The 144,179-nt window shown below is 37.6% G+C and overlaps 1 protein-coding gene and 1 pseudogene across 1 annotated transcript; both read left to right on the plus strand.

Annotated features, from left to right (window-relative positions):
- The first annotated feature begins 12,097 nt into the window (after positions 1-12,097).
- Positions 12,098-12,473, plus strand: LOC103058772 (splicing factor 3B subunit 6 pseudogene; annotated as a pseudogene).
- Positions 12,474-57,891: 45,418 nt separating this feature from the next.
- Positions 57,892-113,381, plus strand: LRIG2 (leucine rich repeats and immunoglobulin like domains 2). The gene is made up of 18 exons (XM_007429929.3): positions 57,892-58,239; positions 87,471-87,542; positions 89,099-89,173; positions 89,735-89,869; positions 91,066-91,209; positions 92,239-92,382; positions 92,809-92,952; positions 93,141-93,284; positions 96,056-96,136; positions 98,697-98,768; positions 98,887-98,955; positions 100,117-100,280; positions 101,796-102,116; positions 103,853-104,134; positions 104,640-105,089; positions 105,707-105,856; positions 107,447-107,731; positions 109,784-113,381. The coding sequence occupies exons 1-18, from the start codon at positions 58,022-58,024 to the stop codon at positions 110,011-110,013; spliced, it is 3,180 nt and encodes a 1,059-aa protein (XP_007429991.2). The 5' UTR covers positions 57,892-58,021; the 3' UTR covers positions 110,014-113,381.
- The last annotated feature ends 30,798 nt before the right edge of the window (positions 113,382-144,179 follow it).

Genomic DNA, 144,179 nt, shown 5'->3' on the forward strand with positions numbered 1-144,179 from the left:
AAGCCTGAGAAATACAACAGTAGCAAAGTACTGAGTAGCAAGGTAACACTAAGCCATTATCTCCTTAATTATGATCTACTGAATAACTATAACTAGCTGAGTTCTTACAATATTTTCCCCAAATAATAAGCACATGTATTGGCAATTATAGTTAGCTGTGACTTGCCAGTAAATAAGCCAAGTGTAAAATGTATTTTTGAGATGCATTAAAGAGATTGTCAAAGGACTGTTGCCATATGCTTTTCTCTAAATTAATGATTAAAAGAATAATTTTTCTTAATTCACCTGTCATTGTAACCTGAAATTAGTTGAAACAGATTCATTTTCCTTTTTCCAAGGACAAATGTTTAATATCTAGTGATTTGCTCTAGGTAAAAGAAAGATGGAACAAAGCTGTTAAGTTGTGACAGTAAACAGATCTTCTGTCACATCAAAGGGAAAAATCATTTCTGCAGTAGGACTGAGCGCTCCAGGTACGCTTCATAAATGTTAAGGCACTTAATGATGCTGAGAACAAAAACAAAACCTTATGCATTGGACAATATCATAATTCTAATCCTCGGATTTATTTATTTATTGTGCCGTCAATGTTGACTCTTTATGACTACCTGGACTAATCTCTGCAGTTTTCTTGGCAAGATTTTTGGAAGCTGTTTGCCATTGCCTCCTTCCTAGGGCTGAAAGAGAGTGACTGGCCCAAAGTCACCCAGCTGGCTTCATGCCTAAGGCAGGATGAGAACTCACACTCTCTTGGTTTCTAGCTTTGTACCAACTACTACACCAAACTGGTTCTCAATCCATGGATTAGAACCATTCTATTCTTAAAATAACAGTAAATATGGACTTTAAATAATAGTGCTATGACCAGTAGTGCTCAATGCTTGAAAATTCTGGGTTTTAATGTCTATACCTCTGAACATTAGAGAAGTAGGCACTTCCTTTTTTTTAACTATCAATTGAACATAGAGTGGTGCTTAAATGTTTGTGAACGCTTTTGAATTTTCAATATTTCTGCATTAATATGACCTAAAATGTGATCTGTTGTCCACCTAAGTTCTAAAACTAGATAAAGAGAACCCAGTAAAACAAATAAGTCAAAAACATTATGCTTGTTCATTGATTTATTAAGGAAAATTATTCAAAGTTACGTATTCAAAAGGTTTCACAAACTTTTAAGCACCTCTGTACTTCTGAGGCACTCTACAGTAGTTGGTTTAAGCTCTTCTGTCATCATGTGTTGATGCTTTACCTGCTAACACCCATGTTACCACTGTTTCTATGCCTACAGTGAGGGCAGCAGTTTGACTTGGACTTGAAGTTAATTTTTGTTTCTTGCTTAGGCAGAATCTTTCAACATTCACCTTATTAGATTGGTAAATTCATTATCTCAGTACAGTAGCCATAAAGAGAAATCAAGATAAGAATTGGTTTTTCAAAAGACTGGACTTGTTTGTTTTTATCCTATGTCAGCTAAAGAAAGAATGTAGTGGAGAAGAAAACCAGGACTTTTTTTATATCTGTCATTTGTCATCAGGCATTTCTCACTACTAACCCTCTCCCCAAAATAGTAACTTAAACAAAATGTCTTTATTCAGCCAAAAAAGTAGAAACAGACCAATGTTTGTGCCATTTCAAACGGTTGTATAGGGAAAGCAGGACTTCTTTTAAATGATCCCAGATAATGAATTTGAGCATCTATTGACTGAAAGCAGCTAATTCATCAGAATGATATCCCACACATAAAAAAATTACCATCTTAAAATTAAATAATCTAGTTTGGCTGCCCTCTCAGTGCTTCCAAACCCAATGGCATTTATTTAACTGAATTTAATAGTGCTATTGGATGCATTCATTTTATGTTAATAACATTTCTTATTTGTTCAGAAATTTGTTCAGAAAATTAGGAAAAGAAAATATTTTACTGCTTTAAACAGAGCACCAAGCTTTTTATTTGCAGTTAATGCTCATTACATCCCTCCCAACTGCAATTTTAATTAGTCAAATTATAGCCAAGAGCCAGGGGCTTTTTTCTATTGTTGTCTTCCTTCTATCAGTTTCACAAACATTTCTTTTTACAAGAGGAAGCCAATCGTTACAAAGATCTTATCACAAAATGGCTGTTGAAGTATCTACATACTTCTGTCTCCAGTTTTTATTTCATCTGGCTACCTTTATATCACTGTTTGTCAACTAGACCCAAAGCAGGGTTTTTTATTACCATCATGCTGATAAGACTTAATACCCATGGGACAGTTAATTAATAATTGAAATTCTTTGCACATACTGTAGTGTGACAGGTAAAATACAGGCTGAAAGAAAAAGTGTTATCTGAGAAACAGCAGTTCATCCAGCTTTAAAGGAATTATTTTCTCAAATTTTGTTAAACGCTGAATCCTAATGCTCTTCAGTTCAGAAAAAACTATCTGTAAATAAGATTGCAAGTGCCCAGTTGAAATAAGTATGTCTCATTTTCATTTTATTTTATTTTTATTTTTGCTTCCATTTGCAAAAGGATGCCAAAGGATCAGAATATGAATTAAGATGTGAAATTTATTTATGCAGCTACAGCTAAATGGGAGTGAAAAGTTTTGCCCAGTTTGTACTAGTGGGCAAAGAAGTGTATTACTCTCAGAACAATGTATTGCTATATATTACTAATAATGCATTCAATGAAACTGAAAAACTGGCAATCATACCCATTAAACAAGAAATCTAATTTTTAAAATGTATATGGATTATTACTGAATTATTAAGGACAATTAATGAGATACTATGAATGTATAAAATATATTTTTACCCTTAAGCATACTTGAAAAGCTCTAAAGGAACTCCAAGGACTTTCTTCTAAATTATTACATCTATGGCTTTGCTGCATATCTGGTTTTGTTTTGTTTTGGGGTTTTGTTTTGTAATTTATTGTATTGAGACTTGGGATACTTCATTATTTATAAATGTTATATGGTTCCAGTTTTATATTAGTAGAGATTTGATCCTACTGCCTTATCTATATAGGTACAGAGATTTTATTGGGGATTATATCATGATTACAAGCTATTATTTATGACAGAAATTCATCTACTTCTCTTATAGTCTGTATTTAGAAAAATTGTAAATGTTAATAGATAAATTAGCTATCACAAAGATTTGTCCTCACTGAAACTTCAAATTAAAATAAGTACTTTTTACATAAAGTATCTGCAAATTAGTTTTTGCTCAATTCAGAAGGGCAATATTAGTTATTTCAAACATAATGGGTTCTATTTTCACATTAAAATAAGTCCTGACCCTGATAAGTAGCTTCTCCAGTTTTGTTATTAAAAATCCTGATTTGTAAATGATAGTTCACCCCATATGTTCCAATGCTTCAGTGATTGGTACTTTGCCTGCCTGCTTTACTTATATTTACAAAGGAAGTGGCCACTTGAGTAAGATTGTGTGATTTTGCCAACTTTATCTTCCCCCACATTTATGTATTTTGTTTGCTTCTTTTGCCTTATTCAGAGGGCAGGCAGCATGTATTAATATCTTGATACTGGCAGAGTGGGCATGGATAATATACAACAGCAGGAGCATGATATGACAAAATCCTGCATGTGACTTTTACTGACATTGTTCCTAGGGAAACAGTGGAAAGTCTTATGCATGTTATAGATCCATGGGCTGAAGCCACCACTATGAACATGATTCCACAAGTTTTCTTCCATGGGATTACTTGAAGAGTCCCAAGTACATGAAAGCATTATAGTGGGATTGGCTTTTAGTGTTTTGTGATTAACAGCACTTGGGCACTGTGCCAAACATATATAGAACTTAGCCAAAGAGCATTCAGACTTTCTATGTGAGTAGTAGCAGAGGATTTTTAGCTGGGAAAATTAGAGATACAGCTGGAGGCATGTATAATGGACATCAATAACTGGCTGAGCAAATAACCAGTTATGGTGCTTAAGAAAGAATTGTTTTTTCTGAGTATTCTGAGTTTTGAAATGCACCCTTGATTTCTTAGTGGAAATCACTAAAGAAACTAGTCTTAGTATTGAAACAGTCATCTAGAAACAGATTTTGTGCCTCCTGTTGAGGTATATTTTCAAAAATCTTGTAAATTCTTTTGGAAGTCTGCTCAGAAGTGATAGTTAGAAAGATTCACAATAACTTACCTGTTCTTTTACTGTAGTATGAAAAGGAAAAACATCAACCAGCACTCAGAAAGGTCCCCAAATACTTTGCTGTATTCAAAGTTCTTCAGATTGATGTTTCCTTGCCTTAAAAATTATCCCTGGATTAAAGCATATAGCCTCAAACACTCTAAGATAATTTTTTCAGGGAAGGGAAACCTAATGATAGCTGTAAACAGTAGTGCATAAGTATTATGCAGTTAACTATTATACAGCTTATCTTTTTCTGGTTCTGTTGTGAAAACTATTTCAACAGGAATTTGAATGGTTCCTTAATGCAGAATAAGATAATTTATAATATGTCAATTGATGGTATAAGCCAATTATAAGCCAATTATAAAAATAATTAAAATTATATTTTATACCTATTATTTCCTTATTTGTTTGTCCTTTTCTTCAAATTTAGCCAGCCCCACTAATGCTTATGTACTAAACATGTAAATATAAATATCAAAATTAATTCATTCCATTTTATTTCCAGATTTTGTACGGAAACAGTTTACTCTCATTTCAAACCTAATGCAAAAGATTAGGATTAGCTTTATTTGTTTTACTGGGTTTGTACATCACGTCAACTGGGAACAACTGTGAACTCTAATAGTAGACAAAGCTATAGAAGATAAATCAAAAACAAAAAATGCAGTTGTTGGAAACTGCTAGTTCTTTTTCACAAATACAGAATTGAGTGCTTTGACTGGGGAAGGCTAGTTCCTCAGTCTAACTTGTAAAGATGAAATTGAGAAACTAAATATATTGCCTCTATTTTTTAGAAAAAGTTAAAATAAAAATGTATTTAATCTTAGTGGGATCTCACCAACAGGCAAACTTCAAATGTGTGTAGAAGAACTCCATATTGTTATCATTCAAAACACTGTCTTAAGATTAGTGTACTCTTCACTTCTGTGCTGGATTTACACATTGGATTAAGCATAATATAGTGCATTTGGTTTCAGTTTTGTGTGATGTGTGAGCCTAGTCACTATGGTTTATACAACAAACCATGGCTTAGCACCATGTGTAAAACCAGTCCTTGTCTCCTTATTTCCCTCTGTTTCCAGTAGAACTGCAAGTCTTGGATTTCAGTGGTAACCAGAGACAGTGCTTTCAGAACTTTAATATTAACGTATGGACACATGTAACTGTTTTTGTTAATATAATCTGTTTATTATTTTTCCATCTCTCTGGTGAGACACAAATGTCTGCAAGGCCTTTTCTATGGTGCTATTTTTTTTTCATTTTCTACTTTTTTTGGCTGTGTGCTAGGCTAGGAACAGAGAGATCCAGATTCTAGCACTCCTTTTAGCATGGAAACCTGCTGGGTGACTTTGGGCACTCACACTCTCTTACCCCTAATCAGTGTGAGGTTCTGCAATAAGTTGGCTGATAAACAACCCCCCTCATTGCATCATGCTTTGATAGCTTTGCTATAAGAGCTGGGTGAGTGCAGTGCAAAAACAAGTGGACCCTGCAACACTAAAAAATACAATGTTTTTACATTTATATCTCATTTTTCTTCTGAAAATTGAAATGGACTTCAGCTATCATAATTCCCAGATCCAGTATTACGTATCTATAGGTAGTCCTCTACTTACAACCACAATAGGGACTGGAAAATTTATCGTTAAGTGGTGCAGTTGATAAGTGAGGCATCACATGACCACACCCAATTTTCTGACATTTTTTATGGCAGTTGTTAAGCAAATCACAGTTAAGCACATCACGCCATTCCCCACTGAATTTGCTTGTTGGAAGCTGGCTGAGAAGGTCACAAATGGTGATCATGTGACCCCAGATGCTGCAACTCTCATAAATACACGCCGGTTGCCAAGTGCCCAAATTTTGATCACATAACTGCAGGGACGCTGCAATAGTCATAAGTGTGAGGACCAGTTGTAAGTCACTTTTTTCAGCACCATTGTAACTTCAAATGATTGCTGAACGAATGGTTGTAAGTCAAAGACTACCTGAATTTGTAGTGGTTTTAAAAAAAATCCTAAATAAAATATTCAAATTCTATGCTTCTTTTGTTCCTGCTTTATTCCATTCTTGGATCTTCTGAATTATATTTTTTGTGTATTGTGCCTCCCAAGAGCTTTGCTGCATGTAGTGATCTTTTATTTAATTCAGTCTTCACATTTTCAGCTGATAATATTAAACTTGTATGCTGCCCAACTCTCAGTGGCTCTGGGCGGGTCACAAACAATGAAACAAACCTGGCCATCCTTGTCTATGCTTGGAAACCAATCAGGAACAGACCTAAGCAAGGCCAGTTGAATGAGAGGACCAGGAACCAGGAATACCAGGGCTATAGCTTAGATTAGGAAGTCGAAAAAAATAAAGGCAAAACAAACCTTTTACATAAGATTGCCAATAAAGCTATCACTAGTAGTTAAACTCAACCCAGCAGTGTTTCACCGTTACATTTTTGTTTCATAATGTTTTCAAATACTGTAATCTCCATGCTGTGGAAGAAAAACCATGCAGGAGGCAGAAATTTTTCTTATATAACTTTTTCCTGATTCAGTAATAAGCTTTCAGATTCGCTCATCCTTTTTATATACCAAAACTGTTTGGAACTTTTCCACTTTCAATTACAGTTTTACTATCTATGTAATCATAGCTTAAAATAATCCTTTATAAAACAGAAATTCAAGATACACTTTTACCTATCCACTGATTTTCTCTAGGATCCATACAAACTTCCGCTATTGCTTTATGTTATGTGCAGTGGGACATGTTTCCATTTATCTGTCCTTTCCAATCGTTGAGAAGAATTTAAGCAACTTCACTAGGCAGGAGGTAATTAAGTACTTAAAGCCAGCAGCAAACTATTGCAAAAACAAAGTAGTGCAGAATCATATAAACTGCCAGGGAATTGATGATATATGTTCCAGACTGTTCATCTAATATAATGAAGTGTTTCAAAATAAGAATAATGATGGTGGACAGAATCTATTGATTCTGCTAGCCAGGTGAAAGTCAAGATAAGGATCAGATCATAGTCATTCAGTGGAGGAAAAAAAGAATTTCACAGCCTAGAATTAATTGCTTTGCTCAGATAATCCAGTGTATTTTAAACTATTATAATAATAAATTATCCATCTCAAAGCAAATAAATATATAATTGGAAGATAGTTGTTGATGGGGTACACTGTAAAGTAAAAACTAGTCTGAACTATTAAATTCCTTAATTTCCTTGTTTTGAGCCTAGTGTAATTATGATCAATTAATGCTAAAGATTTTGGAAGTTCAGCCATAAGACAGCATAGTATCCACATCTTTTATTTGTAACTTGCATGATTTGTGATTTTTCAAACTTACAGACATATTTGAAAATGTTAACTCAATTTTAGAGGACTAACTCAGCATTCTAACACAGTAAGTGAAATCACTCTGGCACATTTACATTAACTGATATTCTTCCTCTTACCCCTGCCTTGTTGGCCCTTAACTGCTGTTGATAGGGTTTCCCCGCCCCTCATGTTTGCAAGAGATGCCAAACTTCAAAGCAGCTCTATGTCTGTTCAGTAAATTCACAATGAATCCTGACATTTTTTAACAACTACTAACCAGATGCTAATGTCTGCTTATTAGAGAAAGCATCTGAGAAAGTGTCTATGCAGCTTCAGACACTCTTGGAAGTATTTGAGCCCATTCCAGCCTGAATTCAAGCCTTAGTGTTGGATTATGAGACACGTTGTTATAATAGTTTTTCTTTACATGGGGAGATCAATCTTTCTGATCTTTGTTCCCTTGGCAGCTTTTTATACTATTAACTGTTGTATCCTTCTAGACCAACTACTGGTTGAGAGTTCATTGCACAGTACAGTACTGATTCCATTCCTAACCTGCATGTCCATGTCTATGGAATGGTATTAAGTGATCATCTCCATCCTGTTGGGCTCCATTCTGCACAAATGCAGTTCAACATCTATATGAAGCCATTGAGACATTTGTATTTATATTACCAAGACTACTGGATGTATTAAATGGTAGTATGATTTCGGTGAAGCCTTAAGATTTGAGATTGATTGAAAATAGAGACTTATGACCAGTCCTTGAAGTTGTGGCCGTAGCAGCGTCCCTGCGGTCATGTGATTTCGATTCGGATGCTTGGCAACTGGCATGCATTTACGATGGTCACAACATCCCATAGTCATATGATTGCTATTTGCAACCTTGACAGCTGGCTTCCAACCAGTAATGGGGGAAGACAGCAGGAAGTTGCAAGTCATGGTCACTTAACATTGCGCTTAACAATCCATGATGATTTACTTAACAACCACAACTGGAGCTGATATCATGAGTCAGTGCAGTCACATGACATCGCACTTAACAAATGTGCTGCTTAGCAACGGAATTCCAGTTCCTATTGAAGCCAATAAGTGAGGACTACTTGTCATTGAATCAAGAAAGGCTGCATAGGCCCCATATTGGCTATATTGGGGGCTAGATAAGGACCAGATAGATAAGATTGCCCCCAAAAGGCTCATTGCTATAGGGAGGCGATTTCTTGGACTATTCTGGAAGTTATACTCTGATGGAGCAGAAGTATACACTGGGGATGTCTTTAGATTCATGGTTAATCAATGAATGTTCAAGTAACCACTGCAACTAGAAATGCCTTTTTCTCTATGTCAGGGATTGCCTGGTCAGAGATTCATGCACTGATAACCTCAAATACTGTGATGGAATGGAATTGTGAAGGCCGAGATCAGGGAGACAAACATTTTCTTACCTTGCCAGAACCGCGTGGGAGGATCAAGAGGATGAAACTGGCACCTCCCTAAGGAATTCACACTGTTGTGGGTGGAGGATTTTGGGAACTGGGGTTTTAGTCTGGGAAGATTCTTGCTAGAGGTTGTAGCTAATAAACATAACTGAACTGAATTAGCATTGTCTCTTGGAGTTCCTTGCGCTAGGCCTGACAAATACTACGATAAAGAGGTCTACATAGGACTGTCCTTGAAATTGGCCTTGAAGCTGTAGTTAGTGCAAACTGTCATGGATAGGTTGCCAAAGAGAGCAACTTACTACATTGGCCAGTTCTTTGTTAGCCAAGTTCAAATTGCTGGTACTAACATATAAAACCTTAAATGACTTGGGAGCTAAATAACTAATAATTCACTCTTTCTTTACATACCTATCTAGCAAAAAAGATCCCCTGTTGACATAGTTTTTTTCTTGCTTTTTAATTAATAACAAAAGAAAAAAAGAAGCAAAACACGATAATAATGAGATACATATATCAAAGAAAAAAAGTGCGTTACAAAAAAAGTGAAAAAAGTACAACAAAGAAAAAACATAATATGTTGTTGTTATAACAGCAAACAGTTACAATTCTATATATACTTATCTAATGCAAATATTATTCAAGTACGTATATATTTCTAATACATTTATATAACTATTTTTTTAACCTACTGTATTTTGTATAAATGAGTCCCATATTTCATTATACTTGCCCATACAAAGTCTATATCTATAGGTAATCCACTCATAAGTGGCAAGTGCAATCAGGTCTTTAGTCCATTGAGTAAATGGGGCCGTGCATTTATCCTTCCCATGCTGCAATATCAGTCTTTTAGCCATAATAAGGGCATGGAGAATCTATTGGCGTTGTCCAGTTGTCAAGTTCCATGTATTAGGTATGTAATTCAAGATAAATTATCCTCTGAAAATTTTAGCTCTTGTCGCATAGTTACATTTATATGGTCCAGTACTTTCTCCCAAAATTTAATAAATATAGCACATTGTAAAAACATGTGTTTTAAAGAAGCATTGTTCTTATTACATCTCCACAAAATGCTGTCTTAGACAATCCTTTTCTATTCAAACATAATGGAGCCCAATAAATTCTAAATATTTTTTGTTGTATAAGTCATAGTTTAAGGTCTGGCAAGACTTCAAGCTTTTGTAAACATCTTTCTCTTTTCTGAAACTTCTTTAGTAAAATTAGGATAAATTGATATCTTGCTTGGATTAGAACCCCACTTCAAAGTAGACTTTACTGATTCCTGGTGAAATATACATAAAATCTCATCTCTTGTAGTAACACGGAGGAATTGCACAATAATAATATTGGAACTAGTTCCAGTCTTCCTTCTCATTAAAGGAATTTTAATCACATGATCAATCTCGACTGGAAAATCTGTTTCCAAAGAAAGGAGCTTTCTGAAAAAATCTTCCATAAATTCAGCCAGATTTGATTGACTTGAAGGGTTTTCAATCCCAATCATATGTAGATTTTTCCTACAAATTGTGACTCTAAATAATTTATTTATCTGAAATATTATGACAGTCTTGAGTAATGGTCTTGTGGGCATTTAAGCAATCCTCATAGCCATTTTTCCTTGCGTCAGTTTTAAATCACATTTAAGCTCTGCCAGATCTTCTTGGATCAGTTTCAAAACTTGTACCTGAGCCAGTATCTCTTTTAACAAAATAGTAGATGAAGAATCTCCTTCCACCATCTCGTCTGGCTCGGCAGATAGTGGCATAGCTGAAATTAAACCAGCTATTGAATGCTTAGGTCTAGTTGCCATTCCAATAGCTTGTTAAAAACAAAATAATATGTAATGAAAAGTTCTATTTGCCCAATGATGAAAGTCCTTATCCACACAGTCCAATAATTCAGAAGTTTGAAAGCACTTTAATCAGAAGAGAGGTGAGAGATGTGCAGTCACCACAGCATCCCAGACAGGAAGTGCCCTCTTGACATACTTGCCAGAACGTTCTCAATACAGGTACTCTAATTACAGGTAGTCCTTGTTTAGTGACCACAATTGGGACCAGCAACTCAGTTGTTAAGTGAAGTGGTTAAGTAAAACTCTGACTGTGGTTATGAACTTACTTCAGCTTTCCTGTGTTTTACAGACCCTACAAAGGTCATAATGCAAGGATTGGTCATAAAGTTACTTTTTCATCACTGTTGTAACTGTGAATGGTCACTAAACAAGGACTACCTGTATGAAATTCCTTCCTTCTCCAATTTCAGTCAGTGCTGAGACTAATTAGCTTTCAGCCCCAGTTAAAGACCTCTGTGTTCACCTAGCTTTTGGCTGAACTTGCTGTTGTTTCAATTAGTCATTGTCCTATTTTATGGTTTTAACATTTTAAATGTTGTATGATTTTGAAATCTGTGTGGTTTTATTGATGTGTCTATTTTTAATGAAAACTGGGCTAAAATTCATTATAAATAAATTAAGAAATCAGCCATTCCCAACTGTGCGCCCTTCAGTGTATTTTTTCTTGCATTTGGCTTACTGAAGCCTGGAATAGGAACACTGGTGGCAGGAGTAGTGCCCAACTACAAGACAGACCTGAGGGATGCTGTGTATATGATTACCTGAAAGAAGCTTAATCTGCTCTTTTGAAATCTAGCAATACACAGAAGCTCTTCCTGCATCAGTGTAGCCACTCCATTGTATCAGAAGACGTGAACTGTAGCTAATGAAAGCTGATGCTTTTTCATAAATTTTGTTAGTATAAAAACATGCAACCAGACTGCTGATTTATGACTTTATCATAGACTAATATGGGTCTCCTCCTACAATGTTTGCGGAGGTTGAAATATTTTTTTTTCTTGCATTTCATGAATTAGATCTCAATATAGATCATGTTGCTTGTTTCCTTAGTTGTCATAATATGTAGTAATATGCAAACAGTATACAGAACCTTAGGAGAAAACAAGAATTTTAAACAGAAGGTCACAATATGTAAGAGGTGGAGTAAACTAAATTTTTATTCAAAGCTTAGATGCGTACAAGATAAGCACAGAGACCAATCAGAATAGTAGTAACTAAGGAGGCATAGGACGTGTGGTGTAGCAGATTCAACATATCTCCCCTGCATTTGGTAGTTATGACCTCTATTGAGGCTTCCTTTCTCTGTGGGTAAAGCCAAACTCTCTGAGGACCGTTGCCATGGCAATGCAAGTGGCGAAATGTGCGAATATCCATCTACTGCCCGAAGTCAACTGAATTTTGTATATCAGAAATTTACCATATAAAATCACAGCTGAAGAAATGTATGACATTTTTGGAAAATATGGACCTATTTGACAAATCAGAGTACGAAATGCTCCTGAGACAAGGGGAACAACTTAGGTAGTCTGCAAAGATACCTTTGATGCCAAAAAATGCTTGTGATCATCTGTCAGGATTCAATGTGTGCAACAGATAACTTGTCGTTTTGTGCTACAACGCAAACAGGGCATTCAAAAAAGTGGATACAAAGAAAAAAGAATAGCTCAAACTTCTGAAGGAGAAATATGGAATAAACACAGATCCACCAAAATAAAACTCATTCTAAAGGGGTGGGGGGAAGAGTAGTAATCAATTATACCAATCTTCTTAGCTTTGACAGGCTAATTAACAGAGTCCCCAGGAAGGGACCCAAGCTTACACGTGACTCATAGCTACATAGAGCAAATCTCTGGATTAACTGAGCATTTTTCTATGCAATCACCAAGAGTAAGTTCAGCTGGACATGCCACTGAAGTACCTAACCTGTACACAGGGGTAGAAATTAAGGATTGCCTGCTGTAATCATTAAGTTCCATTTTGCAAACAATCTGCAAATACAGTGTAAATATAATTCAGTTCTTTAAAAAACTTAGAAAAAAAAGACTTGCAATGATTTAATAGAATCAGATTTTAGCTCATTTTCGGAATATTTGATCATTAAGAAACATGTAAGAAGCCAGAAGAAATTTCAAAATCCTATGAAAAGTAGATGAGCATTCTGGCCTTTTCTGTGAATAAATAGAAATAAACTAGCTTTAGAGAAAGGAGTTCCTTTCTAAATGGCACTTGTAATGTAGGGTTTGTGTTTATTACCAATCCATGTGCAAAAAAATGTTTTACTAATTATAAGTATAGTAACATGCATTATCTTACATATTTTCCAATCTTTATTAAATATATGTAATTGAAAAATATTGATTGCTGATTAATATTGAAAATTAACTAATAGAAAAATAATTAAAGATGTCCAATATAGCAAATAAAAGGATGCAGTGCTTTTCGTTCAAAAATATATCTGGAGTAACAGAAATTATAAGGATGAATAATTTCTACTGAGACAGGAAACTTGGTGAATCATCAAGCTTTCCTGTACAATGTGAGAAATAATGAGATTTTGCAGAACTGATCTTGCAACAGGGTTCTTGTGTCAAGAACTTGTTTTTAATGTTTCTAATATGCTGCTGCTGATGATGATTGGTGCAAAAGTTGGCATTCACATGTGGCCTCTGCAGCTGAATTTTGGAGAATTTGGTAGTGCAATTCCAGCCCATTTGGGGGGGGGGGCAATTGTTTTAAAGAGGGGAATAGGACCTTTAGAACCTCCCCCAAAAAACAAAATTAAGACAAAATATGTCAGGTATGGTCCTCTTAATGGTACCACAGTGTCACCTGAAACCTGTTATGCCTCTTCAAAAGATCAAATATTGAATTTAGTTCCTGACTCACAAACATCCCACAACCCTAAATTAGTGATTAAAATTCATTACAATAAAGCATTATTGGATAATTATTCAACAATTATTAGGAATAATAAAATAAACAGATATTAAATTTGTTACAAAATTCAATTTGCTTAACTTAAAAAAAAAATACAAATAATGGGTATATAATGAGTGTAAGTAAGCTAGATAGAGAAGACTAACTTGTTTCTGTTAAAGATTACAACTGAATACAGTACTTGCTTTCCTCCCTATGTGTCCTCCCATGCCATGGTCACAATTTGGCTCAGCCATCTCTCCCCCACACACACATGATATTAATTTTTAAGCAGCCACAGATAACAATGCTGGATTGTGTGACATGTCTTATTTGACCTAATATTATTTTTTACTGTTGCCAGAAAGACAAAAGGGGAAAAAAAGGAAAAATAATCCAGTAACCTGCTGTAAGAATCTTCAGCATAGACTCAAGATGATTAACTGAATAAGGGGGTACTCTGAATACACCAGTAAATTATATATTCAGAAGCTCAATATAATTTATTTTCTTTATTGAAAGTTAGGTATCTACTCTTTTCAATTAAGTAGCTAACATGAAAGCTAAGAACATGAAGTTTAGGCATACAGCATTATAAAGGAAAATTACATGGGAGCAAATGAAGGAAGCAACTTGCCTACAGCTATAACTATAAAAAAATTAAGGTTTCATATGGTCTTTTAAACTCTGGAGCTTTACACTAAAGAGAGAGAGATTCCTCTATTTTGTATATCTAGCAGTGCATTAGCATGGATTTGATAAACTGTACTGTTAGGTTAACCCAGAAAAAAAGTTTGTCCATTTATCACCATATCAGGTTTGCCTCCAAAACAGATGTGAATGCACCTAGTTGCTATTTTTTCTAAACAGCTACATTTCATTTTCAACAATAGAATTGGAAATATTTTTGTTTTGTTTCAAAACGTATTTGGCTTTTGTAATATGGAGTTGGGAGTTCCTAAAATTAGTTCACTGCACAGCAGACAACCAGAGAAATTTGTTGTTTCTTGCTCAGTTTAGATATCCTGACTGCCAGAGCCATGGCATAAGGCAAGACAATTCAGCTGGCATGTATGGTGGGAATAGAGTGCCAACAGCCTAGCATCCTGTTCAGCCAAATCCTTACAGATCCCATGAATATGGCAGGGCTGATATCAGATAATAACTACAAAAAGTGACTTTTGATCTCTGAACAATTTCAACTTGCAATATGGGAACCAATTAGCAATCTGTCTAGATGAATCAGATAGTTCACAATTGTGAAATATCAGAAGAATTTCCATTCAATTCTGTTTTTCAACAAGTTTATAGAAACTAGTTGTAATATCAATCACAACATATAGTTTCTATTTGTATAAAACTGAGTTTATCTTTTAATATTACATTCCTTTATCATGTTCTCTGCTATTAACTTTTTTCAGAGCTAAAGGGTCCCATATGTTATAGCTTTCTATATCGGATTTTATTTTGATTGCTTTTTTCCAGCACCATATCTTACCTACAAAAGCAAGTCCCCTTTTTCATATATATATGGGGGGGGGGAGCGAAAGAGAGAGGGAGGGAGGGAGAGAGAGAGAGTTTACCATAGTTAATATTAACCCCTAAGTAATATCGCTCACATTCTGATGTTGCAGATGTTGCTACTCCTCACAAGTCTCATCTCACTTGTTTTGGAGATATGCTTAAGAAATGCAAATATGCATACTTCTTTCTTTGGGTTGGATCTTGATTTGGACAGGATATTTAGTGAAATAGCAGAAGAATTTCCATTCAATTCTAGTAGGACTCCACACACTGTATGATTTCATAGCTGGAAAAGGAGAACAAATTTTTATTATCCCTCTCTGCTTAGAGCCTATTATGTCCCTGAAAATCTATAGTGCATGACTGAAAGATCCCCCAGAATAGTGTGTGAGATGGTACTGGAGAAATGAGAAGGAAAATTAGTTAAACTTGCTGCTTATTCAAAAGATGGGTTCAAGTATTTGGCTGAGGATTACCTACTGGGTCAGCAATGCCTCATATACTGTATATATGTACGTATATGGCAGAGGCATCCATAGGCGTTACGGGGACAACTTTGCATCATGACACAATGATTGATTGGTTATGTGCCGTCAAGTCATTGTTGAGTCTTAGTGACCACTTAGATTTTCTCCATGATGATCTGTCCCTAACCTGGTCTTTCAGGTCTTCCAAAAGTGCACTCATTGCCACTGTAACTGAGTCCCTCCACCTTGCTGCTGGTTGTTTTCTTCTTCTCTTTCCTTCTTCCTTTCTCAGCATTAAAGCCTTATCCAGAGAGCTAGGTCTTCATGTAATGTATCTGAAGTAGGATAACTGGAGCCTGGTTATCTGTGTCTTGAGTGAGAACTCTTGGTTGGATGATCCATTGGTTTGTTGTCTTGGCTGTTCACAGTATTCTCAGGAGCCTTCTTCAACACGAAAATTTAAAAGCATCAATACCCTTCCTATCCTGTTTTCAAAATTTTTGCTTCCATAGAGTGCCACAAGAAATACCATGGTTTTATCTTTGTAGGTATAGAGACATCATGGCATTTGAATATCTTTTCCAAGGCCTTCATGGCTGCTGTACCAAGTGCTAGTCTAGACACAATGATATAGTTCACATAATTCATGTCACTTGCATGATGAAGCCATGTCCTACTGGACGCCTATGATATAATGTAAGGACTCACTTAACCAGGACAGCCAAGGGTGAATATAGCACTGATTGCTTTTACTGGTACTGCTGCCACTACCTGCATTTCCTTCCCTCAGTCAAAGATCACAGGCTAAAAGAAGGAAGGTGGTTTCCTCTTTCCACCAGTAAAGTAAAAAACAATACCAAGTTTAAATCCAGCAATTGGCAGTCAGTTTGCAGAATCCTAGTCCGTCTGAGGCATGTTACCCGATTACAACTCCCAAGACAAACTGGCATCAAAAACACTTGCTTAAAATAGTGTTTATTTGAAAACAAACAGCAATACAGAAAAATATGAATGGGTGCTGGGTTAGAAAAAAAAGGAGTGAATTCAAAGAGTAAGTTTAAACAAAGAGACAATGGCTATATTGAAGACTCAACCTCAGCAAAAATTGCTGTGAAAAGACTCAGGCAAGGCTTCCAGTACATCCAAAATAAAATTACACATTCACTCTAACTAATTGCATCTCGTGGTCTATGCATTAGTTTCTGTCCTTCATAGCATTTGGAAGATTTGACTCTAACCAATGCTGGGCTCTTTCTTCTTCCTAAAGCATACTGCTCTTTTTCTGAAAAGATTCAACAACAAAAAAGCCTCTAGTGCAAGCCCTCATCCTAATGGGATGAGGAGTTGGATTTATACAGGAATCTAGCCAAATATCCTTCCTGGATTTCCTTACTAGAAGAGGAAAGTACTAGTTTATAATCACTTTTATGTATTGCTTTAACAGAACATGAATGTTTGCCTTGCTAGAATTGCCTGATATATTCCTAAATAAATATGTGGAGTGTGTCTCCCAATAGTTGTATTTCTTAATTGCTTGAGACTTCATCTACCCAATACAGTTCTGACTTGTTCAACAACTTTTTATTCCAGATACAGAATCCAGAATGCAGCCTTCTAATCTCTGTACAGCAACTGTTTTTCCAATACACATATCCATCAACTTCCAGTATCAAAATATACACCACCAACCATTACACTATGAAATATACACCACTAACCACTACACTGTGAAACACTAGTTTTTACCAGAAATATCAGCTTCGATCTCAGAGTTAGACATTTCACTAGCAATATTCTGGAGCTGCATATTTCTTCCTAATTATTACAACTTTTCCAGATCTTTTTCAATTCTAGTACTTTTTCCCTCCCTCCCCCACTTCTCCAGCATCTATGCAAAACAAGTAGTCATAGCAGGAAATTCTGTGAATATGTGATAGTGGTAAAGCGTGAAAACTTGACAGTATTGCTGTTCCAATGTGGTGAATCATGTTGTACAAATAATGTGCTTCTGTGGGCTATCCCACTGATATGTCATTTTAATTAATTACTTTGTATTTTTGATTAAATATTCATCCTGAATAGACCCACTGGAATCTGCATATAGCAAGTGAAGCATGTCCTAATCCTTGTTAGAGTCTGTTGCTAATTATTTTTGGTTGCTGACGCCCCAATTACCTTCCTATTAAACAAACTCCCTAGGCCAGGCAGCTTTCTATTATGTTATACCTGGCTAAACCAGTGTTTTTCTTCAGCAGCTGTCAAAAGACTGTCACCTCTAGTTTCAATGTTATTTATACTGTTTGCTTTCCTTTGGAAAAGGAAATAAAAACAATAGAAACTGCTATCTGTAACAGTGTTGCAATCCAGTGGCTACTTCCAGTTTTAATCTTAGGGTCTTATAAAGCATGATCTTTGTCACTATAAGTAAACACATTAGGATTTAATTCAAAATTATTTGTTCCTTTGGCCCTGGGAAACATTATCATCTAGGTGGACCTGTGGGGAATCCACTGTTTGTTACTCATAAGGTAGAAACATTTGTAAGAAACATGGAATATGTGAGTATATATTTAAGAAGAGTTGAATAATTCAGTTCCACAACCCATCCAGAACTCTGGCTGGGTTTTTTTGCATTAAATTAATATGTATAAGATGGTATCAGCATTTCAGTGGCAGCTCCTGTTTTCACATATATAAGTTCCAGTGCATATTTATGACATCTTGATGAGCATATGAGTTAAAACCGGCCAGAAATTAACAAGAAGATACATATATGCATTGCTAAATATTTCTCATAGAGAAAGCCTTTTCCTGTAGACTAAAGCCAATTTGTTCCCTTTTGCTTTGTAGTATCTGGATCCATATTGGTTCACAAGTTCTCACTCATTGCCCTCACAGATGAGAAGATGTAAGAGTCAGCTTCAGGTCACATTATTTACTATTAACAGCATAGTGTTTATTATACCTCAAAGTAACAGTATATAAAATTAACCAAAAAAAAAAACCATTCATAAGCAGCCAAAAAGGCAATTTAAAGCTACATACAGTTAACTTTCTTAAATACGTTTTGCTAAAACTTATTTTAAAAAGCTATCACTCTTTACATAATAAATCTATAGAAAACATTCAGAGCATTTCTGTACATTATCTATTTTAAATAAATTAACTCTCAACAACTGGAGAGATTAATTTTTTAAACTCTGGTCAAGAACGTACCATAGTTTTAGCTTAAAAGCAGCCTTTCCTCAAACCTGCGTAAATTCTATAGTCAAGCTGGATTCCAAACATGCCACACAGCACTTTTTCCCCCCATGTAATAAAAATCTCACACATTTCTTAAATAGGCTTTGCTGTTGAAAAGTATTTTCACAACAGCTGAAGAATTTTAGCCTACTTCTTCTCCATCAGCGCTCAAATACTGATAATACTATTTCATGCCTTCTCCCTCCCCTTTTTGGTTCCAAGAGATGGGGAGAAAATTGCATAGCTTGTTAAGAATTCTGCTAATTTATCTTCATGCAATTCTCTTTATTCCTCAGGGAGAACAAATCCCAAAATACTATAACGAAATACCTATGCATGCTAAAGAAAAAGGCAGAATCAAATTAAGGGTGTCATCAAAAATTGGAATTCTTTTCTTCCACTATAAGAATTAAAATTTTGTGGTTTTTAAATACCAGAAAATCCAGTATTATCTGCTAAAAAGTCTCATCCAGATGCAATTTCCAATTTTTCCCCTTCAAAATGCCTGTAAATTTCTGATACACTTAATAAATTAATTTCTTCCTTTCTCCCTTCCAAGAAGTTTCTAATTAAACTTTAGATATAATTTCAGTCCACTCTGCCTGGTCAAATAGAACCTACTGAAAGGAAGAACAGAATATCAAATGTTCATTTAAAAAAAATTGGCTTATTCAGAATAGTCATAGGAATCATTTAAAAATTTTATGGATCAGTTCCAAATCATATTTGCCAGAAGTAAAAACATAGTTCTTAGAAATTATTACAAGGCAAGAATTATCTGTTTATAGAGTTGTTTATACAGAACAGCTCCAAATGCTGCTGCCATACAAGATTCTGGGGATCATCTCCAAATCAAAATATCAAAGGTATCAAAATATATTAAATAAAAGATACTGGAAGCTTGCAAGGTGGTCTCTTGGCAAGATCTGCAAGTAAACAATATTCACAGTGATTCACAGCATTTACTGGGCTAAGTTCATTTATGAATTTTCAGTTTTGACCCTGTTGCCCCATCTCTTCATATATATTACCTGATTGTCTGACTGGAGATATAAATAATTATACTAGCAGCTGAAAAGGCAATAGTTAGAACCTATAGTCTTTGCAATGACACAGTAGTTCTACCTAAAGCATCTGGTAACTTAATGTCACACTGAGAGGCCTGGATGAATAAAATTCAGCTTTTGTTTCCCCACAAAAGCTACTCCTATGTAATCCCATGTATGCATGGCACAGCTGGTGAAAAGAAGTTTGCATCTTTATCCTGGCTAGACTCAGGATATCAGAGAACTGGAAAATTCCCTTAAAATAACAGTGTGGGGAGGGATGGTTCTCTGTGGACAGCATTATATCTTGGGATCTCCAATCTTGGCTCTTTTTGTGGGAGATGCTGTTCACTGTTGGTGAGAACATTTTTGAGCACTATTTGCTGATCTTTATACATGGACTATAAGAGTTGAGAGTTTCTTGAGACAGATATGTCAATTGTGGCAACAAGAAACAGTCATCCAACGTCAAGGTCAAGAAGGACAGGACAAAAAGTCTGTTATACAATGGGAGTGGTAGGAGAAAGAAGTACAGCTATTAACCTACAATGGATATTAAGAAGAATTGCACCTTCATGTTGACAGAGGGTAATCAACCGTTTCAATGGCTTCCTCCTAGTAATAAAGTTTCTTATCTAGCTGTGCTGCTGTGTATCTGAGAGTCTTAAGCCAAGTATGAGCCTAGAGCCTGTTTTGACTTGAGTATCCAGGAAATTCCGTCAAGATCTTGCCAGTAAACCTGACAGTGGGTGACTTAGCACATTTCCACATTAATATTTTCCAAAAAATCCTGGCAACTGTAGGCTTTCTGCAACCTCAGGATGGATTATGAATAAACACTTCATTCTGTGTAGTTGCTAGGAAATACTGCACAGTTTGACCTTCCTTCCTTTCTTCGTTCCTTCCTTCTTTCCTTCCTCCTACATGGATTTTCATCTTAACTTTCAGCTATACTCTACCAAACAAAGAATCTGTGTAGGACACAGAGCTGAGACATAGCCTGTTTGTGTTTTCAGAACAGAGGCAAAATAGATTGTTACTGCTTATTTATTCTGGAATGCAGCACCTATTTTAGTCTGAATTCAAGTTTTAGCTCTCATGGTACTAACACAAGAGAAGGCAAAGTTTGAAGGTTTGAGACTGCAGTGTGGTCTCCCAGCTTCCCAGATGGCTGCAGGAAGGATCTACAAAAGGGACATCATAGAAACAAGTGGGACCTCTAGGAAATATACCAACCTTCTCATCATCCTTAAAGCCCCCCAATCCAGAGAAGCAGTCATTCTGGGCTGCTTGTGACAGGGGGGTAGAGGGTAAAGGGGGAAAAAAAAAGATGTGCTGTTGAAATTATGTTTGCCAGTGAAATTCAGCAATATGATCTTTGAATATTGGCATGATACAAATAGCTTCTGGAGGTACATGCCAACTTCATTTTTAGATTTTTCTGCCTCTTTGTACTATCTTCTGCTATCCTTGCATTTTGTATCACCTAAATTACAGCAGGCAACAGGCAGTCAATTTTGCTGATCTCAAAATGCTCAGGAAGATCAGACCAAGTTAATACTTAGATGGGAAACCATCAGAAAATTCCACAGCTGTAGGCCATATTGAAAAGTAAAAAAAAAAATCTAGAAGAAAAAAAAGTTATAGTTATGTTTATAAAATCATCAGGAATCAAGCTTGCAAAAAGGAGACTTTACCTCAACAGTAGCCACAGCAAACCCCAATTATCATAATATGATTCAACTTACATGATGAAATCAGTACACAGATACCAATCTTGTGTACCATTTGATACAAGTACATAAGTCACAACATGTGTGATGATGTCACACACTTTGTCATTTGCCCCTTCTCCTTGGCTCCCCTTTACCACTCCCTTAAAACTGATGAAGAATTCTAAAGAACATCTAAGCTTGTATGCAGTTTTGTGGCATTTTGATTACATTTTCCAGCTGTGGATTTTGAATGAATATTTGGATGAAAAAAAAGTATGTTGATAGTCCCTATAAAATACATGGATAAAAGTAAGGATCTGCAAATAGAAAAATGTAAACTGGACACTGGGTGTAGAATGAAAGATGTTGAAAGAATTCTTGCTGTTGTCTAGCTGGAGAATATCAGAATTGGATTGTAGACCAGAAACATGCAATTGAATTTCCAGAGAAGTTCATTATTCACATGGAGTTTTCATTGCACAGTGGTACCTCTAGTTACGAACGCCCCTCCTTACGAATTTTTCAAGATACGACCAGCTCCAGCCCCAAAAATTTACCTCGACATGCGAACTCCGCCTCGAGTTACGAACCGGATCTGCGGCCATTTGCCCTGCTGCCACGCGGTCGCGGCTTCCTGTGGGCGAGATCGCAGTAGTAAGGAGACGTTCGGTGAGGCTTGTGGTGTGTTTTGTGGCGTTTGGAAGGTTTTTGGTGTGCTTGTCAGCATGGCTCCAAAGAAAATACCGAGCAGGCTGGCAACTGACTTTAGACAGGTTTTTCCCCAGAACTGAGCCTGCATCTAAGAGGCAAAGAAGAGAGGAACCCCCTGAAGGAGATCTCCCCGATGTCCCTTTGGAGGGAGACTCTCCCTCCAAACAATAACTGCCTCCCCACCCCATTCTCCCTCTTCATACTGTGCTGTACTGTACTTTTTTTCATGTTTTTGAGGTTTAAAAATAAAATGCATATGTTTCAGAACTGTTTAGCTGTATTTACATTGAACCTTATGGGGGAAATTTACCTCGGGGTGCGACCAAATTCAGAGGGCGGATTAGCCGTATTTACATTGAACCTTATGGGGAAATTTGCCTCGTGGTGCGACCAAATTCGGAGGGCGGAACGGATTAACCGTATTTACATTGAACCTTATGGGAAACTTTACCTCGACTTGCAACCAACTCGACTTGCAACCAGAGTCACGGAACGGATTAAGTTCGTAACTAGAGGTACCACTGTATTTGCTTTTCAGTTTATTCCTTACTTGCCAAAAGACGTTTGGGTCCAAGGTAGTAATGATGAGACTCATATACAATTAATAAGATCAGATTAGAATTAAAATTTGAAAGGGAAGACTGTGGCAATCCAAGATTAAGCAAGAAATATGGGTAGTGCCATTAATACTGTAGTATACAGACCCACACTTGACATCAAATGTTACAACACAATCTCTAAATCTGGGATCAGAAATCTCATACCAGGATGTTTCACCCATACAGTCAGAGCAGACTTCAAGCAGAAAGTACTATCAGCCTGATTGTCAAGGCCCTCACAGCAAGGCATAAACAAAAAAGGAAGAATTACAGAGTTTTTGATGACAGAATCAGGGGTAACTGCTATAGGAATGTTATTTATTAGTCATTTTCATTGAGTACTGTACTTTTGCTACCTGGTTTGAACTGAGGTTTAGAAGACAAACTAGTAATAAACTCCTTGGTGGGTTTGTAATGTCTAACAATCCTCCTGTTACATTCCCAGCTTCTCACCCCCAATTTCTCACACTCATCTCTCTATTGTGCACTATAGCTTATTATGTAATGGTCTAGGTATTACTGCTCTTTAGTTCAGCCAGACCATATGATTTAATGAACCAATAAAGATTTGGCTTGTTCTGTATAAATATTTTTCCAGATGCTGCTTTTCAATTTAAGCAGGTAATTCCCGGAATAAGATCTTCAGATGAATCATCTTTTTCATTTGCTGTAGAATCTAATTATCAGATGACTCAACATATCTTGGTACTTGAGGTGAAGGAAAATACGATAACCATTTCCACACTATATAAAAATGCAGCTGGAGTGACAACTGACTTTTACTTGACTGTTAAGACTGGGACAGCATCCTCAAAGAGGTGCAGACTACTGTAAGGAGCAGGGGCATATTACATAGTACACATAGCTCAGTCTCCTAACATCTTGCAGCACTATTCACTTACCATCAGCTGCTACCTGAGGCACATTGGATATATCTACCAAACTGTTCCCTTCATGGTGCAGAACAGAGTAGGGGTCACCCAGTGTTCTACTTGCCACCTCTATTCTGCTACTGTTATGTACATAAGAGGGTTAAAGCTGGAATAACCAAAGACCACCTCCTTTGGAACTGTCGATGCTAATTACCCACAGTATTGCTTCCAGTGGCTCTAGGAAGTTCTGCACCTTTTGAGATAGATATACAGGTAGTCCTTGTTTAGCGAGCACAACTGGGACAGGCAACTTGGTCGTTAAGCAAAGCAGTCACTAAGTGAAACCATGTCTGTGCTTATGATCTTACTTCAACTTTCCTTTGCTTTACAGACCTGCAAAGGTCATAAATACAAGGATTGTTTGTAAAGTTATTTTTTCATCACCACTGTAACTACAAACAATTGCTAAATGAGGCAGTTGCTAAACGAAGACTACCTGTAGATGATGTAAATTCTTGTCTGCTCATCTCTCTCTTCCGCTCCCTGTTTTTACCTGACTTTTATTCCAGTTTTGCCACTTAACTATTTTGTTATGTTTTCTGATGTTTAATAAAGAAACATCAAGCTATATTATTTGCTAGGTGCATTAAGTGGTGTGTGCGCATGCTCTGATTTGGATGTAGCTGTTGAGTGGAAGGGTGCTCGGTGCAAACTAAACTGGAATTTACCCAGAATAATTTTCCAACGAGACAGCCACCCACCTCACAAGGTTGTTGTGGGGAAAATAGGAGGCAGGAGTATTAGGTATGTTCGCTGCCTTGAGTTATATATAAAAAAGGTGGAACAATGACAACCATTTGCCTGCAAGCAAGAACTGGTGGGACCACAAAACAGACAAAGTAATAGAAAATGAAGAATCTAAAGTGCTCTGGAACTTTAGAATTCAAACCGACAAGCACCTGCTAATTACCACATAACACCCCAGACTTAACAACTGTTGATAAGAAAGACAAAAATGTCTGAATAGACTATGGCAAAAGAAAGCAAAGATAGTACCAATAGTTACAAGCACCTTGGGTGCAGTCCCAAAACCACTTGAAGATCCTCAGCATTGACAAAATCACCAGTCAATTGCAAAAGGCAGCTTTACTTGGAACAGCTTATATTCTGGGACAATGCTTTTAACACCATCAAACAACAGTATCTGCCTATCCCAGGTCCTTGGGAAGGACTCAATAGATAGATAAAAATGCCAAATCCAGTCTAAACATCTGGCTGACTGTGTGACCAACCATAATAATAAGTCATCCTACCCAACTATAAGATTGGCTCTGCACTAGGTGATTTTTCACTACCTTTATCACCCTGGATGGTTTTGAATCCTTCTCTGCCTGTAATAGCAGCAGAACCCCCACCTTCCCAACACTTGGTGGCTGTTACTGAACTTGGCCAAAACCTGAAAGAATCAAAGCAGGGGAGAAAATGGGATCGAAAGACCCAAAACAGAGCTGATCTGAGGTAAATAGTAGATAAAGCGAGAAAATGTTTCAAAACAGGAACAGCAGGTTTGAAAAATCTGAGTATAATAAATAATTAAACTTGATGACCCCAGATCTTTATTGACCATTTAGGAATTCAGCCTGGTCCTCATTAGTCCGGAGGCTTTAACTGCTCAGATTTAGCCCTGTGTTGTGTTTGATGTGGTAGAAGGTTGATGCAATAGTACAGCAAAACAATCTCTACCCTACATTCTTGTTTTTGTGTCCTGTGTGTATGTGTCTACTTGCTGGTTCCTTGTGCAAACAAAACAATTCAAAGTGGGTCTGCTTTAAATCCAAATATTTTATGCTCATTTGTAGTTGTTTAAAATACACCCTTCCAAATGATCTAAAATGATCCCTTGACTGCTATGGAGAAAAGTGAAACTTTATCAGATGGCTTTGAATTTAAATTCCCCTATCTTTTGAAACACTCTTGTAATATTTGGACACCCAGATATTAACAAGAAAATAGCCAGGTAAACATGTCAAAAAGACTCTCACATTCACTGCTTATGCTAAGATCATTCTGTGGAATGTGAGTTCAGTAACAACCTTTCACAAGAGACCAGGGAACTCCCATGGTGCGTGTGGATATCACACTGAGGGGTGTTTGTGCTCAATAGTAAGGGAATGCTGCCTGTTGTAAAGCAAGAGTAGTGAGGTGAGAATATCAAAACAGCATGAGAAAATTAAACAGAGTAGCTGAAATCATAAAGAGAGACTGGGTAACGCCACAACTTTTTATCCCCTTCTGTTAAATAAACCAATTACATTTTGGCCAAATTCAATAATTGGATTAACACATAAACACATACTTCAGAACAATAATTCCTAATTTATTATAGATTGTCCAGAATAAATTTTATCAGTCCTTTTTTATGCCAATTTTTTAAGATATGCTAACCTTAATACTGTGTGGCAAGAGACTGAAAACTGGCAGACTTGTGACTAACTCAGGTTCCAATTACACAACTTTATTTAATAAACTTGGACCCTATTAAGCTTGTTCAGTGTTTAACACTGAAGAATCTTACTACTCCTTAGCTCAATAGATAGTAGCAACTATTTAAACTTTGAATATTTTAGCTAAAGCAACTAAAGTTGATTGCAGAGCTAGCACTGCACCAATCTAATTAATTTTACTTAGATGACCCTGTGGGATGGCAATGTAGGAAAAAGAGAATTCAAGAGGTTACTACCCGTTTTAAGGTAACCAAGAAACTGACTGAATAAATCACTATGTCGTATCTCCCTTAAAAGACTGGGAATGAAGATAGAAGTTGGTGTACATGTTCAGAATCCTAACTGGATTCCTACCCCATTTTCAAAGGAAGGGAATGCAAACTAAGTTGCACTATGACAACTAAGACCATGTCTCTTGAATGTTGTCATTTACCAGTTATTAATTTTACCGGTGATGGTGTTACTAAGGTACTCCTAATATAAAACTAAGACTACCAGACAACTTAACTAGCTTAATTCCTAGTTCAGTGGTATGTCCTACATAATTGAGTAACACACTCTGTTCAGAATTTGAAACAATAAAGTTTATAGAATTCTATAAAACAAGATAGATGTATTTAGTAGTGAACTTAATGAGAGGAGGCTAAGACCAGAAATGCATTTAAGGTGCTTCCTTAAATGTTAATGTATAGAAATAAATATATTAGATATAAAAAATACCGGTTTTGCAACAACAGTACCTAGAGACAACTGAGGCCATAGCAAGAGAATAATTTACTTGTGCATTGTATAGAAAATTTAGAATAAGGTTCCCCACCCCTTACGTGACAAAGTATATACCAGTGTCTAACAAGAGACACGCCAAATTCCAAACTGCCCTGAATAAGAGAATTGTTAAAGGCAGAGATATGTCTGGAGAAGGACTACGGGCTGGATTAATGGCATGAAAAGTTCAGCCAGAATTCGTTGCAGAGCAAGAAGTACAAAGAGCAAGCCAGAGGCTGGATTTCACATGGATTTCAAAAGACCCACAATGCAGACTGTCATAGTGGCTGAAATATCATATGCATGCATGTGTGTTGGTGCGCACGTAGCCCCTCACACACATTGAACTGTTAATGATTACAAAAAAAATAAAACAGTTCCAGAAGAGTACAAATGCTAACACACACAGTTAGTTACTTGGTCTGACAAAAAATGAAAATATAAAAAGATACTAGAAACGAGAATAAAATGAGGTACTAGAAGTAATAGTTAAGACATACCAAAGGTTTTTATATTACAGTAATCTGTCATTCTGTAGGATATTAGAAACTATAGCAAGTTGTTTTCAGTTCGTAGTTAGAGTACAAACTCCTTTTGTTTGTTTTCCACCCTTTTGTCTCCCCTTATTTCTTACCAGCACCCACTCCTCAACAAACATCTAATTACGGATGTTCGTGTTGAATTTAGGTAAACTAGTGGATGACACAGCTAATGTACTCTCTGTACTAGAACTCCCTTTTCTACCATTGAGAGGAGAAAACATTCAGCTGTGGTCACACACCATTACTCTCCCCCTCCTCAATTCCATCAAACAAAGGAGTTTACATTTCTACTTATCCCAGGTTAAGCTTAAGCTACATGTAATTTTTTTAAAATAATAGTTCTGGTGAAATTAAAAACAGTACTGTTTCACTATTATTAAACTCTGTGCTTAGTTCCTCTGTACATAGACTTATCCAAATGTCATAAGTTCACCACTTATTTCAGTTATGTTTAAATGTCTATCTTGTACATGGTGGCAAAAGTTCTCATTTAATTTATACCCCAAATGAAGATAAAGCAACATTTTATAAAGGACTTATGAATAAGTTACTGGACTTACCATATGAAAATTGATGCCTAAATGGGAGACTGAAATGGAATGGTCTGCCCACAAAAAGATAGAATCTCTGAGAGAGATATTAAGATAACACAAAGTAAACTGCCAAAAGTCTTTTTTTGGTATGATGGACAATTTAGAGCTTGTAGATGTATGAAGATACAAAAATGATGACTTGAAAGAATATACTTACTTTTCTGACAGACAGACATCTTTTTCAAGAATTGACATGATTTGGATCATTTCATCCTTTCTTTATAGCTTCCATCTTACTAATAATGCAGTTAACTTTCAAAAAATTAGAAAATAAAATCACACCCTTTGTTTGAAGAAAAGTCTAGTTCATTGAGACTAGCTTTCTTCTAAAATACAGATGTGCTGATCATGATCTCAACACTGATTGAATCAAAAGTCTTGATCCTGCTCTTCTGCATATCTTTATACTTTAAGTCAGCCTTTTCCAACTTGGAGCTTTCCAGATATGTTGGGACTCCATTACCTAGAATTCTCAGCCAGAGTAGTCAGAGGGATGTCCCAGATTATGGGGAGGGCATGACACAGGTGAAAGCTATATTTTAAGATCACAGCTTTGACTTTTTCAACTCCTGTAGGTTTTACTTAGGGTTTACATTACAGAAGTTTTAATTGCTTTAGGATTCTATACTATGTTTTATTATGTGTCCATATTACTGTATATGATTTTAAACTCTATTTTGTGAATCATTAAGAGAGGATTTACTATTAGAAATATAATAGAAATATAATAAATGAACTACTAATTAATTGAATTGGCTAATTGAGGGGTCAGCAAATAGTAGAATGCATGCCAGGCCCCCAAGAGGCATGCTGCCCCTCTCAAATTAATAAAATTTTGCAAACTTTCAGCAAACTTCCACAGGATAATAATAAAATCTTACTGAAACCTTAAGATTGTGATGGTCTTACATCAGAATTCAGAAGATCTAAGCAATCTTGTGTAAAACCTCACCAAAATAATCTCAAAAGACTTTTGCTTTTTTGTTTTTAAACGTTTTTGGTGCCCAGACCATCATATGATGTGGTACCCATGGTTGGAAGAAGTGTGAGATGTAAGGGCTGGTTGGTTTTATTTCTACTGCTGCCTTACAAACGTTCTTCAGCTCCAGCCTAGTATGGAAGTAGTTTGTTTGATAAGCACAGAAGGGAAAGTATATTCCTGTTGGTTAAGAATGAGCATTTCACCTGCAGCTTTATTTTTTTCAGAGGTCAAGGACTGGATTAGGTATCAATTGACTGGTAACATAAAGTATCAGTTTACTCATTCCAATCTTTTTTTAGCAGAACATTTGAAGCCCAACCCACTTTCCAGTTTACACACTGGTCTTTTAAATTCCTGATTCTTCTATCAAGGCCAGAGACAGCAACCTGGATGACATGACTCACAGATACAGTGTTGTATACCCATTATAAAAACATAAAACATAACTTGCCCTTTTAACAATGCATTCATTGGGAAATGTATTCCTCCCCTGAGTCACCTATTCTCAATTTAGTCTGACAAAACAGCTTAGGTGGTAGCTTGGCAGCAGGGTGACAGTGTGCTTCTTCAAATTTTGAATCTTTTATTAGCCACACTGGACTCTTTCCATCTTTCTGTCCTCTTCCTTACTGCTGATCCCCTCATTAACCCAATTAATAAGCTGCTTCTGTCAGGCAACCAAATGGAGAGTTCTGCACAAGCCAAAACCATTGGCAGACCCTGAGCTGATGTGGGGAATTACAGGGAAAGCTTTCATTTCTCCCCCTGAGACCAAGCACACAGGAACTGTAGAGCTGGGAGTTATTTAATGCTGCCTTGTTGGTAGAATAAAGCAGTCCTCCATCCTGTCACTGCGGGTAAAGTCAGAGGTTCATTGCAGAGTATTTGGCAGGACAACCTGATATTATCAATGACAGACATACAAAGCCCTGTGCAAGATATGCCCCATAGATTGAGCTTCTCTTCAAGGCTGCACATATACACACATGTTTTCAGACACATTCACTGCCTTGTTGTAGTTCATTCTAAGACAGGGTCTGAAAGGTAAAGTGAGCTCACAGTGCCAGCCAAGTACAGGGAGATAAGTGAAGTCATATTGCAGACTGATCTCAGATCTATCCTGCCAGTAGCACAGATAGCCACTTTTGCCAAGATGCCATTAAGATAGTCTATGTTCAACATCTTACTAGCTCTAGGAAATCTTCAGGCCTGGACGCACTGGGTTTTCTGTCCTTTTCTTAAATTCAGACTTTATCCTGAGAAATCATTACAGTGGATGAAAACCTTGTTCATCAAAACACTTTCTTGAACTATTCCAGGTTTATTCTTTGCCATGGCCTAATGGATCTCATTTTGCAGTTGTCATCATATATAAATTAAATGCAGGGAAGAAACAATACTGCCCTCAGATATTTTGCTTTCTAATAATTACTCTGACTTTTCTATATTTTTATGTAGTGAGCTATCCTTTTCTAAATCAAAAAGGGGTTATAAATAAAATAATATGAAATAGGTGATACGGAGGTCTGAGGGTGGAACCAGTAGAATGCAGAGACAGTGGAAGAAAATGCATAAAGCACATACTGACAAATATCTTCCCTTCTTCATGTTTAGTGTATAAACAAAAAGGCAACTTGCAGCTATAACCAAGTCGATATTTGAAAAATATGTTAATCCACAGTATTTAAAAAAAAAAGTTAAAATCCCTGGTTTTCCTCCCTACTCAAATTACATTAATTTCAAATGTGTTGAAGCGATGGCTTCAAACTTTCCTATTCTCAGGGAATTTTTTTCAAGGTGATTTGGCCGTTCACAAATACCTATGTGTCTTGGGAAAGCATTTTAGAGAATGTTCAAATAATGAATTGACTAAACCATTTCTAAATCTCAACAGACAGATCTTACAGAATTTGATGAAAATAAGAACATTAAAAACTAGGCCTTCCAACTTTTTACATATAGAAGTCTGCCCTATTTATAAAGAAAGTACATAAAGCACACACCTTTTAAAATAAAACTTTGAACACCCTGTTCTCAATTAATCTTTTAAAAAGTCTAATACAAACATAATCCCTCAATCAAATCACAAAAATCAAAATGCCCAACCATACATTTTAATCACTTAGTTTATGTTTATATTTATTGCTTCAATAACTCTCTTTTCTTCAATGATGCATCCCATCACCATATATGAAACATTTTCCCAATCTGTTGCCATCTATATATGCTGGTTTACAATTCATATCATGCCTCATTGTCTCCAGCCAGCTTAACTGTATCTAGAAAGTATACAGGTAGTCCCCAGGTTAAGAGCACCCGGTTTACAGATGACCCATAGTTAAGAATGGAGCCTATTGTAGCAAAATTCAAGTTAAATACACAATGATTTGAGTTAAATACACAATGGTTCAAGTTAATTACACAATACCACTTATACAGTATTATACAATAATACTGTTCTGGCTTACATACAAATTTGACTTAAGGACAGACCTTGGGAATAGAATTTGTTCTTAAACTGGGGACTACCTGTACTCCAACAGATTTGGAAAATGCCAACATAGATAGGATCTTAGATCATTCTGGGCCCTTAGGCAATCTCACTCTGGTTCTAAACAGATGCGAGTCTAGAAGTTGTTGATCAAGCAGTTTCAGAACATGGTCCAAGTTCTGATTGTGAGAAATGTCTTTTTATTGTTGCAGCATTTATGGGCTTTTCCTCTATTAATCTATAGAGCTGTTATACAATTCTCTGGTCATTAAGTATTTCTGCATAGTAAAAGAGTAAACCAAGCACCAATAGAACTAGGGTTACTGCCTTCTTGAATGGCATCAGGGAAGGAGCCATCCAGATTTCTCAGGGGAGGATATTCCAGAAGACATTGTCAGTCTGAAAAGGACTGCTACCAGGTCTCCCACAAAACTTAGGGTGTGTGTGTGTGCACAGGACAGGCATCTTTTTATTTGTTTCATTCCCCGTATCCTCTCTGAAAACCAGGGAGTCATCTGGGATTACCAACTGGAAAGAAGCCTTGTGGAGGCAATCTTGTGTGGCACCCTAGTTACCTCCTTATTCCAGAGATCAAATAGGTGCAAGACAGAGATCCCCTCCAGATCACTGGATAATTCCCCAGGTGTGGTCTCCTCTGGATCTCCTGAGTCACAAGCTGAAAAGGAAGACCAGATGGACTCTTCAGTCCTGAGGAGTCAGCAGGCAATCAGAGACCTGAGGTAGCTCTGAAAGTAAATAAGCCTGAGTGGGTGGGGGCTGACTTAGATAATGAGAATTAAATAATTCTGGCAGAGTGCCTAGTCCAAGAACACAGTGGCAGCTACAAAGGACAGAACAAAGGCAGTCAGCATGTCTGTTTGAGAGGAGAGAGCAGCAAAGTTCCTAATTAAAACCCACCAGCAACTGGGCTACATAAAAGCAGCCTCCAGGGCTTTGCCCCTTTGTTGGAAACAACACTGACTCTAGACCTGCATTCCTATCATTCTTGCTCTGTATCCTGAATTCAGACCAGCTTGTGGAATTCTCTGGTGTTAGAACTCTGGACCATTATGGACCAGTCTTGGATCTCTGCTTATCTTCTGATAGCAGATCATTAACAGCTCAAGTTACAAGGCACATTGTGGACTCTGTGAGCTTTCCAAGTCTTAAGCGCTGTCTGGCTAACTACTCACCTGATTTCCAGCTAATATCAGGAAGTTTAGGACACGGCACTAAAGATCTTCCATCATATAATTGCCTGTCTTTCTGTTTGCATTGGCTGACACAGGACATACAGAAATGATCAGGATATATCAGAAACCTGGATGAGGCTGGGTTAATCTAATAGGTCCTTTGAGGCTAGAAACAGCCAACACTCTCACTCCCAACAGAATAGGCTCAATTATCACTGTGACCAGTGCACAGGAGAAGAATCAAGTCTTCCCAGCTCTGCAAAAGGCTAATTGAAGTCCCCCAAAGCCTAGGAATTCCAACACAAGCACCACAATAAGTCCAGGTGTTTCAGGGCAGCAGCAGGTACACCAGCAGCAAGAAAAAGAAAAAAATAGCAAAGCAAAAAAAAAAAAATTGCTTTTTAAGAAATTTTTAAAATTTCTTACTGAAACTTAATAAAATTCTTTGAAAAGATACACTAGCTTATTCCAATAGCCCAACTTCACATATAAGCACTCACAACCAGTCACCTCTAGCACAATGCTATTAGCCATTGTCAAGATCTTACAAATGATTACAGTAGTCTTTCCTCTCCCTCCTTGGCATCACTGTAGCTTCAGGACCTAGAGTTCAGGAAGGCATTCCTATTGCCACATAACCAGATCACAGTAATAAATGCCAGGTTTGCACATTCATCAACTACTACATTGTGGATAGATGTAGTTTTACGCCATGCAGATTTGATATTTACCAGAAACAATCTGAGTTCAAGGCTCCCCACAGTTCAATCAAACAGCCCAGGGTTGGAGCTAGTGGGTTAGAAGAAAGGGTCTCCACCAATCTGCAGGTCCCCTGTTCTTGTAACACCCTCCCCCCAGTGCAACCCACCATATTTTTCTGTATCTGTCACTGTCTCAGTGTAGGTGCTGACTTCTTCACCCTAGCACCAGTACTCAACTTTCTGCTGTCTGATATCCTATGTAGCCTTGGCTATGTCTCAATGCAATCTCAGTTCTAGGGGTTGCAGTGTGCAATGGCACTTCTCCAGGCCCACTCCACTACCAGTTCAGTTCAGAACCTACTTTCTCCACTCACATAAATTCACTACCACCAATACATGCACAATATAATGCACAAAAACTCACTTAACCACCCCACTAGTCTTGAATCTGTGATCTGGATCATTCAACAACCCCAGGGATCACTATGTAAACACATTAATACTGTATATTTACATTATCCTTCTCCACTATCCTTTCCTGGCATCTTTCTCCCCAACCTACCCAGCTCTCACTAGGGCCTCTGTACTCTCACTGTACTTCCCCCCTCTGTGTTATTTTCTCCTGATCCTGGCTTTCATCCAGGGTGCAGACACAGTTCATCTTTTTCCAGTTTGCCGCCATACTGACTTGTTTCCATTATGGCAGCAGAAATAGCAATGGCAGTGCCAAATCCTACCAGCAGCAGCACCTTTCACCCATTGTTTATCTACAGTCTAGCTTGGTGGAGCTAACTGCACACTTCTCTCCCTTGTCCCTGAGCTCTGTCTCTCTACCAGACCTCCTATTCACTGCTACTTTTTTGGAAGCCTCTGCATCTTAGCTTGTAGCTCTGCCAACCAACCAATGTCCATTAGTGGGTTACCTCTCCATGATCCTTCTGCATGTCCTCCTGCAGTTGCAGTAATCCCAGGGCCACAATTTCTACTCCTGCCAACTCTACCTTTCTGCCTCTGCTGTTTTCCTGGCATGAACCATCAACTGTCTGCTTTGTTGGCAACTTTTGTCACCCTCCAGAAACCACTGTTCTTCTATGCCATTGTCCTTTCTTCTTATTTTCCTCCTCTCTTCTCAACATCAATCATCCAGTCCATTAACCCTTCCTTCCATCCATCTAGCCCTAGCACAACCCACATTTCACAATCTTAAACATTTTGAAATGGCTTAATACTTCCCAAAATGAATATGGTCATGGACCAGTGTGGTCACACTGTCACATCTACCTATTGAGAGGACTATTTTTGTAATAGGAAAGCATATTTTAATTTACTTTTACTACTGAGTTATTAAATTTGTTTATACTTGTGTTGAGGGTTGGAAGTCACTTCTTTAAATATTTATTTTCTTTTTCTTTATTATATTCTTTCTTTTCTTTTTCTTCTTTTTCTTTTTTCCTGCACTTTTTATTCTTTTTTTCTATTCTATTCTCTTTCTCTAAGTTTAGCTTGTATTAGTTTTTACTATGGTAATTAAAATTCTTAATAAAATTATATTCAAAAAAAGAAAATAATTGCTCTCTTCTGGCAAAAAGATGGGGAATGTGGATAACAATACTACAAGGAATGAAAACAAGATTAAGCAAAAGGAAAGAATCCAACAGGTGGCATAGGAAGAACTCAGAACTGCAGATAAATTCCAGATGCTCTAAACCACTTAAAATAAAGGATACATTGACATATAAAGATCAGATGAGTGGGTTAGATACTTTCCTTTTCTTTAATAATATACTACTCTAGATTGGGAAAGCGAGGACATATGATCCTTGGAGGAGCGGGAGCAACCTGAGGAAAGAAACACAGAGAAGGATAGTGACCTCTACCAGAATTTTCAGAATCTCTGTGTGGACTCCAGTTTGGATCTAATGGCTAACAACTGTCTACTAACAGCTCAGTTACTGCAATCTTTGAACAATTAATAGTCAAAAAGATAAATTTAAAACCCTCCTTTAGAAATATTTGATGAGCTCACAAAGGAAAACCAGAATGAAAAGTTTCTACTTTCTACTAATAAAAAATAGTGGCTGGGGTAATATAGTTGAGCAGGAGGCTGAGAAGGTAAATCAACTTGAGAGAAAGACTGAAAACCCCCTCCTCCAAGTCACTTTTTGTCTTAGAGCAAACACTTCAAATTCCTGAGATGGGTGTACAATAACCTGACTGTTGATTCCCATGAACTATGACCGAACAATATTACTGTATGTTGTAGTAGTTGAAAATGAAATAAATAAGGGCAGATGGTACAATAGACAAGTAATAATGTGCTCTTTTGCCAGCATTTATGTTGTCATGGTTGTAATAGTGATTTGAAAGAAATTACCTGGCCATAATGAATACAAAAATGTTATTTAATTTTTTTTTTTTTATTTATCACATTTATATAGCCGTCCATTTTACACAGAGTGATTCTGGGTGGAGTACAGCAATTGAATAAAATAACAAATAGATAAAAACAATCATTATAAAAGATTAAAAAGTGATTATTAAAATGCAACATTATCAAAAAGTTTAAAAACATTAAATTTTAAAATATACAAACCCCATGAAGAGAGCAGAATATCAATCATAGCGGAACCATCTAAGAATGCCTCCAGTTCCCAAAAACCCACAGGCCTGATGACATAACCAGATCTTGAGGGACTTCCTAAATGAAAGCAGGGAAGGGGCAAGTCTAACTTCAGGAGGGAGAATGTTCCACAAGGAGGGAGCCACAGCAGAGAAGTCCTGACTCCTGGGACCCACCAAATGCAAGTCCCCGGCCAATGGAACCCACAGCATACCTTCCCTGCCAGATCTGGGGCGGGCTGATGTGATCAGGGAGAGGCGCTCCCTCAGATAACCCTGTCTCATGCCATGAAGGGCTTTAAAGATCAAAAACAGCACTTTAAATTGGACCCGGAAGCAAACTGGCAGCCTATACAGCTCGCAAAGCAAAGGTGTAATGCATGCTCTTCTAAGTCATGCTAACTTCTAAATTTTCCATGCTCCCACTGATGATCACCAGAACAGACAAAGCTTTGATTGCACATCATAACCACCATCTTGTCTTTTTTGAGCACACCCTGAGGACACCCCTGCAGTCTCCCCAAAGTTGAACAAAAAGAGATTTTACAAAGATATAAAAATCTAGTAGCATCAGCAACAGAATCACTTAAAAAGTTCATAACAACAGAGTAAAAATAGTGAACAAGCCAGGGCAGCCCTGATACCTAATTAAAAAAAGACTGAAAGTGGGGCTGGTTCAAGATCTCCAGCTAATAAGAAAAGGAGTCATCATATTTCAAAACAATTTTGTGAGGAACTTAATAGGGGCCTGCTAGATAAAATTACATATGTTAGAGCAGAAAAACAGATTGCCTGGACTTATTTAGAGGAGGACCACTCATTAATTCTGATAGATTGTTCAATACAACCAACTGGTGCTATCAACCACCCATCCTCCAATGATAATGAATTAATACCAAAACTAAGGGCCTGGAAAACTTATGATAAGCATCTGAACCCCAAGATGATGTGGTAGCAAAAATAGCCCTTGGGGCTCTGGGCAAAATGTTACAATATACCTCTCCCTTTATATTCCATTTAAGTAAGTAGCATACTTTACTCTGACACCCAAACTGTTCTGCATTTCCTCACACAGACATACACACTTTTTTCCTTCATGCATATACATCTTTGTTTTTCTTGACTTCTCCCCCTCCACACACACATACACACACACACACACAAACACACAGGTAGATTTGGGGGTCTTTTACTAGCAGGCCATAGCAGCCCCAGCTGTGGCCTAACCCCTTCTCCATCCAGACCTTCCACCGCACTGCTATGCAGACCAAATTGGAGATCAGCCAAGTCAGTCTCACATTTGCAGGTGCTCTTATTCCCTCCAAGTTGCCTCTCACAAGATGTCAGAAACAGGAGCACAGCAGACAAAACAGGGACCAAAGGTGAATTCACCAGAGGGGCAAAGTTTTACAAATATGGACTGTCCAGCCTAAATTCAGGCATCTATGGGCTTACGTGTCAATACAAATAGTATTGTATTTGCCAAAGACTGGTGTAGTATTCATTAATTTTTTCTTGTTGAATTTCTTGTTGAAGCAGTAGAAAGATATGAAAAGCAGATCTTGGGAAAAACTATAAATACTAACAGCTAGAAGATGAATTACATGTAAAACCTCCCAGAATACATAGTCATCAGCCCTCAATAAGATCACTAAATCATTGTCCTTAAACTGGAATTAAATTCTCATGTAAGATTCTTATATCCTTGCATCTCCTAATTCCTCTATGTGAGTTCTGCACTATTGTTGTTTTCACTGGTGCGTTAGACTTCATAAAAATTGGCATTAGATATGGACTGTCTTCCCTGTCTGATTTCCCCAATCTGTTGAATTACAACACCCAGAATGTTCCTTTCAAGCCATCTAATGATTAACATAGCATTGCATTAAAAAAAAAAATCTATGCGTGATTGTTGAGGATCATTCAAAATTTATATACCATTTGCTGCCCTAGAGCCTAGTTTCAAGGCAATTTGCATTAAATAAAATCTTTCAATTAAGGTTTAAATGAGTGGCACCCAAATTTACAGACAATAAAATATTAGATTAAAAAAATACAATTATTTCACGTATAAATTGAATATTCATACACACACATATAGAAAGCTAGTTTCCCATAGCATAGTCACATGTGTATAATCTCTCTCTAACACACACATTCACACAGCACAACCTAACTTCTTAAACAATTGCTGACTGTATGGCTGCTATTTAGGTCCTCAACATTGCTAATAAGCACAAAAGAAACATGTATAGAGGCCATATGGGATTTTTCTGTATGGTTGAGGGACTTTGTTCCTAGCTCATATCTCGGTCTTATTACCAATATCTCAGAGGATCTTCCAAGTCTTTGGACACAATGCAGAAGGGCAGCTTAAGTTCCTATTGTCTTTCTTCTAGCAGATTAAAAAAAAAACCAAGCCTTTATTATACATGCTAGCTTGCTGGATGGGTAGGGTTGTTCTTATTAATGTGCTGTTTTTATTAATCTTTTAGTAATTTTTGGATTATGTTTTTAATTTTGCTTGTATTGGTCTTTAATGTTTTTACCTTTGTTTTGCTACCCACATTAAGCACTATTCATTGTGGAATAAATACATTTTGTGATAGAAATTATGGCTTTCAGGCCCTGGTATTGAAGACAATTTATCTTACCTACTACAGTACTGGACTTACTGGACTCCAAGATGGGGAAAAAGCTCAAAGGCCAATTATTGTGAAACTTTTATAATGTTTAGCATTTGGACAATGATAAGTAAAATCTGATCATACTCAGGTCTGGGGGGGAAGGGAGCATGCAGCAAAGCCTACAGCTATCAGATGTAGACTACACAAATCCAGATAACCAAGAGCTATGGGAAAATCTACCTGTTTGCTGCCATATAGTGGTTGCCTGGATTTTTCGCTAGCCCTAGCAAAGTGGAAGTGGAAGTTCATCAGGGGCAATGTGCTTCTCTTAAGGTTAGAATTGTGTATTTTGTAACCATGTTCTCAGAAAAACGTCATCAGGGACAGATTCACATATTTTGTGTTCAGTCCAACTGTGTAGCCTGTGTTTGACTGAACTTCGATCTAGCTTTTAAGTTTGTGAAACAAAATGCCCTTTGGATCCCATTGCAGCTTCAGGAAATTTTTAAAGTGAGGGGTCTGACTAACCAAATACATCCCCGCCAGTTTTCACAAAATTAACTATTCTATAGCCTAGCTGGAATCCAGCCATCCACTTAAAAATAAGTTTTGCATGCAGAGAAAAACCTCTCTATCTGTTTGGCATTTTATGAGAAAAAAAAAGTCCAAGTTCTTCTTGGCAGAGTATAGAACTGGTCTGAGACTAATATACAGCACTGATGCAGACTGAAAAGTAAGACCATTGTACAAAGTCCTTTTCTGTCCTTAGGCTAGATCTGCACTTTCTGCTTCTCCCGTCTCCAGTGTGAACCACCCACCATTTCTTGAGTGCAGGAATGGATAACACCATACTCCACCCATTCCCAGCCCATTGCAAATGCACCTGCATAACATTTTTCATTCCTGAGCTGTCTTAAGCACTTGAACAGTAAGTCTACTGAACTTCAGTCCAGTCCAGGAATATCTTCAACTCCCATTAGCTTCAGTGTCTGGCATGCCTCCTCCCTATCAGCGGCTTTTATTTGTTTATCCATTGATTCATTCATTTATCACATTTGTATGCTGTACAACTCCCAGTTACTCTGGGAGTAACAGCTCATTCCGCAGAATGACATTTCACCCTGGACTGCTGGGCTGCAATGTTCTCAGCTGGTCAGCAGCTTCCTTTCTGTCCTTCCGGTTGGTATAGCAATGAATCATAAAGACCATGGAATAAAGTTTCCTGGCTATCCTGTTTTTTCCACCTTTTCTGCCACCACGCCTCTGTTCTACCTTTGCATCTCCTAACGGGCGCTCTTTTGGTTTCTGCCCAGGCTGGGTGAGAAGTACTCTCTGTTCTGTTCCTCTCTATGCCCAATGTACTGCAATGGTTCCCTTCCCCTCCCTCTGACCCTTTACAAATATATTTAAGAAAGCAGGTTGAAACATAGCTACAAAGTTTCAGTGAACGATACACCTTTCTTCTAAGAGTCTAATCTACCAGTTCTTCATTGCCACAAAATTTCTATGGACCTATAATGAAACAAGGGAACAACCTATTCCCTTTACTTTGATCACTGTAGCATCAGAGCCCACAGTGGTACAATTGTCAAGTCCCAAACAGCTGGCAAGTTCAAGGAAGCAAAAATTAAACAGACTTCAGTTAGGTATCTTTAATGCAAGTCTTGGGATAAATAATTTTGGAAACTGCAAGAGGAATTTCAACCTTCATTTCATTAAGACAGTCTCTTTGAGTGATTTGAAATGCTTCTTCCTAATCTACAGTTTGGCTTCATTTCTCAATAAAGCTTTCCCTCTGTGCAAGACTGCATGGTTACACAGCTACCCCTTATGTTTCAGGAGTGGCATCCTGTTTCTCGAGTTCTGTATTTCTGGGTTTTGGGAAGGAAGAACCAATGTGTCTTCCTTTCAGTCCCCCCCCCCCCCAGGGCTGGGCAATGGAAGAATTCCAGCTTAGTAGGGCTAAAAACTCCCCGTCTGGTCAGAGTAGGATGTCCAGAGGTTTTCAATGATCTCTCCTCCAGGTTTGTAATATACTGTATGAACCATCTGCAGGGAAGTGGTAAGAAGATGTTTATTAAGGTCAAAAGGTAGAATACAGTGTTTCTGTAAATAAATTAATAGAGCTAAGCATTGAAGCAGAATAAAGAAATACCAGTAAATACCCACCAATATGTAGTACAGCTACATGTGTCAGTCATTGTGTCACTATCCCTGCTGTGGAATGGCTGCTGTCTTTCTGTGTGATAAATGACTAAATTATATCTGCTTCCTTTAGCTGAAAGTCAAGCCCTTCCCTCCCACTTTTGGTATTGTGAGATTGATTTCAACATTTTGCCCTCATACTGAACTAGATATTATATTATATTATATTATATTATATTATATTATATTATATTATATTATATTATAATCACATTTATATGGTCACCCATCTCTGGGTGACTCTGGGTGGCATACAACAATAGAATAAAACAACAAATACTTAAAAAACAATCATAAAAATATTTTAGAACATTATTAAAAATTAAAATATATATACAGTGGTACCTCTACTTACAAACTTAATCCGTTCCGTGACTTTGATCGCAAGTCGAGTTGGTCGCAAGTCGAAGTAAATTTTCCCATAAGGTTCAATGTAATTACCGTTAATCCGTTCCGGTGTCTGCGGACCACACGTCAGGGGCAGAAAAACGGCCGCTGACCACGCAGCAGGGTGGAAAAAATGGCTGCGGAGCACATGTCAGGGGCGGAAAAACAGCCGCGGACCACGTGGAATGGGTGGAAAAATGGCTGCGGACCACGTGAAACGGGCAGAAAATGGCCGCAGACTACATGGAACAGGCGGAAAAATGGCTGCGGACCACGTGGCATGGGCGGAAAATGGCTCGTAAGTCGAGGCGAGTTTGTAAGTAGAGGTAAATTTTTGGGGCTGGAGCTGATCGTATCTCAAAAATTTCGTAAGTAGGGGCGTTCGTAAGTAGAGGTACCACTGTAAAATTAAAATATACTAACCACACAAAGAGAGCAAAAAGTAAAAACTTACATGGAGAAAATAATTTAAAATTTAGCTGGAGAGTTTTATCTCTCTCTCTCTCTCTTTATTCTTTGGTCTCTGAGGAAACCATTCTTTCTCATTAAAGATATCTACATTGCTCAGATTCATTTAGTTGCCAAATAATATTTATCTTACCTCTTGAATTGCTGTCAGTTTAAGGAGTGGACCAAAACAGGAGGAAGCAGAAACCACTGTCGTAATACCAACTTAAGCAATTTTTTATGCCAACAAGTTTAGATATGGTGTCAGTGAGTCGCTTTAAGAAATATTCTTAAATCTCTAGTCATAGTGGAAAGAAGTCTGAGCTCCAGGGGGATGCTGCATTTAAACCATTTTAGCAGCCCTGGTAGATAGGAAGCCTGAAAGGTGATCCTCAGTGGTTCATATTTTCCTAAAAGTCAGAAGCTATTTCTTCTAAGAAGTTTGAAGTAAGGAAAAATATGTGTCAATGTCTGGCTTTGAGTTTATTCATAAGTGATATGTCTGAACTACTAAGGCTCTTATTTGAAACTTTAAAATTAAATTTATGCCAACATCTCATTGGAGTAAAAAGTGTGATCCAGAATCCAACTCATTAATAGCCACACATTTTCTGTAAAATAATTTACAATGAAAAATACAGAATCTACAGCGTAGAATGGGACTTAAACAAAGGTAACATGATCTAATTAGAATGTATAGACTCTGGAGGATAATAAACGGTATGCTTCAGAGAATCTTTTCCTTTTGGCAGTAGAGGATGGTTTAACTTCTATAATTCTGTCATATCTGAATGCCACTGTTCAGTCTGATGTTCATTGTAAGGTGGGACCACACTTCTTTCTCTCTATGGATATCTTGAGATACTCTGTGATTCTACTCACAGAGTTCTTTCTCTCAAAGCATACAGTATATTCTACATGTAGATGTATAAATATGAATGTTAATGCCATTTCCATTTGCTTTTTAAAAATATTACTTTTGATACCTTTTGTTTTTCTTCAGTTTCAGGATGGGAACTCAGCCACTATGGTCTGTAAAGTATGCTTTAGGACTTAATGTGGAATGGCTTATTCAACACACCATGTCTTAGTGTGACCAACATATCTGATAACAAGATTGTGAAGGCTAGATTAATCAATCAATACCTGATGTGGCAGTGTGGCAGTATTTGTCATCTATCCATCTTTTTTGTTCCTAAATTGCAAATAATATTTTAGCAATGTATATTATATTACTTTATATTAGAATTTATATTATATAACTACAGTGATAAGAAAGGAAACTAGAGGATTAGAATTAGAGTCAGAAGATTCTAACTGAAGCATTAAATCAACTAATATCAAGCAGATATTAATATGTATTTTCCACTGTTATCGTTACCCAGATAAGCAGAGATTAATACCAAGATTATCACCAGACATACAATCATGCAGTAAACAATACCCTAATCAAGGAACTACCAGAGGGGGGAAAAATAAAACAAAACAAAACCCCCACCCCCACCAACACAGGCAGGGCATGCCACTGTATATAAACAGAGAGCAAACCCCATTCCATTCTAACACTGAAGATGTTACCTAGCTGGGTAACAAAATGTTTGCAAGAAAACAACCAAGCTCAGAGAACCCCAAGAACTCCACATTCTGGACATACTAGACATGCTGTTTTTGGTGTCTATGGCTTGGAAAGAAGAGAGGCATTGTGTTCTTCCTAGGTTTAAAAATAGTTTAGAAAGGTCTTTCGTTCTTATTGCCATATTGGTAGCCATGCTTTGATTTAGTGTCACTTGTACAGTATACAAGCAGCAGGTTGCATTAAGACAAGTGGCTGCGAAGATCTCTGGATTCTCATCTATGCAAAGTTGGGAAGGGCCAAGCAAATTTTCAGAAGTTAAAAAAACACTGAGAAATATTATTCAGAGAATCTCTCTAGGTCATCATGACGAAAGCCCCGCTATTAGCCCTCTCGTGCCATCTACTGGTGCCTAGAGATACCATAAGGCTTAATGCCAGTAAATATAAAACAGGGCTGGGGAACGTCTTTTTTATTGAGGGCCACGTTCCTTGAGTATTCCATGAGTCACTAAATCACTATAGTAGATTAACAGGATCAGCCTATGCTGTCATTTTACCACCCCTGATTCTATACAACTGTTTAACCATAGTCTGAGGCTTTCTGTAGCTAAGCACATTTCCAGTTAGCACTAATCAGAATGTGAAACTAAAATTAACTATGATTTCACATTCCAACTAATACTACCCAGAAATGGTGACCAAGGTTTGGCCAACACACTTAGCCTTCGATAAGCCACTGACCATGATTAAAAAGCCACATGGGATATGTGGGAAAGTGATATAACTAGTTCCATTAATATACTGACATGGCTTAGAGAATCATAGAAATACTCTCCTTAAATTGGGGTCACTGCTGACAGTGAGTGCTTGGGCTCACACATCATACTAAGGCATAATGTGGTTTGTCTGATATCAGTTTAGTGTGTTGTATGGGCCCAGCCACTGTGGATAGTTAACTATATTTTATTGCTTAGAAGGTTTTGTGAACACAGCCTCTTGTAGCCAATTCACATGAATCCACAGCTCAGCACAACATATAAGTCTGACTTTTAGGACTGCCACCAGTAGTTGATAGTACCACAGTCCAAAGTAGGTCAGACTATCTCTTTCCCTCCCTCCCTATTCCTTCTCCTCTTCTCTCTGTCTCTCCCTTTCCATTTCCTCCCCACTCAGCATGCTGTCAACAAAAGCTGGGCAACCACTATATGAAAGCAAAGAATTAGAATTTTCTGTATCTTTTCCTGATGTCTAGTGATCATCCAGTGTTTTCCATCCCATACTTCAGGATTTAAGCTACCCCTCCTGCCACAAACACTGAAAGCCACTTTGTAAAGTATGTTTTTATGACTGATACGAATTCTCTGTCAAAGTTGCACAAAACGTTTTAATGCATATTCCACCTGACAGATGTCAGGGGCTGCATAAAGCAACATTATGAAAAGTGATTCAGTTGCAGCCGTATTAGTGCAAAGTGTGCCATACATATTAAATGTCCCCAATTAATTAGCCATAATACTCCCATGAAAAAAAAATAATGTCCAGTGCAATAGTCAGTCAACTACCTCAGGACTAAAGCCTCTTCCTGAAGTTCAGAATGAACTAGTCAGGATTATAAGCTTAGGGTTAGTTAAACCCCAAGGACTCCACATTAAAGGTCTAGCCTGCCATAACCTTTCCAACAGCCTACATTGCTGTCACAATTATCAGGTTTCTATTTAACCCTTGCATCCCATTTCCAATGTTTTCATTTATAAGCAGGTGAGAATTTTAAAGTGTCTGTCAGCTGAGGATATTTCATGCATCTTATAATCCTGACTAGTTCACAAAAGCTTATGCTACAAGAAGTCTGATTCTTTTTAAGCAACATAAAACATTTTGCTATTATTCCTGGAATAAACTGATAGCATCCTCTGGAATATCACTTATTGATTGTACCACAGTTTAAGCAAAATTGGAATGTTCATGACCTCTAGTGGAAATCTGAAGATAAGATCCGATATAAGACGGTTCAAGGTAAGTGCTTGCTTTCATACCATCTCAAAGATGTAGTTTCAATTAGACCTTTCTGCATTAAAATGCATCCAACTTGCAGAAAGGTTGGTGGTGCAGCTAGGAAATCTTATACTTTGAAGGCAATGGTCCTATAGTGGATCTCCATTAGAGAGTCACATGTCTTTTTTGAGACACACTATTTCATTTCAGAAAATAATAATAGGTAAATGAAATTTTTAATATTCCTCATGTATGGACATTTTTTTTTTTACTATTGCTCCAATCAGCTTGCAGGACTGCCTCTCCCTGAGGACATCTTCCCATACCACTAGATCGGTTAGGGTAGGTATACTCCGTGTCCCTTCCCTTAAGTGCTACCATCTTACGGGACTCAAGAAGCATGCCTTTTCCATGGCAACCCTGCCCTATGGAATACCCTTCCCCCAAGGTCCAGCAGGTCCCTACTCTTTTAACCTTCCAAAAATCACTTAAAATCTGGCTTTACCCCAAGTGCTGGGATAGGGTGAGATTGGCATGGGAGGAGTATGTTGTGGGCTGCATTGGAAAGTTTAGCTGTGGCACCAGGTCTTTCTTGTTTTGGCTTTACTGCTTTTGTTTTATTGTTTGTTTTTATCCTTGGGTTGTGATTTTCCCAGAGTTTGGCTTAAGATAGGCAGCCATATAAATGTTTTTAAAAATAAAATAAATAAATAAACAGTTGTGCTCCTGGTGGTCATTTGGGGGGTCCTTGGCTGAAAGGCTGGATTGAATCATGTTGATGTACCTTGAAATGAGACAAAGCCAGCTTAACAGTAGTGGCAGTCAAGATAAAGACTAAGCCAAGAGCCAGTATAACTGGAAAACCATTCAAGTCAAACTCAGCTTTTCAACGCAGGTTACTACAGAAAGAAAAAATGGGGGGGGGGGGCATAAGAAACTACTGGTAAATGTGGAACTTGTTTGTGGTTACCATTTTCTTTTAGGTTGGGATAAAGTGGGCACAACAGTAAGATTGGGTTTGATGTCTTAGGTAGCTTTGTATACTCAGTATCTTTGGCAAGCTGCAACGAACACAGTGCCCAAAGGCTATTACTTGGCAGCACTGGGGATGTAGTAGCTACTCAAGAACATCTGCTATGAAACGCAGGTCCTGGATGGCGAGAGAAGAACTGGCCTTAAAGCAGATATCACCACCTGTGGGGCTTGCTTAGTCCTAAGGATACCAGTTCTGGCTGTGGGGCAAAATTAAAATGTGGGAAACGAAGGTTATGGAGAGAAACAGTCAAGCTGGGACCCTGTTGTGCTGAAAATACAGGCTAAAACTTCTGGCAAGAGCTACGTATAGAAGCACAGAGTGCCAGGTTTATTTTCTTTCTCAAAAGAAGAGACAATCCTGGAAATGTGGAAAACACAAAGAGTCATTTTACCATGCATCGTGGACTTGTAAAAAAGCTAGAAAATTTTGGGTACAAATACATACAGTGATACAAAGAATTTTAAAGACCAATCTTCATCTGAAACCAGAATTTTTTTCTTTTGGGACTTATGGATAGTCAACTAGAAATGACTCGTGAAAGATGGCTTTTGTATATGGTAACTGCAGCAAGATTATTATATGCACAAAGATGGAAAGATTCTGAAATACTTACAATGGAGGAATGGCTGGTGAATATGACAGAATTAGCAGAATTAGCAAAATTGACTTATTTGATTAGAGAAAGAACAATAACTACATTTATTAGTGATTGGAAACCCTTTATGAGTTGGTAACATGGATCTGATATTAGAAAGGATAGAATATGGGAAAAAGAAAAGTATGATGTAATCTTAAAGAGGGAGGATAGATGGTAAATTCATTTGTAACTGCTGTAAAGAAGATTGGAAGCCACTTCTTTATACAGGTAGTCCTCGGTTAACGACCATTTGTTCAGTGTCCATTTGAAATTACAATGGGTGCATACAAGTTATGACCGGTCCTCAAATTTCTGGCTGTCCCAGCACCCCCATGATCATGTGATTGCAATCTGGGTGCTTGGCAACTGTCTCGCACTTACGATGGTCGCAGCATCGCAGGGTCACATGATTGTGATTTGCTACCTTCCGTGCTGGCTTCCCCAAGCAAAGTCAGTGGGGAAGCTAGCAGGGAAGGCCGCAAGTTGCTCAGATAAGTTTCCTCTCCTCCACCCACACACCCTCCCCGCGCCTCACTGGACTCACACCCTGCCCTCCCAGACACTTGCATACCCTTCCAGGCCAGTCATGCACCCTCACACACCCTTATGCACCCTCCGTGAGCCTCGCTGCACTTGCACTGTACCTCTCCAGCCCTCTCCCACCAGGCAGCAGCCACTCCAAGCCCCACCATGCTTGCATTTGTGCTGTGCCTCCCTGCCATCCCCACACCCTTGCACATCCTCCCCAAGCCTCACTGTGCTCACGCTGTGCCTCCCCAGCCACTTGCGCACCCTCTCCCACCCAGCAGCAGCCACCCCAAGCCCTGATGCACTCATGCTGTGCTCCAAGGCCACATGTGCACCCCCTCACTCCCTCTCCCACCTGGCAGCAGCCACTTGCCTGCCTGCCGGACTGCTTGCAAACCACCTGGGACTTGTGACTTCTTGCCAGCTTCCCCAGTGACTTTGGTTGTTGGAAGCCAGCAGGAAGTTGTGAGGTGATGCTTGCTTAATAAACCAAGATCCTTGCTTAACAATGGCAATAGAGACTTCAGGGATTGCTGTCACTAAGCAATGCAGTAACGTGACATTGCACTTTATGACCACATGCTTAGTGATGGAAATTCTGATCCCAATTGCCGTCATAACTTGAGGAGTACCTGTATATGTTTTCTTTTCTTCCCCCTCCCCCCCTATTTACTTTCTTTTTTCACTTAGTTGTTTTATATCTTTCTTCACTCTTTTTCTTTTCTATAGCTTTATACTGTATGCTTGTCTTTTATTATTGCAAAATATCTCTTAATAAAAATTATAAAAAGGAAAAGGAGAGGAGACAATCCTATATATTGCTTGGACAGGCTGCATGAAAGACAGTAAGGCCCTGAACAGGAAGGTATTTCCTTGCAAAGAATTTCCATTCACTTGTGGTTGGTGACATAAGCTTCTATGTCCATGCACATATGAATAAAAGTAAAGCTCCTATTAAAATACATATTTCCAATAACATCTGGGACTGGGTAGGGCAGCATGGCTGGAATTAAAAACAACTATTACTTGAGGAGATTGCTTATTATCAATTTCCATGCAGTCACTAGGTGGCAGTATGAGTGAATAAAATTTTATATCTGAACAAAAAAGATCTTAATAAGTAATCTTAGTAAGACAAACAGTAAGCAAAAGGAGTAACTATATCCAGGTACATATATCCCAAACCGTTAATTTTATATTAATATCACAAGGAGCCTGCTGTTATCTCATGTCAGGCTTTATATAGTGCTTTACAGAATCTGGATGTTTATTTGACAGTAATTATCTGTGTGATCCAGAAGGTCTGATACGGAATGGGAAATGAGCTTGTCCCATACATCCTGATAATACTTGTGGTAAAGATGTAACTAGCTGTTTCAACTGCACATGACTTATATGGACACGCTTGTTCCTCATAAGGAGCCTTCTTAAATTGGCTGTCCAGTAAGGTAGATGGCAGTACAGGTAATCCTCGGGTTACGACGGCAATTGGGACCAGTATTTCTGTCGCTAAGCAATGTGATCGTAAAGTGCAATGTCACATGACCACATCACTTAATGATGGCAATCCTGGCAGTCCTGGTTGCTGTCGTAACCACAGGACTGCATGGGTTGTTAAGTGGGAAGAGGCAGGAGACCCAGGCAAGCAGGGTGCCACATGCAGGCGCTATGGAGCATAGGCAGATGCAGTGCAAACTGAAGCAATGGATTCTGCTTAGGGAGCTGTTCTGCAGACTTCAACAGAGGGAGGATCTTCTCCTTTGCCCCTTTTACTCCAGACTCCTTCTCTCAGCTGAGAGAAAATATATATTTTATATAATGCTCTTGTCAATAAAGACTTGCTGGCCATAAAAACTGTATTCCAACAATGAAGTTGCTCTGGAATCAGGCAGGGCTAGGATCTAAAGAAATAAAGAAATCCTGCCCCAAACATGAATTCATAGATGACAATAATTTGGAACACTTGCAGAAGGCATAGACCCTCACTTCACATCAGTTCAGGTGGGCACAATTTTTCTCCCGTTTCTGTTTTGTAGGATCTACTGTATGTTCTTAGTTCACTTAATAAGCTGCTAGTTGCATTCTCATGCTAGCCTGAATATGATATTTCCTGGCCATCTACCACAATCTTGAAACAGAAGAAAACTACCCTCTCTCCCAGAAGAAATATTTCAGAGAGGCTAGGGGCAGGGAAGCATGCAGCAGATCTGTTGGATCAAATCACTTGCAACATATGTCAGAGCTTAGATGGATGATCTCCAAGGATCCATCAAGGATGTTTGTTTCACCATGGTCATTTATATGTTCCTCTTCCTCCCAGGGCAAAGTTGTTACAACTTTGCCATGACAATAAAATGAGGGAGTGTTCAGCATGATGCATCTTGCACTCAGGGAGTTTTGGGGGCCAAGAGTGACAGCTGATGTCAAAAACCATGTTTCATTTTGTCAAGTCTGTCAGTGGGCTAAGACTTTTACAGCTAAGCTGTCTGGTTTGTTCCAGCTGCTTCCCCCTCTTTCTGGATCATGGGATACAGTTTTCCTGGATGTTGTTATTGATTTTGCAATTTCATGACCATTTTGGAAGTAGTAGATTTGTTTATCAAGATGGCTCATTTTGTTCCTTGTAAGGGACTACCATCAGTTCAGGAGACTGCACAACTCTTTTCTAGACATTTTAGGTACAGGAGTTCAGACAATCATGTGGCATTCATTCATCATCCTCTCATCATCTGCAATCAATGGCCAATTGGAAAAGATGATTCCTGAACATTGTAGAGGGTTCAATTCTATAATTCTGTGATTCTATGCTAAATTAATCACTTGCAACCTGTAATTATACTGACCACATATGGGTTTATTACTACATTTTTATTTAAGAACAGATTCTGGAGAGAGACACAGAGAGAGAGAGAGAGAGAGAGAGAGAGAGAGACTAAATGGAGTTTAGGACAGTGACCATTTCATATCTGTTCAAATACACCTAATACCTGTCCTCTGAAAATCTATCCTAAATGGATAACAGAAGAATAGAAGATGAGAAACAGCAGAGGTGATCCACTTCTACCTGCAGCTGTAGCCCCATCCTCATAGGTACTGGGAGTGCAACAAAACTCTGCCTACCCTGATTTAACTATTTAGATGAAAGAGATGAGGTACAAAAGAGGCTTATATAATTCAGAAGAAATTTTCTGAGGATTATCTTGCTAAACAGGAGTGGCAATTTAAAGTTTAAGCATGGATTCAGGTAACAGTACTGTACTTAAAATGCAACATTGGTTCATATGAAGCAGTCATGCACTATAGTGGGTCCTTTGATTCACACATTAATTCTGTTTTAGAAGAATTATTACTTTTTTATATATACGTTTGTTCTTTTGTTCTATGTAGTAACACCTTGGAAAATAATAGGAAAATAATGGAAATGGATATTAAAATATGTATGACTAACATTGATACTACAAGACAGAAAATATACCCATTTTCCATCAATTATATAATGGTTTAAAGAATTCACCTCTCTTTCTATATTTGAATTTTACTCTTCTATGCTATTATGCTACTACTAAAAATAGCATTTTACTATTGGAGTCCTGTTAGGAGAACTGTTCAGAAATTTGGATTCATGAACAGTAAACCCTTGATTTAAAGCCCCCGTGGGGGAAAAGGTGATGGATAAAACTTAATGCCCATTAAATGGTAAATGAAATTTTTCAAGCCCAAAATCTGAGATCGCTGTATTAAATAGTATTTTCACAAGAACAAGTAAGGTAATATTGGCATGCAGAGAAAGCCTGTATGTTTTGCCCTCTTTCTCCCCTTCCTTCAGCAGCTTTCAGCATGGTGTGCATCTGCCATGAGAGTGCCTGCTCCCCTTATCTTCCTAGCACTTTGCCTTGTCTTCCCTTCCACCTCTCAGCTACCACTGCTGCCACTATCAATATCCTAGTTTTGGCATGTAGGGAACAAATTAAAGGCCCTTCTCCATTATCTCTGAACAGACAGGTCGCGCACAAAAAAACCAAGGTAATAACTGTAAATCTGTATGCATGTCAGGACATGCTAGGATGGGGAAGTGACCAGTTAGCATTGTAAAAGACCATACAGAAAACAAAGTTACTTTTTAAAACGCAAAACGGTAAAGCTTAACCATATAAGGCAAAAGCAGTCATGAAACCAAGGAGAAATTGTGCTATGCATGTTAGTAAGTACTGTAACCGTCCTGATGCTGGTATCTGCTTCTGCAGTACAGAACCTACAATCACTGCTGAACAAACTGTTTTCTTTATCTGTTGCCTCCTCTACTCATTGGTATGGAATAATTGTTCCACCAGAGGTATATCCCACCAACTTGCCCACCCCTAATCTTCCAAGCACCATCCTTTTTCTCCCTCCTCTGTCAGCTGCCACTGCCAGCAGTATCACTGTACCACATATTCCTCTTCAACATAATTTGTCTTTTAAATAATAAAGAGTTTAACGTACTAGTTTATTGTCTCAGCAGATGGCAGCCCCTAGCCAAAGCCAACCTTGTAAGGGCTCAGAAGCTGTGTGTTGGGCCTAGTTAGGACTTGGATGGGAAAGGACTGGAATTTTCAGGGCTGTAATCTAGACCTGAAGATGGCATTGGCAAACTGTTTCTGTACCCTTGCCAGGAATACTGCATAGATGCATCCATCTAGTCATTAGGACAGTGTTTTTCAACCTTAGCAATTGTGGACTTCAACTCCCAGAATTCTTATCTTAGGTTGCCAAGGATGAGGAACACTGCATTAGGAGATGAATTTGACTAGAGGGCATCTTTACCTTTATATTGGTTTGTATGCTTTAATGCTCAGTTGCTGAATTGTTATTAATACATGTGTCAGGTTTTCTGTTTGGTTTGTTCATAAAAATATGTTTTTGTGAGCTCTTTCTTTTCATAATATAAAATTAATCAAATTATTTAAAAAAAACTATTTCATCTGGCTAGGCATACTTTCAGTTTTTATTATTATTTTTTAAAATTTTCTGCCTCCACAGTTTATGTGGCTGAAGTGACAAGAATGACCCTCTGGGAGAAACTACTGATTCAGTGACATCGCTGAAGGGGAGAAGGCTGAAATGTTTCAGCTATTTTTCCAGAGGTGGGGTGTCAAGAGTTTGTTTTAATGCAAATCCTAGGCCTGTGTGAGATGAATTGGATTTGCCTACACAAAAATCTTTGTGCCACAGAGACAATACAATAGTTTTTGTCAAAGTAAATAAGTGAGGTGGTTCACCATATAGCTTTGCTTGATTCATGAAAGTGAAGCATCCCCTTGTAGACCTGATGCTTAGCATACCTATTTTAAATCTCCCCTGCCAAATCCTTGAAAAATGGCACTGTTTAAAATTGGTGACTTGCTGCTGAATGCTGGTGATCTTGGGAGGCTATGAGGGCCATAGAAATTAGGCTTGTGTTGTGGAAGAATGGCAAAAAGAAAAACTTCCTTAATAGAAGAAGAAAAGGGGTAAAACAAACATATAGAGACTAGACTAATAGAAGTTAATGGGAGTCACCTAGCAGAAGAATCTATCTGAAACCAGAGGAGCAAGAAAGAGACAGCTTTTGGGAAAAGAGAGGCAGTGGTTCAATTCACACATCATGCTGATCCATGGATTACTGAATAAACCACAAGTGGCTGGGTTGGCATAGCATATTAACCCATCAATCATAGTTTGCAAACTACAGTGGTTGGGTTCATACAACACACCAAGTAAAAACCAGACAAAGCATAGGCTTAATTGCTGTGTGAACTAGGATCAAGAATAAAACTCTAGGATTCAGTATTGTTATATAGGTATAAAACCAATTTTAAAATTTCTAAAGAAAGTCACACAATTGTAGCAATAGCTACATATATGATTTTAGTAGCAAGATTTAATCGACTTATTGCTGAAGGATGAAAGCCCAAAACCATGTTTTCTTAGGGTGGTTTTGAATGCTATCCCAGAGACATGGAAGTAGCAGGCTCCATGCTGCTGAAAATGTAAATAACCTAACTAGATGAGCAGAACCAATTTTGTAGAAAAGACACATACACTTGAAGTTTACCCATATGTTTATACTACTTAAATGTATAGATGCATGGACATCAAATTGTAAGTGAGCATGGCATGAATTTTAAGAAACTGAGTATGATATTTATTAATAAAAGCAACTTTCCAGATGTGGTGGGACTGCAACTCACAGAAATTCTAGTCACTGGGGCCAAAACTTCCATCTTCTACTGCTTTTAGGCAGATGACCACAGCTAATCTTTCATGGGTGCCTGGTTTTACGTAAGTGTGCCTAACATACACACATGCATACATATATGTGTACAAAGCAAAGCACACTCCTCCAGCTGATTATGATATTAATTTCCTCAAAATGTATCTGGGCCCCTTATGAACCCAACACTCTTTGGGAAAAACATGACAGGCAGCTTGCACTTATCCAATTAAAATGCTAAAAGAAAAACAAAGGTTGCTGTCAGTGCTTAGTGGAGGTGAGGCAGAGGGGAGGAGACAGACTGGTGTAAATGTCAAATATAAAAAAGGAGAAAGGTAGAGGAGATGATCCAGGGAGAGGGAGGGAAGACTGATAAGGGGAAGGAAGAGGTTAGAGGAGGTGGTAGAAAAACCTGTTTGCACATGACACACTGAACCACAAATTAGCCAATCACATTTTAGCCTAGTGTATTGTATGAATCCAGCCAGTGTGGTTAATTCAGGGTGTGATGTGAATCCAGAGAATGGAGTTAATTGAATAAAGCATGAATAAATATGTTGTTGCAAGATAGCAAACAACCAAAGTGGGAGAAAGGAAAGTAATGCAACACAGGATAGGAAGGAAGGGGGAAAAGTGAAAAAGTCTGAGAAAGCAGCAGAAGATCAGGATGTCATAGTGGCTGGGACATTATAGAGGGGGAATTTCAGAGAAAGAGAAAATGAGATGCTGGGGTGCTCATAGAGTGAGCAAAGAAGGAAGAATTTTGCATGTACCCACAATACACGCACACATGCACATACACAGAGATACAAGTGACATAAGATTCCTCTAAACCCCCATCAGATTCATCTGTCTGAAGTCCAGATTACTTAGCAGACATACTGGATATTATGCAAAAACATAATGAAAAAGTTTCAACCCTAATCACCAAAATAGTACATAAGTACACATAAATCAGAACCAAGGTTTATAAACTTGCCTCTCTCAGACTTATTGCAGGAATCTCAAAGAGCTCAGTGTTTCTGGAATGCCAGGTTCCAGAAAACCTGGGGGAGAGGAAAGAGAAAAACTGAGCAAGTTTGAGCAAGCAAGCAAGCAATCAGATGGTAGAAAACTATTTGTTTTCCACACAAGGCTGACAGTAGAACCAAGAAAGATCATAATAAATACTGGAGACACGGGATCAAACAGAGGGTGTTGCCACATCCTGGGTGGGTTGCCCCCACCCCTGGCAAGGACCTGAAGGGAACTAGCCTCTTCCTGTTTTTTTGGCAGCACCTGTCTAGCTTGTCCTGCCAATGCACACTTACAGAGAATGTAATGGAATGTTGCTTGGGAAGTTCTTGATAGGGCTTGAAGAGCAGGAAATACCCTAAATGATGAACTGTCCCATTCTTCCTCTGGGCCATATGGAATACTCATCTGGAGATCTCATTTGTATAGGGTGCTTAACAGCTACAAAAAGTCTCTACTTTTTCATCTCCTTTTTTGTTTTTGCAAACTTTAATAGCCATCAAATTAACCCTTCATCATCCCTTTGAGCAGACGGTAACTCTATAAATGGGAACGGCTAATAATATAGCTATGCAGCTCATGTACATCATGTAACAGCAGAAGATGCGAAGTCCTTTGTATGTGATTGAATTAACTCATATTCCCCTTGAAAGAAGCTTATTGAAATACAAAAGCAACGTATTTTTCAAATATACACAAGAATGTCCTTGAAATTTAAATCAAGATTCATAGTTAATTGAAGTCAAGATTTGGCAAACCATATTTACTTTGATATATGCTGATACTTAAAAATATAATTACTGCTTTTTCCAATGTCCTATTCTAAAAGAGTCAAAATAGATGGTGTTCCTGGCATCCTACAACAAGAGGAATGGAATGACACAGAACAGATAAATATTAGAGAAGTCACAGAAACAAAACCATTATTCAGAATGGTCAAAAGAATAATATGGGCTGGGAACATGGATGAGAGGCTGTATTGGCCTCATGTCCTGCCATAAGTTTCCCAGAGGCGTTTTGTTGGACTCATGTAGGAAGCAGGATCCTGGATAAGATAGGCTTTTCGTTCAATTCAGAAATGTTCTTCTCAGTATACTTGCACCTTCCTGTACCTTCTCTTTGGTGGAATACAGGTATGCTGGTTTGCAAAGCAGTCTTTAGATTAGAGAACCTAGCTTGCATAGAATAACATGAGAAACCTTAGAGCAAAGCTGGTCTTTCTCTGTATTTGTGGCATACTGGCCCAAATGTGTCACAACTGACTGCTATTATCCTTACAGTTAGCAGGGAATGTGACATGTGGTATGAGTATAATTTAAAAATATTATGTGAAAAGCTAGATTGATCAAAAATGGGCCCATTGGTGATGACTGTGGCTTGGACTGTAAGTGAAATAAGTGGTAAAGCAGAAGGCAGGCAGGCAGGCAGGCAGGCAGGCAGGCAGGGTTGTGTATCTGTGAAACTAAGAAACAGAGAGGATATAACAGAACTGTTCAAAGGGGGCTGATCTTATGGAGTTCATGAATACATACAAACAGGGAAGTGGATTTAATTATAAATGAACTAGTTCAAATGTAAAAAAAAAAATGACTTGGTCTCATTTAGATTGTTGTGGGGCCATATATAAGTAGGAATCCATAGGTTGGTAATAGCTGTACGATATGATCTAGTGCAGTGTTTCTCAACCTTGGCTGCTTGAAGATGTGTGGACTTCAACTCCCACGATTCCCCAGCCAGTTGAAGTCCACACATTTTCAAGCAGCCAAGGTTGAGAAACACTGCTCTAGTGAATGGTGATAATGAAATTGGGGGAAAGTCTAGGAGAAAAAAAAAACCCATGCAACATTTGAAATGAATGTGATCCAGGATCCAGAAAACAAAATTATTCTGTTAGATAACATGAATGGATGGGTGAGAACAAGATGAGAGAGTGAAAGACCTACAAGTGACTGGGCTATTGGGAGACATACAAATGAATAAGAATGGTGACCAGTTGGGGGTCAATTTGTTTTTTAATCCTATTTCTTGCTCATTTGCTCTGCTTGGCATTACATAGATTTTATGGCATTACATATATTCCTCAGAAAGGAATAGTATGATGACTATGTATGAATGTATAAGTGTAACAACTAAACTGAAAAAAATAATGGATCCATTGCTAACATGAATTTGAAATGTGAATAGTTACTGTAATTGATTTCCTTTCAGTTAGGGAGACTAGATCTCGGGTGTAAAACCGTGGACGACCACAAGATAGCAGCAAACAGAAACTCTCTAACTCCGGATTTTTGCAACTCAGATCTGGCAGCCTCCTCAAATTCATCACCAGATCAGAGATTACATTTCTGCAGTTTGTGCATTAGAACAGTACAAAATGTTGGCTTCGAATAATTTTGCTGTGAAATCGATGCCGATAAACAGTGTAGCAATGTAAAACTGTCAGGATCCAAATTGTTCGTATCACTATTTTTTTCTGTATTTTGTATAGCGTATTCTGCATACTGTAGTATTTTGTAGAATATTATTACTGATTTTGATTTAGTTCGTTTTCAAACAAGAATACTTAAAGCTACAGTTATAACCTTTTTTAGTTATAATCCGGATTTAAAAGGATGATACTTTTGAATAAGTTTAAGGGTCAAAGAAGTGCGGGAGGCTACTGTTCTGCCTATGAGGTCCTCAAGGAGAAACTCAGCACGAACGGAAGGACAGAGAGCAAATGGCTGCCCCACGGCAGATGGAGAACATTACAGCCCAGTTTACGCTTGATCCAAAATAACGGCCATTGCAAACCATAAGCTTGAAATCCGAGCATAGACGCGCATCTCCCATTCTCCCCCTTCCCCAGAAACTCCCCCGCTTCCGCCCTTCCAACTGTCACTGTCCAAGCCCCTCCCCTCTCTTAGGCCCCTCCCCCTCCCGTACGCTCCTCGCGACGGTTCCTTTAGTGTTTGGTGCGCGTGCGCGCAGCAGGCCCTGGCTGACTCCTCCCGGCTCGGCCTGCGCGCAGGCAGGCGCGGTGTGTGAAGGCCAGCTCTGAGCTGCGCGGCCTGACTAAACCTCTGGGGCGGCAGAGCCCGGTCAAGAGGGGGAAGGAGAATGCGACCGGGCGGGGGGATTGGCCCAAGGGCGTCCAGGCCGCTGTTACCGCTGCTGCTGCTGCTGCTGCTGCTGCGGGAGGCGGCAGGGGAACCTTGCGCCGCTGCTGCGCCTTGTTCTTGCCGGCGAGGTGTGTTGGATTGCAGCCGCCTCCGCCTCACCGGCCGGAGCTTAGAACCAGGCCTGCTTCCAGCTTTGCCTCGCAGCATCACTGCGCTGTGAGTATCGCTCCTGTCGGGCCGCGGCGTCTTGTCTCTGCCCGTTGCTCAGCGGGTCTGGGAGGCTTCACCTGGTTCCTTCAGGGCGGAGTGGGGATCTGGCAGGTGCTTCTCCTTCTCCGTAGCAGTAGATTTGCTCCTGAGGTCTGGCTTTTAGCGTTTTCTTTGCTAATGATCGCAAAGAGGAATTCCGCTCTTCCTTTCGTTGGTTTACCTGGACTGGGAGGCAAAGCGAGTTGTATGCAGAAGCGGAATCAGAGATGCTGGCTCGCTCTGTGTCAAAATATCTACCTAGTTTTCTCTTCCCCTTATCTCTTCCTAACTCTCCGGTTTTGTAGTCTATAAATTATAGGGATAAAATCAACTCACAGTATTTTAAAAGTTTCAGGGAGCAAGGGAAATCCTGCAGTGTAGTTTTCCTGACAGTTTGTACCATCTGTCTCTTCAGTTTCAGCTAGATTGCTTGAAACTTAGTAAAATTTTTGGTGGGGTGTATTATTTTGGTTGGATGTTTAAATCGGCACTCTAATATTAAGACATCTATCAGATTTCTGAGACAGCCAGTTTGGTTTAGTGGTTAAGGCCCTGGACTAAGACCATTCAGACCCAAATTCTAGTCCTGCCTTAGGGCATGTTGGTGACCCTGGGCCAATCACTCTCTCTCAGCTTTAGGAAGAAGACAATGGCAAACCACTTGTGAAAAAAGTTGCCAAGAAAATTGCATGGACTTATCCATGTAATCACCAGGAGTCAAGACTGATTCAAAGGCACCCCCCCAAAAAAGGTTTTTGAAGCCCAGAATAAGGGATAGCCCCCAGAATTATTTTAAGATGTACTCCAAGAGTGTTAGATACGAGATTGTTGACAGTGAGCTCTGACAAGTTCTGTAAATTGTAGCCCAAAAAAATCCCTAAGAAAATTGTGCTGCTTTAGAGTAATTGCATAAATTCTTTGCCTTTCATATGAAATTAGGCATTTATTGATTTAGCCCAAATTGATATCACTTAATATGTTGTTAAACTGAGCCACATTTGTCACTTTGTTCTCTATTTTTCCTGTTGCTTTGGGGTGTTCCTCAGTTCTGGTTTTGTTTTGTTTTGAAAATTCTGAATAATAAGTTGTCATCTGCAGTACCACCTGACTGTTCATCCTTATCTCCAGAAAATTAATGATTAAGTTACAGAACTTTGAGAAAGCTCATGTACATCCTCTGTTGTGATATTTATTATGGCCACACCTCTTGACTATAATTTCATTTATACACTCATGGTAACCACCCAGAAAATGGAATTTGAGGTCATGGTGCCTCAGTCCAATATGAGAGAGCTATGTAAGATAAAAAAAATATTAGCAAAAGGATTAAAAATAGATTTAAAAGCTAATATTGTCATAGAAATCTGTGATGTTATCAAATTTGGAATACTGTACACAGTTTCAGTCCAGAAAATATTATTGTTTGGCTCAAAAAACTACAACGGTAACTCCCAAATGTGAAAGTGACATTTGGTTTTTAAAAATGCAGCTAAAGGGGGAGATAACTGAGAAGTATAAAATTATGCATGGCCTGGCAAAGATTCACAGATGCGTTCTTTCTCTTTTTTCGATACTAGAACCTAATTAAACTAAGTTGAATTGTACAAGATCTGTGACAAGTAAAAGGAAGTTAGTCTTAATCACAATAAAATAGTTTTGTTTCTCAGAATAAATTATGGTTACTATGGTAGTTTTAAAAGAAGATTAGACTAATTTATGAAAAATAATATTATCAGTAGCAACTAATCATGTTAGTTATATAGCCTACCCAGGATCTAGTACAATATATTAATGTAAGTGTACTTTAATATATTGTACTAGCTCCTGGGTAGTGGTAACAGGAAAGCTTTATGCATGTAAGATTCCCATACTCATCTTGTTGGTAATTGTGGGAACAGAATGCTGGATTAAACAATCCTTTTGTAATGACATTGATTTTTTTGAGATACTTCAGTCTTGTTAATTCTTTCTAGACATATTGGACAGATATCTGGAATATTATTTAATTATACCTTGGAGTGATAAACTGACTTAAGTTACAAGTTTTTTGTTTGAACTTTTTAAATAAAGTATATTAAGCATTAGGTATATATAATTGATATGCATTGGGTCATCCTGTTTCAGTGGTTCATTGTTTCTTCTTCTCACAAATGTTCTCTTCATGGCTTCTTGTTTCTGAAAGACAAATCTCTGGACAGTTCCTCATAGAATAGGTTGTCTGTGTTCCTTTACAGAGTGCCGTTACAAGCCTACATATGAGTGTTGTAGATCAATTTACTATCACTTAAAACTTTCTCAAATGAATCCTGGAAATTTAAGTTTGATATGGTTCCTGTGATTATTGAGGAGTGGAATGGTTAAACAAGTTTAAGACTATAGTGTTGATCTGGCCGGTTTTGTCCAGCATGGGATAGATTATGTGACAAGCATTCATTTTATGCAAACAAGATGTTTATATGATAACAAATATGCAAAATATATGTGATACATGATGGAAGATATCTGCTCATATGAATAGTATTTTTTGGAGGATGGTGACTGTTGATTCTGAGACTGATTCTGAGAAGTTTTTTTTCTGATCTTTCCTAGTTAATCTTAGTAATTTAGTTATGGAAACTAGTTGCTCTGCTGTTTAGTAGCATCTTGCTGCGCATAATAGAGGAAGTCATTTGTTCCTGATGACTTCCATAGAAACATTAATGCAGTTTTCTTGGCATGGCAGAAAACTAGTTTATTAGTGTCTTCTAGAACTTTTTTGACTCCACAGTTTATCCTGCAACCCTGGACTTTCTAGATGCAAGTCCAAGTACCAATCAGAATTAACCTTTCTTAGCTTTTCAGCTAAAGCAAGATCAGCTACCATTTAACTAGTTTAATTGCCTATTAGGCAATTTGAAATCTGTGAATATTATTAAGGGAAGTTTGGGATGGATTTTCATCACTTTTCTAAATCTGTTAGAGGAAGCAGAGGGTGGGCCAAAACAACATTCTAATATTTAAAAAAAGAACTTATGACAATTTAAAGATTAACATTTAATTAACATAATTAAAGGTTCTGTAGATTTGAACTGTTTGTCAAAATGTATGAAGTAATATCCTTGGTTGGCAGATGATATTAGTTCAGCGACCGTTTGAAGTTACGATGGCACTGAACAAAGGGCGTTATGACCAGTCCCCGAAGTTATGGCCGTTCCAGCAACCCCACGGTCATGTGATCAAAATTTGGGTGCTTGGCAGCCCACCCGCACTTACAATGCAGGGGTGCTTCAACTCCCCCCCACCTATCTCCCCTCCATCTATGCCCTTGCTCTCCTGTACTCCACAGACCCTGCCACCCTAGCTGACCTTCGCCATCTTCTTGCTCCCGCTGCAGACCAAGCATGCCCGGCCTGGCCCTTCGCGAGGCAGTTGCTGACTACACAAGGCTTTCTTCCCAAGGTCACTTACGGCAGTTTCCTCGCAAGCCAGGGGTGGGCATGCTTGGTCAGCAGAAGGAGCAAGAAGACAGCGAAGGTCAGCTGGGGTGGCAGGGCGGTAGGGGCCTCGGAGTGCAGGGTGGTGAGGAAGACTGTGGCTGGGACTGGGCTGGCGCAGCTGGGTCTTCCTGGGATGCAGTGGCTTTGCACCGCGCTGCTCGGTTGGACTGGGTCTGGGCTTTGTACGGTGCAAAGGGGCTTCCTGGCATGCTGCAGCTCTGGGGCTTTTTGCTGGGGCTGGGCTTAGCGGCAGAAATTGCAATCCCAGTCAAGGACTACCTGTATGTCTATTTAGACAATTATAATGGGACCTGTGACATTACTGTCCAAACCTCAAATGTATACATTTCAGTTCAGTACACCTGAAGTTTGGAATGCCCTATTTGGAGATTGAGACATCTGTTCCAAACTGACCTGAAGTATTCCAAGTTTCTTCTGAACATATGGATACTTGAAACACTGCCAGTTTTGCAGCTCATCACATGCAAATTCATTCTCTCTCTCTCTCTCTCACACACACACACACACACACATATATACACACACACACACACAGTGGTACCTCGGGTCACGAACGCTTCTGTTCACGACCAATTTGGGTCACGAACAGCTCCGTTCGCAAAATTTTGCTTCCATTCGCGAACGCCGGATTGGGTGACGAACAGAATCTGCGGCCATTTCCCCTCCCGTGACACGTGTTCGTGGCTTCCTGTAGGGAGGGGGACTCTCCCTCCAAGCAATAACTGCCTCCCCACCCGCCTTCCTGTCCTCCACGCCAGAAGTCGCATCGAGCAAGGTTAGCGTTCTCTCTCCGTACTGTATTTTGTTTCAAATTTTTGCGGTTTAAAAAAAAAATACATATGGTTCAGAACGGATTAACCATAATTACACTGAATCTTATGGGAAAATTTGATTCGGGACGTGACCAAAATCGGGTCACGACCAAATTCAGAGGGGTCAGAACGGATTAACCGTATTTACTTTGAACCTTATGGGAAAATTTGATTCGGGTCGCGACCAATTCGGGTCGCGACCAGAGTTGCGGAACGAATTAAGTTCGCGAACCGAGGTACCACTGTATGTGTGTGTGTGTGTGTGTGTGTATATATATATATGTTTTGTATCAGTCTCTTGTACTTTCTGACCATAGTCTTTTCAGTCTTTCCCTGTACCTGTATGTATACACAGTGTTCTTTTTGTTTTTAGGTCATGTGTTCAAATGATAGAATCTGAAGAAATTTTTAATAATAATACATTTATTTTGGAGAAACTGATCAACTAAGTATACAAAGCTTAAATCCTAATTACTTTTGTATAACAGCAATGATTATGAATACAAGAGATCATTTACTGAACTAGAGTTTATACTTCTGAATAGGATATCTTTCAACCTAACCATAAGCATGGATTTTATTTATTTGATTTATAGCTTGTCTTTCCATCCAGAAGGCACTTAAGTAGCTTCCTCTAACTCCTACTGAATTCAATAGAATTGGCTCTTATATAAGTGTATACAGGATTGCACAGAAAAATGCACAGTAACAAAGAGATTTTCTGTTGCTTGAATGATTGAATACACATGTTGAACCACTGCTAGGTGTTTTTCAGGTTTAATTAGAATTAGTTTAATGAGAAAAAATAAAAGTGACATCCTTGCATATGATTCCCATTTTCAGAAAGTGCTGTTTCTAAGTGTAGGCTTTGTTTTATCAAGATAAGGGAACTATGTGGTAATTAGTTTTTCAACCTGTGCAATAAATTTGTGACTTTGTCCTTCTATGTAACCATATGTATACCTAACATACTACAAGTGAAAATTAATGTTAGGCTTTTAGAAAAAATACTGTGATGTGTGTAAACTGGTATTTTGGAAATAAGAAAGTCTTATTGAACTGATATCATGTAAAGTCACCTTCTTATAATTGTATTTTTATCTGTGAGTATGCATCTTGTGTATATTTGGTAATAAATCCTGTTAAATAAAATTTTAAAGCTCAAATTTTACTTCTAAATAAATAAGCATAAATCAGACTACGTATGGTCCAATATAGCTACTTTCATCTGAATGATGATTTTACTGCTATTTATGTACAGGTAGTCCTTGGCTTACAACAGCAATTGGGACCAGAATTGTCATTGTTAAGCGACCCGGTCATAAAGTATGATATCATGTGACTGCAACGCTTAGCATTGGCAGTTCCGGGAGTCCTTGGATGCCACTGTTAAGTGAGGACCACGTGGGTTGTTAAGTAAGGACCTCAAGTTACTGACTTCTGACTTCCTGCCGGCTTCACCATTGACTGCTTGTGGAAAGCTGGCAGGGAACATCAGAAATCATGAACACATGACGCAGAGCCACTGTGACAGCCGGAACTCTAAGGACCATTGTAAGTGCCCCTTGTTCAGCACCATTGTAACTTTGACTGTCGCTGAACAAATGGACATAACTTGAGGACTACCTGTACAGCTAGAAAGCAGCACACATCTGACTTTGGTAACCTCAGAAGTACTGAATAGGATGAGGCCTGATAAATATTTGGACAGGAGACCACCAGGAAATTCCAATACTATAATCTAGATTGGAAATTCAAAGAAAAAAATCCGAGAAGCAGGCAGTGGTAAACCATTTCCATATTATTGCTAAGTAAAATACATAGATGTAACCATGAAATCACCAGGAGTTGAACTCAGCTCAGAGGAAACTTTATCTGTAAAGATAAAGATATCTGTATTTTTTTGTCAGAATTTAAATGAAAAGTCTCCTATGTATATATATATTCTTTGAAACTCTTTTGGAAGATCACATGTTGAAAACTTGGATCGTATTATTTGGATTATATCAATTTTGAGGTATTATTTTGTTCTGAAACTACTTCATTTAGTTTTTTAGTATAATTTTACCACATCTACTTTTGCTGTTTAGTGCTGTGAACACTTTAATATTTTCTAACCTTTTTTACAAATAAAATCTGTAGTTATCTGAACAGTTTTTTGATACACTGTCTTCACTTCTTGGCTAAATAGCTGGTATAGTTCACTATATTCCTTTGTTTTAAGATGTGGTATATAGGAGACATAAAAAATCAGTAGTTGTTCTCAGCCTTTTAGCTAAGTTATGTTTTGGACATGCATGAATTTTAGCTTCTAATCTGGTTAATGTTAGTTCTTATAATTTTCTTTGTTTCCTGTTGCCTAATTCATATCACCCAAATTTCTAATTAAAATGGCCTGAATAAATGGACAGATTTACACATAAAAAGAGAAGCAAGAGTGCCCTTGATGCACTTTCTGGATTTGCATTTGAACTGATGTTTCTTGTTCATAAATTAAATTCAGAGATACGCAGTGAAGAAACTAGGTTCTTAAATGATACCAAATTATTCGAAGCAATAACATTCTAAGCATACTCTAAAGAGTGCCAAAGTAATCAAATGTGGTAAATAGTAGAAAGACAAATGAAAATAATTTAAGGAACTATAATCCAGTGTACATTGGAGGCAAGCCATCCTAATAATGTAACAATGGCTACATAGGAGCTGTGACAGTTTATTGAATATCAAAATATATATGTCTGTGTGTGTATGTGTATTCACATATATACAGACACCCAGTGTAGTCATGGGAATTTCTAATATATATGTGTACCACTGTTATTGGGAGGAGAGAAAAGGAAAGCTAAAAGGAGATACTAAGAAACAAAATTGGTCACCTAAATACTCAAAGGAGTATTTCATTGTATTGATTGTACTAATATTTAGTACATTCATTCCTGTATTGATGATTTGGTAAGGAATCTTGGCCTTCATTTAATTTGCATGAAATTATATTAAATCTAATGAGTTCTAGTTCACCATTTTGCAATGAAATTATTCTTGATAATTGCTTTTCTCATTCAAATAGCTACTTTGAGGACTGCACAGTGTCCTGGCAGTTGGAAATGTTTTTCAGCTTTTTTTTTTTTTTAATACTGCCATTTTAGTTTCAGATTTATATAATGTGAATAAATTGCTAATTTCTACTCAATTTAATAAATGGGCACAAATCTGACATCAGAAATACCAATGCCCTTTAAAACCAATTTTATATTCTTCAGTAGTCTTGCAAATTATACCCTGATTTCTTTATAACGGAGTCAAATCGGCTGACTCATTCCTTCATAATCTGTACAGTGTGTTTTATATGCTAGGGTCACATGCACATGTATTTTGTACAGAACAATCACAAAACCTTATCAAAAGCATTTCATTTAAATACATAGTACATAGAACCCTCACAACCTTTATGATAGCAGTTCCAATTTGGTAAATTTCCAGCACTCCATGATACTGTTCTGCTAATGGAAGAAAAATGGTAAATTCAGTAGGAGAAAATATTTGAATTGCTGTTATAAGAAAGGCTACACTGGTATTTATATTATCCCTCCTGATCACAGTTACTGATTTTTATATGAAAAATAACAGTTTTAATTGGTCTGCTACTGAGCTTAATATATGCAGTGATATCCCATTACATCAGTGTTCTCTTTTAATAGCTAAAAGTGGTTTATAAGTTCAGACAAACCACCAGCACACATGATCTTGCAGTTACTTCAGCTGTGTGTAGTAGGTAGGGTTGAGTCAGAAGGGAAGTGCTATGCTCTGCAGTGATAACATGGAGCCAGTCTGGTACCGTGGTTTGGTGTTGAACTAGGAGAGGGAATGCTCAGGTTCTAGGACACTAAAACTCACTGACTTTGGCCAAGTGCTGTTTCTTAGCTCAACCTACCTCACAGGATTGTTCTTATAGGGAAAAATAGCAAGAAGTGCTATGTATGCTGCCTTGAGCTCCTCAAATAGGTAAATAAAATAGGTAATATAAGCGTAGCTTCTGTAATTGTTTTTCTTTCTTTCTTTCTTTTTTTCCTTTTAGCAATAGGAAGTAAGCCTTATAGATAGCAGCTGCTGAAGCTGATGAGGTGGAAACTAGCAATTGTCAGGCCAGACAGAACTATTATGTAAACATTGCACAGATGTCCCCCACTGTCAAAGCTGGGAAGAGAATGGCCAAATTTCAGTTGACACAAAAAGGCAAGTGGAGAAGGCTCAGCATTTAAATCACAGAGCAAACATATATGTAACCATGATTCCTGTGTTTTGTAATAGGGATATTTCTTATTTATGACTCTTTTCTGATCTGAAATAAAACAAGATCAGAAAAGCTCTGTTGTGTCAGTGAAATTTGCAGTGTTACCTGATTTGGCATAATTTACCTAGATATATTAGTTGCTGCTTGAGTGTGCCTTCTTGGCAGCAAAAACAAAACTATAGATTAGAAAGCAGAGAAATGTTTGGAAAGGTGATGGACAGTTCATTCAATACTAACTTTTTTAAAGTAAGGCACAGGAAAATAGTATTCATTCACCATTTTTCTTTTAGGCCTTCCTATTTATCAAGGATTCAAAGTCCTGCTTTTATGTGTGAGTGGAGTTTTACAGAAGACATTAGCCACTCAAATACTTCAGTAGGGAGGTTTTTAAAAATCTCATATTTTTCCCAGATTACACTAAGGAGGTTTAGCAATTTAAAAAGATACTCAACACAACAAGAATATTGCTTGAGAGAAGAATTTAACTATATTGTCAGGTTTCTAGCCGTTTGTTTTGAAATTACCAAATGACATTGAGAAAAAAATAATGATGTGCAAGCTAAAAAAAACCTTACTGTACTTCTGTATCTTCTGTTGAAGATAGAAGCTTAATTTCTTTCCTCATACTGTGCTGTTATGCTTACTTGTGTTCGTGTTGTTCTTTCTTGCTGGCTCTTAATTACATATGTGCTTGTATCACTGCATATTCTTGGCCATAGGGAAAGATTATAAATGGCAATTGCTTTGATATGTGTGCTCTTCTTTTCTCTCCCTCTCCCTACTTCTCTTTTCTTTTTTAATTTCAGAATCTGCTTTTATTCAAAATTCATGGGTTAATTAGTAGAAATTTCTTTCCTTTTTTCTCCACATAGGGTTGTATACTACTAACATCCCCTTTTTGCAGGAGACTTGTATTCTCTCTAAACAGAGGTTTATGTAATGATAATTCTATGTATACATATGTGATAATTTTAAAGGTTTAGGAAGTGTTGTGATCTAATTCATGGTTTGGTTGTTTTGTTTTGTAAAATAATTATTGAAAACAATATCAGATGGAAAAATGTTTTTAATATTATTATCAGATTGGAATATTAGTATCTAACATTCCTTCATTTGCATGGTCCAACCAAACCTTGGATCTGTTACTAGATCATAACAGTCCATCACCCAAATTATATTTTCAGATTCATAATATTTTGGAAGATTAAGGGTGATATTTAGTTTAGTAGATATTTGGCATTTTATTCATTCTTCCCAGTGGGAATATGCTTGCCTTCTTCCTGATGAAGAAATTGTTTTCCACTAGACCAGAGTTTCCCAAACTTTCTCAGTTCATGGCACCCCTTAGTGTCTTGGTAATTTTTTCACGGTGCCCATGAGTCAAAACTGTGAACTACCTCAATCCCGCAACGCCCCTGTGAGCCCACTTTGGGAACCATGGGGCTATACTAATAAACTATGTGATATAAATACTGTTATAATTTCAGACCATACTTCTGTGAAACTTACTGATTTATTTGATAAAAATTTAATACAGTCTTTAAGTCATCCTTGAATGGATTTTTACTGAATGATAAAGGTTTTAATATATAGATAGAACAGGAAATGGCAGGATATTTTTTATTAAGAGAGGCTTGGCGTAATCACTGTCTTTGATATGGGACAATTGTAAAATAATCATGTATATACTATCCTTCACATTATTTACTTTTGGGATAAGCAGTCAGTGTCTTTTCTTGTTCTGATTTAAGACCCAGCAGCTATAATTTATTGGGATGCTAAAAAAAACCTTTGCTAGGGTTTCTTGAAACTTCTTTATTTTTGCATTTTGATTTACTTTAGGTAGCCTCAAAGTTTTTAATGCTGTGGATTGATATGAATTACTCAGCTCTCTCTGCTGTGAAATTCATGTTGAGATGCAGGCCAAGGATGTGCTGTTTCTACTTTTCTTTTAATTTGTCATTAGAACATATCTGTATAATTAGAAATTCTGAAAGTAGTAGTGGAGTTATATTGGAAAAGCAGAGCACGAGTTTTTATTATAAGCAGGTGATATATAATGCTTCATAGTTAGAACAGAAATACATATTTCCAACTAATTTCATCAGAATGTGAGTTTAGTATCTTTCCTGGTTACTCTATTAATTGGACTAAATCAACCTAGATGTCAATGGGTGATAGCAATAACTTTGACAGGCATTAGGTTACATTCTAACTCCCTTTAGTATTAGAATTCTCAGGAATTCTCAGAATTCTCTTGGGTAAACTTGAACTTATCCCTGTTTTGATGCAAATGAAAGATCTAGACAGATGCTCTTACATTCTTTTGAGTATTGGGGGCAAAATCTGATTAAGATGGATTTAACTCCAAGATTGTTTTACATTTTCGGAGGCCTTCCCACATTCATACCGTCATATTATTTTAACATATTTACAGGATACGAATACATTTCTTGGCATTGGCTTCATGCAAATTACCACTTTCGCTTGGGAAAGGTAGACTGAACTTTCCATGCTTTCAGGTTTATCATTGGGCATTGCCTAACTTCAGTCACTGGCTGGAATAAGGATTTCAGAATTCATCTCTTTAGACTCAATTTAAGAGTTATATGTGATCCTATTGAAATTTGGGCAAATATTGATATTCCTGTATGGGGATTGGTTTGCACTTAATGCTACAAAATATATATGGAAAATATTGGGTTACAGATATAATGTTGATCTGTTTACTGAGAAGTGTTGATGTTTAAATAAACTGGGCTTCTCTTAATACTATTATGTGGATCAACTCAGTTCTGAAGAACCCATTTAATTTTGGGGGGATTGCAGATTTTAAAAATGTGATTTATTGCAGAAGGGTTTTTGGCAGTTTATTCAAGTCAAACTACACTGGATCAGTCTAGTTATCAGTGCTTCTGAAATTTCACAGTAGTTGGAAGATTAGTATAACATAATCTTTTGTACAGGAAGTTGATGAAATGGATATTAATTATGCAATCTTTGAAATAATGAGCTGGAAAATCCTGTTCTAGTAAACCAGTTAAGGGTTCCTTTAAATTACATGAAATTAGTTTTCTGTGATGTTAATATGGTTTTAATAAGTTTCACAGGTTGGACATATCACAAAGTTTTTAATAAGAGTTTTTTGCAATCCCCTTGTTCTTGGAGATGTGAGCGAACAATGGAAACACTGGACTTGTCCTGATTTTGCTACCTTTGGGATCTAAATAAGATTATTTGTGTGTGTGTGTGTGTGTGAAAAGAAAGATATGTTATTCTTGGCTATATCCCATCTATCAAGACATCTAAAATTGTGGATCCTTCAGGCAATTAATTTGTAAAAATTATAAATTAGAGTGGGCATTTTTTCCTACCACCAGAGTCTGCTGTTCTTTAAGAAGACCATAGGCTATAGAAGCAATATGATAATCAAACAGTTGGAAGCAGATTTTTTGTCCTTTTCTTAAAAAGAAATTAATTCCTTTGAAAATTAATATGGCTGTAATAATAATAATAATAATAATAATAATAATAATAATAATAATAATTAGAAACTCACACTGTCAGATTTAAGTAGTCTTAGAGTAGGAGGACCAGAATCCACAAAAGAGATTAGAAAGTCGCAGGTGGACCTCTGGTTACCCAGCTTTTTTCTAAATTGAATATTTAATGCATTCCTGTTAAATTCTGTGGTTGTATTCTTTTCCATGTTTGAACTTGACTTGACCATCAAAGTGGAATACTATAAACTAGGCTCATATTCTATAATAATTAATACATTCGGTTACTATTTCAAACTGGCCTCACATTTTCTCCCAAGAACATTTGCTTAATCCAAATTGTGGCTGATGTGTTCTCTTCCCCACTCACATTTGTTGTTGTATTGCTACCTAGTAGAACCAGTTCTAGATTTGATGGAACTTTGAGTTGAATTAAGGGATACAGCCAGCTTGTTCGTAATATTGAGAGAGCAACAGCAGAACTAATGCTAAGAAAAAAAGCAGTGTTGTTCCTAAGGCAGTATAATTAGGTGTATGGAATTTAAAAAAAGAAGTATTCTTCCAGGCTCAGAAGAAAACAGTCCCACTCACACTATTCCATCCAAAAGTTTTGAGTGTCTACAATTTCTATAAAGATAACTCAAAAGATTCAAAGTGTGTTCTGTTCTGACAGAACAAAACTAAAAAAATTAAATATTCTTTCAGTGGGAATAAAAGTAACTTCAAACCACTTCCTTGTGGCCCCCCTCCCTCCATTTGTCATCATAGAATCCCAAATTATATTGGGAGGTACACCTACAATGACATTTACAGAAAAAATATCCAAGGGATTATTTTAAAAATTAAATGTTCATAGCAAACAGTGGAAATAGTGAAGCATATGTTTTGAAGCCATTGCATACACAAATAACCACAGAGCCCTCACCTTGGAGTATAGCTCGTTAATAATGTAACAGCAAACATCCACCTCTCTGGCTGTTGGCTTGCAGCCTCTTGCATAAGTATATTTTTGCATTTGGGAAAAAGAAGGCAACACACACACAAAAGTTTTGGGAACAATAAACTTACATTACGATCCATAGTCTCCCAATTTTCCCACTTCTAAGCCAGCAACAGTCTTTTTGTCCAAAATAGTTTCCATGTTACATCTGGAATCTTACAAATTAATGGTTTGTGTGCAAACATACCACACTTTGTTTATATCTTGTTAAGGAGGAGTTATAAAACAATTAAGATGAATTATTTTATTATTGCCATACTAATACTTTCCTTGCCAGCATGCTTGAAATATAATAACCACATAAGGAAGTTTTGCTTAATTAAAGAACTAATTAAGAATAAAATATCAGTCTGGTTGGGATTAAAACTTCTACAAGAAAACTGTGAGTGATATTAAGTTCTAGTTTGTTTTTTAAAAAGCCTTCATGAAAAACTTTCTAGTTTAGTTAAATAATAAACCATAAAGAGATCACTAGAGTTAGTAATATCCAATTGAGCAGCCTTTCTCAACCTTTTTACCCTGGAGGAACCCTTGAAATAATTTTTAGGTCTCAGGGAACCCAACCCGTGCATAAAAATCACAAAAAATGCAAAAACTTCACAATACTGTTCATTTCTAGCCTACACAATCCATGTTTTACAACATTTACAACAGCAGAGCAGCAGAATAGCAGCTGAGTCATGGTATGTAAAAATTCCCATCACTGTAAGCACTAGCACTGTGTGGCACCCAGAGTTCAAAAAATGTTTATTTTTTTCAGTCATGATCTCTTATGGAACCTCTAGAGCAGCCTTTCTCAACCTGTTCACTCTGGAGGAACCCATGAAATATTTTTCAGGCCTTGGGGAACCCCTGCACATTCAGGCTCCAATATAGGCTAGAAGTTACAAAATTAGTATATTTGTTTCATATGTAGGCCTGTATATATGCATTAACAGTGTTCTTAAACTAAAAATAAAGAATGAAACTTACCTCTTTAATGTGAAACCTGTGCTTGTTTTTTGCTGCACAAATACTCAATTCTGGGACGAACTTGAGCTTTGGAGATCAGTTGTGGGAAATTTTTGGCCTTTGTAAGTTGTAGGGTTTTTTGGGGGGGCTATTTTGGGCTATTTTTGGCTATTTTTAAGGACACATGGTTTTTCAGTGAAATAGCTAACTGTCATTAATGATACAGAAAGCCCCCTAGACATGCATTTCAAGTTGCAAACTTCCGCCGATATGAACAAGATGGACCTGGAAGTTGGAGCTGGAAGTTGGGCCGGAAGTTGGGAGAAAGCGCACCGCAAACTAACCCTTTCCCGCCATCTCCTGACTTCTGGTTCTGAGTCTCGGTCCTGACTTCTTGCATGGTTGGTTGTGTTTGGTGTGTGGCAACTGCAAATTTCAGACTGCAGATGTCTGCAGTTGAGCACAAGAGTCCTGAAGGGGAGGGGGACTTTCATGAGCTGTTAGCTGCATAGACAGAGGACCTCTCCAAAGAAGACTTCATGGAGTTGGAGGAACAGTGAAAACAAGAAGAAGAGGAAGAGATCGAACCACCAAAGTGGTTCCAGACCAAGCTGATGGCAGAGGGGTTCAGCTTAATTGAGAAAGCGCTATCACTGTTTGAGATGCAGGACCCTAACATGGAGCACTTCGCCAAGGTGTCTGCAGCTGTCCATGATGCAATCCAGTGCTACAATGTCATTTATGAGGAAAAGAGGAAGACCACCACCCAAAGTTCACTGGACCACTTCTTCAGGAAGGTGGAAAAAAGTGCTGTTTCAACTACAGAGGATAAGCCTATGCCATCCCCTCAAGCGCCTGTGCCATTCTCTTAAGCACCTATGCCATTGCCGCAAGCATTTATGCCATCACCACAAACACCGTCAACGGTTCCACTTATGTAAGGTGCGAACTAAGCATGGGTTTTTTTTGCTTGTTGGACTTACGAACAAAACGGACTTACGAACAGCTTCTCAGAATGTAACCCATTCATAGGTAGGGGCCTGTCTGTAACTGCAAAATGCATCCCAGGGACACAGAAGACGCTGGCACACTCTCCCTGTACCACCAGCACCTCATTCCCCAAATCCAGCTTCTCCTTTCTTGCCCCCCCCTTTCTACCTCCTCTCCCAAGGACCCCTTTGCAGAACTAGAGGGGGGCTGACACCTTGCAACCTCCAACACGCCTCCCCTTAATATTTGGACTCCTCAACCTCTCCTGAAATCTTGGCACCCTGATGCCTTCACCACCATCACCACCACCACCACTTTTTCCTTTCCCCTGCCTCCTTCCCTTCCCCCCACCTTTGTGGGTGACTCTTGCTACTGTTGGTGCCTGGGCCAGCCCAGCCCCAGATCTCCTGCACCCGTCCTGAGACAGAGTCCCCTGGGCCGCAGTGCCTGCAAAAAGGCAGGCAGGCGCCGGCAGAAAGGCAGAAAGTGCACCTGCAGAAAGGCAGGCATGCGTTGGCAAGGAGAACCCTGGCACAGAGGCCACAGCGGCATCTCTCACGCACGCTCTCTCACTGCCTGCTCCTTTTCTCTCCTCTCCTCTCCTCGGCTCACTCCTCTGCTCAGCTCATTCCGCCTGGGGTCCGGGCTTGCTCACTCCACTTGGGGTCCACACATGTTCCAGCGGGCCAACCCAGTGTTGGAGGTTGGAGGGTTTTCTTTGATCTCTGCTTTTTTAAAATAAATCATGATCTCCCAGGGAACTCCTGTTCCGCAGAACCCTGGTTGAGAAACCCTGCTCTAGAGAGAACCCCTCTGCCATCAGCTTGGTCTAGGAACCCTAGTTGAGGAAGGCTGGTCTAGGGTGCAGATACTTAAACAACATGTGGTGTCTAAGTAATCCTAAAGTTCTTTATTTAAAACTCTATCTATCTATCTATCTATCTATCTATCTATCTATCTATCTATCTATCTATCTATCTATCTATCTATCAATCATATTTATATAGCTGCCTATCTCATGTAGCGACTCTTGCCGTTAACAACATGCAGCATAACTGTAACGCTGAACCTTGTGCATTTCATTTGTTTCTGATACAGTGTTCAGAATTCTTTCATATCCAAAGATTCAGCTGTGGGCATTTCTTTGTTGTGATGAGGTGGGGGGGGGGTGTTATTAGGGATTTTACAAATTCTGAGTTTGAAAAAATAAGAGTTCTTCTAAGCTTGAAGTGGAACACCTCTTGTTCATACTTACTCTAACCCAAAATGGTTTTCAAGTCTTCAATGGCTATTCCAAGTAGGATAATCTCTGAATTCACATTCTCACAGAGAATACTTTTTTATATTAACTGTAAAATGCATGAACATTTCAAAGCCAGTGTAAAATGCAGCTTCATAAGAAACATGTTTGAGTGGTACTGAAAAATTTTGGTCTAAATTAGATTTTACTCCTAATCTACAAAGTGTTAACTAGATTATGCTAAGCATATGGTACATTGGTGATGAGCAAAAGAAATACAGCGCCTCTGTATGCTAAAGTTCTGAATTCTGGCTTACCAGTCAATGAACTAGTGCATGTTTCTTCCAATAATTCTGATTATTTCTGTTATCTCCTTGAGACTAACAAAATATGGTTGTTTTATCCGCAGATTTCTTTTTTTTTATTAAAATACTTTTTATTACAAACTAATATCAAAAAGAAAAAGAAAATAAAGAAAAAAATAGAAAAAAAGAATATTTAAGGAAGTGACTCTTGCAACAAGTACAAATTTAATATTTCCCCACCCCCTATAAAATTATGAACATAATCCACTTCTTCCCATAATCCCCCCCCCTCCATTCACAATTCTAAAAATTGTTGTTATTTTTGTCCAGGTATAGGCAAAAGGTCCATGAAGGGTTTCCAGCATTTTATGTCAGTATTTTTTATTTTACCCTTAATCAAACAAGTCAACTTTATATTCCTTTGTTTTTTTGGGGGGGGGTGTTCTAACAAACTTGATCTTTAATTCATCAGGTTGCTGTTGTGGGCTTGAATCTCCATTCAGACTTTCTTCCTTCTGTCTCAAAAATTTCTTCAAAACTTTAGAGACCCTTTTTAATTAATAAGTCTTAGTCCAGGTAATTTTTCATCTCTTGGTTTATCATTTGTATTTCTACTTTAACTGTCATCTCTGATTTATAATCCACAATTTCTTTATTTTCCACTGTTTCTATATCAGCTGAAATTTGTTTCACCTGTTCATTCTGTCAGTCTGTAAATTCTTCCACATTATTCTCTTTTTCGTCTTTGTTTAGAAAGATTATGTTCATAATTTTATAGGGGGTGGGGAAATATTAAATTTGTACTTGTTGCAAGAGTCACTTCCTTAAATATTCTTTTTTTTTATTTCTTTCTATTTATTAAAGATCCTCTTTAGGATCTTCTTCAAGAAATGCATTAGCAGGTGCAATAATTATTGCCATCCATTTAACTATAAGTTTCTCTCCCAATTCTTCAAAGAACCTTTGAAATGTCTCAAGTGTCATACCTTTATCTGTCATTTTGTGAGTTTCACTACTTTTCTTTCGAATCCAAAATAAAAATTAAAAAAACAGGTTTCTCTCTCTCTCTCTCTCTCTCTCTCTCTCTCTCTTTTCTTTTCTGCCTGGAACTTTAGTTCCCTCTAGTGTCCAATTTCTATAGAATCTCAGGAATTATATCTTTCCTGGTAGATTAGACAATTTAGACTCCCAAAAAGGTATTGTTTTATTTATCTTATTTCAAAAATCTTAGCAAAAGTTATTTCAAAAATCTTAAGAAAAGTTCCAATATTCCAAATTCTTCTGGTCCTTTAATCCATTTAAAAGTTTCTTGAATTAAATTCTTATTTAGCTTTTTGCCTTTTATTTTATATTCTTTAAGTTCTTTAAACTGTTATTTAATTTTTCTTCAATTTGGGATGAAGTTTTACTCAGTAGGTAGTTTTTCAAATTTGTTACTTAGAAGACCACTTTTAACTCTGAAATAATTGTAAATCCAAACGTGTTTAGAAAGTGAGGTTGATGAACCTGATGTCCTTAAAGGCTCTCCCACAGTTGAGAGCTTGATGGCTTCCTTTGTGTCCCAGCGCCCAGACCCATGGGTCAACCACTGTCTTGCAGTCTTCTTGTGAGGAGCAGCCATCTGGAGCACAAGTGGGCAATCCCTTGTCCTCTCCTTATCCAGAGAGGTTCCATTAGATGAGGCTCATCGCCGGTCTTTTGGTCTTTGCCAACAGTGTAATCTTTGCTCCTCTGGAGACATCCTAGTTCACCATTCCTCACTCGGAAGTGTTTCATCCACAGATTTCTAATCTAAGCCAAGAACAAATTACTGCAGCTTTCTCTTGCTGAAATATATCAACCAAAATATAATAAACAGTAGAAGTAGTATGACAGTGATAACTACAATCAAAATTAATAGATAATAGTGATTAAATTTAAATTAAATATTGAGGTCCCAAAATATGTTTAAGTAGAAAAACATAGGATCTGAAATTTTAAATAGAACAATTTGTAGAAATTGAAAAATACATGAATAAATAATTTACTGTTGCTGGTTACATTGCAAGTACTGATCATGAGGAACTTGGCAGAGATTTGTCTTGCTTGTCAATTGAAAGTAAATTAATGTTTCCCAACCTGGACAACTTCTACATGTGTGGATTTTGATTCCCAGAATTCCCTAGTCAGCATGTTCATTACTGAGAATTCTGGGAATTTAAGTCTATATGTTTAGAATTTGCCAGGGTTGGGAAACACTAACCTATATGGATGAAAATGATACCAGTATAAGTTCTAAGGCTTCCCATTCCCATTCCATTAGCAGAGCCAAGAAAACATAAGTAGAAAAAGAATCTAATGCATACATCTAATAAACCACCAGCCAGGTAATAAATGTCATGTAGCAGGCTTTTGAGGCTTGTTCATTGTGCAAACTGCTTCTTAATAAGATTATTGCAAAATTCTGCCCATCAACAGATAACTAACATCTCTGTGGCAGCTATACCAATTGCTGCCTTGGAAGAGTGCTATTAAAAAGTCATTTCTGTTGAATCTGGAAATGATGATCTAATAACAGGCATCAGGCAAGATAATTTGCTGGGCTTGTTAATTTAGAAATCTACTGTGTCAGTTTGACTTTGAAAGAGGAGACTTTTGACATCAGACAGCTACTGTATATCCATTAATCGTGATACAGAGGTTGCTAACAAAGGAAATTATCAAGTCTCTCTCTCTTTATCTTTCCCTCCCTTCCCTTATTGCTGCAGAGATGCATTCCAGTGAATAAGTCTCTAGTCCTCCAACTGTGTGATCTGTGTTTAGTATGAGTGTGATAAAAGTACAGCTTCTGTGACAACTAAATGCTATGGAAGAAATATAAAATCATAGCCTGCTGCTGTTGACAGATGTAGCATGTAGTAGCACATACATGTAAAAGCCTCAGTTATAGTGTGGTTTTTAGTGAAACTATTAACATGTAATTAGAGCTCCAAGCGTGCTAACATAGTATTTTAGGATCAGCAGTCATTTCTGTCCATCTTTGTTTTGAGTGCCAAGGGAAGAAGATAATGCACACTTTTCAAGTGTCAGGTTAACTTATTTAAGAACCTAGTATGATTCTTCGTATTTTCCCTGAATTATTTACAACTTCACATGATATTGGTATTTAATAATTTATTGCTTACTACAACTGAATCCCTGAAGACTAGAATGCATAGAGACGCTCAGTTTATAACAGCAGTAAGACTTTCTTTGTCACACTATTACTCTATTTTTTTTCCAAATAATCTAATGACATTGGACAACTCAAGATAAGCAAATTCTAATAGACAGTGTTCATAGTAATTTATTGGAAATGAGAAATACTTTTGGTCAATGAAATGTTGATAAATTAAAATATGTGTTATCCTGTAGTATGCAAAGTACTGTTAGGGCTAAAGCATCTGTCGTGGGCTGTTTTACAATTCCATTAGGCAGTTAACAAATTTCACTTTCCTTTGGCTTGATATGATTAAACCTATTTGTAACTGGGAAGTGTCATTCTCTTTAGGCCAAATTCTTATTTCTTTACTTCATTTATTTTATAACATATCAGATTCTCAGAGTTGTCTATTGCTTAGATTTAGCTACTTTCATAAACACAACAGTATTCTTGTCCTGTGTAGGTTTAAAGGCAATTCATGACAGAGATGTAAAATGATTCTCTGCTTGTTCTGTTAGCTCATATTCCTCCACCATGACTGTCAGAATGGCTGTGCCATGCTAATGTTTCAGTTAATGAATTATCCATAGTTTGCCAAATTCATATCACAAACTGAAATTCACTTTAACCAATAGCATAATGGAATTGCAGTGGAGATACTTGGCTTAACTAAAGAACAGAAACTTTACAAATCACTAATTTTGTCTCCATATGAACTCAGTAGGAATTCTTATGCTTGCCTTGATATGATTTTTTGAAGCTCTGATATGTGTAGAAAGTTGGCAAGGAAGCGGAACCTGTCAGCTGGAATAGGATTATAAGTTTGTTTCTTAATGTCTGATAATGTCTTCATATTACAAGATACTGTCCTTTTCATTTCTATACACTAAATAATATGAATAATCATTCTGTGAAAGCAACTACTTTTATCAAAAATTTCAGTAAGTTTAGAACCATTGAGTGTATTCTTATTTGAAAATGAAAGAGGCTATTAGTATTGTGATATAGAGCTTCTGAATTATATTAAGCATAGAGAATTGTGTTTTAGTAGCAGTAGTGTAAATGTATAACCTAACACCCAGTGCTGTGGCCCTAGAGCAGCAACAGTTAGCAGAACTCAGATGCTTGCCCTTAAGCATAGAATTAGGTAACAGGAGAGTGCAATGTAAATACCAGTGTTTATGGTGCATGTTGATAACATCAGGAAGCATACTACAAGTGTGAAAAGTAACAGTAAGGTTAATCTAACAGCTTATTAAAGCATTCCAGAGGAAAGGATGCTAGTTACATTACTTCTTTTATCTTTTTGTTATCTACCTGTTTCCAATGTTATTGCCAATACGTATATAATGTAGAGAGTGGGCTTGCTCAGGGCTCTCTCCTTCAGTCTGCTGGCAGGGAGCCCAGTGACTCACTGTAAGTATTTCCAATAAAGTATACTTTGTTGTTTCTATCTTCAAATGCTTTGGTTTTGCTTTTAGATGCTCACAACAGTTTTGGTGCCATGACTTGGATCAGGAGCGCTGGGCAGATCTCCATGTCTGGTGCACCCCTGCCCCCTTGACATGCTTTCAGTCCCTGCCTGTGCCCTGCTTTCCTCTCTGACTTGGAGCCTGTTTGGAGATAGAAAGGAGGGGTGAAAAGAGGGACTGTGAGAGTCTGTGTGGGTGTGAACCCAGTGCGGGTGTGAACATATCTGGGACAATCTTTGTGTGGGTGAGGTTGAGTGTGGGTTGGATTTTGTTGCCTGACTCTGGAGAACAGAGAGTGATGGGTGATCTAGCCTCCCTGCCATCTGAGTCTCCAGGATGGTGAGTGATGGGCTGTTCAGGGCTGATCCTGTCACCTGACACTGCAGTAGAGCAAATAATGGACAGGTTGGACGGGGGTCTTTATATGAGTACTTTTGTTGGTCTCTTTCCCTTTCTGTTGATGTTATTTTGTGCATGCAGTGAGTTTGTCCATGCTCTTTGCTAACCTCTCTCCCTGTTGATTGGTTTGTGTGTCTGATTTCTATATAAATTTCCTGCCTATACAGTAGGACTAGCTGTCCCCTCCTCTTAGTTGCTCTCATATGCTGTGCTAGGGATTTTGATCCCAATGACCCCATATTGTGAAAAGCAAAGGAGAGGAGGTAAGATTCCGGTGTCCCTATAGGGCTGAAAAAGTGAGGCTGTGCCTGTATGAGCAGGGAGTCTTCTGAATGAATGATGTCCTAGTATATTTCTCCCACTACTGACCAGAGCTGTCAGCTGAAACATTCCAGCCAGGTAGGAGCGAGAGATTTCTCTACAACCTCCTATTATGGAAAGCAAGTGGGACTTGGAAGTTATGCATGCTCCAGAAGGTTGCATTTGCGAGCAGTATGTATGTGACACTATACACTAATACCATACATCCTATTAAAATAGGGCAAACCTATCCAAAGGATACTGGGGAAGTTTACACAAAAGGTATCCCGGCATATAAAATGTCAACATTGCTTGGTTCTTGTGCAGTTTCTTCCTATGTGGGCTAAGTGGTCTACTATGTCATTATACAAATTTCTGTTGGATGGGTCTTTTGTTCTGGAAAGTTTGGAGCATTTGAGAGGAATATTACAGGAAAGAAAAGCAAGCAGCGCTATGATGTCTGCTTTTGAAAAATGGGAGATGTTCTGATTAAGAAACAAGAGTTGCAGATTTGTGGACTCTGTAGCACCCTAAGTAAAGAGAAACAGTTCCAGCTAGAGGAAGAGGAGGAGGAGAAGTCTCATAATTTAAAGGAAAGGTTACAGCTGTATCATCATAAAGTTGTATTTCCAAATAAATATCCCACTCTACCCCCACCTTCCACTCCACCTGAATCTAATTTGGTAGAGGATGATATACTGGACCTATGCACTACCTCATTTCCACCACCCCCTCCATCCCAAGTGACACATGATGGGTGGAAAGCACGGACTGAAATCGCGATAGAGGAGGGTGATGATAGGGAGCTCTCTGTGGGAGAAGGGGCCCCCAAGAAATCCACTGGGAAAACTAAAGGAATACCCCCAAGGAAGTATAGTCCTGGATCAGATGAAACACCTGGTTCTTCTGGACTGCAATTAAAGCCTATGCAACAGGTACCAAATCCAGGTGTCCCAGGTGAAACCATGTATGTGCATGTTCCATGGTCTCCTGCTGATTTGCGTAATATGGTTAGCAAGTTCCTTTCTATTCCTACTAATCCTGAAAAGTTCCAAAGGGAGCTGGATATTGTATTTCAAGTATACCAGCCTACCTGAGTAGATGTTAATCAGTTACTTGGATATATCATGAATCCTGATCAGATCAAACATTTACAAAGAGAGGCAGCCTGGCCAATGCAAAGCCCAGCCACGGAGGTGGATTTGTTACAGGCAAGGACAAACGTATTAGCAGCTATGAAAATATTTTACCCAATAAAGCCTGATTTATATGAGATCTATGCCTGTCACCAGAGAATAGATGAACACCTTGGAGTTTATTATGAAAGACTTATACAAACATTCATAAAATATTCAGGTAATGAGACTTCTGAAGCCAATATGCCCATGGTTCTGATTGAAGGATTCTTGCCTGAAATGAGCAAAAACTGAAGTTATCTGTAGTAGGCTAGCAACACAAAGAGATGAAGGAGTTGCTGGCTGTGGCTGATCATTTTATGCAGTTTTATCAAGCTGGACAGGTAAAGGAAGGCAAGAAGGAATTAAAAATTCTAGCAGCTCACATAGATTACCTGCTGTCAGGGGACTGAACAAGAAATAGGGGCAGAAGGTAATGGCCTCAATAACCAATTTCTAAGGAAGTTTCTTTTATTGTGGTAGGAATGGACATTGGAAGGTGCAGTGCCCAGTCTTTTTGGCTGCAGGCTCTGGATTGTACCCCCTCCACCTCAACTGACTACCATCCCTACCCCTTACCCACCTCCTCCAATGCAACAAATTTAGGGATGCCCTGGGAGTGTAGTACAGCAGAAAATTTTATTAGAATTGTCCCCCAAATCACATATAACATTGGAGATTGATGGAGAACTTCTGTTCTAGTTGATACTGGCACTGACATGTCTTGTTTAGCAGAAAAGGACTTTCCTGGACCTCCCCTCACAACTACTACCCATTTTGCCATAAGGGTCTCTAGAACCCCTATTCCACAAAGCTGCAATTGTGGGATTTTTATCTGATACCCATTCATTTTTAGTAAGAACCGATCTGGATGTCAATCTCTTAGATAGGGACTTATTATGTATGATGGGGCTTACACTGTACTGCAGTTCTGAGGGTGTATTTATGGATATTCCTGGTGCAGAGAATCAGAATCAGGTTATGGCAATGCTGGAAATGTCTGTGGAAGAACTGGATTCTGCTAAGATATGCTATTATAAGGACACTGTTCTGCCTGACCCTCTTTTGTGCTGTGTTCCTAAAAAACTCTGGGCTGCCTCAAAATCCAATTGTGGACTGATTAAATCAGCTGCTCCAGTTCATGTGTATCTGAAACCTAATGCCTCTCTACCAAGGATTCCACAGTATGCCTTGAATAGGGTGTCTATAGAAGGTATACGCCCTGTTATTCATTTCTTACTGGAGCAAGGCATTTTAATACACACCTCTAGCCCTTGCAACACTCCAGTCAAAAGCCAGGATCGGAACCTCCTGCTTGGAGATTAGTACAGGATTTGAGGGCCATAAATGAGATTGTTCATCCTATCTTTCCTACAGTAGCAAATCCCAATGTAATTCTTTCTGAGGTTCCACCTGATACGTCATTTTTCACTGTGGTGGGTATCAGTGCATCCAGATTCTCAGTTTTTGTTTGCTTTCACTTAAGTTGGGGATCAGTATCCCTTCACACGAGCCCCTCAAGGGTATTATGAAAGCCCAGCATGGTATAGTGTTGTTTTGAGGAAGGATCTGACAGCCTTGGTGCTTCCCTATGATTCTTGTTTAATACAGTATGTGGGTGATTTATTAATAACTGCTAAGGATTTGATGTCCTGTCAGGAGGTCTCTCTGGCTCTTTTGTCTTTCCTGGCTGAACAGGGGCACAAAGCTAATTTACAAAAACTGCAGTTTTGCCTCCCCAGAGTATCCTACTTGGGCTTTTATCTGTTGGCAGGAAAAAGGGAATTACCCTCCAAAGACTCAACAGATCCTTCAGTTACCTCCTCCCGTCTCTTTGACTAAACTGCGTTTCTTTTTAGGAATGGTGGGTAATTGTAGAGCCTGGATCTTAGATTATGCACTCTTGTCAGCCCCTCTATCTGCTCTACTGAAAAAGGACATTCCATTTTTGTGGACAGACGAATGTGAACAGGCTTTCCAAGGCCTGAAACAGACCTTGATTTCTACTCTTGCTTTGGTTTTACCAAATTATAAATTGGATTTTGCCTTATACTACCATAAGGTGAATGAACACAACCTCTTGGGGATCAACAAAGACCTGTGGGCTACTGTTCCTACAAATGAGACACAGTAGCTAGGGGGTACCCACCTTGCCTTAGAGCTATAGCTGCTGCTGCTCTGCTCATTGAAAAGACTGCAACAATTGTTTTGGGAAACCCCCTTCTAGTGGCAGTGCCTCATGCTGTGGAATCTTTATTGGCCATCTGCATCTCCTGCCTATTTCTTCAGCAAGGATGTGCAAATTCGATACGTTATTATTGCAGATCCCAAATGTCTCTGTGGTGCAGTCCATCCCCTCTTTTAATCAACCCATGTCGTTGCCAATGGAAATGTCAGACAGGAAGTGTAATGATCATGACTGTTCTGTGTTAACCCTTACTCACACTCTCCCTCATCCTGATTTGGAAGAATCTCCATTATCCAGTACTGATATGGAGTTACAGTATATGTGGATGGCTCTGCTTACATCATAGAAGGTGGAAGGATGGCAACAACAACAATCTAGCAGTACCTCTACAGTTTTCTACCCCATACCTTGTGACTATTCCGTATCTCTGCGTCCACCAAAATTGTTTTTCTAGAACTCTGGGAAAACTGGCATGGTGGTATCCTGTAGGGACCTCTGAGGGCTGTGAAATATTGTGGACATAACCGTGGATGGCACCATTATAGCAAGTGGCACAAAGACAATGTATATTATATATTGGAATTTTTAAATGGAATTTTTATATAGGCATTTAATATACAAATAAAAGGTCTGCAGGACTATTGGTTGCTGGCTTTTGGGCTCTTTATGAGCACCATTGCCCTTTGTGCCCCCCAACATTATAATAATATTGTGCAAAGTGATATTATTAATACTCTTATTTGGCCTTCAACTTGTAAAAATATGATTGGTATGGTATTTGACACCAATAAATGACATACTAATGACTGCCATTTTAAATTACAAGCCCCAGCTAGGCTTCCTGGACATCATCACAAATACTATGTTTCCCTACAGCCTGGGTTTTATTGGATATGTAGAGAACATGCATATAAAGCCCTACCTGAGAACTTTGAGGGAAGTGTACGCTAGGGAATGTAGTCGTAGATATATCCTACCATTATGAGATCAATGGCCCTCACCACTTAACATTCTGTAAATATATTGAGAACCCCTTAATAGAAAGGTAATATTGGGATTATACGGTCCTAAAAGAGTTTTACTACCAAATCTGGAGGTTTATGAATTATAGAAAGCCATTATCAATGTCTCTGTCGAAATTGAATTAGCATTCCATGCAGTAACTGATAGCTTACATACTATACAAAAAAGGAGAAGTTGGCCACCTTAGCATGAACAATAGAATGGCCTTAGATTACTTGCTTGCTTCACAGTATGTAAATTAGTAAATTCTTCCTGTTGTGTACGGATTAATCAACATAGTCTCATGGAAACCAATATAACTGTGATTCATAAACAAGCTCATATTTTAGACTCCATGCAAAACACTCAAATCATACAGGGAGGTTTGGAGCATAAGCTATTTTCATTTATTTCCAACTTCACCTCTATTTGGGGGTAGGTTAAGAATCTGCTAGCTATGGGACTAGTATATTGTCAGTGGGTTTGTACTAGGTCCCCTGTGGGCTCATCCCCAGGTTGGTCTGTCTGTTACCATCATGAGCCCCCACCCCCATATTGACCTGCTGAAAAGGGGGAAAAGAAATGGGGGAATGTGGTGGTATACAGCATCTGAATCATATTAAGCATATAGAATTGTGTTTTAGTAGCAGTAGTGTAAATACATAACTTAACACCTAGTGCTGTGGCCCTGGAGTGGAGAGAGTTAGTAGAACCCAGCCCTTAAGCACTTAGAATTAAGTAACAGGAAAGTGCAATGTAAACACCAATGTGCAGTATTATAAGAATGGTACAATCGAAAGAGAAGACAGCTGGAATCAGAATTAAAGTTAAAACACTAATAACTTGAGATAAGTAACTGACACCACTTTGTTAGCCAAAATTAAAGAAAACCTAGAAACTCATTATGAGAACAAAAATGAAAAATCTGAAGTAATGTTAAATATTAAGAAGATAAATATAATATCAATCATGCTTAATCATGATGATAAAGAAGAGATAGTGGTAGATCTGGATTCTTTTGTTCAAGAATACATCGATGATCTGCTGGAAAAGAAAAGAGAGGAAGGCAATGACAAATTAAGACAAAATCATGAAGGAGAATAGTTAAAGCAGTTGTCTTTCGAGTACTAATATGCAGCAGTGAAAGCTTGACATTGAGAACAAAGAAGAAAAGGAGGATAGATGCCTTCAAATTATGGATGTGGAGATGGATACAGTATCATGGAACTCAGGAAGAACTAATACTGGCCCAAATAAAGACTGATTGTTCCCTTGAAGCAATGAAGAAGTAGAAATTTCCATACTATGAGCATGTTATGTGAGTGAAAGATGGACTAGAAAAAAAAATCTCTATTTGGCAAGGTTAAATAGAGGGGGAGATAACTGACAAAGTGGGTAAATGGCATCATTTTTTTTTTTAAACAGGATTGTCCTTGAAAGAAATGCAAGTTATAACTGGAGACAGGTCAGGATGACAAACATTTGTTCATGGTGCCATTAGAAATGAAGCCTGATTTGCTAGCACCTAACCAGCTCTTTAGTTTCCATACTCCAGTGTTGATATGAGTCTTTATTCTGTCTTAATCCATGGCATTCACTGTTGTTCCCATTGCCATTCTTTATACACTCTTTGTAATAGAAGGGCACCGTTGGAAGATCTGAAAGATAAGTTAGGGACAGATTGTCATAGGTAAAATCTATCCATGTGGTCAATGAGTCGGTAACAACTTGATGGCATGTAATCAGTCAGTAGAAAGGCTAAAATGTATGGACCTTCCAGGTGCTTTTGGTCTGTTTATTTCTAGTGTTTAAGTCTTCATATGAGTAAAGATTATAACTTTATGACAAAATCTTTGCTTGATATTTTTATGTCTGAATTCTTGAAGCACCAGCAGTTTTTAAATAAGTTTTCATAACATTGCAATATTACCTGACTGTGGGATGATTAATTTCATGGGATTAAGAGGGGTAGAGTAGGGGAGAGTTATAAATGTGGGTCCAGGAACATTCTGTGATAGAACACTTTACATACCCTTTATGTGAGCCTTCACATTTTGTTCTGAAAGAGATAGTTGGACATATGGTTAAGTGTGTTTTTATGGAGTATGCATGATGACCTCCAAACGAAGACTGGTTCTGATGTTTGGTCTCTGACATTTTATCAGAAACAGTGTTTTGAAATCAATGCTGATTCATATGAAGCTGAAGAATATAGGTCTGACACAACTTCATCATACCAGGAAGTATTTTAATTGTCTCCTAGATTTTGTTTTGTCATTGTTGGCTGCTGTTGTTAATTTTAAATATTGTCAATTAAAAAATCATAATATATTTTTATTAGTGAAGTATTGTTTCAATGTACTAATTCATAAATATTGTTCCATTAAAAATAAAGACCACTGTTGAGCTAAACAGATTTGAACATGTAGACTATTAGTTTGCTGTACAATATCAGTTTTGCCCATTTCAGCAAATAGAACTTTGGTTAGCAACTGATGATTCTGTAAAATTCCAGTTGCAACTAGTACAGCTTTTCTTGGCAGGCCATAATCAGTTATTCATAAGAAATATTTCTGTTTTTTGTATTAACATTGTTATCAGTATTTCAATTTTGCTTAATACTGGGACAGTTAATTAAACTTTGCTTGGATATGATGCAAGTAGGATTCAAAAACTAAAAACAGAAGATTTCAACAAACTTCTCCTGCAAGGTACCCTCACCTATCCCATTATTCCTGGCCAGGCAACGGTTTCCCCTGTACTAGACTATTCTATTGTGATACTTTTCTGTATTCAACTAGAAAAGTTAGAAATGGATTAGTTTAAGGATTTTGTTAGATGAATTTCATATTAAACTATTTAGAATAATCTTATAATTTTCTCTTTTGTTTGCAGAGATTTGAGTTATAACGATTTGTTATCCTCTAATTGGAGTATTGATTCATCAGGCCAAATACTGCAAGAAGTGTAAGTTATTTTAGCTAGCTGTAATGTAATAGACTAAGTGATGTTATGGCATTAGAAGTTATAATATTACATCAAATGACGTAACACTTGAGAATGACAGATTAAGCAGAAAAAATTTACACAAGGTCTCTAATAATAGGATTGTCAGTGAAAGAGTTTTAAGAAGGGAAGGAAAAAGGAAAAGAGAATTAAGCAATGCAGGAGCTGTGATAGTAGTAGCATATCAATACCGATCTACCTTAAACAGTAGCAGTGTAGGCTGCAAACTTAAACAAGGTAAAGAAAGCATTCAGAGCATGGCTTCTGCAAACATTTCTAAGCCCTTAATAATCATTCTGGATCGTACGACCAGGAAGGAGGAGGGAGTGGGGTTTAGAATAAAACAACTATGTTATGAGCCACTGCCCTACTGTCTTTGCCATAGGGATGTATTGGGGGAAGCCCCCAGCTTGATCTGGCCTATTTTTAAACCCATTCTTTCTTTTAGCAGCTTCTTTCCCCACACCAAATTTGGTCAATGTGGTTTATGTTTTCAGAGTTTCATGCTGATGTACAGATAGAGTCCTGAGCACTTTTTTCTCTAGCATTTCATTGGGTTGGAAATATTTTTTTTTAAAAAGTCAGACTTTAAGTCAAGCTTGATATCTGGTGACCACAAGGGCAAATAGGTGTTTGGTACAATAGGGAAGAGGTTAGGCATTGCCTCCTGCGATTTGTCCCCCAAATTCCTAGCCTAGCCTACAGCCCTGAGGTTTCATAGTGGCTTCCCACTAAATTACTAGCCTGATCTGACCTTGATTAGCCTTTTTTGAGGTTAGCCAAGTTTGGCTAGGGTACTGCCTGTGTTTCTAATCATTAGAAATAATTTAGCTGTTTGGGTTTTACAATATAAGTTTGGGTTTTACAATATAAGTTTTGGGTATAAGATGATATACTTTTTTAAATTGAAGAGTGTGCCTCTTCAGTAGGCTTACTTGTATTATAAATCTAGTAGTGTTGGTGATAGTTCATAGTTTTCAGTTCTGCTGCTCAATTTATGGTTCTTAAACCAGTTTGCATGTATAGAAATGTTCTTGAATTAATATAGAATTTAGGATTCATTGGTGCTTACATGTTTAATCTTCTCTGGAAGAAGTAGACTTCCAGTTCTGAGAAATAGTACATTTACGAACACTTGCGAATGACATTCTGTTGATTTAATTCAAATAATAACTTTTATTTACTTTTGAAGCTCTTCTTATGAATGAAATGTTCTAACAATCCTTGACATAGTATTTCACTGAGAGTATCAGTGTTCTTCTGAGGTAGTCCATACTATTTTCACAATTTTCCAGGATGACTAAATTCAAATGACGATTACTAAAATTACTTAGGTGCTTTGAATTGTTTAGCTTTTTCTGAAGTTCACTCCTGAGGATGATTCTAGATTTGTTTCTTTTAAATGCCACAAACTCAGTTGTAATACATAGAAAACAAATATTAATACACAGAAAATGTATTCTGTTTTCATTAATATTACTTCTTTCTGAGTGCTAGTAAATAAATCTTTCTTTCAGGAAGATGAATCACAATGAACTAAGTGGCATTCCTCACTTTGGTGAACTGACTTCTAATATCACACTACTGTCACTGTAAGTTAATATTCACAGATTTTTCAGGATGATTGTTAAACTTAGCAGGGTAGAAAATAAAATCCTATTAGATAATTAAGTAAAAATGAAGCATGTGGTATGTTTGAAAAGTAAGTTGAAATTCTTATGTAATTAATATCTATAGCAATACTATGAAACAGCATTTAAGAACAAGGTAATATCGGAATCAGTTTGTACTATCTGTTCAAGCTGAACATTCAAATAAGCTAAAATGTTCATCGAATGGTTCTGGCAAGTGGTCCATCAAGCTGTTTGTATAGTGGCCCATTCAATCAACAGAGAAGCACATTCTAGAGCCATAATCGCAAAGGAAAATCACAGTGATCCTTGACACTTTGCACTAACTTCATCCAAGTTTGTATGCTAAAAGGATGAGATTTGGCTTAAAACAGAGTTCATATCATCAAAATAAACAGCTTCTAAGTATTGTTCTGGATGCACATTTAGTCTATAAGATGTTTATTTGTATTCTACTAAGGAGCTGAAATTTCAGAGGTGATGTAAGTATGGCTTTTATGGTGCTTTTTCTTATGCTCTTAGAGTGCATAATTCAATTCAGGAGATTGTCTCTGAACAGCTGCAGCCTTATTTTTCCCTGGAGAACCTTGACCTCAGCTCTAACTTCATCACAGAAATCAAAGTTTCTTCATTCCCGCGTATGCAGCTGAAGTACCTGTAAGTAAATGGGACAGTTAGCATGAGGCACTGAAAGGAGTTTTTTCAATTTGTATATTGGTCTTCAGGATTTTTCCTAAAAATAAAAAGGTACAAAAGCTATTATGGATTTCTGTGTGCCAGGTAACTTACATTCTTTCTATATGCCATTGTTGTGAAGTCATAGTGATACTCATGAAATGATACAGCTTCACATTGGAACTAGATAAAATTATAGAGTAGATTTAGTAAAATTTCCTTCTCTCACACAACAATTAGATTCAGGAATCACTGGATAGAGAGATGGACATACAGGTAGATGGATGGATTCCCAGATTCAGAGGTAGTATCCCTCTAAATATCAGTTGCAGGAATAGTAGAGACTTTTAAATTTCATTTACTGACCATGATTAGAGATTGCAGCTAGACTGGATGGATGGATGGATGAATGAATGGATAGACAGACAGACAGACCTTTACTCATATCAAGCAGATCTTCACTATTTAGAATATTAATATGATTCTAAATATGCTACACTGTAGCTTAGTGAGACAGTGCATGTATCCTCCCAGGTTTATACACTTTCAGTTCCTTCTGCAAAACAGAATTCAAAAGCCTTCACTTTTAGTTAACTTCAACATGTAAGTCTGGACTAAGAACTGTAATGAATAGTAACTGTGGTTAATTTAAAACAAACCATAAAATGATTAATGTTAATCACACTTTGTTGCTCCAAATAACACAAGAAACCACAATTAATTAAAAGCAAGAACAAATACTCTTCAGCCATGTGGGAATAGAGAGAGTCAGCTCAATCACAGTTTAGTGCAATGCCTGAATGTGAACAAGTTGAAAAAGAAATATTTCTCTTAGTTGTCTCCATCCCTCAAAGCTGTAATATGTTTCAGATTCTCTTACATGATTGCTCAGGCTGCTTAAAGTAATAAGTTGCTGAGTGACAGTGAGAAATACCATCTCTATAAGGAACAATATCTAGCAAGCTGTGGATATGAGATCATTACTTTATTGTATCTGATTAATTCTGATGACTTCATCTAAGAATCAGTGAAACAGCCTGCTAAGCTTTCTAAAAGTGAACTTCCTTGAAGTAAGGAATAGAAGCTCTAAATCAAAATGTAATAGGCTCCTTTGGGATTTTTGTGTAATTATTCAAGCTAAATTTAATATCTGCCTTTTTAAAACTCTGCTTTTATAGGAATGTGAGCAACAATAGAATAACTACTCTGGAAGCAGGCTGTTTTGATAACCTGTCCAACTCCCTAATAGCCGTAAAACTGAACAGAAACAGAATAAGTATGATTCCACCAAAGACTTTCAGGCTACCTTATGTACAGTTCTTGTAAGTGATTATACGCATGCATCTAATAAAAGAAATAAATAAGTTTTGTTGGGTCAATTTCAAGTGCAAAAAGCTATGCTTCAAACTACCATTCCTAGTATACATGCTAAAAGCTATCTTTTCAGCTCTCAACTGCATTACATGGGGTTATAGATCTGGTAACAAGTTTGATTTTCTCCACTGACATTTCCTTCTATCTGAGGATTTCCTTTAAAAAATATTACTTATAGGCTGCCATCTTACTAATTTTTGCTTGAACAGACTAAGCTGTTCCGGACTACAATTGGGGTACTCTGACCCTTTCTGCCAGTCACAGAATAATGGTGAGTCATTTAGGCTACTGAGTCCCTGCTTGGTACAGGAATCCAGAGCAATAATAGCTCCCAACATTTACATTCCATAATTCTGGATTCTGGGCAGGGGATTGAACTAGGTGATCCCTTCCAACCCTTAGATTCTGTTATTCTATTGGAATAGAGTTCACATTTTCACTATAAATATATTACTCTTCAAAATCCTATTTATTACTAAAACATAACTGTAATTAAGAATTTGTTGGTTGATCAACAGATTGAAGTATAGTCGTTGCATACGTATAAAAATGGAAGAACCATTTTTATGATGCATATATCTTATAACAGGTTTCAGTTTCAAGTCAAATTAAATATAGCCTTAGCATGCGTTTAAAAAAAACTGGGGAATATATTATAATAATTGTTACTGTATCAGGGAGAGGAATCTTTTTATTCTCTACTGCAGTTCTGATATAAATTTTATCACCTAAACTTTTTGTTCTGGGTGGAAAAATTGGTCATCTGAGGACTTATGTATTTAAGTATATGTCAATACTAGCTATGGCTTTATGTTAGTAACCATACAGTTTTGTAGTTCAGTTCTTGTATTTTTGATGGCTAAATTACATTCTCTACATTACATCAAAATGTAATATTTTTATTAGGATAGCAAGCATAGGAAAAATAAAGTTTGTGTTTGGTTTCCATTAGCTTATATTTAAAATGTTATTTTTAGGGAACTTAAAAGAAACCGCATTAAGGTAATAGAAAGCCTTACCTTCCAAGGCTTGGACTCATTGAAATCATTAAAAATGCAACGCAATGGGATTAGTAATCTAATGGATGGTGCCTTTTTTGGACTGAATAATATGGAAGAATTGTGAGTATACAATATAATCTCTTCATTATAAATCCTAGATTTCATTAGCTGAAAGGGCTGATTAAGTTGTATGATAGATGTGCATTAGACCATATTGTCTTCCCAATTTGTTTAAGCAGTATAATTTATCATTATTTTTAATAGTTCATGCTCCATAGTACAATTTATAAGGCTTTCAGAAAATGGTGGCAGATAACAGCTCACAACAGTAGCAATAACAAAATGAATGAATGTTGAATTCATTGCCTTTTGCTTTCTACTTCAACATTTCCTTTCTTTGCCCTCTAAATTCTCATGGCTTCTGTATTGCGGAATTGTAGGTACCGTAGTATTTAACAATAGCTTTGTATTTCTACTAGCACATTGCTATATATGGTATGTATTACTAATTTAAAACATATGTAACATTTTCTTTTGATTCTGTAGAGAGCTGGAACAGAATAACCTGACAGAAGTAAATAAAGGATGGCTATATGGCTTGAAGGCACTGCAAAAGCTCTATGTCAGTCAGAATGCCATTAACAGGATTGGACCTGATGCGTGGGAATTCTGCCAAAGCCTTTCTGAACTGTAAGTACTTAACATTTGTTTTATTGAGGTGAATTTAGTGGAATAAATTGCTTTCTCAGTTGGGAAAGTTACTCAACATATCTTACAAAAATGTATCTGTCTTCTCAAATCAAATTGATTTGGGGTGTCACAATATTTCCACAATCTTGTTACTTACATTTTTCTCTTTATTGTACCTTTCATTTCAGAGATCTGTCATACAATCAACTGACTCGCCTAGATGAGTTTGCTTTTATTGGAGTGAATGTATTGGAAAAATTAAATTTGAGTGACAACAGACTCAGTTACATTGCTGATGGGGTTTTTAAGGGACTTTCATATCTGCAGACTTTGTAAGTGTATATAATTCATAGGGAAAATAGCATTTATCAGAGAAGGAAGTTAGCAGGAATAAAAACTTTCAGGAGAGTGTTGGTAACGCTTATGGTGTTAAAAATACAAAGGAGAGATGGGTCCCTTTTTGAAGATTAGCCTTATATTATTATCCATATGCATTTCAAAGGGTTAAATGTGTGAGGTTAACTTATTGTATCAAAGAGCTGGGCAGTATTGCTCAGGTTTATTATTTTCAGCACTTCTTGGTGCTTCTTTAAAGGATTCAGCATTTAAATGGATTTTGTGTAGAATGTAACTCATAAGCTTAAATTGGATAATTCTTACTGAGTCATCGAGAGGTGCTCCTTTTCCTAAACATCTGTCTTCATGAAGAACTCCTAAGCAAGTCTTTTTTTTTTCCCCAGGCTGAGTACTTTCTGTGCTAGGATAGGAGGCTAAAGTGCATGTAGATACATATTACATACATATAGTAGTGCACAAACTTGGCATTTGAATATATGTAGAATACCTTTCCCTTTCAATCCAGCAAAGGGCAACCTGTCCCTCACAAAGAACATTGGAGAAAGGTTAAATATGAAAATGGTATTATACCCCAGAGATTTCCTGCAGTTCCCTTTCTGGAAATTAAGCATTACTCATTTCCCTGGTGAGCTCTACTGTAGCATACAAGAATCAGTTTTCAAAGGTAACATTTAAAGGGATAAGAGACACAATCTTTCAAACTCTTCCATTGAAATTCATTCAAGAGTTTTTGTCTTTTCTGCAACATTAATCCACATATCCCAGTATTCTTGTCATCTGGTTGTTTATTGCTTATTATAACTAGCCTCCTTTCTTTCTGGTGCAAAAACAGTACAGTGAATTTTAAAAGGTTCTGGGAGATGGAGAAAGATTGCAGAGATGAGTAAAATGTTTGAAATTCTTCTGCATGTATAAAGCATAAAGAACATGGTTAACCTTCATGTTATCCTTAAAAACATTTTTTAAAAAAAAATATTTGGAAACAATATATTATTGGGTATAGAGATGGAAACTGCACAGCAAAAGTGCAAAAGAGACTGAGTTGGGGTAACAGGTTTCCTCAGGGAGAATAACTAAAACATAGCATGAAAAAGATAGAAAGTGATGTAGCTATCTTGTCACTCACAGCTACCATTAAGAGCTGCAATATTATTGGGAAGGAAAAGAGAAGAATCTGTTGCCCAAATAGTTACAGCCTTCTGAAGGCTTGCATAATCGATCATATTGTTTTAAATTCAATGCAGCCTTTAACTTACAGGGATTAGTTAAAGCTAATATTTTAGACTTGGAATAGCATGAAACCAAAGAACAGCAGGTTAATTAGTAAATTTTGTTGGGATCTTGAGAACATTAAGTTGCTAACAGGCTAGGTTTTTTTGGTTCAGGGTCATTGGATGTTTACAGACAATGGTCTGAGAGTGATTAACAGGGCTCCAAAGTATTTGTGCCTAACTGGACATGAAAAGTAAGCGCCTGCTGGCCCACCCATTAAGGGCCTACTCAAAAGAACTTGTTCTAGTTACAGATGACATGTATCAACTTCAACAGCCGGAAGAGTTTTCCTTTAATAGATCTTTACCTGTGTCGGCAGCTTTGCAGCATAAACTAACTTACCACCCTGGTTTCAGGCCAGAAAATAGAATACATGTTGCATAATTGTGATACAAAGTGCAACATAGCATTTGTTTTGCTATACAGGTTTTCTCAGAAGACATAACTCAGGGCTGGATGACCTACTGAGGCACTGCTTTTGTTAAGGAACTGTCAAGATAATCATTTATGTGGTTAACAAATTAATTTCTGAAAATAATAAGCATCTTAATTATTCTCTCACTTTACAGCATGAATACAACATCAGGAAGGTTATATTGATGCTGAAAAAAGCTAGTACATTATACCAAATAAGAGAAGTCCTATATTTTAAAACGTTGTGTTGATTTTTTTGTGCATTCTCATTGATAAACTGCTGCCTAAGCTTCTGAATTCCGGTGTTCACTAAACTGTGAAAGGAAAGTGAGAGTTGATAAATTTATGACCTGCCATGTAAAGGAAATGGACTGCTAAGCTTATTAGATTTCAGCTAAGCATCCCCCTTTCCTCTTAGGAGTTCACTGAATTGGTTTTAACAACTTTCTCTTCTGTGCTTCAGAAAGATGTATAGCACAGAGGGATAAACCGAAGTCACATTGGCATATAGCAGAACCTGTGAACAAAACCATCTATAAGTCTTTCTGAAAATCTCTTTTTTCATAGCTAGCAATTCTTCATTCAACCTATATATCATCTCTTAATATGCTAATGCTATAAGCTTCTCGCTCCATTAACATTAAAGAATGTACAACATTAATTCAGCTGAAGAGGCTCACCAGTTGGTGGTAAATGACATACTGAAACCATTAAAGACTAATGGATAGTGTTCAGCTGGAGTGATGCTGCTGCTTGGCTTTAGTTCTAGTGATTTTCCATAATTCCACTTTCTCTGTTTTTACATTGGGGTTATGTTCATGTATTAAATCTTTCAGTGATTGTTTTTCTACTAAGATATAACTCATTAGAGCAGCAACTCACTAACTACACACAAATGTGAACATCCATATGAGGAGATCTCATTGCAAAATTGAATCTTAAAAATTGCAAGTCCTGAAAGGGAGAGGAGTAATTTGGGGTTAGGAGGATTTATTTTGTTTAGTTTTGCTTTGCTTTGTTTCTCAAATATGTTATTTGGTGTGTGTATTTATATTTTTAGAGATCTACGGAATAATGAGATCTCCTGGGCCATAGAAGATGCAAATGAAGCATTTACAGGACTTGAAAGACTCAATAAACTGTAAGTGTTACAACTTGTAGAATTGATTGATTGAAAAGTGAAACCTTCAGGGTATGTGACAGTCTGTTTTATTGATACTTTTAGAAACATTTCATATCATGTAAGATTTGGGTTTGATATTATTAAAAAAAAAAAAGTTGAGTGTGTCAAGTCTTACGAAGTGATACAAAAAGATACTCATTCTCATCTCACAAAGAAAAGAAGTCAAAAATACACTTTCTCCTAAAAGCTTATGTTTTCAAGAAGGCAGGGCTTTATTTGTAACATACATAGCCAAAATGTGGTTGTAAACCCTGGAACAGCTTGGCATACTGTATGGACATAAACAGTTATGGTTTATTCAGTAAACCATGGATAAACATGTCCAGTCCAGCCAACATGTTGAAGTATAATTTGTTTTCAGCATAGTTTTTTGAATAATCCAAAGAACAACTAGAGGCAGTATTACAGGCAAGGGAAGGAATCACTGCTTATTGGATCGATTCCTGTTTCATTCTTCCTGTTTAGGTATTCTAGCCTTGTATTGCTGTGGATTGGTTAGAGGCTAGGGCAAAGCATACATTCAAAAAAGTAGTAAGTCAGACATAAAAATTAATCATGTCTTCCGTGCATACTTTATTCTAATTAGTTGCATTTGGTAAGATGACCACAAACCATGTTGATTGCCCTAAAGTTATGTTTTATTTACTGTGTCCATTCATATATAATAGGACAGGAAAAGCAGATTAACTTATGGTTAGCACTATATGGAAGCTTACCCAGGGTAAGCTATAGAAGCCTGTTCAAGGAAATTTATAGCAGGACTACAAGTACTTTTAAAAACAAAAATAAGGCTTTTGTAGCTTTGTGTAAGAATACACTGATTATTCTCCTTTCTCCTCGATCATTCTGAAAGTTTTGACCCTCACATTATAAAGGGAAAGAGTTTTAGTGCGGCTTCATTGTCAGATAAAAAGCAATTATCATAAGCAATATTGTAAAGTTGCTATCTATTAAAAATATATTTTGGAAAGCAGTTTCTTGATGGGATTTGTTGCTTTATTATGTATTATCTTAAAATCAGCTATGAAAGTTGCTGCTTACATGCCATTAGAATTCATTTTTCAGCTGGCTGTGTTCATTCATGCTGGCTTTTTTCTAGCTTTTAATCCTTTGCTTCAGTAGCCGTCCACCCTCTTTTTCCTTTCTGCTAGTAAGGACAAAAGAGAATGGGAAACAGTGCAATGAACTACTATAGTAAGGAAATATATTTCAGTAAGTTGTGATGGTGAGGCTGTTGTGAAAGCTAGATAGAATTTGCAATACTCCAGATGGTCAGACTCTCATATGAGGCACAGGATAGACCTTCATCTGTCTCAGACATACAATTTACATACAGGTAGTCCCCAAGTCCCCAAGTTACAGATGACCCATACTTAAGAATTAATTAATTAATTAAGAGGGCCAGTTTGGTGTCATGGTTAAGGTTTTGGCCTAGAAACCAGGAGACTCTGAGTTCTAGTCCTGCCTTAGGCATGAAAAACCAGCTGGGTGACTTTGGGCCAGTTGCCCTCTCTTAGCCTAAATCACCTCACAGGGCTGTTGTGGGAAAATAGGAGGAGGAGGGAGTATTGGTATTTGCCACTTTGAGTTGTATATGAAAAAAAAGGGATAAAATTTTTTTAAAAAGAAGCCTATTATAGCAAAATTTGAATTAACTACACAATAATTCAAATTAAATACATAATGGTTTGAGTTCATTACACAATACTACTTATATGGTATTTTACAATAATACTGTTCCAGCTTACATACAAATTTGACTTAAGGACAGACCTTGGGAATGGAACTTGTTCTTAAACTGGGGACTGCCTGTATTCACAAAAGAGCAATATATGCTCTGGGTCACATGCGGAGTCAGATTTCCACCAGCCCCTCCCTCTCAACTGGAGAAAGAAGAGTTTGGGTTCTTTTACAACGAAGGCAGAAGCTGGTCCAGGGTTAGGAAAAGGAGAGAATTAATATTGTTCTCCTGAGTCTCTGATTAAAAGTTAGAATCTGTAGGAAGCTAAAAACGTGCAAGAAAGCAAATAGAGGATTTCAGCTTCAGGAATCTCGTTGTCTCTAAGGAATAGGTCAACAAGTCAAGTTAGAAAACTATGTAAGAGTTTTAATCTTTATTTTTCTGTGGTGCTACATAAGTTTCTGTACGAGTAGGGTATTCTGTGTAATGTCACCCTTACTATTCCTAGCTCAGGCTATGTCTAAGATTTAATTTTCTCTTTACCAGCTTGTGAGGTGAAATCTAATTTAGCAGCAATCTCTCTTCTAGGATCCTGTTGGAGCTCACTAACTGGCACCATCGTGTGGTCTGCCTAAAATGTTGTATGTGCTTTTGTAAATTATCTTTTATTAAAATAAAGTGGAATTCATATACTTTTCATTTTATTTATTTTTTATGATACTGGTTTATCTCAGCCATGTTGCTACAAAGGCACAGAACAGTAAGTTATCAAAGGCCTTGATTTTATTATACCAGTGAATATTTGTCTTGCTTCAATATAAATATCTTTTTGGCTAGGATTCTTCAAGGAAATCAAATTAAGTCAATTACAAAGAAAGCACTTTCTGACCTTCAGGCTCTTGAATATCTGTAAGTATATCTTATACTGTTTTGGGGGATCATTCAGTTTTTCTCTTCAAATATCCCAGTTTTAAAAATTCAGCATGAAACAAACTCACGGATACATGTTTCTTGTTTAATTTTGTAGAGATTTGAACAACAATGCAATAGTATCTATTCAAGAAGGTGGTTTTTCCCAGCCTCTCCTTAAAGAATTGTAAGTATCTAATCTTGCAAAATGTTAAATTGCAATCAATATTTATAACTTAGTTGCATTCAAAAGAACCTATAGCTATAACACACTTTTTTTATTCTGTTTTTTCAATTAAAGCAACAATTTGGTTAAATTACTTTTGAATTGTCTTCCCTGTGACAAAATTCAGGAAATTCTGGTTCACTTAAGTGACTTTTAAGTGGCTTCTTTGTATTATCATTAAAAAAAAAAAAAGACTTTAGAGGCAAAACTTCCTTAAGTTAGGCTATATGCAAAATTAATGAAAAGTAAAATGCAGAATAACTAGCATTACATATTTCAAATAATATTTGTAATGACCATTGAAGAATAAAATCAGATAAAGTCAGGCAAGCATCTAGATATCAAAGGGTCCAATGTATTGCTTCACCAGTTACGTTCAAGGTTATGCTCAAGAAAGGATATATATATCCTTTGTATACACACACACACACACACACACATACAGTCTCTCTTTCATTGTAGTTTGATGGATGTAGTTTGCTGAGCCAAGCCATAGTGTCCTGGTTCACATGTCATGCTAAACCAAACTACATCATGGCACATTTCAGTATTTCAAACCAGTTTATGCTGTAGTGCATTACTAACCAATTCAGCTTAAAGGTTATGGTCAATATTTAGTCATAACAGATCGCATTTGTAGAAAGATAAATCTGGAATTACACTTCTTTGCTAATATATTGTTGTTACATTTGCTTTTAAAGTCTGATCTGAATATAGCTTCCATAAGACAGTATCCCTCCTCTCACAGAATTGACAGTGCTTCTTGAAGTTAGTGCAGATTGCTTTTTCCACTTATTTATTCTTGTAATAATTTACTACTTCTAATAACATTCTTAGCATAAATAATATTATTACATATTGACTATATTGAGAAACAGTTCTCTCTCACTAGGTATAACTTCTGCATGTGAGTTGGTTGACAGGAATGGAAAATACTAAAGCTGTTATTCCTAGGATGCATTTTAGGAAGATTAAGCATATAATACTGAAATGTTGATGAAAAGTTACAAATATTTTTAGCAGGTGTAAGGGGGGAAAGAATCTCACCCTGTGACTGCAAGTGTGCTGTTATTTCTTTGCCTTCCAATTTACAACATTTTTCCTTGTGCCTTATGTTTTCAGGTTGTTGAACACTAGCAGCTTATTGTGTGACTGCCAGTTGAAATGGCTCCCACACTGGCTTTCCCACAGCCGTTTGCAGGATACAGTCAGTGTCATTTGTGCTCACCCTGAATGGCTGGCTGGACAGAGCATTCTCAGTGTGAACACTGAAGACTTTGTTTGTGGTTTGTGCTCTTAACCATTTTTAAAAGAAAATAATACCATTTTATGATGGACCCTCTGATAATTTCTGTCCTGAAAAGTGATCACATGTATGAATCAGGAAGAAAGATATGGCTTCACTAACTTATCCATCAAATATACTGGCTTATTTGAATTGTCATGATTTTTGGTGCACATGTCAGGTGTATATATGGATAGCCCATGTGTATGTTAAAAAATCCTAGACCCAAATTTCAGAGATTGTTTGGAATATTTCTTCTGGTTTGTTCAGTAAACAAACCTCACCAGAGCCAGATCTTCAAATAAGTCAACCTGGATGTTACGGGATATGTTAAGTTGGTAGAGAAAAATGGTAGGTACAGTGGCCTTAATCCTTCAGAATTCTCCTTCTGAGGCTAAAGTGGTATTGCGTCTAATTGGTATATCTTTTTTGTTAGCAATATTGTTATGTTTTTTGTTATTTTATTTTTTTTAGCCACTTCTGTTGGCTCATGGATCATGCCTGGCTTTGCATGGCATAGTGAGGGCTGCATTCTAAAAATCGCCTGGTCTGGGTGAGATAGAGGCTCTAAAGCATGTTTTTAAAACTTGGCAACTTTAAGATATGTGGAGTTCAACTCCCAGAATTCCTCAGCCAGCATGCTGGCTGGGGAATTCAGGGAATTGAAGTCCACACATCTTAAAATTGCCAAGTTTTAAAAACACTGCTCTAAGGGATGAAATAAAAATCTGCAGGACTTAAGGTTTATATTTTTTTTCCCTAAAACCTCAACTTCCTTGCCAAAAAAAAGAAAAAAAGTGCCCAATATCTTGCCCCCATCAACTCTGAGGGGGCTCTGGAGGCTACAGAAGGATCCTAATGGGCCACATGCAGCTCTTTGCCTACATTTTGTATAGCAGGTTTTATTTTTCATTAGGAATTGTATAGTCTAGTGTCTGACATTTTTTTGAAGATCAGCAGCACCAGAGAATTCCAGCAACCAGCACCTTGTCTCCAGGTTCCTTCCTTCTAACAGCTTTTAAACAGTTGCCTGCATCCTTTCCTTGTCAAACTGATCAGAAATAAAATGAGCATATGTTGATATTTCCCCGGGCAATATTGCCTAGGACAATATGGATTTTTCAAAATAGATTATTCAGATTTGTAATGACTAAAAGCTGGGGCAATAAAAGGTTACAAATTAGTGTTACAAGAGGTTCCCCTGCTAAACTTGGGTTAAAAAGTGTTTTTAAAGCCTTTGAACACATAATGATGAAAAATAAGAGACCTTGCAAAAATGCCTGGGTATGTGTTTTTTTTTTTAATTAATTAATATATATATATATATATATATATATATATATATATATATATAACACATATCACTTGCTATCATTGTAATGTAACAGAACCATCCTGTTTCCAAGCTTCATACCACCGACTCACTTCTGATGATCCACATTAAAATTTGTATCAATATTTACTTCATTTACTTGTTGAAAAGGATGTGTGGCTAATTTTTATTTGTTTTTCACAGATGACTTTCCCAAGCCACAGATTAGAACACACCCTGAGACTACAGTTGCGCTTAGAGGAACCAATGTTACCCTGACTTGCAAGGCAGTGAGCAGCAGTGATTTGCCTATATCTGCTGCCTGGAGAAAGGACAGTGAAATATTGTATGATGCAGATATAGAAAATTTTGTCAGGTACCAGCAACAAGATGGTGAAATCCTGGAATATACTTCTATCCTGCATGTTTTCAATGTGAACTTTACTGATGAAGGAAAATACCAGTGTATCATCTTCAATCACTTTGGGTCCAATTATTCGAACAAGGCCAAGTTGACTGTCAATGGTATGCAGCAGTGGGGGTTTTGTTTTATTTTGTTTTAAGAAGAGAAAAGCCTTTAAAAATTCTTGAAATTAGTTTGCATAAAAAAGAGATGGACAGCCTTTAGCTCTCACTTAATTCCAACAGCCCATTGCAGGTAAGCAATTTAGATCTCTGACAAAAGTGATCTCACTCCTCCCAGGTAGTGCTGTGTGGGGAGAAGAGAGGTAAGAGTCTAAGAGAAAGAAATGTGTTTATATAACCTTTGGCTATGGCTTCATTGGAATGTGATGCAACCCCAGCAGATCACTTCTGTGGACATGTGGTCTCAACATAAAAAAAGGATTGCCCACATCCTTGCAGAGTTTGTTTAGCTTCCAGGTGTATACCAGTGGTCTTTCTCTTTTCAGTTCCTTTCTAAAATAGTAGATCTAAAGAAATTTAGCTGGTGCTAAAAACCTTCTAATTGAAAGACTTTTCATATAGAAGCTAGGCATAAAAACCATTTTTCCATTTTTTTTAAAAAAAAGGATAACAAAAATCAGCACATAATACTAAGGATTCTTAACCATGGTTTAGGAAAAAAAATTGTAGCATGAGTTTGCATATCTTGCTAAGTCCAAAACAAACAAGCCACATTATAGTTTAACCCGGTGTGTTACTCAATTTCTTCTTGGCTCACTGCTTCCAAAATGGCCAAGTTGAGCAAGAGGAAGAGGCATGGCAACCACAGCAGTTCTGTGAGTGGAGATGGTTGTGGCAACTGCAGCAGCAACAGTTTTTCTGTAGCTGCATGCCTGGTGTGCCTAGAGTCAAGAGAGCTGTGACATGAGGAGTTGGTGGTGGTGGCAGCATTAGAAAAAAGATGATGGAAGAAAGAATGGGAGCAGCAGTCACTGCCCTCTGCAGAAAAGCTGGTGCCTAGTCTTCCAGGTGCAGCTGTTGGAGGAGACCTGCAGGAAGAAGGTAGTAGTGCCAGCCACCATGGCAACAACCACAATGGCAGCAGGAATTATGCAAGCACTGTGGGCAGTGTCAAGACCCACCTCTTCCTTTACATCGGGAGAATGACTGCCCAGAAGTATTTGGGCAGCTGAATGCTGGCATTGCAGTGGAATTGGGTGCATACTATATCCAGATGGTTGGAAATCTTAAAAAAAAAATAGCCAGTTCACAGGAATTGGACTGAGCCAATTATATAACATCCTTATATTCAGTGTTATATATGAACTAGCCAAGAAGTAAATTATATGAAAAATATTTGCCCTTCATTCCTTAATGTACTAAATTATATCAGCCCAATAAGGTTGTCCAAGTTGAGGAGGTTTTATTTGCTTTAATGAAGATGTTCACTTTCTTAACCTAGGTAAGGTAAAAAAAAAAATGAGTTCTTGAACATGGGTTATTCCAGAGAAACTGGAAATTATTTTGCTTTTTTGTTTTTCCCTCCAAATCATTGTTAAACCTTGTAGTAAATTAGATCTTGAAAAAAGACCAGATTGATGAATCCTAATTTGCAGATGAGAAGGGTGGTTTTTGTTTTTGGGTTTGTTTTGGTAGGTAAACAACTGTCTCTTGAGTCAGGAAGTGCTGTTTAGGGTAATTTTTAATTTTGTTTCCTAAAATCCAGTTAGTTTTCCAAGCATTTTACATAAATCTAAGCAAAAAATGTTTAAGACTTCTAACAAGGGGAGAGTTATGGATTCTGTGTGTTTGTATAGGGAAATTTTACATGTTAATTCTAATTTATCTTCATTCAGAGCTGCCTTCTTTTGTGAAAACTCCCATGGATTTAACAGTACGTACTAGAGCCATGGCTAAATTGGAATGTGCTGCAGAAGGCCATCCATCACCCCAGATATCTTGGCAAAAAGACGGCGGCACAGATTTCCCTGCAGCTCGTGAAAGGCGCATGCATGTCATGCCCGAAGATGATGTCTTCTTCATAGTAAATGTAAAAATTGAAGATATGGGGATTTATAGTTGTATGGCACAAAATGTGGCTGGCATTATATCAGCAAATGTAACATTGACGGTGTTAGGTAAGCAGACTTGAAGCTACATGAATCATTTTATTAAATCTTCATACTTGGATATACTTGAGCTGGTTTTCATCTATGGGGAGAAGATTAGAAGCATCTGTTGTCCCTCTGAGAAAGTTAAAATCAGTTAGTGTGTGTTGGGTCTTAGGCATTTTGGGGGAGGGAGAATGTTAGGGCTGATGGTTAGCCATCTTGAAGGCTTAATGTAATTAAGGATATAATTAAAATGAACAATAAAAAAAATAATAGAGCCATAGTGCAGCATCAGAAAATGTTGCTAACCTTAGGCTTAAGAAATGAACAACAATACTGATAGGTTTGGCTTGAACTGAACTATGTCTAATCCCAGGATCGAATTGAACATCCCCAACTATTTATGGAAAAGTCATTTTTCCCATGAATGTGTACAGTTTGAACATACTTATTTTGATGCCATCTAGTATGTGTGTGTGTGTGTGTGTTTATCTGTGCGTGTGTAAGTACTTTATTATGTTTATTTTTCCAGAAACACCTTCATTTGTTAGGCCTCTGGAAGACAGGACTGTGGCTCAAGGCGAAACAGTGGTTCTGCAGTGCATTGCTAGTGGCAGCCCTACCCCTCGTCTAAACTGGACCAAAGACGATGGTCCTCTGACAGTAACAGAACGGCATTTCTTTGCCGCTGCCAATCAACTCCTCATTATTGTTGATGTGGGATTAGAGGATGCTGGGAAATATACTTGCATTATGTCTAATACACTTGGTACAGTGCGTGGCCATATTTATTTATATGTATTATCTTCACCAAACTGTGACTCATCCCATAGTGGTATTGGAATTGAAGATGATGGCTGGACAACAGTTGGGATTGTGATCATTGTTGTGGTCTGCTGTGTTGTAGGCACCTCTCTAGTTTGGGTTATTGTCATCTATCACATGAGAAGAAAAAGTGAAGATTATAGCATCACTAACACAGGTGGGGAACCTGCAAATTTAATTTTATTCAATTCACAGCATGACAGTTGGTAAAGGGAATTGAGTTATTCCATTTAAAATGGTTTAGTAGAAATATTTTGTTTGCACATCCAGAAATATCTATTTTGGTAAACTATCAAACCTTTGTCAGAGAGGTAATGCCAGAGCCTTTGAATACCACATATACAGTCTCTCAAACTGATCATATACAAAGTCAGATTAACAAAGGTTAAGAAAGCTGTGACTGAATATGCACAAATTTGTCCCTGCTGTTTATGATAATCTTGAAATGTTTAACTGAGGTTATAGCATAACAGCTTTTCAAAAATTAAGTTTTATTGTATCTTGAGAAAAAAGAGTCGTGTTGTGGAATTAGTGTGAAAATTATCAAATTTTTACAGTTTAATAAATGGCAGTAAATTAGCATTAGGAAAGAATAAATGAAAATACTTTCAAGAAATGTTATTCTTCTAGCCATATTAGGGAAGTTTTCATCATTTGTACAATGTGAAGCTATGTTCCTTGATATCCTGCTTGAATATCATTGTCTTGACAGATACCTAATTGCTACTTATATATTAAAAATATAATGGATTACTTTTTTTTTTCCTTTTTCAGAAGAGGTAAATTTGCCTCCTGATATTCCCAGCTACTTATCTTCCCAAGGGACTCTGTCAGAGCCACAGGAAGGCTACAGTAATTCTGAGGCAGGAAGCAATCAGCAACTTATGCCTCCCTCCAGTAGTTACTTACACAAAGTTACAGATGGTAAGCCCTATGTATCTTATTCTTAGGCAAAAAGTGGATTATTGTCCACAGCCAATTTACTGTAACCCACTAAATGTCCCCTTGTTGAGATTTTTCAAAGAATGTGAACTGAATCACAATTGTTCTAATGTAGCAAGGTATTTAGCTTTTTAAGCAAGATTAAAGACATAACTAATCTGTTATGTAATCCATACTATCAGCAGATTCTGAGTTTGTAACATAGGTGCGCTATTCTTGTGGGTGGACCAAACTGGGTGTCAGATCTGAAAACGTTGTGCTCTTTATTGATGCACTCCTTGCATCAGCTAAGGTAAGGCTGCCTGAGCAAGGTTTTCATGGATGTTCTAAATCTGAGGAAACACACATGGGATATGTGCTTCATTTTTTTGGTAAGGCAGTGCTTCTACTATTGGCTATTGTATGGACACATCCTCTCTGGTTGCTCTGCTCTGCCTTGCCCTGCCCTCCATAGCCATTTCACCATGGCTGCAGGACTAGTGATAGAATGAAGCTTTTGTATTTAATCAGTCCATTGGTTGGTTTCCTTTTTTCTTTATGTGTTTTCTTTTTAAATTAGTCCCATAGAAATGATCTAAAATCAGGAAGCTGGTGGAGGAACAGGAAGCTAGGATTGCTTGCTGGGGAAGGAGAAGGCTATAGGGAGAAAAATCAGAGAAGAGAAGATTCTTGTGTTTGCGTGACTGCGCTTGTGTGAACAAGTACAGCAAGGAAGCAAGCAAACCCAGAACCTCTTCTTGACTGTCATAAAGGGGTGGAATGGGGAGTAAAGAAGCAATTCCTCCCCCCTTCTCTTCTAGGGCAGATGTGCCTTCCAGTTCTCCTGGACTAAAATCCAATCATACTTTTGACTAATTGAAGCTCTCCTAATGGCACTTACAAAGCCAAGTGCTGGGAGAAGGCATCTCTTAAAACTGAGGGCAAGGTCTGGGATAAATTGGCAAGAGTTTGTTAGTTTCCTTCTAATTCAAATGACCACAAGAATGCTGAAATTGTGTTATTTTTTCCCCCTGCTGCTAGACTTGTTAAATGCTCGTTTTGAGCCAGCAGCTCCTACAGTGAACAGGAGTTGAATTATTGGGCTAAATTACTTCTAAAGTCTCTTTCAAATGTATGATTCTATTACTTCTGGCTTTTGTTTGCAAAACTGCATGTCCTCAAAGATTTTCCCATAGAAAATAAAGTGTTTGGCACTTGTTTTCCTAATAGAGGTGAAAGAGGTAAAGAAACAAGGGAATCTACCCAACATGAGCCATGGTATCCACCATCTGGAAAACACCTGGCCAGCATCATTGCCAGTTTGAAATCCAAGCAGCAATGTCTTAAGCCAGTTTCCTTTCCACCTGGTATTAACACAGGCAACAAGGCTTTAGGCTACTGTGCAACATTGCTCTGAGATCCTTTATTGCTAGGGCTTCTTCACGCTTGATGAATTGTGTATCAGCCAAATAACCCCTAAAAAGATTGTTATTTGTAGAAACCAACATTTCATTAATGAATAGTATTCATTCTTCAGTCTACAAAGCTATCATGTCATAGTATTCTAACTTGCCACTATTATTCTTTCATTAGGTGGCACAGGGCCATTGGTGATCTGCTCAGATTGTTATGACAATGCCAACATCTATTCCAGAAACAGGGAGTATTGTCCTTATACATACAACACTGAAGATGATCCACTGGATCAGTCATTGTCCAGCCTAATGGTACAGATGTCTAAAGAGCCCTATCCTGGGTGCCCCCAGCATGAAACCACAACTACGAATAGCCTTTCAGATGGCCGAGATAGGTCTGTGTTTCTTAGCAGTCAAGACAGGCTACATGAGAGGAAACCATGCTCTCAGTCCTGCAACAGTGGTAAGTGCCATGTTATCTTTTTTATCTATTGGCATTGAAATTATCTCATTTTCATCTGAATAATTAATTGACTGTTGCAAACTACTTAAGACTGCATTACAAAATATACTTTGTGAAACTGCCTTTTACAGAACAGTATTTTACCCATATTGTTGATGTCCAAGATCCATTATTCAAGGGGATTCTTTTAGCAGAAGGTCCACTAATAACATCTATTCATCTTCATAATTAAAAATAAATGTCAAATTTGATTTTACTGGGTTCCAAATATAACATGTAAATACAATTTGTTTATGAAGAGGAAGCCAAAGGAATAAGTTATATAAACATTGCCTTTGATATTCCCAGAGGTCTATTTTTATTTGATTTCCTGTACGAAAGAAAAAAAAAATACGAAAAGAAAAAGAAAAAAAGTCAAAAACATAAATATATATATATAGAAAACAGCTGCTTTTAAACATAACATTAAGCTATGACCATATGGAACAATATTAATTAGTCTTTCCACTACATCACTAGAGAGCCAGTTCATAAGTAGACAGTGAATACATGTCATCAGTCCAAGACTGTAAATCTAGGGTGGTTCTATCTTGCTGTTGTAAAAGAGTAAATCTTTTTGGCTGTGCCCTATGGTTTTTAAATCCATAGTTCTTCATATAATATATTTGAAATATTTGGTACATAATTCCAAATCACATAATAATAACCATATTGCTCTTCATAAAACCATATTAACAAACTTATGGATTTTAACTGAAACAGGAAAATAATGGGACAAGACTACAGATAGTCCTCGACTTAGGACCACAATTGGGACTGGAACTTCTGTCACTAAACAATGCGGTCATTAAGGGGGTTGTGCCTGATTTTACGACCTGTTTGCCACAGTCGTTAAGTGAATCACACAGTTGTTAAGCGAATCCGGCTTCCCCCATTGACTTTGCTTGTCGGAAGCCCCCTGGGAAGGTCACAAATGGCAATCACATGACCCTGGGATGCTTCAACCGTTGTAAATACATGCCAGTTGCCAAGCACCTGAATTTTGATCAAGTGACCGTGGGGGACGCTGTGATGGTCATAAGTGCAAGGATTAGTTGTAAGTCACTTTTTTCAGCGTGTCATAACTTCAAATAGTCATTAAATTAATGGTCGTAAGTCAAGGATTACCAGTAGATTGTCTGTATAAGTGTTCCCCTCTATCATTTTACTTTCCAGCATAATGAAATTGATAGCCATACCTTTTAAAACATTCTCTCAGGTCTCCAATAAACATGAAAAAGTCTTTTTTGAATTGATCTCATGCTAAGATCATAAGACTTAAATAAGACTTAATATTTAAGTTTCTTGCAATTCATTTGTAAATATAGTATATTCCAAATTTTTGTTCCAGCATTCTTCCAAATAATATTTACCTTAAAAAGACTATTTGTGTTTTTGACCAAATAGTGAAATCAAAGTATTTTAATATAATATGCTGCCATTCCATAGTTTTAGACAGTGTGAATTCTTCTTTCAATATTTCTGATGACTGGATCAATCAGAAATTATTAATACCCTTATTAGCTCATGAATTCCCCCCCCCAAAAAAAGATTAACCCCCAATTTCCAGACTGGGATTATTTCACAATGTAAATTCTCATGTGAATAAGGATCAGAATTACACAATATCTTGCAAATATGCCTTGCAACTTTTAATGTTGGAAATAAAATAGAATTTTGACTAAAAAAAATAGGTCTACTGTAGTAAAGTTACCTTTCTAACTTTGAAGCTGCGATTGTTCTATAAATATTTTTAAATATGTGCTTCTTAAAAAGTGTTCTTAGTAGTTTGTAATACTCCTTGGATATCTTATGTTTTTTGTAGATATACCTGAATATATAGCTTTTTATAAAATGTACAAAATTATTCCTAAGCATATTTTACTAGTACTTCTAGAAGAATAGTGAAAAAAAATGGTTTAAATGTATTGTTATTGCTAAAATTGGGGATAGTAGAGAATGTTAGTACTAAGGTTGTTTCCAAATTCAGATTTCTAATTTTTCCTTCCACAGATCTTTTTCAACAGTCTTTATGGGGTATCAATAATGATCTGGGGTTGTTGCACCCTCATTTTTCATCTCCATCTAAGACCCATGAGGTGCCACAACTTCTGCAAAATGAAGGCATCACGGAGAGAGAGCCAGAGCAGGTTATTTCCCCTAGGCCTCATCACAGATTACATGAATACAACTTCGATTTTAACAGGACTCAGGACATACAAGAACATCGTGAAGCTACATAAAAATGAAATAAGAAACCTTAGCAGCTTGAAGCATTTGTTAGTATCTTTGCTACCTCATATTTTGACCCATGGCAAAAAATGTTTCATGCTTTCAACAGAGACTTAATGGAACGAACCACTGGTTACATGCTGGAGGGCAAACCACTTCCTTCTGCTACTGTCCAATAAGTAGCATATATTAAAGCTCATTCTTAAATGGAATGCTGGAAAAAAGAAAAAGAAGATACAACACAGTGGTGGAAGTTTGATAAAAAGTGTCTCTGTTGTCTTGGAAACATTCCCATGAATGGTTCACATGCATTATCTTTCCTGCTGAAAAAAATAACTTTAACAGATCCTCTTCGCAAGATTCCTTGGTATTCATAAATATGAAACTCTTGCTTGACTTTTTTGATCCTTCTGACAACTAGCAGAAATTATTGGACCTCAGTATGTCCAATCACAAATTTTATTTACTTTTTCTCTCTCTGAAGTATTCAGGTGTAAATATATACACATAATATAAATATTTTGTATACACTAGTAGACATGTCAGACTGAAATGTAATTTTTTTTTAATTATGCCAAATATTGCATACTGTCATATCATTCTGACTTCTACTGACCTGTTTTTCCAGAAACCAGAAATTAATGTTTACTAAGAATAATGCAAATAGGTTGGTACATAAATAATTTTTTTGCACTCAGTGATTGGAGTTACCAAATGCTGTGCCATTCACTGGAGATTTTCATTCTTTGATGGCTCTTCCCACTTTCTAATCTCATGTATGGGCAGTAACTAACTGAAGGAAGATTGCGCATAAGGAGAATTTCATGTGAATCTGTCCATGGATTTTGAAGCAGGGTGAGATATGTGTGAAGTGAGGGATGGCTAAAAATAAGTTGACCTATTATTGGAAGTCTGAAGTATTAATGTGAAGTTTTTTAAATTTCATGGATGCTGAAATGATGGCATTTTTTTCAAACTTAGAAAGGCTAAACTGATTACCTTTGTTCATACATGTGGCTAAGCAATCAGTGTGCAGGATGTGAAGAATCAAATGAGTTGAACATCAGTGGTTAGTCATAGAAGAACCCTTGGCCTTTCCATTTGGCACAATGGGACTGAGAAGGAATTTGACACATTTCCTAATATGCTTTTGTACCCCAAAATGAAATATTATACAACACCATAATTATGATTAAACAGTGGAACTGCTAGTAAAGAAAGATTATCTCAGAATAACAGAGAAAGGGTGTAGACTCTCAATAGTCTACAGCCTTCCTTTATTATTCTGAGATAATCGTTTTGCTGATCTTTGCTATTCTTGAGATAATCTTTTTGCTAATTTTTCCTACTATAATAATTCAGAGTTCTGAATTGCAGCTTGAAGATATCTCATAAACTCTGTGTATTAGCTATGGCCAATCACTTGCTGTATTCAGACAAAATGTAGGAAAAATGGTAACTGTCAGTGTAATCCCATACATATCCCATTTAAGTCCCATTAAGTGCAATAGACTTACTCTCAGGTAAGTAATTATAGGATTGTAGTCTAATTTGTAAATTAGCCACAGTCTGAGTTTCATGTAGCAAAAAAGCTTACTAATCTTTCCCCAGAGTTCAGTAAAAGGTACCCTGTGAACTGTTTGGTGTGCTTCTATCATAAAATGTTGCATGAAAGGTTATTGGGGCAGATATATTTCATTTGTCTCTGGCATTGCTGCCTTCTAGAAAAAGCTGAAGACTGAGCTTTTCCAGAGAGCTTTGTGGGCCTGACACCATATATTGTGCTGGGTTTTATTTGCCTTATTTCTGTGTTGTTTTATTTTACTGGGGGGGGGGGGTTCTGGTCTGCATTGGCATAAAAAATTGCCTAATCAATCAATCGATCAATCAATAAATATTTCCCCACTAATGGAAATAATGTGCATTAAGCTCATGAGTAAAATTTTACTAGCTGGAATTCTAGTGTTTTTGTTAAGACACTTGTTATATAAAGCCGGAATTTCTGGCTGGAAGCAGTAAAATTCCTGTGTTTTGTTTAGTAACTTAAGAATCCCAGTGGGCCTGTCCCACTTACAAAAAGTAGCCAGTCAGGTACCTAAGCTATGAAAGAGTGAACTCATTAAGTAGTGGTTGCTTGTCTTTTTTTTGTTTTTGTAGCAGTGGAAAGTGCCAACTTGCATATTGCTTATTCCTCCATAATATCAGTGTCCCAAATCTTACAGGGTTTTCTGAGGTCTGTAGCAGTGCTGAAAATATGAAAGTCAAGGCAGACTGTTGTCACCAAGTAGACAAAGCTCAGCTTTCTGAAGCACAAAATAAGTCGTCTTTTATCCGAGATGTTTGCTTCAAAGTACTGAACACAAAGCTTTCAATTAATCTTGCTTGCAGCTACTCTTTTACTATTTGCTGCTGTATTGTCTGTGAGAACTGTACCTGAACTTTAGCAGTAAAACTGAAGGTATTGAATGTACAGAATGGCCAGGAAGGTGATGAAATGGCTAAGCATTCTGTTAACCAGCTAACAGAGGCACTTTACTTTCATTTTAGGTGTCAGGGGTTTTAGAATTATATAAGAGAAAAGTGCCAGTTAAACAACCTTTGGTGAAATATAGGTACTCTGAGAAGGATAAGAATCAGGCTGCACTGAAACTGCTCTGCTTTGTGTCTTGGAGAGGGAGCAAGAACTGCTTTTTGTAATCTAAATAAAAAATATATCACAAGGTTGATGTGTGTGTAAATAACTCAGCAACAAAAAATTGTTCTGCATTAGTATCTCTCGTTGCTGATTTTGCATCTTCATCAGGGTGCACACATCCCAGAAAGCATTCCTCTTTTACCTAATGTAAAGTTATTCTAGTATATTAGCACTTGAGACTGTTTTCCTTTATTGAGTTACGAGAACTGAGGTTATGGGAACTTGAGACAGCTTGTGGAAAATCTATTATGCCAAAACTGGAAAAGCGTCTAAGAGCAGAATTTCATTCCATCTTTGTATATACTCCCTGCCAGCTTGTAAATGACACATTGTATATCTCATAATATTTTACTGTTCACACTGGAAATTCAAAAGCATTGCTGCAGAGAGACAAATTTGGTAAATCCGAACTTCCTTGTTAGATACAAGTAGTCTCCATTTAGCGACTACAATTGGAACTGGCAACTCCATCGTTAAGTGAACCGGTCGCTAAGTGAAACTGTCTCTGCTTATGATCTTACTTCAGCTTTCCTTTGCTTTACAGACCTGTGAAACTTGTAAATGTGAGGAATGGTCATAAAGTTACTTTTTCATCACCTTTGTAACTGCGAACAGTGGCTAAACAAGACAGTCACTAAATGAGGACTACCTGTATATTTTTATGTAAGACAGTTCAGACAACTTTGGAGCTAGGATGGAGTTCAGCAGTCAGGCTGGAACTCTGGAATGAATAAAGTATTGAGGATATTTATGAGCGCAAGGGTGTCTAAAAGAGAATAAATTGTAGAGCAAAGAATTTAAACATAGCTTCTCTAAGGTATATTTTGGGGAAATGACTTCTTAGCAGGCAAATACTTTCTCCTATTCTGAAAACAAAATCTATAAGGGATTGTGTCTGGGATTAGACTTAAGCAATTTTGAAACATGCTTCACTTATGTGTGTTTTTTAAAAGACCTTTTTTTGCAGTTTGCAGGGAGGAAAATTACTGATACTTTTTTGCCAATGCCAAAGTAATTATAGCTGTAAATATCCAGGGCAGTGCAAACCAATGTTTTCTTATAGCTGTTCTTTCCTTGTAACTATTTATATTTTCTCACATATCAGAATGTATATTTTGTACAGCATGTGTAATATGTTTGTCTGTTGTAATATACCTTATCCAATAAAGGAATACACAATCAACTTTTTTGGTTTGTCATAGTCTAAGTGAAGGGTGGGTAGTCTTCTAAACAACTGCATAATACGCATTATTTGTGCTTAGTGTTTGACCCCCAGGGCTTGTAAGTGGCTGCCTTGAACTTGTGGCATAACTAGAATTATGTACAATTTTTATTTTTCATATGCAGAAATGAGTAAATATTAATATTGTGGCCTTTTAATTCTATTAGGATTAGATGAGTAGCTCATTCATCTGTTAAATCACTGATAAATGCTGAGAAGTATTGTCTACAAATTTTATGGGCATATGGTAATGCCAAACATTAAGTTCTCAACACTGCCATAAATAGAAATTTCATAATTACTTTTAGAGGCTAATTAGTATAATAGAGAAAGGAGTTCAGTGTGGCTAAGATTTGTGTCAATCTTCTTTCCACATAAGCAACTATGAGTATACTTCAAAAGCTCTTTTTTATAATGGTACATGAATCTTGTAGAGTATTAAAGGATTTGCTGGCATAGCACTCAAACCACTGGATACTTTGAAACTGCAGCTCCTTATCCTTATGAAGAAAGCATACACACACAGACATACACACATCTATAGTAGCATTGGACAAGATTATAACTTACTTAGAATGAATTGTTCAAAATATAAGGAGTAATAAAAATCTTTGTCCCATATTCATTTTATTATATCTAATACAAAAAGTATCTCTGCAAGTTCTTCAAGGATTGAGTACATAGTTTAATCAATGACCTTGCATTGAATAGTTTTGGATTCCTATCATGCAGTATACTCACACCTAGCCAATATGAATGTATAGATTACAAACTTTAACAAGTAGTTCATTGCTTGTATGAAAGTGCTCTAGCATTAAAGACGTATTAAATGAGGCCAGTGTGCTTTGAGGAAGGCAAAACAGTATAATTGTTCTCGGGGGCGGGGGGGAGTGTGATGGTATGAGAAGCAGTAGAATGTTAAGTAAAGCAACAGTCTTTTTTAAGAAGAATAGTATTCCAAGAACAGACCACAATAGCTCAATTTTCAGATCCAGCTTCCCTTTTAGGAAATAATTTAAAAAGGAAATTAAATGGAATTTACATTCAAAGGTTGCCAATTAGTATTTGGACACTTCATGGTTAGGCAAGCTTTAAAAATTTCTCAGAACTCTCTTGTACTAATGTTACCTATCATAGCTTTGTCTAACTTCATGCTTCCTGATCAGAACAAATTATTTTCTGTCAGGTTCAAATTACACACTTTTTTAGTTCAATTGATTTATTGATTATGTGCCATAAAGTCATTGACTCTTAGCAACCACATAGATAGATTTTTCTCCATGAGGATCTGTCCCTAACCTGGTCTTTCAAATCTTCCCATGGTGCACCTATCACCACTATAACAATCCATTCACTTTGCTGTTGGTCTTTCTCTTCTCTTTCCTCCCACCTTTCCCAGGATCAGAACCTTCTCCAGAGAGGTAGGTCTTCACATAATATATCCAAAGTAGGATAAATTGAGCCTGGTCATTTGTGTCTCGAGTGAGAACTCTGGGTTGGTTGGTTTGATGATCCATTTGTTTGCTTTCTTGGCTGACCATTCTTAGGAGCCTTCTCCAACACCAAAGTTCAAAAGAATGTTTTTCCTATCCTGCTTCTTCAAAGTCCAACTTTTGCTTCCATAGAGCGACACAGGGAATACCCTGGTTTGCACAATTCTGATCTTTGTAGGTGTAGACACATCAGGGCATTTCATTCCCCCCCCCCCCCCGCCTTCATGGCTTTTCTACCAAGTGCTAGTCTGGTGCATTTCACTTTATCAGTTTTAAAATAATGCTTTTAATTGCTTCAGCTTATGGGAACCAAAAGCACTTTCTTGAACACAAAGTCAAAGGCCTAAGCTGTCCAATATAGCAGCATAGCTCAGTTATTATTTAACTCTGAATAAAAGATCATTGTAAGCTTTCTGAATGGATGTGAAACATAACTGCCTACATGTTCATAAAGAACTTACATAAGCTTGAAAAGTCATTTTAGGAATCTGGGATCCTCTCAAGCAGTAATACTGTTTCTAGCAGATAATCCAAAGAGTATCCTAGATAACAAGGAAGAGGTCAGAAATTCTATCCATTTTAATTAAATCTAACTATTTCAAGCATTGAAAATAGACACAATAATTAATAGAAGCTGATTTTCTATTAGTGGTTGCAACTAACTCTCAAAAAAGGAAAAATCCATTTTCAGAATAATTTCTCCCAAGAACTTAACAACCAGTGATGTGACAGAATATTAAAATCAGCGGAGAAATTCACACACTAATGACAATTGTACAGTTAAAAATACTGAATCATCTGGAAGGATGTCCACATTTCTGCACCTGCCATATTCATTGTTTTCTTATTTTGAATCAACAACTGCACATAAATAGTAAACATGCATTCAACTGTGCATCAAGACATTGTGTTAAATTTTGTACCATGTAGAAATTTTATGAGCATCTGTTCATGTAAGGATTCATTGAAATATTTGACCAGGAGTTCCTAAATGTTTGCATGCAACTCTAAGTACTCAGTAAATTTCCCTACTTGCTTTGAATATAACAAATTACCTACAAATCAAAAAACACACAGCTAAACTATTGGTAGTGTTAAGAGAGAGATAAGGATGAATCCCTATTCTACTAAAGATAAAATCATGAATACTTGGTAGTCTCAGTTCTCCAAGCATATTTAAAAATTAACTCTGCTGCCTGGGGTGGTCAGTATGAAAGATAGGGAGATAAACATGATGATGGAAAACAAATGCTTCCTCCCTGGAGTTTCCTTAATGACTTATCTCCTTTTGGTAGCTTTATTTTCATGTGATTACTGCCTTAATCATTTGAGGGTTGAAAGATAATTAGATACTGTGTTGGAAGCATTTCTCTTATCCTTAATTTCTGACTACTGGAATGTAATGCTATCTCCCTAAACAGTTTGTGGCCTCTTTGCAATCTTCATTGAACACCAAGCTTTAAATATTAATGAGTACCTACAGGTGGAGGAAGTCTATCTTCCAGCAACAGGCTTATTTTTCTCCTGAGAACATAGATTGCCGAATGCAGGATTTTAAAGCCGTTGAAGAGCATTAACCAAAAAAAAAAAAAAAAAAAGTATTATATGCATGATGTCCCTAGATGGCAGCGTAGCACTGCTGAAATAGCTGTCAAAAGGCTGGAGAGATTCTGATGGGTGTAGTATCTTGCATCTGTTATGGCAAGTGCAGCTGGATGGTAAAATAACAAGAAAATAAAAATATATTGAATACCCAGTGGGCCATTTCTACAGGATAGGAATAATTGCCACCACTGATGAAATCCTGGATTAGAGCAGTAATATTTGCTTCTCCTAATGACTCTGGGCTTCTCATGTCTGTTACCTCCTCCTCCTTTGGCTTTAATAAAATTTATATAATGAGTTCATCCATCACCTGTCTGAAAAATATCACACTTTCATCCATCCTGAAGAGTAGTGGGCTTTGTAATCAAGAGCTTCTTCGTATAATAATGGAAATGGAGGATCCAGCTACCTGATTACAAGTTGGCATTTGTGCTGAAGTGAGATTGTATTTTTCCACCAGCCACAATCATACAACATGAAGCCTAGTAGACCAGCACAATAAGAGTTTCTTTTAAATTTTCTCTAAAATTATGTTGTGATCTTGGAGGCAGAGACTGGTATTTTCTAAAGCAATCTTTTCTAGCCAGGTGTCCTCCAGCTTTAAGATTTCCCTTAATAGCAGTGACTAGCAATCTTAATCAATGTGAAACTTGTAAAGGATGAATACTGCAAACTAGAACATGTATAGCATTGCCAAGATCAAACTGACATGGCATTTTTTTAAAAAAAGAAAAAAACCCTCCAACATTTGGCCTTGGAAATAGAACCTTAGCATCATAATTCAATACTTGTACCTCCAGAGTGACTCTATCGGCTATCATCTCTTTAATGGAATGTTTCCTGATTAAACAAATGACTGAATCTACTACATGCTACTGCAGATCAGTCAACAAATATTGACCCCTGCCTCTGAAACAATGACAGATGTTTTTGTTTAGCATTGAATGTTTATATTTATTTTACAAAATTTATACTATCCCAGTGTAAGCCAAGCTTGGGCAGTGTCCAGGAGCAAAAAAACTCCACCCCACCAGATTATCTCAGCAATTAAAGGCAATACAATCTAGACAAATGAAATAATAACAACAACAATAACAATAATATATAGTTACCCCCAATTATCTAGGATCTGATGGCCCACTAAAACAGGCTGGTTTTAAGGTCTTTCCTAAATGAAATCTATGGGGCCAATCACAGTGCTGGGGATTGTTTTACAATGTGGGGGCTACTACTGAGAAAGCTTGACTCCTAGCCCATGCCCCTTCATTTCTGTAGGGGTGGAATCCTTAGTAGGTCTTTCCTCACTGTTTGGATCAGATGGGCAGAATTATACTTGGCCCTGATATATTGTAGTGCCACACTGTATAGAGCTTCAGAGGTGATAACCAGCACTTTGAAGTGGGTCCAGAAACCTACTGGGAGCCAACAAAGTGACTTGAAGATGGATGTGATTCTGCAAATGTGTGTTTCCCAAACTAGTATTCTAGCCACTGCATTGTGCATAAATTGTAGTTTCCAAGATATCTTCAGTGGGTTGCTGTAGTTATGAGGTGATCCGGGAATGGGCTACTGTCACTAAGGCATCCTTGTCCAGGTATTTGCTGGAGAATCATCAACTCACTGAAAAACATTTGAAAGGGGTTATGTTTCCAAAAAAAAAAGTGCCTTGCTTGAAAATATAAAAATCAACAATTACTTGATTCTATCTCTAACACTAACATGAAGGCATAAATGTTTTATATGGCATCATTTGTTCTATTTTAGTAAATTGGGAGATGACTGGGTGCTAAAGTCTGATTCCAAAATAAGTGAATGTTCCTTCCAAACTTTGGATACATTATCATCATACTGTTGAGTCCGCCCCGCCCCCCCCCCCCACACCATCTTGTACCTTCCCACACAGAATTGGTTTGCTTTTGGTAGCTTTAGAGCTAAAAACATGTGTTGCCTTCAAAGAGTTTGTGCTTCTTTTCTGTGCTCAACACCAGAGTCTTTTGCCGTGTTGTATTTTAGTTGTTGACCTCCAGCTTTTAACTGAGTGTGCAAAGTCAACACTGAAACTCAGGTCTACATTCTGTTCTGATGTTGATAGTCTTGTGAAAATTCATTACTCTGCCATTCTAATGCCATCTCATCATGTAGCGTTCTGTGCAGCCAGCCAAGAAAGTCTTTTACAGTGTTTCATCATTCAGCTACCCACTATTGCTATCAAGCTAATCCTTCCCGTCATCCTATCTCAGACATTGTTCTCCACTCCACAAATGCATTTTCCCTCAGCCTGTTCCTTCCCATTACCATATCTCAGACATTGTTCTCCACTCTGAGAGTCAGGAACACTGCTGACTTTGCATCTATTTCACTACAGTATGGAAATCTTCTCCAGGAGAAACAAAAGCTGATGCAATTCTCCTAATTGTTATACTGGGTTGTACAACCATTTCTCACAATGTGAATAAACGACAGTAATTTATGCGAATCTCTTAGTTGCCTCTGGAGGCCATCTATAAGACAAGATAGATAAAGCTTGTAGGAAGCTGTGAAAAAAGTATTCCCAAACTTGTAAATGTATTTATTTTATTCAGTTGAATATATTTTGATTAACATTGAATATTGTGGATATTCTTGTTTCCATTTGATTCTCCCACCTCCTCTTTCCCTCTTCCAACAAAATCTTCACTATTTGTAGATTAAAACTCTTGGGTTTTTTGTTTGTTTGTAATTCTTTACACATCCATTATTCAATTGTCTAAAAATAAAAAAGGGGAGAATCAAATCAGCATTTTTTTTTTTTTAAAGGAAGGAGTGAAATAAAATACTCTAGAGTGCATTCTCAGGAGAAATTGCTCTACGCTGAACAATATTTGCACAAAATCCCATCCCAGAACTTTAGAGTATCTTTCACATTTTGTTTCTTATACTTATTTTAGGCAGGGCTGAAATTTTGAATTATAGCATTTCTCATTTCATTCATGGGGGTGGTCCTATTTGCTTGCATTCTGGAATGGGTAACTTGGAGGAAAAGCGGCACAGCGAGAGTTTCTGTTTATCTCATTTTCTTTCTGATGAGCTGCTATTGATTTGCTTCCTTAAAAGGACACATGTTGATTAAACCATAAATATATATTGATGGGGTTCTGTTAAAGGGTCATCCGAGCAAAGCCACTCTTCCCCCTCATCTTCATTCCACGCTTTCCTCTCACTACCGCAGGGATCCTGAATTACAGCTGCTAGAAGGCTGTTTCTCTTTTCTCGCAATAACATTTCACACTGTGTTTATTTCACCGGCTGACAGCCACTTTGTCCAAACTGGGGAGAAAAAAAACGTTATCCCTCTAATGATCAACGTAGCAGATTCAGAGCAATGGAGCCTCCTGGCTTATGCTACCTGGAGGAAACAAAGACACTTATGGGTGGATCCAATATCCCAGTGGAAGTTTGCTATATCTCTTGGTCTAGAGCAGTGTTTTTTAAACTTTTTGCTCTCAGGACCCCTTTCCACTTTTAAAAATTATGGAGGACCCCCAAAGAGCTTTTGTTTCTATGGACTATATTGATCACATTAATCATACTAAAAATTTAAATTGATACATTTGTAGAATATTAATTTATTGAATCATGTCAAAATAACAATATTTAATCCATTCGATATTAACATAAATAAAATCTTTTTCATTTAAAAAAATCCTATATTTTTAACAAATAAAAAATAATAGTGAGAAGAGTGACATTGTTTTAAATCTTTGCAAATATCTTCAATATCTGGCAAATAATTTTGATTTTGCGGACACTTGAGAGGCTCTTGGGGGACCCCCAGGGGTCCTCAGACCACACTTTATGAAGCACTGGCCTACTGTATAACGTGAGGCAGGCGGGGCTGCATGTGAAGGAAGACAGAAGTCTTCCTTGCCTGCATAAATTCTACAGGCCTAAGCAATGTGGGCTAGAAATACATTCACCGAGCCTTCAAGCCTTTTCCTCCTCCCTGGAGGAACACCGCAGCTGTTAGACTGAAGCAATCTCCCTTGCAATTTATTCCTTCTTCCCAGCCAAACACATCCGGCCAGGTACCAAACCAGAGAGCAGCTGGTTTGATAACTTTTCTCTTAGCAATTACTTTCATGAAGGCAAAGTGGAAAAATTACTGTGAGTTTGCACCCAGCACACTCCCAGTCAATCCCTATCTCCAGAGCACAGCAAGCACATATGCCATTCATTACAGCTAGTAAAATATATAGCTCGATGTTTAGATATTAAACTTCAGCAAATAGCAAGAAAGTTAACTGGCAAAAGTGAGATATAAGGCAGGCAAAAACAGGGAGAGAGAGAGACAGAGACACGAACAGGCAAGAATTTAGATTATCTATATTGAAAAGCATACAGGTAGTCCTCAAGTTACAATGGTAATTGGGAGTGAAATTTCCATCGCTAAACAATGCAGTTATTAGGTGAAACATCATGTGACCACATCACTTAGTGAGGGCAATCCCAGCAAACCCATTATAGTCGTTAACCGGATCCCACCTGTCGCTAGGTGAGGACCCACCCCAATCCAAGCCATTCCTGGCTTGGTTTCTCCCAGCCCCAAAACACACATTCCCTCAACTTCAGCCCCAGCATCGCCACTGCCAAGGAGTGCCACCTCAAGACCCGTGCCGTAGCCAGCTACCCTAGAACCCTAGAGCAAAGCCCACACTGTCCTGCATTCTGCAGGCCCTGCCACACCCAGCTGACCTGCACAGTCTTCCTCCCGCTGCTGCTAAGGCATGCCCAGCCTGGTCTTATGCAAGGCAACTGCTGGCCATGCCAGGCCTTCTTCCTGAGTCCGCTTGCGCCGTTCTCCAAATAGCACACCCCAAATTGCAATGTCTCAGAAGTCCTCAGAAGCTTTCCCAAAGCCTTCTGAAGCACTGCAAGAATGGAGCGTACTATTTGGAGAATGGCACAAGTGGCCTCAGAAAGAAGGCCTGGCGTGGCCAGCAGCTGCCTTGCATAGGGCCAGGCTAGGCACGCCTTGTCAGCAGCACAAGGTCCAGAGGCAAAGGCTGAGACTGCTGAAAACCCTGGGCCTCTACTTCAGCCAGTGCTTCTGCCAAGGAGTGTTGTTGTGTAGGACAGCCAAACGGCAGAGATGGGGGAGAGATAGGTGGAGGGGGGGAGTTGAAGCACCTCTGCAGTCGTAAGTGTGGGTGGGCTGCCATGTGCCCTTCTATGTATATAACAGTAGCAGAATAGAGATGAAAATTGGACACCAGATCATTCCCTCCTTTATTCTGCACCCATGAAGGGAACAGTTTGATGGACAGAGATGAGGTATCCAAACTGAAAAACATTAAAAGTCCCCACTTTTAAATTAAATAATATCCCACAAGGCAGAATCAGGACTTCCTGAAAACAGGGCTTTGTGAAAACAACCAAGCGTCAACTGAGCACTATATCTGCAGAATATGAAAGTGGGTTTACTGTATATGGATTCTCCCAGCAACAATGCAGTTTCTTTGCATCATAGGCAAAGAATGTGTGGATTCAGGTTTCCAATAAATGCAATCTAATTTTTAGTCTTCCAGGTCCAGAGGAGGCTTCAGCATATTCTAGCATGGATATATTTAGAAAATGGCTCATTTTCAAACCACATGTAATATTTGTCTCTGAAAATATGCTTCTCTGTGTGTGTGATTATGAGCACATGTATTGGACTAATGTGGCTATCAATTATTTTTTCTTTATATCCAACAAAATATGTTTAAAAATACCTACAGCAAACAATAGTATGCAGTACTTCTTCATAATTTAACCCTGAATATGTAACAGCATTGGTTCAAAAGCTCTGCTTTTACTTTGCATTTGCATTTTTATTTATTTATTGCCCTTTTTCAGTGGCTCTTCATTTTAAAAGATGACCTTTTAGAAAGTTTAGCTTTCCCTATCATATAAATACTTTGATAGAAAAATCAATAGAACATTATGACATCTAAAAGACTTTAAAGGCTTATACAGTAATAAATTTGTTTAAACTATATGCTCATTAAAGGCATCCACAATGGTGTGGCACCCTGTTTAGGAGATGGGGATTATAAAAAGCCAGGACAAAAGGAAATGAATGCAAAAGGTACAGGTGATATTAGTTATTTTATTATTAATAACAAGACAATAATTACTTTTTTAAAAAAAAAAGTTTCACCTGCTGAAAATGCAGTAGCCTTCAGGGTCTGTAGTCTTTGTCTTCTAACACCTTCCTCTCTATTTGAGCGGCATTGAGCTGAGCCACGATCAGGCCTGCAGGTGTGATGTTCTGCAGTGTGAAATGAAGCAATATCCACAGCTGGCTGAAAATAATACCTTCCCCTCCAATTTTTTTTTTTTTAAACCAAACTATTAAGCAAGCTAATGGCTCCAAAGGCAACATCAATTACTTACTGTACCTCATAAGCCAAACCCTAAAAGAGCCTATGTAAGCTGCTACAGATCTACATCAGAGTTACTACAGGCTGTATTTTAAACAGAACTCTGAATCTGACTCCAAATTTGGTTAGTCTAATGGATCTCACAAAAGAAAACGTTTTCACTAGTCATTGTACTGCTGTTCAACTACTGGATATCGAAAGGCCACTCCAAACTTTTGCAGATGGCCCAGGCTTTTTCTATTAGATCCAACTTCTGTCTGGCCTCTAGTCATGGGTTCCTTCGAAACCCACTGACATGGCCTGTTGTGAGCACTGCTTTGTGCTGTCACACTTGCATGATTGCACAGAACTTCAGAACACCCAGAACCCCTTCCTCAGTCCTCCCCAAGGGTGCCCCTGTACCTGAACTTCTGCAAGCTGAAGGCATTCCTGGAACTTTCATAATGAATAATATTTGCAATAATATTTTATTGTTGTAGAATCTTCCAGAATGGAAGAAGCAAATGGAGTTGTGAGAAGAGTGTTGAATTGATTACTGTACATCTGGACAATACTGTACTACCAAGTGAATATTGCTTAAAAATGACCTTCTTTATTAATGATCCCTGTTAAACATCTAGGAACTCTGCTGCCCCAGAGCAGGGAGAATTCGCTATATCGTTCTCCTAAAGATGGAGTCTTTACATCTTAGGAGCTGGGATGCTCCCTGTTACAAATGCAGTTTATTCTGCTTTATACTTTGACCTAAGAGCAGTTTAAATCACTAGTAATACTTGGACGTGTTTTGAGATTGGTATTTCTTGGGCTAGGAATAGCCTTTAAGCTTTTAGACAATATTCACTTTTTCACTCTGCCAAGATTTTCTCCAAAACACATAAGGTTGGATATTTTTCTTTGGCTTTTATAATGACAGTTTCAAGTATGTGAGTATGATGTGTGTGTGTGTGTGTGTGTATAATGATCCTATGAGGACTATATACAATTAAAGGATGTGTCTCTGCAGGGCTTTTAAATGGCTTCTTACTTTATTCCACACATCCAGTGCTGTTCTGGTGCTCTTTTGTCCCTTTAGGGACAATTCTGAGGTATTTCTCAAGCCATGAGACTGGAAATAAATATGTAAAATTACATGCCATAAGAGCTTGGCTGATCTAAGTCCAGTTCTTGGTTCCCAGTAAAATGTCATGGTTCAGCACTCCCCCTGGGTGTGTAGACAGCCAGGAGCAGAAGCTGAGTGGCTGGGTGAGCTGCAGAAAAGGCATGGCTGCCTTAATGGTCCAGAGCAAGGGGCTTCACTTGTGCTTCCAATCATTCTGAGGCATATTTTTTCAATGTTCTGCACCACCTTAATAGTGAATATATTTTAAAGGAGCTATCATAAACCAGTCCAGTTGCCTTCATGATACCTGCCTGATGTAGAGCAATGTGACTAGATGCAGCTCTCATGTGTAAATGCTATTTATATGTCCAAAAATTGGTTAACTGTTCATCCAGTGACAAAGAAGAAATATGATATTGACAGGTGCCAATCAATCCTGTGGTAAAATAAAGTGCTGTCCTCTGAGATACCACTATAGTACAGTCCAAGCCTGCTTTCCTTGTTTGGGGGTCGGTATGCAAAAGTACCCCTTCATGGATCACTGCCTTGTCGTGGCGAAGGGGCTTGCGTAACTCAGTGAAGCCATGAGCTATACCGTGCAGGGCCACCCAAGACGGACAGGTCATGACAGAGAGTTCTGACAAAATGTGGTCCACTGGAGAAGGAAATGGCAACCCACTCCAGTATCCTTGCCAAGAAAACCCCATGGACAATGTTAAAAGGCTAAAAGATATGATGCCGGAAGATGAGCCCCTCAGGTTGGAAGGTGTCCAATATGCTACTGGGGAAGAGCGGAGGGCATTTCCAAGTAGCTCCAGAAAGAGTGAAGCGGCTGGGCCAAAGCCGAAAGGACGTTCAGCTGTGGATGTATCTGGAAGCGAAAAGAAGGTCCGATGCTGTAAAGAACAATATTGTATAGGTACCTGGAATGTAAGATCTATGAACCAAGGCAAGCTGGATGTGGTCAAACATGAGATGACAAGATTGAACGTCGACATCTTGGGAATCAGCGAACTGAAATGGGCGGGAATGGGTGAATTTAATTCGGGTGACCATTATATCTACTACTGTGGGCAAGAAACCCTTAGAAGAAATGGAGTTGCACTCATAGTGAATAAGAGAGTGGGAAAGGCAGTAATGGGGTACAACCTCAAAAACGACAGAATGATCTCAGTGCGTATCCAAGGCAAACCATTCAATATCACAGTCATCCAAGTCTATGCCCCAACCACTGATGCTGAAGAAGCTGAAGTTGACCGCTTCTATGAAGACCTACAACACCTTCTAGAACTAGCACCAAAAAAAGATGTCCTTTTCATCATAGGGGATTGGAATGCTAAAGTAGGAAGTCAAGGAGTAATCGGAATAACAGGCAAATTTGGCCTTGGAGTACAAAATGAAGCAGGGCAAAGGCTAATAGAGTTCTGTCAAGAGAACAAGCTAGTCATAGCAAACACTCTTTTCCAACAACACAAGAGACGACTCTACACATGGAGATCACCAGATGGTCAATACCGAAACCAGATTGATTATATACTTTGCAGCCAAAGATGGAGAAGCTCTATACAGACAGCAAAAACAAGACCAGGAGCTGACTGTGGCTCAGATCATGAGCTGCTTACTGCAAAATTTAGGCTTAAATTGAAGAATGTAGGGAAAACCACTAGACCACTCAGGTATGACTTAGATCATATTCCTTGTGAGTACACAGTGAAGGTGATGAATAGATTTAGAGGATTAGATTTGGTAGACAGAGTGCCTGAAGAACTATGGACGGAGGTCCGTAACATTGTACAGGAGGCAGCAACTAAAACCATCCCAAAGAAAAAGAAATGCAAGAAAGCAAAATGGCTGTCTGATGAGGCTTTACAAATAGCTGTGGAAAGAAGGAATGCGAAAAGCAAGGGTGAAAGGGAAAGATATAAGCAGCTGAATGCAGATTTCCAGAGAATAGCCAGGAGAGATAAGAAGGCCTTCTTAAATGAACAATGCAAAGAAATTGAGGAAAACAATAGAATGGGGAAGACTAGAGATCTCTTCAAGAAAATTGGAGATATGAAAGGAACGTTTAGTGCAAAGATGGGCATGATAAAGGACAAAAAGGCAGGGACCTAACAGAAGCAGAAGAGATTAAGAAGAGGTGGCAAGAATACACAGAAGAACTATACAAGAAAGATCTTAATGTCCCTGATGTCCACGCTGGTGTGATCACTGACCTTGAGCCAGACATCCTAGAGAGTGAAGTCAAGTGGGCCTTAGGAAGCATTGCTAACAACAAAGCTAGTGGAGATGACAGGATTCCAGCTGAGTTATTTAAAATACTAAAAGATGATGGTGTTAAAGTGCTGCACTCAATATGCCAGCAAGTTTGGAAAACGCAACAGTGGCCACGGGATTGGAAAAGGTCAGTTTACGTTCCAATTCCAAAGAAGGGCAACGCCAAAGAATGCTCAAACTATCGCACAATTGCACTCATTTCACATGCTAGCAAGGTTATGCTCAAAATCCTACAAGCTAGGCTTCAGCAATATATGAACCGAGAACTACCGGATGTACAAGCTGGGTTTCGAAGAGGCAGAGGAACTAGAGATCAAATCGCCAACATTCGCTGGATCATGGAGAAAGCACGAGAGTTCCAGAAAAATATCTACTTCTGCTTCATTGACTATGCAAAAGCCTTTGATTGTGTGGATCACAACAAACTGTGGCAAATTCTTAAAGAGATGGGAATACCAGACCACCTTACCTGTCTCCTGAGAAATCTGTATGCGGGCCAAGAAGCAACAGTTAGAACCGGTCACGGAACAACCGATTGGTTCAAAATAGGGAAAGGTGTACGACAAGGCTGTATACTGTCACCCTGCTTATTTAACCTATATGCAGAGTACATCATGAGAAATGCCAGGCTGGAAGAATCACAAGCCGGAATTAAGATTGCAGGGAGAATCATCAACAACCTCAGATATGCGGACGATACCACCCTAATGGCAGAAAGTGAAGAAGAACTAAAGAGCCTCTTGATGAGGGTGAAAGAGGAGAGTGCAAAAGCTGGCTTGAAACTCAACATTAAAAAAACTAAGATCATGGCATCTGGACCCATCAATTCCTGGCAAATAGAAGGGGTAGAAATGGAAGCAGTAACAGACTTCATTTATTTGGGCTCCAAGATCACCGCAGACGGAGACTGCAGCCATGAAATTAAAAGACGCTTGCTCCTTGGGAGGAAAGCTATGGCAAGCCTAGATAGCATATTAAAAAGCAGAGACGTCACCTTGCCGACAAAGATCCGCATAGTCAAAGCTATGGTTTTTCCAGTAGTAATGTATGGCTGTGAGAGCTGGACCATAAAAAAGGCCGAGCGCCGAAGAATTGATGCCTTTGAACTGTGGTGCTGGAGAAGACTCTTAAGAGTTCCCTGGACTGCTAGGAGGTCAAACCAGTCAATCTTAAAGGAAATCAACCCTGATTGCTCATTGGAAGGATCGATAATGAAGCTCAAGCTCAGATATTTTGGCCACCTAATGCGAAGAGAGATCTCTTTGGAGAAGACCCTGATGCTGGGAAAGATTGAAGGCAAAAGGAGAAGAGGACGGCAGAGGATGAGATGGTTAGATAGCATCACTGAAGCAATGAGCATGAAACTGAGCAAACTCAGGGAGGCAGTGAAGGACAGGAAGGCCTGGCGCAATATGGTTCATGGGGTCACGAAGAGTCGGACACGACTTAACGACTAAACAACAAAACAAAATGCAAAAGTGATTTGGATTAATTTGACTATTTTCAATGTTGTGGAGCAAAATTCCCCTATCTCTGTCCAAGTTATTCCAGCATAACGCCATCGTGGGCATGCGGGACAGGTGTGTATGTGTGCAAAAGGCATAATGCACATTGCAACATCATGACACAAACTCCTCCCCTTTCATATTTGCATTGCAACCTTATATGCAAGTACATAAGGGAGGAGGGAGGGAGTTTGTGTCTTGACATTACAATATCACATTTCATCATTTTGCCAGAATCTCAGGTCCTTGTGGATGCCCTTGAATGCTTTTCTGATAGATCAATGGATCGGAATTGTACTTTTATATGGAAAGGGTTGCCATATAACATCTTTGTACTGTTTGACTCTATACTGTTTGAATGGTTATTCTAAAACTGCACCTACAGCCTGTGATTCTCTAATTAGACCATTGTCTTTAATTCATATGGTGGTAAAAAACAGGTTCCAGAATATACTGAAAATGATTCAGTGCCTCTCTATAGGAAACAACAACAACAACCTCTCTGTATCTTACAAAACTAGATGTCACATGGAAAGTTTATTTTAACAATGATTCCCATGAGATGCTACTTTGTGTTTGGAAATCATGTTTTACAGGGGGAAAAATCAAGTTCTCTGCAGTGCAAATTTGTACAGCTCAAAAAATTGTTTTATTGTTTCATTTCCTCTTTGTATAAATTAGAGTGGCCACCATCCATGGTGCCTATATCAGGCCTTTTCAGTAATTTAGGCTGTGGCCTGGCTAACATATTACACTGAGCTATAATATGGTTTGTTTGGTTTTTATTTTATTGTGTGATTGCAGACACTATATATGCTAAACACTTCAAGGAAGGCATGAGGCTCTTTCTGCTGGTCCTGCTCATACACAGGTTTGTGTTTATTATCTGGAAAGTCAAAGAGTGCCTCCTGTTGACTCCATCCCTGATGCTGTTACATCCTGGCTACCTATTTGCACAGGTAGCCAGGTCACAACAACCCCAGGGAGGGAGGCAAAAGTTATGGCTTCATGACTGTTAATTGGGCAGTTTCTGAATAGGACTATGCCCACTACATTCTTCTACAGCAAATAGGCCTTATTTCTCCTGCCATTTAGGGTATGTCATGTGTCCCAGACCTAAGGACATTTTGACCAGCACTAGATTGGCATCACTGATGGCAGTTTTGACCAGCACTAGACTGCCATCACTGAAAAAGGATGAGGACAAGAACAGTTATTCTCTACTGCTTGGTAACCTTTACTTGTGCCACTTGATCAGATTGTCAGTGATCTACATGCCACATTGAGAATCTTTGAGATTTCTATGCTAGTCATTTATAATGTTGTCCAGCCATTGGTCATGCAATGGTCAATGCAGCTGGGCTTTCAATCACCGACGAAATGATGCTAGTGTGGAAATCTTGTCTAGGCTAGATCATTTTAGTAGAAATATAAGCCAGGTTTCTGTTTATGCAGTAAAACCCAATAGATTTCCCTGAAATAAGATACAACTACTTCTATGGGACTTACTTCCAGATTAAGTGTGTCTAGGACTGTTCATACAAGTGTTAAATCAAAATATTGGATACTTCTAGTGGCACTACATATGTTATGCCATCTATGGGTATTTTAAGGTATGTGTAGCAGATTGTGGTTTACCTTCCAAAAGATAATGAGATTTACCTTCAAACTGTAAATAAAAAATCTTTCAAATAAACCTAAGCAGAACAAACCTGGCTTTTTATTTCATTTTGCACCTTATCATAAATATGCAGAACTTGCTATGGTTCCTTTTTTTAATGATTGGGATGGATGATTATTCTCAGAATCAGAGACACAGAATTTCTACTTCCTAGTGATTGTTCTTGTCCTGTGTTCTGGAACACTTCTGAACAAATTCTATCCTGTCTTCTACATGACAGCTCCTTTAAATACTTGATACTCTCATATCTCCTCATAGTAGTCTCTTTCCCAAGCTAATCATACTCAATACCTCCAACTATTCTTCATAAATTTTCCCTTGCAGGCCCTTAGCATCTTGGTTGCTGCCCTCTGGACACTCCAGTTTGTCAGTGTCCTTCCAAAACTGTAATGCCCAGAATATATGTTGCTTATTTAAGTTTGGACCAGGAAAATAACAGAGGCAAATCATGACATCAGCTTGCACAGGGGACTTTGCAATATAAAAATAAAAGACTGTGAATTAGTTTCTCTGTCACCTAGCTCATTTTTCCTTTTAAATGGAATTCCATGAAGGCTTATAATAACAGGGCTATTTTCCTGCTCTTTCCTGCTTTGGATAGGATTGTTGTTACTGCTACCAGATTCAGAGTCCAAACATCTACAGAACTGTGAGATGTTGGCAAGGAAGTATCTCTCTGCTGCCCACATAGATTAGTCTTAATGGTTTTGCCTCCAGTGGCTTTTCCCTTTTATGGGCACAACTGTTATGACTTTAACAGCTGCAAAACAGCTGCAAAACAGGCAGAACTTGTCTGTTTATCAATACGTGAAGGTTTTCACAACAGAGGGGAGTTGGGCGGTGATATAAATTTGACATATAAAATAAAATAAATTAATTTAAAAAGCAGATAAGGAAAGGCTGAATTGATTACTTTCTTTCTTTCCTATAGACATTAAAGGTTACTACCAATAATATCATCCCAACTTTCCATAGCTCATTTTGTTTTGTAATAGCTTTACCTAAAATGGTCCGTAGTTACATTCTCCTAACATGGTTTATTCAACCTAATCTTCTGAATTCACAGAATACATACTGACTAGATTGACAGAAATTTAGCACCTTGTGTGAATCTAGCCTAGGTCTCTAATCCATTCAGAGGCATTGGTGCATTGCAGTCATTGCTCTTGAATTATTCTGGCAGATCTCCGTAAAGGAAAGACGCAAGCCACATCCAGAGTGACCCTTCCCAACAGCCTCAGTATTTGTGCATAACTGAATTAATCCTTTAATAAGCAAAATAAGTAGGTGTCCATTAGATATGATGATTAATAAGATTCTTCCTTAATATTTGGCAGCTTTCTGCTGTCCTGGGAACACTTTTTCTAAATTTCAAAATCTATTTGTCAGAAATAACCCCTCTTTTCTTCTACCTGTTGTTGGAAAATGTTGATACTATTTTGCTTTTGGGGAGAGGTTGTAGATGCAATTTTAAAATATTTGCCGGTTTTCTGTGGCTCCATTCTTGCCTGATTTATGTAATACCTGAAATACTTGAAATTTTGGCATAAAGCTAATTCTTTAACATTAAGGAATACAGTATGTGGTAGTAAATGTTAGCCTATTATGACACAAAGCCTCCTATTACCTAAGGTTGCTTCGTATTGGAACTGAAATCTGACAGAAAGAAAACTTATGACAAAAACTAATTTCCCTGTAAGGCTATGTCTGCTAACTTATGTTCAGCCAGCGAGAAGGTGGATATATTGGGTGGCCTTTTTACAGTTCAAGAGCATTTCAAGTGTTTCAAAGGTCTCATTCATCAAGGTGCATATATTATATCTTGTCCACTTTATGAATTACACCTATTTGATTTTTATCCTGCTGCAATCTTCTGAATCTCAGTGGTTATAACATCACAGAAGAAACAACTGAATTAAACACCATACAATCCAAATTGCTAAATTAAAACTGAAGGAGAGAAAAATAATAAGAACAAGAAGAGGTGCAGGGGAGATTACTAAAACGCTATTTGAAAAAGCTCAATTTTTAGTAACTTCTTAAAAGCTACCAGGGAGGGGGCCAGTCTGATCTCAATGAGGAACCAGTTTCAAAGTGTTGGCTCTGATACAGAGAAGCAGCATCTTCTAGCTTCACCTCTCCTAACATCCCAGAAATGTGGAACAACAATGAACCCCTCCTTACATAATCTTGGGCTTTATAGGCTAATAGTAGCACTTTAAGTTGTACTTGGAATTGAACTGGTAACCAGTGCAGAACCCATAATACATGTGTAATATATTCCCATCTTGGGAACCAATTAAGTACATGGGCCATCATATTCTGGACTAATTGTAATTTCTGGGTTATCTTTAAAGGCAGCATCAACAGCATCTCCCCCAACAACTCAGGATAGCAATGTATAGTTGGATATCCTCAGCAGCATACTGTACCCTGAATTATCAGATATCTCCCCCAATGGTTTCATAAGATGATAAAAAGCAGGGGGTGATGGCAGACTCCTATGACACTTCATAAGTAAGGGACCATGGGGTTGACCTCTCCTCCCACATTACAACGGACAAAAATCCACAGAGGAAGGAGTAGAACCACTGCAAAACAGTGCCCCCCACCCCCAGCCTTCACAGGCATTCCAGTAAAATGCCATGGTCAATAGTATCAAAAGACACTGAGAGGTCGAAAAGGACAAAGAAAGGCACATTGCCCCATCCAGATCCCAAAACAGGTAATCCAGGGTGTGACCAATGCGGTCTCAGTCCTATATCCAGGTCTGTCACCTGCTGAGAAGTGCATTTTTCTCCTGCCAAGTTAATTGTTCCGATACATTGTCCCATCTAACCACAGTCCAAGGAAAGTGAAATGACCACCATGTCTTTCAAAATTCTGTTCACGTGGAAGTACTAATGCAATGTCCTACAAAATCTCTGCAATAGTACAAAAACTTGCTAATGAGCCAGCTTTTTGGCAACTGGTTTGTAAATACTGTATGTAAAGCATGAAAAAGTCTTCCCTAAGGAAATGTCTCAACTCCTTCTCCTTCTAATGCAGTAGTGCTATGGTGGCTTATGTAATTGTACATGAGCAAATGTAATGATAACTGCAAAAATTTAGGTTTGTCCTACTTACTTTGAGTCCTAAATAGACATGCCTAACTTTGCTCTGTTTGGTGACAGGCCCTAGGGGGCGTGGATTCAAGTTAATTATCAGTTCTCCTTTTGCATAATGCTTGTTTGAGAACTTTAGTATGTCTTTGTCAAGTGTGTGTGCATCTCTTCTTGTGTCTATTTGTTTGAAGTTGCACTGATCTTTTTTTTTTAGATTTTTTTTATCCCACTTTTATTATTTTTTATAAATAAGTCAAGGTGGTGAACATACCTAATACTCCTTCCTCCTCCTATTTTCACAAAACAACAATCCTGTGAAGTGAGTTGGGCTGAGAGAGTGACTGGCCCAAAGTCACCCAGCCAGCTTTCAGGCCCAAGGGAAACCTAGAACTCACAGTCTCCTGCTTTCTAGGCCAGCACCTTGACCACTACACCAAACTGGTAAACAAACTTGCTGGGATTCTCAACACATGATTACCGCAGCAAGACTTCTTTATGCACAATTTTGGAAAACCCAGACACTACCAACAATACAAGAATGGTTGTTAAAACTGATGGAAATGGCAGAAAATGATAAACTGACTTGCTTATTAAAAGAAAACTCAAATAATTATTACCTTAAAGAATGGAAACCATTGATGGGCTATTTGCAAAATGCAGGTGGGGTGAAGCTTACATGGGGATTTGAAGATTAGATTATAAATGTAATGGGATATGTTTTGACAAAGAATTATTCCTACTTAATGCATTAAAAACTAGCACTTATGATACTCTTCTTATTCCTAAGACCAGAGATAGATTGGAAGTTATCAATTTTTCATATCTTTTTTCTTTTTCTTTATCTCACTTTTTCTTTTCCTTTTCTTTATAATTTGTATTTTCAATTTTCTTTTTCATTTCTAACTTTTAACTTTGTAACTTTAAAATTTCAATAAACTTGCTGGGATTCATTTCTAGGTAAGCCATCTTTGAACCATTCTGCCTAAATTACCCATGTAGCCTCCAGAAAGTAAGTTAGCTGAGGCTGTCTGAAAGTCAAAGTTCATAGCACCTTAATTTTAGCTGGGAAGGGATTCCAAAACTGTTGCCCTTCAAACAAAAAGGACTGTATTCTAGAATTTTTACTTAAGGCAGTAGAAAAGTATCACTACATAAAGAGAGCACATACAATAAAGCACATAGAATATATGAAAATGAGAGAAAAAGAATGTCTTTAGCAAGAGAATATAAGTATTTCCAAGAAAATGAAGCTTGAAATTAAGACAAGTGATAGCCGAGTTCTGAATACAGAATTTTTTTTACTGCTGATTCATATTCAGTTTTTAATCAGCTATAAATCCAAGATCCTTTCCCTCTTATTATTACCATGGCAGGTATCCCCCATTCTATAGGTATGCATTTAACAATACATTCTCGATATTTCTTAGTACTCCTCCTCCTTGGTATCCCCCACTTTTCCATTTTCCATATTTCACTAAGCCTTTGGTGTAGCCACACTGACCATCTCCAGTCTCTCTTTTCTTCTCTTTGTAATTGTTTGTAATTGTGCTTTTTATATCTCCTTTTTTTGAAAACTCCCACCCATTTCTGGCTCCTTTTCCAGTTAGCTTCTTTTGCTATACAAAACTAATTATCACTGTTGTGAGTATATTAAAATCTGCTTTCTTGAAATCTCAAGACATGCATTCAATTTATACATTCAATTATACTCAGGTTTAGTTTCTCTTGAGTAAAGGACTCCAGCATTACATGGTCATTTTCCCTCACTACTTCCATATTGTCTACTAAAATTTTCTTATTTGTTAGAATCAAGACAAGTCAGGAAAAGGAAGGCACAAGAAGGATAAGTCAGGAAATTTCTGGAAGGACCATATTTTCCAGAGTTTACCTCCCAACAGATGTTGAGATGTTGACTCCCTTATAATTGCCACTTTATGTCTCTTTGAAAGATGTAGAATATGATTTTAGAAAGCATCACCCACATTTTTTCCTTGGTTGTGTGGTTGGTAGTGGTCACCAACAACAGTATTGCTTTTATACTTTCTACAATTTCTTTCAATTTAGATATTCTCAACAATGCCGCCAAGTTCTATTCCTTCAGATTTCAGTGTAGATGTGGTATTTTTTTAAACATATAACGCAATTCCTCCCTTTCTATTGTTTCTGTTTCTTTTGAACAAGTATTATGTGCTGCGTTCATCCCACCATGTCTCCTTTACTAAATCATATTTACCTTTCTGTACTGAGAGTTCAATCTCATCTTATTTCTCATACTCTTAAGTCTATAAACAATGAAGGCCGAGAACTTAATGGGTGAAGGTTGCTTCCAATTTTTCACTGAGAGATTTAATAGGCTCCAGCATAGTTAACTCTTACACTTGCAGGGTATACGCTCTTATCTGAAGTTCTAAGTTCTGACTCCAACACACAAAGAATTCAGTTCAAAGGCCTGACTTCAGCCAAATAAATTCTTCCCAGCATTTTGATATGTAACCCATTTGTTACTGGATGTCCATCAACCAGGTAACATAGTCTCAGAAATCAAATCTCTCCCACCAATACTGTTTTATTGGCAGTCACCTGCAGTGTTCTTTCTTTTTCAGTTGTCTTCCATGAAGGAAAATATGACAGACACACACCTAAGTCCAAGATTTTCTAACTTGTTTCATATAGTGTCAAAGTTCAAGATGATGCTATGCAGTTGCTCTTGATAGTATTTGTCCCCATGTGGTTGAAAGAAAGGGAAACCTATCAATGAACTTGATGACCCTTGGCATCACCTATTTCAGTATCAGTTTGTGTGCCAGTTCCTGTCATTTCATACCTTTCTCTTGAGGAAGATAGTAATTAATAGATCTTTTCTGAACTGAAGCTTATTTTAATTTCTCTTCCTGCAAGAAAGATCTTTACTAAGGGTTTCTTCCAATTCTTTTTAAAATTATTATTTCTTAGATATATTGTGAAATATAAAGTGACAAAAACAGTTTGAAAATGCTATTTAAGATCTAATTAAGGGATAGTTAATCACAAATTCCCTATGCAGACTCATTAGAAAGCAGTTAACTTGAGCCTGGAAGATGGACATTTTTTATTTATTACCTTTGCAACTGAACAGAACTGATACAAGTTGGGGAAAACATTGCTGTAATAACACCCTATTAAAGGTTGCATGGAGCATCTGCTTTTGGTTAACTGTGTAAGAGCAATGTCACAGAAGAGGTAAAAGATTCAACTATGAAAGCAGCCATGATAAAAAAATTAGCTTAGAGCAGCATGTAAATTAGCTAAGAAAACCTAGAAGTGTAGTATCCTGAAGACAAGTTTCTGTGTTTACACAATATATATTTAAACGTGTCCTGACTTGCCCTTTTCAGTAAGCCTTATAAAGAATAAATGCTGAGAAAATGAATTTCTTTTTAGGTTTAAGAGTTTTAAGCTAGTTCTATGCCAATATTTTACTGCAAGTTTGGGGTTTGGGGCTTTTGTTTTGTATTGTTTTTTGGACTTTGCATTTATTTGCCAGTATTTATAAGATCTTCATATGCAAATTTATAATCAATATCAGTAGCCTGATCCTCCATGAACCTGTCCAGTCTACTTTCAAACTATTCACATTGGCTGCCAGTACTACAAGTGCTGGCAATGAATTCCACAGTTTAATTATCTGCTCTATAATAAAATATATTCTTCTGTTGATCCTGAATCTGTGTTTGCTTTCTAGAATAATGTCCAGTTTTAATCCTTCCTTCCTTCCTTCCTTCCTTCCTTCCTTCCTTCCTTCCTTCCTTCCTTCCTTCCTTCCTTCCTTCCCTCCCTCCCTCCCTCCCTCCTACGCTACCAACTCACGGGACTCTAGGTGGTCTATGATATCATATGACATCCATGACGTCCAAATATTAAACATCTACAAACTTTCAAAATCTTCTAAACTCACCTCCCAAAAGCTAAGGAAGAAGAAGATTGTCAACTGCCTCATAAAGGATAAAAAGGCAGCCTAACTTCAGAGGGTAAGCTGTTCGTTGAGAAGGTGCTACCACTTTCCTCATTTGCCATTTTGAATTTATTTATTTATTTAATCCCATTCATCTAGTTAGAGATATCTTTTTGAAGCTCTTCAAAGGTCCTTTTTTATTCTAGTACTCTGGTATCATCAGGAAACACGGCCACTTCCGAAATCATTTATATACAAGTGTTTAAGAAACACCAGTTATCACATAGGTCCCTGGAGGACCCCAGTTTGTAGTTTATACAGTTTCCTCAAAGATTCTTCTTTATGTTTATTCTTACAAAAGAATCTTAGAGGAAACATTCTGCATGCACTCTTTAAGCTCTCCCCTTCCAAGTATTTTTTCCTTTCAATTTTAATTGAGAAATGAGATACCAAGAGAGCTAGAGGATGAAGCAGTAGTAATTACTTGAAATTATTGCTGTACCTTCTTTTTCCTACTAAATGTAGAATTGCTATATCTAGAGGTTGCAAATTGTTCTCCCCATGCATGGACTTCTAGGTGGATAGGAATACAAGATTATGGCTCATGAATGAATTCTGCATTGCCACATTTGATCTTGACTGAAGTATGGTTCCTCAAATCATGTACCTGCAAAATCAGACAATGGTGAATTATAATGTTCTTTAGAAAGGGATGAGAAACCTGTGGTTTCCATCTAAGTGAGTTAAAATAAGCCAAAACACTTCTTTCCAAATTAGTAAATAGTTCAGTATATTTTCAAATGAAGGCCACATTTTTCTTATAGCCCAAAGCACTCTGCCACTCCTGCAGGGATCAGGTTACTGAAATGGAAAAGGCAAGTGATTTTTCTCCATTTTTATCTCCCAGTAGCTTGTTATCATTGTCTTAAACAAACAGTTAATCAAGCAGGATTACTACCTGCTCCTTATTTCAAACATCATTCCTTCAATTAAAGATCAGGTAGAAAATCTAACACTAATAGGGTTTAAGGGGAAGAAGAGTTAGAATGAAGTATTCGATCAATGGATTGAGGGAAATTTGTCTTTCACTCAGATAAGATCTTAAGACTTGTTACAAGTCTCTGAATTTATGTTTAAGTCCAGGATGTTGTCTTTTGGCAGCATCTCCTCTGCTGTCCATTGTAAAATATGTTCTTAGAGTGAGAACAAAGCAAGAAGAATTTGATCTCAGTTATTTTCTATGCAACTTGCTGAAAGAGTTAAAATGTTACTTAAGTGGTTAATATCCTTTACATATCTCCTAAGTCCCATCTTCATTCCATGAAGCAAAATATTATTTTCTAAGTTTAACTTTCAGTAAGAATCTACACAAAATACTTTAATAACTTGGATATAAGCCATCAGAATGGTATATACAGCCAACCTTCCCTTAAGCTTGCAAAGCAGAGAGATACAGATGTTATGTCATGCCTTCTTGTACAGAGTTTTTATATGACTTCTACATGATTTCTCTATTTTTATGCAGTGTATACTCTGTGTGGTATTTTTCAGTTTCATTGACCAGGAGGTATTACGTGCCCAGTTTCATTCTTATTGAGACCATTTCGATGCAAATAGCCAGATGTTCAAACCCTCTACTGGGAATTGAACTCACAGACAGTCACATTTTAGATGACCATATACAGTGCATTAGCTTTAGGAGCTACCAGATTCTAGTGCTTAATAGTTGCAGGAAGGAATATCTAGAACCTAGAATCAGGATGGTATATGTAACCTACCTTCCATTAAGCTCTCAGAGCAGAGAAGAGAGATACAGATGTTACTTTATGACATGTCCCCATGTATGGGGCTTCTACATGACTTCCTAGAATGTGTGTAGTACAAGTCTGTTAAAATTTATTTCATTTCTAAGAAGCAGTTTCACATTCTGGTTAATGTCTCCTTTCGAGGTATAAATGTAAGTCATCTTACAATTTAGCAAGTAAAAAGTCACTTGGGTTTTGAAAATTATTGCCCATAATGCCTGCAGAATGTGTCTCAAAAGCACAGAGACCGAACCAAGTGAGCTGATTGAAAATTCTCTTACAGTGGGAATGTTGAAATGTGATAACACTGGAAAAGGATAAGATTGGACATACCTATATTTTAGTTTTTTATTTCTCTATTATTTTAGTTTAATAAAGGAAAACAAAATCAGTGCAGGAATGCTAGAAGGCATAAAGAAATACCTAGACTTATTTTTACAGAAATGGGTCACTAGAAATCCAAATGAGAAAAAAGGATTGGTGAAAAGAAATAAAACAGACGAGTCTCATGCACTCCACAATAATATTCTAATTTAAAAATAATGCCTGAGATGTAGAAACCCAATTGTAGCACCAACTCCAATTATATGCTTTGTTGGCACAAGTGACCTTCTGATAACACAGCACACCTCAATTTGCATTTAAATTAAAAGAGGTATTTTAGAAATAAATACCTATTTGTTTCACAGGATTCATGATTTAATCTATACACTGCATTTCAAAAACAAGCTTCAGACTTTAGGTTAAGCCACAGACAATTTATTATGATCTGGACATCCTTCTTTTTCCTGAAGCCTGTTTGCCATGTCAGAGACCTAAGATATGTCTGGAGGTGTATCCCAAAGAGGTTCAGTGTCAAGCATAGTGACAGCAATATTTAGGTCTATAAACTATCCTTGGCAGAAAAGCTTATCTAATGACCCTATTTTTAAGAGATTATAATACAATATTTGAAACTACTCATTTCAAAACAAACAAAATTCACCCACATAACGAGAAGACACATCAGCAGATAGAAATCCCAGGCCCTGCCCTATTAATTCAGTTAGGAACTGCTTTGGTTTTTAAACAACTTCTTCCCCATTAAAGCTGCAATCTGATATCCACTTACTCAGGAATAAATTTCATTTAACCAAACTAGGCTTACTCTCTAGGTACACACACGTTAGATTATACTGCTGAGAAGTCTTAAGATACTTAGGAGCCAAAAGAAACCAGCAACCTGTGGAGATAAGCTGAATAATTATGGTAAATGCTGTTCTTGTGCACCAACAATGTTCCCAATGTAATTTAAGGAAAACCAAATGCGCAATAAGATTTAAACAAGTTATCCTTTTTTATTCTTCCAAATGTATAATTTTTCGCTTTCCTAGTGTAACAATTTTCTTTAGATCTGACTTACATTTTTCCTGCAGCTGCTTTAGGAAAGAAACCATAAAATGAGCTTAACACTCAATGTGCCACAAGGCAGATTTTGACTTTCATTCACCCTTCTTTTGCTTTAACTAAATTGAAGCCATCAAGACTGTTGCCCTGGGTGTCCATGTTATCCAAACTAGCCTCTGCACTATTTCCTTCCTAACAACTGCCAGCCTGGGTATGTGGGGAATAACCCACAGTAAGAATTCTGGGAAGGAATTTTCTCACCTACTGAATTGGAGGGGAAAAGAGGAAAATAAGATACAGATGCCATTCTTTTCCATTCTTAAAATCAGAAGGAATTTTTAAAAGTTTAGGGCTGTCTCTGAATTAATTTGGAGGCCAAAAATGGTGGTGGAATTCCATCATTTATTTAGTGAGGTTAGGTTCATATGCTTCCCAATTTACAATGCAGGTCATAAATGTCTTTCTGCTATTTCTAACCTCCTTCTGAATTAATTTTATACATTCTTGGAAAGATGTTTATGTCACGAATTATTTCTGCCATTCATATTCTGCCTAGGGGGGATCTCTGACACTCCAGTACAAAGAGCTAGTTGCTTTCATGCTGTTCCTTGCTAGAGAACACAAGAAATGTATATAGAGGATATTTTTCTCACCAAAGTTTTATGTTCAAGCTTCTAGAAAGGGGAAGATTTATTTTATTTATGATGATGCTTTCCAAGAGGATTAAGGATGCTTGTTTTTTCATGTAGTTTTATATATGCCTTCAGGTATGCAATATTAACTTTCTTTTGGACCCCTGACTACAAGGTGTAAAATCTCTCGCTGCTGCTGCTGCTGCTGCTGCTAGTTGGCTGGAGCATTCCGCTGGGACACAAGGTTGTCAGCCACAGTAATAATGCTGCTGCAAGACTACACTGTCTTGCATGCTAATGCGGAAGCAATTGCAAAACTTCCAATCATATCCCCTCTTGGGGCTCCGTTCTGCCAAGACCAAGAACATTTGAGTATCTGCAGTGTAGACTATTAGAATTTAGCTTTACAACCCCATGCAGAGAAAGGGTATTCATGGATGCTGGCATCATAAAGCTCAAAATCAATCTGAGGAGCAATCCATTTTTAAGTAATAAAATAGTTATATATATAAAGGCGCATTTGCTTTCAGCTGGAAGGACTAAATAGATTAAAACAGGAAAAAAAAAAACCCCACATATTTAAATCTCATGGTTGTTCCTTTCTGATTTTCCTCTCCTGGTCAGATCAAGCAATTCTGCATTTTGTACTTTTCTTCTTATCTTTCCTCTGTACTTCTGCTTGTCATTTAATTTAGTCTCGCTGCCAAACTGGCCTGTCAAACAGAGAAGTCTAAGAAGTTTTGCTCAAACCACCGGGGACAGCTTTGCTCCCCAAACAGGTTCTGCCAAATGGAAATGAAAGCAATTCTGTGGATTCTTGAAATGTTAGTTAACAAGTTACTTAAATAACACTTTGGTACCGGAGCAACTTGTATTATAATCCAGCTGGTGTGAGGCATCAGGGTTCAAAGGGCTTTTGATGAGGGTTCCAGGGTCTGTTTTAAAACTAACAGATTTTGGAGGCTCTAGTAAATATTGTGGTGGAAAACCTAAAGAAAGCCAGTTTGGGCCCCTAGCAAGCAAAGCCAAGAGCCCCAATGTCTTGTTGACACAGATCTTATATAGGTTACACCAAATTCTAAGCAGTATAAGGTGATTGAAATTAGTTTAAGATCTTCTAACAGAGTGTGTTATCTTTGGAAGTGGGGAGTGCCGGCATGTCCAGGGATGACAGATCATAACACACAGGAATTAACTTATCAGAGGCAAAGATACCTTGTAAATTACCCTACCTTTTTATTGTAGTAGCATGGCTCTTTTTATTTTCTAAATATAGGAAAGCCTGAATGAGTTTGCTATTTTTATCCTTGAGTAAACCAGCATTACCTAAGACCTTACTTATGTATGAGGCAAGAACGATGTTACATTGCAGAGCAGCAGTTTTATACAGGGTTGTCAAGTATCACACCTTCTAGGTTCTATGCCATTTAAAAAGCTTATGGAGTATATCCTGTAACACTACTACATAGCCAAGTCGAACACACAGCACCACACTTCTAAAATGGACTGAGTATTTCATGGAGCACATGGGAATACAAGATCAGCAACCCTTGCAAATGATTTACAGTGTTATCAACTGCTAAATTGAAAGGAACAAGAAGAATGAGGAGGATCTATGTCAGAAGAGAGAATCATCCTGTCAGCATTAGATAAAATAATTGCTCTACCATCTACAGTGTAAATCTGGGCAGTTCAAAACCACAGGATAGAGTCAAGGCAAAGATGTGCTTTGTCTTAAAAAGAGAGGGAAAAAAATATCTATGTAAGGACACAGTAAAAGCAGTTGATGTTAGTAATCCTTGCTATCCATAATCCTTTAATTCTTAAAAAGTTTGGGATACTCATACGAAAACTGGAACTACTTCAATCATAGCCCTTGTCACAGCTTCCCCTGGACCAGGGCTTCTTCCACATAGCACTGGCTTTGTCCTTCAAGCTTTTTGTAGCAGTTGTGTGCAAGTATCCTCATCAGTCCATCCTCTTATTCAGCCAGTTAGCATTCCCTCCAGACAGTCCCTCCTCCACAGCCTCATTCTTCTGTCACCATCTTTGCCATTTCAAAAAGCAAACCACGCACCACATCTCTCTGTGTTGAGGGAAATTGGCTAAAACCATGCTGGAGAGACTGGGATAGACAGAAATAATAGCAGAGCATCACAGGGACAGAAATCCAAGAAGCCAAGAAGCGGGGTGGGGGGTGGGGGACAAAGAATTTTCGCTATTGGGAAGCTGCTTTGTCCCACAGATCTAGAGGAAATATTGCAACACTGCAAAATGAACTGTTCTTACTTCTAAAGTTATAAATATTGAAAAACAATAGAATCTTAATGAGATCCTGTTTGCACAGTTCTGTGGAATATTTCTGTCTGCTTTTTAATCTGCATTCCAGCGCAGAAGAGAAAGGCAGATCCATTTCTTTTGGACAATGAGAGCTCTCAGGCTTAATTATGCATAATGGGCTTTTATGAGTAGCATTATTAGTACAATGTTAAAGTTTCATGAACAAAAAAAAGGTGGAACGGCTTAGTTCCAATTTATATTTATGGATTAAGTTACTTTATTAAAGGAGGAGAAATCTTCTCAGTCCTGGTTGACTACTTCTAACTGGCATGGTCTTGTGTCGCTGAAGAGTCAAGCAGACTGAGAAGTGAGTTCAGAGATCACTTTCTTAGCAACTGAATGGGTTTTTCTTCACTTCTGTAGTGTGATTCTATGTTCCATATTTATCAACATCTACCATATTGTTTGATTTCTTCAGTAAAAACTAACACTGCTGTTAAATTCTGGGATTCAGATCACTCTCTTTTAATAATCTGAAGGGCTGCTGTTCCTCTTTATGCTGGCTCAACACTTTTAATTATTACCATCACCTCCCCACTCATTTTATTTATGCTATTTATCTACCACTTCAATCCAAGTGGACTCTAGGCAGGATGCAGATACTAAAATTAAAACAATAACAAAGTAGTAATAATAATAAAAATACACCATCCATAAATGGTGCATAAGCATCCATAAACACCAGCTCTGATGGCTTCATATATAGCTAATGGCCTTCTAGAAGTTCTATAACAGCCATCCTGACCTCTGGGGTGGGCTGTTCAAATGGGAGAGGAGCTGCCACAGAGAATGCTTGCCTTTATGCACCCACCTGCTACAACTGAAGGAGGGGACCTTCAGCAGGCATTTTCTGGCTGCCTGGATTGAGTGGGCAGAATCTATCTGGGAAATCCACTCTCTTAGAGCCAATAGACCTTTAAAGGTTGTGACAAATGCCTCGCCTTGTACCTGGAAACAAACTGATAACCAATACAGTTCCCACAGTGTAACATGGCAGTACC

Source organism: Python bivittatus, unplaced genomic scaffold (genome assembly GCF_059951505.1).
Source record: "Python bivittatus isolate LINGU-HERP-01145 unplaced genomic scaffold, Pbiv_v1 ctg000700_np1212, whole genome shotgun sequence".
Classification (NCBI taxonomy): domain Eukaryota; kingdom Metazoa; phylum Chordata; class Lepidosauria; order Squamata; family Pythonidae; genus Python; species Python bivittatus.

Coding starts and splice junctions, on each gene's coding strand:
- LRIG2 (XM_007429929.3), top strand. CDS start 58,022: ATGCGACCGGGCGGGGGGATTGGCCCAAGGGCGTCCAGGCCGCTGTTA. Junction 93,285..96,055: donor CTTTCATATCTGCAGACTTT/GTAAGTGTATAT, acceptor TTATATTTTTAG/AGATCTACGGAATAATGAGA. Junction 98,769..98,886: donor CTTCAGGCTCTTGAATATCT/GTAAGTATATCT, acceptor TTAATTTTGTAG/AGATTTGAACAACAATGCAA.